Source organism: Manacus candei, unplaced genomic scaffold (genome assembly GCF_025592945.1).
Source record: "Manacus candei isolate 608988 ecotype Guabito, Panama unplaced genomic scaffold, ASM2559294v1 h1tg000065l, whole genome shotgun sequence".
Taxonomy (NCBI): domain Eukaryota; kingdom Metazoa; phylum Chordata; class Aves; order Passeriformes; family Pipridae; genus Manacus; species Manacus candei.
The window spans coordinates 14,438,883-14,583,061 of NW_026138113.1; the positions used below are offsets into that span (position 1 = coordinate 14,438,883).

General features: G+C 47.9%; 1 protein-coding gene and 2 long non-coding RNA genes across 3 annotated transcripts; 2 read left to right on the forward strand and 1 right to left on the reverse strand.

Moving 5' to 3' along the window:
• Positions 1-26,473: 26,473 nt before the first annotated feature.
• LOC127479171 (translation initiation factor IF-2-like) lies at positions 26,474-114,443 on the forward strand. The gene is made up of 2 exons (XM_051805804.1): positions 26,474-26,885; positions 114,013-114,443. The coding sequence occupies exons 1-2, from the start codon at positions 26,475-26,477 to the stop codon at positions 114,226-114,228; spliced, it is 627 nt and encodes a 208-aa protein (XP_051661764.1). The 5' UTR covers position 26,474; the 3' UTR covers positions 114,229-114,443.
• On the forward strand, positions 61,550-92,994 carry LOC127479178 (uncharacterized). Its single transcript, XR_007907487.1, has 2 exons — positions 61,550-61,744; positions 92,812-92,994. It is a non-coding gene; the product is annotated as an uncharacterized LOC127479178 (long non-coding RNA).
• Positions 64,783-101,226, reverse strand: LOC127479177 (uncharacterized). The gene is made up of 2 exons (XR_007907486.1): positions 101,118-101,226; positions 64,783-64,914 (listed from the first exon to the last, which is right to left on the reverse strand). It is a non-coding gene; the product is annotated as an uncharacterized LOC127479177 (long non-coding RNA).
• Positions 114,444-144,179: the final 29,736 nt, after the last annotated feature.

Here is a 144,179-nt window from a genome sequence, read left to right on the forward strand (position 1 = left end):
ATGCACAGGGGATGTGCCAGGGCGATGGGCCCGAGGGGACATGCGCAGTCACATATAACTCTATTGGCTGAAGAAGTCACATGGTACGCAGGGATTTAAGAGTGGGAATTTTGAATAAACTTCTCTTTGTCTCACCACCGCACGAGGAGCATCATTCATTCCTTGTTATACAAGGGTCGCCTGCTGCTGTTGGACATGAGCTTCCTCCGGGCATCAGGAAATGTCCAAGGAGGAAAAGGCAGTGAAAACTTTGGGACAGGTTTCCTAGATCAAACCCATGAATTCCTCTGAGCATCTACCCTCATCCCAAGTATCTGCAGTCACACATATATAGATTCTGGACTGTAGAAGACAGGCTTAGCATGACTTTAAGATGATTTCTTCTCAATTTTTTGATTTATTTTTCTACTGCCAGGTCTGAGAGGGGCATCGTGGAACCAAAGGAACCCTGAGACATTTCAGAATCCCACATGTGTTGGGTCTGTCTGAGCTGGAGTTCATTTTCTCACTGCAGGCGTCACAGTGCTGTGCTTTGCACTGGGAGTTACAAAGGGGTTAATCACACCAGTGCTTTGGCAACTGCTGAGCAGGGCTGGTGCAGCATCTGCATTGTCATCTTCGTCCCCTGAATCGGGGGCAAGATCATGGGAGGCGATACAGACAGGTCAGTTGAGCCAAATGGACCAAAGGGACATTGCAGAATATATGGCATCAGCTCAGCTACAAGAACTCAGGAAAGGAACAGGAAAGGGGGAAAATCCATTTTTTTACAATACATGCCTTCTGAGCGGCTTCTCTGTGTGGTGAAGCCCTGCTTCCCATGAAGTGGCCAGGAGGTAGAGAGAAAATCTTTTTATTTCTCATCTATCGCACACCTAGGATGAATAACTATTATTCTCAACTATAACCCCAATCTGACTTTAATTACATTCTATCTATATACTGTAACAACTTCCACCATCTTCTTCATCCTTAACACAACCAATACCCTAAAACTATCCACTGTTATATCCACATGAACCAAAATTCCATCACTAACCACAATCCTTATGCTCACTCTCCTCTCCCTTGCAGGTCTTCCTCCCCTAACGGGATTCCTACCCAAATGGTTAATTATTCAAGAGCTCACAAAACAAGAACTAACAGTAGTAGCCACAGCTATTACCCTACTCTCTTTACTGGGACTTTTCTTCTACCTACGACTGGCCTACTGTGCAACCATCACACTACCCCCAAACTTCACTAACTACATAAAACAATGACAAACTAACAAACCAACTAACACCCTAACCACAACCTTTACCTCCTTATCAATTATACTCCTACCACTATCTCCCATAGTACTCGCAATCCCTTAGAAACTTAGGTTATTTAAACCGAAGGCCTTCAAAGCCTTAAACAAGGGCTAATCCCTCTTAGTTTCTGTTAAGGTACACAGGATACTAACCTGCATCTCCTGAATGCAACTCAGATGCTTTAATTAAGCTAGAACCTCCCCCTAGACAGATGGGCTTTGATCCCATAAAATTTTAGTTAACAGCTAAATGCCCCAACCAACAGGCTTCTGTCTACTAGATCCCGGCGCATGTTTAATGCACATCAATGAACTTGCAACTCAACATGAACTTCACTACAGAATCGATAAGAAGAGGAATCAAACCTCTGTAAAAAGGACTACAGCCGAACGCTTCTACACTCAGCCATCTTACCTATGACTTTCATCAACCATTGACTATTTTCCACTAACCACAAAGATATCGGCACACTTTACCTTATTTTTGGCGCATGAGCTGGTATAATCGGCACAGCCCTTAGTCTCCTCATTCGAGCAGAACTAGGACAGCCAGGCACCCTTTTAGGTGATGACCAAATTTACAATGTAATCGTCACCGCACATGCCTTCGTTATAATTTTCTTTATAGTAATGCCTATTATAATCGGAGGGTTTGGTAACTGATTAGTACCATTAATAATTGGTGCCCCCGACATAGCATTTCCACGAATAAATAACATGAGCTTCTGACTACTTCCTCCATCCTTCCTACTTCTTCTAGCATCTTCTACAGTAGAAGCCGGGGCCGGAACAGGATGAATAGTATACCCACCCCTAGCCGGAAATCTAGCCCACGCCGGTGCATCAGTAGACCTTGCCATCTTCTCCCTTCACCTGGCAGGTGTCTCATCCATCCTTGGGGCAATCAACTTTATCACCACAGCAATCAATATAAAACCACCTGCTCTCTCACAATACCAAACCCCTCTATTCGTTTGATCCATCCTAATTACTACAGTTCTACTTCTCCTCTCCCTACCAGTCCTCGCTGCTGGCATTACAATGCTTCTAACAGATCGAAACCTAAACACTACATTCTTTGACCCCGCAGGAGGCGGAGACCCAATTTTATATCAACACTTATTCTGGTTTTTTGGCCATCCAGAAGTCTACATCCTTATCCTACCAGGATTCGGAATTATTTCCCATGTTGTAGCCTACTACGCCGGTAAAAAAGAACCCTTTGGCTACATAGGCATAGTCTGAGCCATATTATCCATTGGTTTCTTGGGTTTTATCGTATGAGCTCACCACATATTTACAGTTGGAATGGACGTAGATACCCGAGCTTACTTCACATCCGCCACCATAATTATTGCAATCCCCACTGGCATTAAAGTCTTCAGCTGACTAGCAACCCTACACGGTGGAACAATCAAATGAGACCCGCCCATACTATGAGCCCTAGGCTTTATTTTCCTCTTCACCATTGGTGGACTAACAGGCATCGTTCTTGCCAACTCCTCCCTAGACATCGCCCTGCACGACACCTACTACATAGTTGCACATTTCCACTATGTATTATCTATGGGGGCAGTATTCGCCATTTTTGCTGGCTTCACACATTGATTCCCACTGTTCACTGGCTACACCCTTCACTCTACATGAGCTAAAGCCCACTTTGGAGTAATATTCTTTGGGGTCAACCTAACATTCTTCCCACAACATTTCCTAGGCCTAGCTGATATACCACGACGATACTCAGACTACCCAGATGCTTATACCCTATGAAACACCCTATCCTCCATCGGCTCCCTCATCTCCATAGTAGCTGTAATTATACTAATGTTTATTATCTGAGAAACCTTCGCATCCAAACGGAAAGTAGTGCAACCAGAACTTACCTCCACAAACACTGAATGAATTCACGGCTGCCCTCCTCCCTACCATACCTTTGAAGAACCAGCTTTTGTCCAAGTACAAGAAAGGAAGGAATCGAACCCTCATAAGCTGGTTTCAAGCCAACCGCATCAAACCACTCATGCTTCTTTCTTATGGGTTGTTAGTAAAATCATTACATAGTCTTGTCAAGACTAAATCACAGGTGAAAACCCAGTACATCCCATCCCAACTCCATGGCCAACCACTCTCAATTTGGTTTTCAAGACGCTTCATCCCCTATTATAGAAGAACTTATTGAATTTCACGACCACGCCCTAATAGTCGCACTAGCCATTTGTAGCCTAGTCCTGTATTTACTAGCTCTTATACTTATAGAAAAACTATCCTCCAACACCGTCGACGCACAAGAAGTAGAACTTGTCTGAACAATCTTACCTGCCATTGTCCTAATTATACTAGCCCTCCCATCCCTTCAAATCCTCTACATGATAGACGAAATCGATGAGCCTGACCTCACCCTCAAAGCTATTGGCCCCCAATGATACTGATCCTACGAATATACAGACTTTAAAGATTTATCTTTTGACTCTTACATACTACCAACTATGGATCTACCACTCGGTCATTTCCGCCTCCTAGAAGTTGATAACCGCATCGTCATTCCAATAGAATCCCCGATTCGAATTATTGTTACAGCTGATGACGTTCTCCACTCCTGAGCTGTTCCTAGCCTTGGTGTAAAAACCGATGCAATTCCAGGACGACTGAACCAAACTTCCTTTATCACAACCCGTCCTGGAATCTTCTATGGTCAGTGCTCAGAAATCTGTGGAGCCAACCACAGCTTCATACCTATCGTAGTAGAATCAGCCCCTCTAACACACTTCGAAAACTGATCTTCACTTCTAACATCCTAATCATTAAGAAGCTATGAACCAGCACTAGCCTTTTAAGCTAGAGAAAGAGGATTATTCACCCTCCTTAATGACATGCCCCAACTAAACCCTGCACCTTGACTTTTTATCATACTAACTTCATGATTCACTTTTTCTCTTATCCTTCAACCTAAACTCTTACTATTTACCCCAACTAACTCACCCTCCAACAAAACACTACCCACTATAAAAACCCATTCCTGAAACTGACCATGAACCTAAGCTTCTTTGATCAATTCATAAGCCCAACCCTCCTCGGAATCCCCCTTATCCTCATCTCACTGTTATTCCCAACCCTATTACTTCCTTCTCCTGGCAATCGATGAGTTACAAATCGTCTTTCAACTCTTCAACTCTGATTTCTCCATTTAATCACAAAACAACTAATAACCCCATTAAACAAAAAAGGCCATAAATGAGCCCTAATCCTATCATCACTCAGAATTATACTTCTAACAATTAACCTATTAGGCCTCCTACCTTACACATTCACACTTACTACCCAACTATCAATAAACCTAGCCCTCGCCTTCCCTCTATGACTTGCCACCCTGCTAACAGGCCTACGAAACCAACCTTCAGCTTCCCTTGGACACCTCCTACCAGAAGGCACCCCAACGCCTCTAATTCTTGCCCTCATCATGATTGAAACAACAAGCCTTCTCATTCGCCCTTTAGCCTTAGGAGTTCGCCTCACAGCCAACCTCACAGCAGGACACCTGCTCATCCAACTCATTTCAACAGCCACTACCGTCCTCCTTCCCATTATACCTACCGTGTCCCTTCTAACAATTCTACTCCTCTTAACAATTCTAGAAGTGGCCGTGGCAATAATCCAAGCGTATGTCTTTGTACTTCTTCTAAGCCTTTACTTACAAGAAAACATTTAACCCTTAATGACACACCAAGCCCACTCATTTCACATAGTAGACCCAAGCCCTTGACCCATTTTTGGAGCAGCAGCCGCCCTCCTCACTACCTCTGGGTTAGCCATATGATTTCACCACAACTCTATCCAACTCTTACTCCTAGGCCTACTCTCTATAATCCTAGTGATACTCCAATGATGACGTGACATCGTACAAGAAAGCACATTCCAAGGCCACCATACCCCTACAGTCCAAAAGGGCTTACGTTACGGAATAATTTTATTTATTACATCCGAAGCATTCTTCTTCCTAGGATTCTTCTGAGCATTCTTCCACTCCAGCTTAGTCCCCACTCCAGAACTCAGAGGACAATGACCTCCTATAGGAATCAAACCTCTCAATCCAATAGAAGTCCCCCTACTAAACACTGCTATCCTCCTAGCCTCAGGAGTCACTGTCACATGAGACATCACAGCATTACAGAGGGCAATCGGAACCAAGCTACCCAAGCCCCACTTATAACCGTCCTATTAGGATTCTACTTTACAGCACTTCAAGCAATAGAATATTATGAAGCTCCATTCTCAATTGCCAACGGAGTCTATAGATCAACCTTTTTCGTCGCCACAGGATTTCATGGTCTCCACGTAATCATTGGATCCTCCTTCCTCTTGATTTGCCTCCTCCGCCTCGTAAAATTCCACTTCACATCCAACCACCACTTTGGCTTTGAAGCAGCGGCCTGATACTGACATTTTGTTGACATTATCTGACTGTTCCTCTACATAACAATCTATTGATGAGGATCTTGCTCTTCTAGTATATTAATTACAATTGACTTCCAATCTCTAAAATCTGGATCAAAACCAGAGAAAGGCAATTAACATCATCCTCTTTATATTCACAATTTCTCTATCACTATGTATTATCTTAACTTCACTAAACCTTTGATTAGCTCAAATAAATCCAGATTCAGAAAAATTATCCCCATACGAATGTGGCTTTGACCCACTGGGTTCTGCCCGCCTCCCATTTTCAATCCGATTCTTCCTTGTCACAATCTTGTTCCTCTTGTTCAACCTAGAAATTGCCCTCCTACTGCCCCTCCCATGGGCTACTCAACTCCTCTCCCCCCTCACTACCTTAACATGAACCTCCACAGTCATTCTCCTCCTCGCACTAGGGCTAATTTATGAATGAATTCAAGGGGGCTTAGAATGAGCAGAATAACTTCAGAAAGTTAGTCTAGCAAAGACAGTTGATTTCGGCTCAACAAACCACAGTCCTACCCCGTGACTTTCTCAATGACCTTTCTGCATTTAAGCTTCTACTCTGCCTTCACCCTAAGTAGTCTAGGACTAACCTTTCACCGAATACACCTAATTTCTGCCCTGCTATGCTTAGAAAGCATAATACTATCAATATACATTGCCCTCTCCATATGACCTATTCAAACCCAAACAACATCCCCCACCTTAATGCCCATTCTTATGTTAGCATTCTCAGCCTGTGAAGCAGGCACCGGTCTAGCAGTCCTAGTAGCTTCCACCCGAACTCACGGATCGGATCATTTACACAATCTAAACCTTCTACAATGTTAAAAATTATTCTCCCCACAGTCATATTACTCCCCATAACCCTCCTATCTCCTCCAAAATTCCTATGACTCAATGTCACCTCGCACAGCCTCTTAATTGCAACCGCTAGCTTACAATGACTTCCTTCAACCTATTACCCTAGCAAAAACCTATCACCATGACTTGGAACTGATCAAATTTCATCCCCCTTATTAGTTCTATCTTGTTGACTTTTACCTCTTATAATCCTGGCAAGCCAAAATCACCTTCAACAAGAACCTCCCACACGAAAATGTATTTTTACCATAACCATAATCCTCACCCAACCATTCATTATCTTGGCCTTCTCAGCCTTAGAACTGATATTATTTTATATCGCATTCGAAGCTACCCTAATCCCTACCCTAATTCTAATCACACAATGGGGTAGCCAACCAGAACGTTTAAGTGCTGGAATCTACCTCTTATTTTATACACTAATTAGTTCTCTTCCCCTATTAGTAGTGATCCTCTATCTTCACACTCAAACAGGAACTATACACATCACTATAATAAAACTTTCACACTCATCTCTTACAAACTCCTGAACAGGCCTCATATCAAGTCTAGCCCTATTGCTCGCTTTCATAGTGAAAGTTCCCCTTTACGGACTACACCTATGACTCCCAAAAGCCCACGTAGAGGCACCAATCGCAGGATCCATACTTCTCGCTGCGCTCCTCCTCAAACTTGGGGGATACAGCATTATGCGTACCTCAATAATTACAAACTCCCTATTAGACTACCTCTACTACCCATTTTTAACCCTAGCCTTATGAGGGGCACTAATGACAAGCTCCATCTGCCTACGCCAAATCGACCTTAAATCATTAATCGCCTACTCCTCAGTAAGCCACATAGGTCTAGTCATTGCCGCAACAATAATCCAAACCCACTGATCCTTTTCAGGGGCCATAATCCTAATGATTTCACATGGACTCACCTCTTCCATACTATTTTGCCTAGCTAATACAAACTATGAACGCATACATAGTTGTACTCTCCTTCTAACACGAGGCCTACAACCCCTTTTACCTCTAACAGGAATCTGATGGCTCCTAGCCAATCTAACAAACGTAGCCCTTCCTCCTACCACTAACCTGATAGCTGAATTAACTATCATAATTGCACTCTTCAACTGATCCACCTTCACCATTATCCTAACCGGAGCCGCAACTCTACTAACTGCAGCCTATACCCTCTACATACTCCTTATAACCCAACGAGGTCCAACTCCAACAACCATCATACACACTGTTAAAACTTCCTTCATAGTTTGTTTAATTCCCATAATCCTCTCCATCTACTTAAATATGGAAAATACCACTTTCTATTGAGAATGAAAATTTATTGCGAACTTCAAAATCCCTTTTAGCCTTAAAATAGACCAATACTCCTTAACGTTTTTTCCTATTGCACTATTCGTAACATGATCTATTCTTCAATTTACAACATGATATATAGCCTCAGAACCCCACACCACAAAATTCTCTCTTTACCTTCTAATCTTTCTCATTGCAATACTCATCCTAATCATCGCTAATAACATATTCCTCTTATTTATCGGTTGAGAGGGAGTCGGAATTATATCCTTCCTCCTGATTGGATGGTGACACGGTCGAGCAGAAGCCAACACCGCTGCACTTCAAGCCGTACTTTACAACCGTATTGGGGATATTGGACTAATCCTCTGCATAGCATGACTAGCATCCTCAATAAACACTTGAGAAATTCAACAGCAATCCTCCCCAAACCAAATATCCCTTCTCCCTCTCTTAGGGCTCATCCTAGCCGCCACAGGTAAATCTGCCCAATTTGGCCTGCATCCATGACTCCCAGCAGCTATAGAAGGGCCAACCCCTGTATCTGCCCTACTCCATTCCAGCACAATAGTAGTTGCCGGAATCTTTCTACTTATTCGCACTCACCACATATTATGTAACAACCAAATTGCCCTAACTATGTGCCTTTGTATAGGTGCCCTATCCACCCTATTTGCCGCTACATGCGCTCTTACCCAAAACGACATCAAAAAAATTATTACTTTCTCTACATCCAGCCAACTAGGACTAATAATAGTCACTATTGGCCTAAATCTACCTCAACTAGCCTTCCTACACATCTCTACGCATGCATTCTTTAAAGCCATACTCTTCCTTTGCTCTGGGTCTATCATTCACAGCCTTAACGGTGAACAAGACATTCGAAAAATAGGAGGATTACAGAAACTACTCCCTACAACTACCTCATGCCTGACAATCGGAAATTTAGCTCTCATAGGAACACCATTTTTAGCAGGGTTTTACTCAAAAGATCTCATTATCCAAAGTCTTAACACCTCCTATCTAAACACCTGAGCACTCCTCCTAACCCTCGTAGCTACAGCTTTTACTGCAACTTACAGCCTACCTATAGCCCTACTAGTACAAACCGACTACACCTGGATTCCCTCCATTACTTCTATCAATGAAAACAACCCAGCAGTCACAAACCAAATTACTCGTCTCGCTCTCAGAAGTATTATAGCTGGTCTATTAATTACCTCTTATATCTCCCCTACAAAAACCCCTCCTATAACCATACCACTGGTCACAAAAACCACTACTATCATTATTACAACATTAGGCATCATTCTGGCATTAGAACTATCAAAACTCACACATACCTTCTCTGTTCCCAAACAAAATATCACTATAAACTTCTCCAGCACTCTAGGATATTTTAACCCCCTTATACACCGCCTCAGCTCTACTAAACTCCTAAACAACGGCCAGAACATTGCATCCCATTTAATCGACCTATCCTGATATAAAAAAATAGACCCAGAAGGACTAGCGACCCTTCAACTCAAAGTATCCAAAATCTCAACTACTCTACACTCCGGACTAATCAAAACCTATCTAGGATCCTTCGCTCTATCTATCTTAATTATAATCTTATTTACACAGAACTAAGAATTAATGGCCCCTAACTTACAAAAACATCACCCCCTTCTAAAAATAATCAACAATTCTTTAATTGACCTCCCAACACCACCAAACATTTCCGCCTGATGAAACTTTGGATCTCTTCTTGGCATCTGTCTAACAATCCAAATCACCACTGGCCTCCTACTAGCAATACATTATACAGGATATCACCCTGGCATTCACGTCCGTCGCCCATACATGCCGAAATGTTCAATTCGGCTGACTAATCCGAAACCTCCATGCAAACGGCGCCTCCTTCTTCTTCATATGCATTTACCTACACATTGGACGAGGATTCTACTATGGTTCCTACCTATATAAAGAAACCTGAAACACAGGAGTATTCTCCTCTTAACTCTAATAGCAACTGCCTTTGTAGGATATGTCCTCCCATGAGGCCAAATATCATTCTGAGGCGCTACAGTAATTACTAACCTATTCTCAGCAATTCCTTACATTGGCCAAACACTTGTAGAATGAGCTTGAGGAGGATTCTCAGTTGACAACCCTACACTTACCCGGTTCTTTGCCCTCCACTTCCTCCTCCCATTCTTAATTGCAGGTCTCACCCTCATCCACTTAACTTTCTTACACAAAACAGGCTCAAACAACCCCCTAGGTATTTATTCAGACTGCGACAAAATCCCATTCCACCCCTATTTCTCAATAAAAGATATTCTAGGCCTTTTGTTCCTCCTCATTCCTCTAATAACACTTGCCATATTCTCACCCAACCTCTTAGGAGATCCAGAAAATTTTACACCTGCAAACCCATTAGTAACACCTCCCCACATTAAACCTGAGTGGTACTTCCTATTTGCATATGCCATCCTACGATCAATCCCCAACAAATTAGGAGGAGTCCTAGCCCTAGCCGCCTCCGTCTTAATTCTATTTCTAGCCCCATTCCTCCACATATCAAAGCAACGAACTATAACCTTCCGACCTCTCTCCCAACTTCTATTCTGAATCCTAGTAACAAATCTTTTAATCCTTACATGAATCGGTAGCCAACCAGTCGAACATCCATTTATTATCATCGGACAACGCGCCTCAGCTACCTACTTCACAATCATTCTCATCTTATTCCCCATTACTAGTCTCCTAGAAAATAAGATACTCAACCTCTAACCACTCTAATAGTTTATAAAAAACGTTGGTCTTGTAAACCAAAGACTGAAGGCCACCCCCTTCTTAGAGTTTTCCAAAAAATATCCAAGCACCCCCCAACTTTCCAATCAACACGTACATCAAGGGGAGGGGCCCCCCCCTCCCCCCATACCCTACGGTATGTATTACTTTGCATAGCATCCTCCACCACATTAGACATAACATGCATGTAGGAAAATCTGACATACTATTATTGCAAAAACCATCCAAATTTCCATACTATCTCCCATACAATCCAAAACTTGTCATTCACAGATCTAGGCACATTCCCACACAAGGACATAACATGTCATGTTCTAGGAATAATCCCGCCAAACGAACTAAAACCTAAGGCTGCTAATTTTCACATAAAATCCTTCTCAATACGAGGAACGTCACAGAACCTAAAATCCATGGTCCATGGACCACTCACCACTTAACCTTGCTCTATGTACCAACCAAGAAGTGCTGGGTTATTTATTAGTCGTACTCCTCACGAGAAACCAGCAACCCGGCGTTAGTAATGTTTATCATGTCCAGCTTCAGGTGTATTCTTTCCCTTTCCACCAATAACCCACTCTCATAACTTGCTCTTTGTCACCTCTGGTTCCTCGGTCAGGGCCATAACTTGCTTAATTTTCCTAAACTTGCGCTCCGTTACTAATGGTTGGGGATGTTCGGCCAACCTGGACCTCATGATCACAGCATTTTCTCTCTTCTAAACTTTTGGGTTTTTTTTTGGGGGTAGATCTCAATAAACCCTTCAGAGTGCTCCGCCAGGGGGCTCCCATTAATGGTTGACATGGACCCCTTATGGTCGGCGAGCGGTTTTCTCACTTTCGCGTGAAAATTAATGATATGGTTTCAAGTGTTATTCGGTCTCATACTGTTGCACTGATGCACTGTCACGTGCTGTTGACTTGGTTTTTCCATTACGTCTGTCATCAAGTTGCAATTTAATTAATGCACGCCAGACATATTTTTTGTCATCAATTTCACAAAAAATGACAAAAATTTTGTCATTTTTTGCAATGATCTAGGGACTTTCCCTCTATTCATCATTAATTTTTGTTTTTAAATTTTTTAACAAAAATTTCAAATTTTACAAACTTTCCATTCCCCTAATTTTCCAATTCAGACATTTGCATCATCAATTTGTTAAATTTTTTTAACACACTTTAATCTACCCCATCATTTCCTTTCATCATTCATTTGTTCATTTGTTTGTTTACACTTTAATCTACCCCATCATTTCCTTTCATCATTCATTTGTTCATTTGTTTGTTTACACTTTAATCCACCCCATCATTTCCTTTCATCATTCATTTCTTCATTTGTTTGTTTACACTTTAATCTACCCCATCATTTCCTTTCACCCTCTTACCTCCCCAATTAATCGCCCCCACTACTCTAACTAATATTCCACCCACATACACCTTTAACAGTTGGTCCCAAACTTTTTTCCAACCCTTCAGAAAAAAAGGAATCAAACCTTTATCACCAACTCCCAAAGCTGGCATTTTCATTAAACTATTCTCTGAACCACATCTCCTTAAACCGCCCGAATTGCCCCATGAGACAACCCTCGTACAAGTTCTAGCACAACAAACAACGTCAGCAACAGACCGAGCCCGCAATTAAAAATTGTCCCACCCCCCAAGAATAAAACATAGCCGCTCCCTCAAAATCCAACCGAATAGATAAAACACCCCCACTATCCACCGTGTTTATCCCCAACCACTCTAACTCAGATAGCCCTATAATAAACACCCCACCCCCCAACACTAAAACTAACCCAGCACCATACCCAACAACCTGCCAGTCCCCTCAGGTCTCAGGAAATGGATCTGCTGCCAATGAAACCGAATACACAAAACCCACTAACATCCCACCTAAATATACCAGAAATAACTCTAGTGATACAAAAGACACCCCCAAACTCATTAACCATCCACACCCTACAATAGACGCCAACACTAACCCCACTACTGCATAGTATGGAGAAGGATTGGAAGCAACTGCTAGTCCTCCCAAAATAAAACTAACACTTAAACATAGTATAAAGTACGTACGTCATAACAATTCCTGCTTGGCCTCTATCCAAGACCTTTGGCCTGAAAAACCATCGTTGTAATTTCAACTACAAGAACATAAAACCTTAACAAACCCGCCCACAACACTACAATCCTGCCCCTTTCTACTCTTCTAACTTCTCAACAACACATTCTTGTTATCCACTAGAACTACTTCTCCAACCACTAAACAAATCCTAAATCAATATCAACTATTACTACAACTAAAACAAGCCCCAATAATAATCACTATGCCTATAACAGCCTTAGTCCTTGTCGCTTACAATAAAGCATAACACTGAAGATGTTAAGACGGCTGTTACACATACCCAAGGACAAAAAAGACTTAGTCCTAACCTTACAGTTAGTTCTTGCCAAATATATACATGCAAGTATCCGCATCCCAGTGAAAATGCCCTCAGCACCTTAAAAAGACAGCAGGAGCAGGCATCAGGCACACCACTCCAATTGTAGCCCAAAATGCCTTGCCTAGCCACACCCCCACGGGTTTTCAGCAGTAATTAATATTAAGCAATAAGTGTAAACTTGACTTAGTTAAAGCAACTTACCAGGGTTGGTAAATCTTGTGCCAGCCACCGCGGTCACACAAGAAACCCAAATTAACTTTATACGGCGTAAAGAGTGGTTTTTCATTATCACTTCAACTAAGACTGAAATGTAACCAAGCTGTTATAAGCACAAGATGCATCCAATACTCCCATAGAAATGATCTTAGCTTCATGATCAACAAAACTCCACGAAAGCCAGGACACAAACTGGGATTAGATACCCCACTATGCCTGGCCCTAAATCCCAATGCTTTCACCACTTAAGCATCCGCCTGAAAACTACGAGCACAAATGCTTAAAACTCTAAGGACTTGGCGGTGCTCCAAACCCACCTAGAGGAACCTGTTCTATAACCGAGAACCCACGATACACCCAACCATCCCTTGCCAAATCAGCCTATATACCGCCGTCGTCAGCCCACCCCTAAACTGAGGGTTTAACAGTGGGCACAACAGCAACATCCCACTAATAAGACAGGTCAAAGTATAGCTCATGAGATGGTAGAAATGGGCTACATTTTCTAGCATAGAATACCTCACGACAAGGAGTGTGAAATCACTCCTAAAAGGTGGATTTAGCAGTAAAGCAGGATAATAATGCCTCCTTTAAGCTGGCTCTGAAGCACGTACATACCGCCCGTCACCCTCCTCACAAGCTATGATTAATTTTATTTATAATAAACCCCTAAGCTAGAGATGAGGCAGGTCGTAACAAGGGAAGTGTACCGGAAGGTGCACTTAGTCTACCAAGACGTAGCTATAACTAAAGCATTCAGCTTACACCTGAAAGATATCTGTTCCATATCAGATCGCCTTGAAGCCTAACTCTAGCTCTTCTACCAGATTACATAGAAACTAAGTTAATACTACCCATTAAATCAAAACATTCTCTCACTCAACCTAGTCTAGGCGATAGAAAGGTAAACTCAAGACGCAATAGAGATCATGTACCGTAAGGGAAGAATGAAATAGTAATGACAAACCAAGCAATAAATAGCAAAGACCAACCCTTGTACCTTTTGCATCATGATTTAGTGAGAACTACTCAAGCAAAACGCCAATTTAAGCTTGCTTCCCCGAAACCCAAGCGAGCTACTTACGAGCAGCTATCTACTGAGCAAACCCATCTCTGTTGCAAAAGAGTGGGAAGACTCGTTAGTAGTGGTGAAAAGCCAATCGAGCTGGGTGATAGCTGGTTGCCTATGAAATGAATCTTAGTTCCCTCTTAATTCACCTCCCAGGACTACACTCAACCCACATGAAGCGAATTAAGGGCTATTTAAAGGAGGTACAGCTCTTTAAAAAAGAATACACTCTCCCCTAGCGCATAAATTTAATTACAGCTTAATTGTGGGCCTTCAAGCAGCCACCATTAAAGAATGCGTCAAAGCTCCTCACCTAAAAAAATCTAAACTTCCTCATGACTCTCTCTTCCCCAATAGGCCAACTTATATTAAATAAGAGAATTTATGCTAAAATAAGTAACTAGGGATCCCCTCTATGGCGCAAGCTTACATTACAACATTATTAACAATCCACAGGATATTTTTTAACCTTAACAAGACCTTATACCCAAAACTCTGTTAACCCACCTATGGAGCGCCCCCAAAGACGATTAAAATCTGTAAAAGGAACTAGGCAAATCCAAGGCCCGACTGTTTACCAAAAACATAGCCTTTAGCAAACCAAGTATTAAAGGTGAAGCCTGCCCAGTGACAATTCGTTCAACGGTCGCGGTATCCTAACCGTGCAAAGGTAGCGCAATCAATTGTCCCATAAATCGGCACTTGTATGAATGGCTTAACGAGGTCTTAACTGTCTCCTACAGATAATCAGTGAAATTGATCTTCCCGTGCAAAAGCAGGAATAACCCCATAAGACAAGAAGACCCTGTGGATCTTTGAAATCTGCTACCACTCCCATAAACAATACTCACCCACAGGACCTACTCCCCCGGGATTTTGCTGGTGTGCATTTTTTGGTTGGGGCGACCTTGGAGACAAACTTAACCTCCAAATATCAGACAATCCATCTTAACCAAGAACTACCCATCAATGTGCTAATAGTAACCAGACCCAATATAATTGATTAATGAACCTAGCTACCCCAGGGATAACAGAGCAATCTCCTTCAAGAGCCCACATCGACAAGGAAGTTTACGACCTCGATGTTGGATCAGGACATCCTAGTGGTGCAACCGCTACCAAGGGTTCGTTTGTTCAACGATTAACCGTCCTACGTGATCTGAGTTCAGATCGGAGTAATCCAGGTCGGTTTCTATCTATGTTACAACTCCTTCTAGTACGAAAGGATCGAAGAAGTAAGGCCTATGCCACAAGCACGCCTTCGCACCCAGTAATGAACCCAACTAAATTACTAAGAGCTCCACCATAACCCCCTCCTAGAAAAGGACCGCTAGCGTGGCAGAGCTTGGCAAATGCAGAAGGCTTAAGCCCTTTACCCAGAGGTTCAAATCCTCTCCCTAGCTCCAACGCAAACCACATGACAATTCACTTAACCCTCACTTACTTTATTATATCAATATCCTATGCTCTCTCCATCCTCATCGCCGTAACATTTCTTACCCTAGTTGAACGTAAGATTCTAAGTTATATGCAAACCCGAAAAGGGTCTAATATTGTAGGACCATTTGGTCTCTTACAACCTATAGCAGATGGAGTAAAGCTATTCATTAAAGAACCAATTCGTCCATCAACTTCATCCCCTTACTTATTTATATCTACTCCTATCTTAGCCCTTCTCCTAGCAATTACAATCTGAACACCACTTCCCCTACCCTTTCCCCTTACTGACCTAAACCTTGGCATACTCTTCCTTCTAGCTCTATCTAGCTTGGCAGTCTACTCAATTCTATGATCAGGGTGAGCCTCTAACTCAAAATATGCCTTAATCGGCGCCCTCCGAGCAGTCGCACAAACTATCTCTTACGAAGTTACCCTGGCCATTATTCTCCTACCCGTAATTATCCTTAGTGGTAACTACACCCTCAATACCCTAGCTACAACTCAAGAACCTCTCTACCTCATTTTCTCCTCCTGGCCCTTAGCAATAATATGATATATCTCCACTCTTGCCGAAACAAACCGCGCTCCATTTGACCTGACAGAAGGAGAATCTGAACTAGTCTCAGGGTTCAACGTAGAATATGCTGCAGGGCCATTCGCCTTGGTTTTTCTTGCCGAATATCCTAATATTATACTAATAAATGCACTCACAACCATTCTATTCCTAAACCCCAGCTCACTTAATCTCCCTCAAGAACTCATTCCCCCTACTTTAGCTACAAAGCCCCTCCTCCTTTCCGCAGGATTCTTATGAATCCGCGCCTCTTACCCTCGATTCCGATATGATCAACTCATACATTTGCTTTGAAAAAACTTCTTACCCCTAACATATGCCTATGGCATACCAGCCTTCCTATCTCCTATGCAGGCCTACCCCCCTACCTAAGACACTCAAGGAAATGTGCCTGAATCCAAAAGGGTTACTATGATAAAGTAAACATAGAGGTATACCAATCCTCTCATTTCCTAATTTTAGAAAAGTAGGAATCGAACCTACACTAAAGGAATCAAAATCCTCTATACTCCCTCTATATTATTTTCTAGTAAGGTCAGCTAATTAAGCAATCGGGCCCATACCCTGAAAATGATGGTTTAACGTTACCTTAAACCCCAAACCGTAAACCGTAAAACCTAAACTCTAACCCTTGCTAACCTTAACCCTAACATCTCATAGCAGAGGGAGGAAGGGGCCTGATTCCTCATCAGATATATCAACAGTCAAAAGCCTGTAAGCTCAGCTCTTGCCTTTTCAGGGCTTCACACCGTCAGCACTGGAGGGAGGGAGGGGCCCGACTGCTCATCAGAGGTATCATGCAAGTCAAAAGCCTGAAAAGTCTCCTAGAATGCATAAATCATTAACCATTTCAGTCTCTGACAATTGGTCCACACAGTAACTGCAAGCTATGCCCAAAGCCTGTTCCCTAACCTTAGAAGAGAGACTGCAACCCTCGAGATGTTGGAGGCTCGAGGCATGGTCCGTGACACTAATCATGGCTATAACTCATAACTTCTTGGAGTATGGGGACTTCCCTCCTTCACCCCCGGCAGATCAAGGCCACCACTTCAACTGACAGACATGGAAGCATCGCTGGACTCCGTGGGCGGTGACTATATACATCTGTCCACTCTCAGCTTTTCTTTCTCTTACTCTCCCTTGCTCTTATCCTGCCTTTCTCTCCCCTATGCATTTTCTTTCCCCCCCCCCAAAGGTTATCTCTGTGTCACATTGTGGTATGACAGTACCCAAAGTGCTAGCATGCCTGTTGATACAGAATTGTTAAAATAAACCTTGCCAGTATATGTTTTCAGACACCGATTATTTAGTGTCGTTTCACTTTAATCCACCCCAAGGGAATTATTAATAAAAACCTGAGTTACCCCCTCTCCCCTTTTCCTGGGGCGGGTTGTAACACCAATCAGCACTGACTCTGCCCAGTAGGCGGAGCCAGTGACGCAGAACAATCAACACGGACTCCAGCTCTTGACTCCACCCAGTGGGCGGGGCCAGTGCTCTATAGAAGCAGAGTACATACCGGACGGCGGTGGGTATTCTGCCAGACACGCAACAGAACAGCAACAGCAAAAACAGAGACCCAAGAGAAAAAGCAAAAGATTCTGACAGCAGTGGGCACTGAATCAGGCTTATAGCCCGAGAGGGGTTTACTGGGCACCACTGCATTCCTGGAATGGCGTAAACCCGCGATAGTTAGATCGCACATTGAGACAGATTCTGACTAACCCTAACCCTAACCCCAACCCTAACCCCTAACCCTTACCCCAACCCTAACCCTAACCCTAACCCTAAACCCTAACCCCAACCCTAACCCTTACCCTAACCCTAACCCTAACCCTAGTAGCTTGCAGTCTCTTTTTTAAAGTTAGGGTTAGGGAACTGGTTTTGTGCATAGCTTGCAGTCTCTTTTTTAAGGTTAAGGTTAGGGAACAGGGTTTGCACATAGCTTGCATTCACTTTTTTAGGATTAGGGTCAGGGAATCGGGTTTGCGCATAGCTTGCAGTCTCTTTTTTAAGGTTAGGTTCAGAGAAAAGGGTTTGCGTATAGCTTGCAGTCTCTTTTTTAAGGTTAGGGTTAGGTAACAGGGTTTGCGCATAGCTTGCATTCTCACTTTTAAGGTTAGGGTTAGGGAAAAAGGTTTGCGCATAGCTTGCAGTCTCTTGGTTAGGGTTAGGGAACAGGGTTTGCGCATAGCTCCCAGTCTCTCTTTTAATGTTGGGGTTAGGGGACAGTGCTCTATAGAAGTAGAGTACATACTGGACGGCGGTGGGTATTCTGCCAGACACGCAACTGAACAGCAACAGCAAAAGCAGAGACCCAAGAGAAAAAGCACAAGATTCTGACAGCGGTGGGCAATGAATCGGGCTTATAGCCTGAGAGGGGCTTATTGGGCACCGCTGCGTGTCCAGAATGGGCTAAAACCACGATTGTTAGGTCGCACACTTAGACAAATTCTTCCTAACCCTAACCCTTACCCATACCCCTAACCCTAACCCTAACCCTAACTTTTGCTAACTCTAACTCTAACCCTAAATTTCCTAACCCTAACCCTAACCCTTTCTAACCCTAACCCTAACTCAAAACCTAACCCTAACCCTAACCCTAACCCTAACCCTAAACCCTAACCCTAATCCTAACCCTAAACCAAAAGGAAACTTCCTTTGCTATGCCTACTGGGCGGTCAGTGCTGATTGGTGTTACAACCCGCCCCAGGAAAAGGGGAGAGGGGGTAACTCAGGTTTTTATTAATAATTCCCTTGGGGTGGATTAAAGTGAAACGACACTAAATAATCGCTGTCTGAAAACATATACTGGCAAGGTTTATTTTAACAATTCTGTATCAACAGGCATGCTAGCAGTTTGGGAGTTGGACTATCAGTTGGGAGGCATGGCTGAAAATAGGAAAGAACAGCCCTAATTCCCAGGAAAGAAAGCCTGGAAGCTTTGGCTTTGTGGTGCAGTTGGTGGGCCACACTGGGCACTCCATGGGCAGGTAGCAAGAGTTTTCTGGATCTGGGAGTCAATCTGGGGGCCTCAGAGTGTTTGAGGGGAAGTTGGGAGTGTCCTGTGGGACCAGGATGGGATTTGAGGGCTCCTGGAGGGGCTGGGACGGGTGTATACTGCGGGCATCATCTAGTATTGATGGGGGTAATCAGTGAGCTGACTGTTTCATAATCATCCAAATTTTAACACACAATATGATTATTAGAATAAAAAGCAAAAAGGTAATATCAACAAAACAGTAACAGGGTGAAGCTCTTAGTTGAAGACTGGTTTCTTCTTTTTCTCCAGTGATTTTAATTCTTTTTTGTCTGGGTTTTAATCCCATCTTTGACATTTTGCTGCGAACATTTTGTCCCCATATCCATTGGAAATTGTATTAACTGTTGATGAGAACAAAGTGGAATCCCAAGGTATGTGATATATTGATAGGATTTCACTGGTTGGCTTTTAATTTGTCCAGGTTTATCGCCATAATGCTTCTGCTCTTTAACCACTTGAATCAGAATGAATTGAGTTGTTTTCTGGGTCGGGTTCTCTTTTTGAGTCCAAGGTTTTTTAGTGGATTCAGTATCAGGCACAAAGGAAATTGAGGGAGGTAAAGAATAATCTTCCCTTTGTTCATTATCACAGGGATCACTCAGTCTATTTTCATGAATGTGAGGAAAGCTGGGAGACTCTAGAAACATCAGTTGAACTTCAAATTCTCCTTGTTTCTTTCTCTCCTGAGACTTAGAATCAGGGTTCTCTGTGGTTTTCCAAGTCTCAATGCCAGGGTAAGACACTGGGTTATGAAGTTGCCTGACCAAACCAGGAGCCTGTTTTTTTAGCAACAGTTTTCTCTCTGCACTCTGGCACAACAAGACTTTGAAGGTGGTCAACCTCAGTTTGAAGCAGTTCATTTTTAGCAACAAGTTTATCCGATTTTTCTCCTGTTTCCCTCTCAAAGGCTAACGATGACTTCAGCACCACATTTTCTGATTTCAAAACAGTAGATTCAACATCAGAAATCCATTCATGACTTCCCTGTCAGCACTCCATCCAAATGTCTGTGCTCTCACTTTGACCTGAGAGAAACCTCAGGCAGGTGGAAAAGGGCAGATAAAGAAAAAACAGATGGGTCCAGCAGAAGTGATGCTGCTTCTGTCAAAAGCAGAGCAGAGACCGAAAGCACTTTAAGAAGTTGCTTACAGAAGCACTTGTGCATTCCAAGTTACAGCTCAGGAGTCTCAGTGACTTGTCCAACATGAGAGTTTCTTTTCCATTTCTCAACCCCCAGATTCCTCAGGAGTAGGAAACTGGAAACACTGACTGAGAAAAGCTCCATTCCTTCCTAATAATTGTGCTTTGCCCTTCCCATTTGACAGTGCTCTTGGAAATGTGCTGGTGTGATCTGGATCTGGGAGCAGCCCTGACCTCCCAGAGCACTCATCCAATGGCAGGAATACCCCACCTGGCTCCTGCTGGGGTTCTTGCCACCACGACCCAGTATGGGTCAGTGGAATGGGGAGCAGGGTGGTGGGACCAGGAAGGACCAGTTAAGGGAGTTGGGGGCACTTCAGCATCTCCATCAAGGTCAGACCAGTATAGACCAGTATAGACCAGTAAAAAACCAGTACGGACCAGTATGGACCAGTATGGACCAGTACAGGTCACTAGAATAGCGAGCAGGGTGGTGGGACCAGTAAGGACCAGTTAAGGGGGTTGGGGGCACTTCAGCATCTCCATCAAGGTCAGACGAGTACAGACCGGTACAAACCAGTATGGACCAGTATAGACCAGTATAAACCAGGGTAGAGCAGTATAAACCGACATAAACCAGTACGGGTCACTGAAACAGGGAATGGGGTGGTGGGATCAGTAAAGACCAGTTAAGGGGGTTGGGGGCGCTTCATCATCTCCGTCAAGGTCAGACCAGTACAGACCAGTATAAACCAGGATAGACCAGTATAAACCAGTATGGACCAGTACGGGTCACTGGAACGCGGAATGGGGTGGTGGGACCAGTAAGGACCAGTTAAGGCAGAACTCAGCTGGGACTCAGTGGTTTGCGGGTGGGCGTGTCCCTTCTTTAGGTGGGCGTGGTCTCTCCCTGGTGGGCGTGTCCCATCCCAAGGTGGCCATAGCCTCTGCAAGTGGGCGTGTCTTTTGCATCCTCTCCCCCTCCCTGAACTGGGAGTTCAACTGGGACTTACTGGGGTTTGGGTGGGCGTGTCCCCTCCCAATGATGGACCCACTTTCAGCCCCTCCCCCCACCTTTAAGGGCCCCCCCAAAGCCCCTCCCCCCCTTCCTGCACCTCCCCAACCCTCAGGGTCCCTCCTGTCCCTCCCCCACCCTCAGGGTTTCTTCCTTCCCCTCCCCCCAGTGAACCTGCTACCCCTCCCCCACTCTCAGGAGCCCTCCCTGCCCCTCCCCCACCTTCAGGGGCCCTCAGGACCCCTCCCCCAGCCTCAGAGACTCTCCTGCCCCTCCCCCACCCTCGGGGAACTTCCTACCCTTCCCCCACCCTCAGGGACCCTCAGGGCCCCTCCTTCACTTTCGGGGTCCCTCCCTGCCCCTCCCCAACCCTCAGGACCCTCCTGCCCCTCCCCCCACCTCGGGGTCCCTCCTGCCCCTCCCCCACCCTCAGGGAACCTCCTGCCCTTCCTCCACCCTCAGGGACGGTCCTGCCCTTCCCCCACGCTCAAGGACCATCCTGCTCCATCCCCACCCTCAGTGTTCCCTCCTTCCCCTCCCCCCCCCACTGGGGCCGTTACTGGTCCCTTACTGGTCTGTACTGGGAAGGGAGAGGGGAGGGGCCGCCCCCTCGAGGCCCCTCCCCCCCAGTGACGTCACCGGGTCCCAAAAATAGCCCCGGGGGCCCAAACTGGAGGGGGGACCTGGAGCCGCTCCCAGTGTGACCAGTTCAGGTACTGGGAGGGACTGGGAGGGAACTGGGAGGGACTGGGAGGGACTGGGAGGGGGTAGGGCTTCCCCCCCTCCTCCCCCTCCGTGTCCTTGGGGTGACCTTGGGGAGGGAGGGGGATGGGCCGCTCCCAGTGGCTCCCAGTAGCTCCCAGTAACCCCAGTAATGCCTCCGGTATCTCCAGTGACCCCCCCAGTAACCCCAGTGACCCCCCCAGTAGCTCCTAGTAGCTCCCAGTAACCCCAGTGTCTATCCCAGTAGCTCCCAGTAACTCCCAGTAATCCTAGTGTCCATCCCAGTAACTCCCAGTAACCCCAGTGTCCACCCCAGTAGCTCCCAGTAACTCCCAGTAAGCCCCCCAGTAGCTCTCAGTAACTCCCAGTAACCCCAGTGGCCCCCCCAGTAGCTCCCAGTAACCCCAGTGTCCATCCCAGTAAGCCCAGTGACCCCCGAGTAGCTTCCAGTAGCTCCCAGTAACTCCCAGTGTCCCCCCCAGTGCCTCCCAGTATGTCCCAGTTTAACCCAGTTCCCCCCCCGTGGGCCCTGGGCAACATCCCTTTCCCTCTGGCCCAGTTTCTCCCAGTTCCTCCCAGTTTAACCCAGTTTTTCCCCATTTTTCCCCATTTTTCCACATTTCCCCCCATTTTCCCCATTTTTCCCAGATTTTCCCCCATTTTTCCACATTTTCATGAATTTTTCCCCATTTCCCCCCATTTTCCAGATTTTTCCCAATTTTCCTACATTTTCCCAGATTTTTTCCCATTTTTTCCAGATTTTCCCCGATTTTTCCCCATTTTTTCCCCATTTTTCCCACATTTTCACACATTTTCACACATTTTTCTCCAGATTTTCCCAGATTTTTTTTCCCATTTTTTCCACATTTTCCCCGATTTTTTATCACATTTTTCCCAGATTTGCCCAGATTTCTTCCCCCATTTTCCTGGATTTTTCCCAGAATTTCCCATATTTTCCCCATTTTTCCAAAATTTTTTTTATCTTTCCCCATTTTTCCCCATTTCCTGGATTTTCTCCCATTTTTTCCACATTTTCCCGGATTTTTCCTCATTTTTCCCAGATTTTCCCAGATTTTTCCCCATTTTTCCCACATTTTCCCAAGATTTTTTCCCATTTTTTTAAATCTTTCCCCATTTTTCCCCATTTTCTGGGATTTTTTCCCATTTTTCTCCATTTCCCCCCATTTTCCCCAGAATTTCCAGCATTTCCCCCCCAGTTTGTCCCCATTTTCCCAGATTTCTCCCAGATTTTCCCAGATTTTTCCCTATTTTTTCCCCATTTTCCCAGATTTTTCCCAGATTTGTCCTCCACTTTTCCCAGAATTTCCCACATTTTCACAGATTTATCCCACATTTTTTCCCATTTTTCCCACATTTTCTCAGATTTTTCCCACATTTTTTCCTATTTTTCCCACATTTTCTCAGATTTTCCCCCATTTTTCTTGATTTTTCCCGATTTTCCCCATTTTTCCGGATTTTTTCCCATTTTTTCCCATTTTCACACATTTTTCTTCATTTTCCCCCATTTTCACGGATTTCTCCTCATTTCCCCCATTTTCCCACAGTTTTTCCCAATTTTTTCACATTTTCCCAGATTTTTCCCCATTTTCCCCATTTTCCCCAGATTTTTCCCCATTTCACCCCCATTTTCTCGGATTTTTCCCCATTTTCCCACATTTTCCCAAATTTTTTCCCACATTTTCCCAGATTTTCTCCCTATTTCCCCAGATTTTCCCTCATTTTTCCCATTTTTTCACAGATTTTTTCCCAATTATTTTCCCCATTTTCCCAGATTTCCCCCCTTTTTTTTCCCACATTTCCCCAGATTTTTTCCCAATTTCCCCCCATTTTCCATGATTTTTCCCACATTTTTTCCACATTTTCCCTGATTTTTCCTCATTTTCCCCCATTTTTCCCAGATTTTCCCCCATTTTTCTCAGATTTTTCCCCATATTTCCAGATTTTCCCAGAATATTCCCCATTTTCCCCCCATTTTTTCCCTATTTTCCCAGATTTTTCCCATTTTTTCCCCTTTCCCCCCCATTTTTTCCACATTTTTCCCAGATTTTCTCCCATTTTCCCCAGAATTTCCCAGGGTTTTTCCCAATTTTTCCCCATTTTCCCAGTTTTTTCCCAATTTTTTCCCCATTTTCCCGGATTTTTTCTCGATTTCCCCCCATTTTCCCAGATTTTCCCCCCATTTTTCCCACATTTTCCCAGATTTTCACACATTTTTCCCCATTTTCCCCCTTTTTTTCCTCATTTTTCCATATTTTCCCCCATTTTCCCCCATTTTCCCCAGAATTTCCCACATTTTCCCCCATTTTCCCCAGAATTTCCCACATTTTCCCCCATTTTTCCCCAGTTCCCCGGATTTTTCTCACATTTTTCCCAGAATTTTCCGCAATTTCCCCATTTGCCCACATTTTCCCAGATTTTTCACCATTTTCCTGATTTTCCCCCCATTTTTCCCACATTTTCACAGATTTTTCTCCAGATTTCCCCCACATTTTTCCCCCATTTCCCCACATTTTCTTGGATTTTTGGGTCCCCAGTTTTCCAAATTTCCCAAATTTCCCCAGTGGGAAAAAATGGGGGGAAAAACCCAGGAATTTGGGGGAAAATGGGGAAAAATTGGGGAAAAAAGTGGGAAATTTGGTGAACACGAATGAAAAATTGGGAAAAATGGGGGAAAATTTGAGAAAAAAGTGGGAAATTTGGGGAAAATTGATAAAAATGGGGAAAAATGGGGGGAAATTTAGGAAAACTGGGGGAAAATCTGGGAAAATGTGGAAAAACGGGAAATTTTGGGGAAAAAGTCAGAAATTTGGAAAAATGGGGGATTTTGAGGGGAAATGGAGGGAAAACTGGGAAAAAAGTAAGAAATTTGGGGAAAACAGGTGAAAAATCAGGAAAAATGGGGGATAATTGGGAAAAATTAGGGGAAATTTAGGAAAAAATTGGGAAAAAATGGCGGAATTTGGGGAAAATGGGGAAATTTGGGAAAAATGGGGTGAATTGAAAAAAAAAGGGGGAATTTGGGTAAAATTGGATGAAAAATTGGGGAAAGTTGGGAAAAATGGGGGGAAATTTGGGGAAAATGGGAAAAATGGGGGAAATTTGGGAACAATGGAAGGAATTTGGAAAAAAAATGGGGAAAAATTGAGAAAAATGGGGAAATTTGGGAAAAACGGGGGAAATGGGGGGAAAATTGGGGAAAGAGTGGGAAATTTGGGAGAAATGGATGAAAAACTGGGAAAAATGAGGGGAAATTTGGGAAAAACTTGGGTGTCCCCACCAGGTTCGGCCCCGTCATGGCCTCGATAGCCCCGGGATCAGGTGAGACCCCTACCCCATGCCCTGACCCCTCCCCCTCCCTGAGGTCACTGCCCTGACTCCCCGAGTCCAGGTTGTGACCCCTCCCCCACCCCATGGCCCCTCCCACACTTTATGGTCCCTTCCCCATTCTGTGGCCCCTACCCCATTCTGTAGCCCCTACCCCACTCTGTGACCCCTCTCCCACTTCATGGCCCCTCCCCCACTCTCTGACCCCTCCCCCACTCTATGGCCCCTCATCCACTTTATGGCCCCTTCCCCACTCTCAGACCCTTCCCCCACTTTATGGCCCCTCCCCCACTCTGTGGCTCCTGCCCCACTCTGTGACCCCTCCCCCACCGACACCTTCTCCCTGCAGAGAGAACAGCCAACACACTATTTCACTTCTCACTTTAACAAAACTCTTTTCTCCTTCAAGCCCCTCAAAGGCGCCAAGGCCACATAGGAGGCCACACACAAACAGTACTCCTCTTCCCACTTGACTACACCTTCTCCCTCACTGTTCTACAGGGAACACCAGGAATCTGCTCGCAGAGGCCTCTCCTTTCCCATCAGTAGCTCAGCACAAGGAGTTAAAGGAGCTCAAGCCTTAGGCCACAAGAGCTGACCGCGAGGAAACTTTGGGAGCAAACTAATGCTGCTAAAACGGACCCAGCTGAATCCAGCACACAATCACAGAATCCAAGAGTCCTTCAGCTTGGAAAAGACCTCCAAGCTCACTGAGTCTTGTGCAGCCCCTCCCCAACCACCTGCAGGGACTGGATGATGCTTTGCACAAGCACCAAAAGGAATGTTGTGAAAGCCATGGCCTGCAGGAGGACACAGAGAAGGGCTTGGTTGGGGCTGGGAAGGAGGGAGCTGGCGCTGGGGGAGCGGGGATGGAGCCTCGGGGATGTGGCGCAGCAAGGACAGGGGCCCAGGCAGCTGGCAGGCGGCAAGGCCTCACCCCCTGCCCCAGCAGCAGCACCGGGCCCTGCCCAAGGCGCCCCTGCCAGGGGCTGGGCCCTGCAGGCAGGGGCAGAACCCACTCCCTGGGGCGGCCTTGCTGCCCTGGCCCTCGTCCGGCCCAGCCTCTCCCTGTGTGCGTGCTCCCCACAGCACAGGCTGCACTGGGCAGCATCCCCTGATGGGCCCTGCCGAGCTGCCCCACGGGGACACTTCCCTTTTATGTCACAGGTGCCACAGCCTGTCCCAGCCAGCCCTGCCCATTGTCCCCACCCCGGCTCAGTGACTCACAGTGGCCCCTGGCAACCAAAGAACCAAAGCCCCACACCCCCAGAGTGCAGCCCTACCCATGTGCAAGGGGCCCCCAAAGGGTTCCCTGCACAAAGCAGCCCCTCCAAACCCTTGTCAGATAGAAAACTGGGGGACGTGACCCTTGGATGCTTTTAGTACAGAGATACAAGCTTTTCTTGAATAATGGAGGGGGGCACTTTTTAATTATTAATATTTACAGTTATCCATTTGGGGACAGGATGTCCTACAGGCTAATGTGGTGTCACATTTGGAGTGAAAAGTACTTTTCAAAGAAACCCAGGGTGCATGAGTGATGCAGAGGAAGCTGCCAAGTCACCCAATGTGAAGCTCAACACTGCTTTGCAACAGCACTGCCCTTTCACACACATCTTTGGCAAAGACAAAGATGTCAGGGTTTAGTTTCTAAATCAGTAACACTTGACAAGACCTCTTTATGAACTGACAGCAAAAGAACTTAGGAGCAACTTAGGGTTGGCAAGAAGAGAAGGGCTGATGGGTATGTCATGAACACTGACAGCTGGATGGTCGTGGAGCTGACCAAGGACTGCCAGATACAAAAGACATCACCTGCTGGACTTGGCCCAAACACCAGCCCCCTCCTCTCCCTTCTCAACCACTCAACCACAACCTGCACACACCCACACCTGCCAGGGCCAACTGGCTGTTTCTCTTCTCTTTTCTGCCTGGGGGCGAAGGAAGGACAGGGAGGGCATTTGCCTTCGGGCCAGAGGGAAGGGGAAGGAGATCCCCCCAAATCCATCCCTGGCAGGATGGGGGCTGGAGGAGACATTGGGGGACCCCCAAGAATATTTTCGAGGGGAAGAAAGGATGGGGGCACCCACAGGGGGTTGGGGGGGGGGAAGGGACCCAGGAATCTCGTGGTGGGACACTGGGGAGTTCCCAGTAGTTTCTTGGGGGGGTGGACCCCCAGCAGTCCGGGGTGGAAAAATGGACGGAGGAATCCGCCGTAAAGAGTTGGTGACACCCAAAAGACTCTCGGAGGGGGTCGGGAGGGGCCCTGGAGTCCTGAAGAGTGTTTGGGGGTCCCCAGGAGGGAGTCTGGGGGTCTGAGGTGGTCCCAGGAGATTTTCAAGGGTTAAGGGGATGCACAGGAGATTTGGGGGACGAGGGGGAAAGGCGGAGGGTCCCCAGGAGTCTTGGGGGGGATCTGGGCGGTTCCCGAGAGTCTTGGGGGAGATTCGTAGGGGTCACCAGGAGCCCCCGGACCCCCTGAACTCACCCCACACCACCATGGCTTCGTTGGGGCCGCACGTGAAAAACAGCGCAGCGGGGGGAGACCCTGGGGCCGGGATCGATCGGGACCAATCGGTTTCAATCCCGATCCTCCCCTCCCCCGCCATCACCGCCCCGCTCCCAGCAGCCCCCGTGGAAGTTTCGACGTTCTATTGGGTGACTCACCGGCACAAGGACAGGGGCCCAGTAGAATTTGGCAATGACGTCATTCCAGCAGAACCGTTCTATTGGCTGCGACCCACAAGGGAGCCCCAAAACCTGTTCATGGCTTGGGGGGAAAGGACAGCCGGCACGGCTGGGAACGGGGGTGCAGAGGGTGTTCAAGTGCCCAGGAAAGGGGCAAAAAACTTTCCCCTCTCCCTCCCAGTGCCCCCTCAGCCCATCCCAGTGTCTCCCCTCTCTCCCAGCGCCCCCTCAGCCCATCCCAGTCTCTCCCCTGCTCTCCCAGTGCCCCCATCCATCGAGGTCCCAGCCCAGCCCTGCCCCCTGCTCTGCTCCGGCCTGGATTTCTCCCCCGCTGGGGCAGCTGAGGTGGTTCCAGGGCGGGCGGGACCTTTCGGGGCAGGGGGTGGCTCCTGACATGCTGCTGGAACCGCCCCTGTCTGGGCGGGCCCGTCAACCTGGGGCACCTCCTCACCCGAGCCTGGGGGACGGGCCGGCAACTGGGAGGGGTTTTGGGAAGGAATGGGGAGGCTGAGAAGGGCTTGGAGGTCGTGGAGGTAACTGGGAAGGGGTTTGGGGGTGTTTGGGGGTTTGGGAGGGAGGTTGGGGAGATTGGGGCAGCTGTGAGGGGTTTTGGGGAATCGTCGGGGATGTGGGAAGGACCTGGGAGAGAGTTTGGGGGCATACTCAAGGGGAAGGGGGCAACTAGGAGAGGGTTTGAAAGGTCCTGGGAGGGCTGGAGGTAACTGGGAGGGGTTTGGGGGCATCTTGTGGGTTTTTGTGGGTCTGGGAGGCAGTCTGGGGGCCTCGGAGGGTTTAAGGGGAAGTTGGGAGTGTCCTGTGGGACCGGGATGGGATTTGAGGGTTCCTGGAGGAGCTGGGAGGGCTTTATGCCTTTATACTGCGGGCATTGTCTAGTATTGATGGGGGTAATCCGTGAGTTGACTGTTTCATAATCATCCAAATTTTAACAAGACTTTTAAGGTGGTCAACCTCAGTTTGAAGCAACTCATTTTTAGCAACAAATTTATCCGATTTTTCTCCTGTTTCCCTCTCAAAGGCTAACGATGACTTCAACACCACATTTTCTGATTTCAAAACAGTAGACTCAACATCAGAAATCCATTCATGACTTCCCTGTCACCACTCCATCCGAATGTCTGTGCACTCACTGTGGCCTGAGAGAAACCTGCCTGTTTGCAGCGCACTGACTGGGCAACTTTTCTTTTTGCAGGTGGAAAAGGGCAGATAAAGAAAAAACAGATGGGTCCAGCAGAAGTGATGCTGTTTCTGTCAAAAGCAGAGCAGAGACCGAAAGCACTTTAGGAAGTTGCTTACAGAAGCACTTGTGCATTCCAAGTTCCAGCTCAGGAGTCTCAGTGACTTGTCCAACATGGGAGCTCCTTTTCCATTTCTCAACCCCCAGATTCCTCAGGAGTAGGAAACTGAAAACACTGACTCAGAAAAGCTCCATTCCTTCCTAATAATTGTGCTTTGTCCTTCCCATTTGACAGTGCTCTTGGAAATGTGCTGGTGTGATCTGGATCTGGGAGCAGCCCTGACCTCCCACAGCCCTGACCACACACACCTCATCCAACGGCAGGAAGAACCTGCCTGGCTCCTGCTGGGGTTCTCACCACCCACCGACAGCTTCTCCCTGCAGAGGGGTGGGCAACTACCCAGGCAGGATGAGACCTGACCCCAGCAGGCAGCAAAGTCCCTGCCCTGGCACAAAGAAGCCCGGAGCACAGGGACCCTGCTCTGCAGGACAACCCCGGGCATCCCTGGCTGCACCCCCACCTTCCCACCCCGCAGCCATCCCTGGGAGAAGGAGTCCACCTGCGCTGTCCCTCTGACGGTGCTGCAGGGAAGGCCTACCCTGGAGAACATCCTCCTCCGGCACAACAGAGAAACTGGGAGAGTCCTGACAGATGTGCAAGGCTGTGGGATGTGGTAGCTTTAGGAGATTCCTCCAGGAACACAAGCGACATTGCCCTGCACCTGTAGACTCACTCTGCAGAGGAGTGTGAAGTTGTGTCCCCAAGTTGTGTCTCAGCTGAACACCTGCCATCTTTCTGCTGCCTTTAACCTCCCTTTGCCTTTCTTCTCTTCTCTTCTCTCGTGCCTACAGGCAGTGCCCTCGGCCCTGCTGGGCTGTGCAGAGGAGCTGCTCCTGGGCAGAGCTGTCTCTCTGCAGTGCTGCCCGCTTGCCAGGATTTCCCTGTGTGCCAGGAGCCCGGCCCAGCTGAGCAGCACAGCAAGAGCCAAAGGCAGCCCTTTCTCTGCCCCTCTGGGTTCCCCACAGGTGTCCCTGGGGCTCCAGGGGAACCTGCTGTGGAACAGACTGAAGGAAACAATGATGTTCCCTCTTCTCACCTCTTCAGTGACACTTCTTTCCAGCAGTGACACTTCTTTCCAGCAGTGACATTTCTCCTCTTAGAAAATTACCAGGGTATGATGATCACCTTTTCTAGTTTCATCACTACACAGGACACCAGGAGGGTGACAGTAAAGGATCTGGTAACTCCCTGGCACACCGGGGGTTTTCCTGGAGTCACACAGAGAAATGTGTCAGGACTCTGAGAGGTGTCCAACCCTGAGCTGGACTGATGCACACACGGGGGTGTTCAGAGACACGAGTCCTTCCCTGGCACACACACAGGCAGTTCATTGCAGCAGGGGCAGTGTCTCCCTGGGCTCCTGCTACCACTCCCAGAGCCTGGAGCCACCTCAGCCCTGTAATGCTCCCACCCTGCCCACTCCTACACTTCAGATGAACATTGGGGTTTTCTAGTCACTGGAACTGCCCAGACCAGCCCCTCCCTGGTCCCCCCATCTCCCTGCCCCGCCCCAGCCCAGCAGAGCAACACAGTCGTTTCTGGTCGTGCAGCAAGAAAGGGAGGCAATAGAGGACAGGGAGAGTGACTGCATGTCTGGACTGCTCAGGAGATCATCAGCTCAGGCGGCAGCTCCTGCAGCCCCAGGGTCAGACCTGCTTCCCAGTGGCCCAGGCAGCTGCTGCCACGTGGGCACAAGCTCTGCTGCCCAGGAGGGTCCTGTAGTGAAGGGTTTTGCAGATGGCCACGTAGTGGTCATAGGACATGATGGAGAGAAGGGCAAGCTCCGCTGTGATCAAGAAGAAAAGCAAAAAACACCTGTGCAGCTCATCGTGAGTAGGACATGCCCCTGGTGTTCCAGAGGGAATTGGCCATGGCTTTGGGGAGAGTGGTGCAGATGCAGCCCGGGTGTGTGAGGGAGAGGTGGAGCAGGAAGAAGTCCCTGGGGGGTGTGCAGGTGGTGGTGGCAGGCTACGGCGCTGAGGATGAGGCCGTTGCCCAGGAGGGCAGCCAGGGAGATGCCCAGGAAGAAGCAGAAGTGCAAGAGCTGCAGCCAGGAGGAGGAAGTGGGGGATGGAGCTGCTGTTGGACATGAGCTTCCTCCAGGCATCAGGAAATGTCCAAGGAGGAAAAGGCAGTGAAAACTTTGGGACAGGTTTCCTAGATCAAACCCATGAATTCCTCTGAGCATCTACCCTCATCCCAAGTATCTGCAGTCACACATATATAGATTCTGGACTGTAGAAGACAGGCTTAGCATGACTTTAAGATGATTTCTTCTCAATTTTTTGATTTATTTTTCTACTGCCAGGTCTGAGAGGGGCATCGTGGAACCAAAGGAACCCTGAGACATTTCAGAATCCCGCATGTGTTGGGTCTGTCTGAGCTGGAGCTCATTTTCTCACTGCAGGCGTCACAGTGCTGTGCTTTGCATTGGGAGCTACAAAGGGGTTAATCACACCAGTGCTTTGGCAACTGCTGAGCAGGGCTGGTGCAGCATCTGCATTGTCATCTTCGTCCCCTGAATCGGGGGCAAGATCATGGGAGGCGATACAGACAGGTCAGTTGAGCCAAATGGACCAAAGGGACATTGCAGAATATATGGCGTCAGCTCAGCTACAAGAGCTCAGGAAAGGAACAGGAAAGGGGGAAAATCCATTTTTTTACAATACATGCCTTCTGAACGGCTTCTCTGTGTGGTGAAGCCCTGCTTCCCATGAAGTGACCAGGTATCGCTGCTGACAGGAAGTAGAGAGAAAAACTTTTTTTTCCCTCTTCACTTATGCATGCGCAAACTTTGGCTTTTGCTTTAGTAAAGTGCCTGATCTCAAGGTAGAAATAATTTTCCATCTTATTCTGTCTCTTCTGTCTGGCTGGGAAGGGCAGCAATAGAGCAGCTTGGTGGGCACCTGGCATCCAGGTAAGGTCAACCCACTGCAACATTGTAGGGTCTCATGGAACCAAAGGACTGCTGGGAGACTGGGGGAACTCACGGAATCAAGTGGCCGTCGTGGCACTGCCCTGCATCATAGAAGCAAATGTTCCCTGGGAAACGACAGAAACCAGGGACTTAAGGGACATCATTGGGATGTGCGGGACCTCATGGAATTAAACAAACCGTGGGATATCTTTGGAACTTCATGGAATCAAAGGGATAAAACAAAAGAATTAAACCCCATGACCAGAAACCATTGGATCAAACATTTCTTTAATATGCCAGCTGGGGATTCATGGGGGTATTCTGCCATGCATGAATCAAAGAATCAGTATAAATTTCGGAGTATAAATACAGTGATACTTGAAAGACCCTTCCCTTCACAAGCAGTCCTAAATTCTCTTATGATTTTAGGGTCAAATCGCCTCTTGGATTTTTTTCGTGGAGCAAGACTGCCATCTAGCGTCCATTTCTTCTGGGAGGGGCAGTCATTTTCACAGAGTGGTCTTCTCCCTTAGCAGGCCTCGTAGCATCTCTGATTGATCTATCCGACCCCTAACCCCTAAACTAAATGCTTTAGGACCAGCTAAGACGTGTCTTAGAACTTCCCATTTGCTTAAACAATGTATAATTGACTTTCCTCTTAACAGAACAATCTCTTATTAAACAAGTTTTCTGAGGCCTGTAAGCTAATTTCTTGAAGATGGGCATATGATACACTCTCTATTAGTTTCCATGTATCATCTACATTCTCTCTCCTACAACTAATTGTAGTCTTAAAAGAAAAGAAAAGACTGCTACCATGCCAAGAAAGCAAACCCCTTTGTTGATTAGGATTTTTATCTAAGAAAAACTTCTGATTTATGAAGCCATTAAGGATGGAGATCCTCTCTCATTTCAGTGCCATTGTGACAATATGGGGCCTCATGTAACACATGGAACACAGAACACTGCACATTCCCAAGCAATCAAGGGGCCATTGTAACACTCCAGGGCCTCCTGGAAGACGGAGGCCCCGCAGAGAGACCTCAAATCAGAGGTTTGGGCAATCCTCAACCAGAGGAAGTTCAACAAGGGGAAGTGCCAGATTCTGTTCCTGTGATGGGACAACCCCGAATGTCCGGACAGACTGGGAATGATATTCTGCATAGCAGCGCTGGAAAATGGCCTCTGGGGTCCTGGTGGATGGCCAGTTGGCCAAGAGTCAGTGGTGCTCTAGCGGGGGCTCACTGCTCGGTCACAGGAGGGTTTTCAGACACACGAGTCCTTCGCTTGCACACAGACACAGACAGTTCATGGCAGCAGGGGCAGTATCTCCGGGGTTTCCTGCTGCCACGCCAGGAGCCTGGATGCACCTAAGCCCTTGTGGGGTGCCACCTACTCTGCCACTATCTGAGATACCCCACCGCCTGAGAGACGGAAACGCGGAGCTCTGTCCAAGAGAAGCACATCCCAGAGCTGCACGCATGGGTTTTGCCAGGATTTAGAACCGTAAATGCAATGTGAAACCGAGACACTCTTTGTCCCACATAACTTCAAGGTCTCCCCCGGAGGTTGATGGCAATTGTTCTTGCTCAGGGTCATCTCCCCACACCAACAGCAGGGGTGTGCTCAAGACTTGTCTGTGCAATGCAAACAGATACACCCTGTCTAGTTCTTCCGGTCTCTCCAAGGAAGGCAAAAGAATCTCTGTGTGACGGGTGAGTTGTGGTTCTATTGTGAGTGACAAGAGTGGATGGCAGGTCTGTGATGAATGCCCTGAGGAGATGACCTGGGGTTTCCAGTGCACATGGCAATAGATCACACCCTGTTTTGGTGGTCATTTATGTCCTACGGAGGTGACAGAGATGGGAAAGAGAATGAAATTTTTGAATGTGCCTCTGAGTGCCCCTCAACCTGCTGCAAATGTGCAGATTCCAGTACATCCAGTTCAGGTGTGAGAGGCTGTTCCCTGGTCCTCTGAGCAAGAAGAGCTGGACGAGGGACACAGCAGAACTCGCTTACTGAGCCTGCATCTCCATGAATCCCAAAGCAAGTGCGAGGGGTTATGCCACGTCCGAGTTTTCTCGGGGGAAGGTGTTTCTCCCATGCACTGCCTCCCCGTGGCACTGGTGCCACAGCCCCCGACAAAACCACAAGTGGTCTTTGTCCCTAACAAAAGTGCTCCTGCTGCTATCCGGGATGTTCCACTGGAAAGGCCAGGAGAGGTTGAGTCCGGAGGGCACTGAGCCCGGAGGGATGTTCTGCCTCTCGTGCCCCTCGACCATTCTCGCAAGCCCAGCCCGGCCCCGCCGGTTCTACGGTGCAGAACACGGACCGCTGCCGCGCTGCCACCACTCTCTCCTGGCCTCCGCCTCCAGCCAGCACCCGAGGAGAGCCCGAGAGGCGCCGGCGCCTGTCCCAGCCCCGGGGCGGATTTGTCGGAGGAGGAGAGGGGAGGAGGGAGAGGAAGGCAGAGGAGGCGGAGGCGACCCACTAGGAGCAGAGAGTCGGGGCTCGCGGGGGCAGCGGGGCGCCGGGAAGCGGATCGGCGGCTGCGGCGTTGTCGGGGAACAGTGGCCGGAGACCGTATCCATTCCTACCGGCAACTCCCGGGTCACAGCCTCGATCTCCTCGTACGCGCTGCTAAATTGTCCAGAGAGCTGTGGACGCCAACGGTGTGGCTGTTGGTGACGGGAGACGGTCTTTCCGCCGTCCTCTGGCTCTCCGGACCCCATCATGGGAAGCGGTTCTGTATTCATAGGCCCTGGCGGACACGGACTCATTGACACTGTCGTCTTCAGAGATTTCTGGGGATTCTCTTAGAAACAAAACTCGGTTAATTGGTTCTACGGCAGAGTAAATTAGCACCCTTATGAAAACATGGCTTTTCATTCCTACACAGAGCGCAGGCTTGCGACAGAATGCCTGAGTGCAAAGTGATTTATACAGCACAGGGCAGTGCAAATCTGGGCATCCTGCAGTAAGTTGTCATGTGTGTCCCTACCTTCTCTTGAGGCATCGTCTCCTGGTTACTTTGATCCACTCCAGGTAGGAACCGCGATTGACTGGTTCATGAAGATCTTTCTCTTTGGATAGGAGGAGGGGTTCTTGCCTTGCCTGGAGTGTGGAAAAAACAGAGAGTAAGGGTCCGCAAGATTTGGAGTGTCACTCGTCAAGGATCTGAACACTACATCTCGGACGTGTTCTGAAGTAGCTGTGAAGGCAGACAGTGCGAAAGGAGGGAGGTGCAACCAAGCCAGACCAAGCGTTAGAGGTGGTGAGAGAGGAAAGCAAAGCAGTAAGAAAGGAGAGACCTCCAACCATGTGGTCCTGGCCTCAGGAAGGGTGGTTGCAGGACCATCCTTCATTAGCCTCTCAGTAAAAATGCAGAATTCTCAGCTTCCTTTAAATGTGTTATCTCTCCACTGATATTTAAGATGGTAGAAAATTTTCAGCAGCACACAGGCATAAGGAGGGTGAACTCGATAATGCTCTTCCACCTGGGAAGCATGTGAAAGCCTCTGTTTCCTGTGGTGAGATGGGTGCCTGGGATCCCTCTGGACTTGTTTTAGGGAAGGGGCTGGGTGTAAGGGTCTCCATCTGCCAAGCCCCCAGACCTTCAACTGCCCTGGGTGGGCCAGGGCTCTCCTAGCCACACCAGTCGCAAGCAGCACTCTGGTAGTTGCCCCATGTGCTCCCTGCATGTGCGTCAGGGTCTTCATCCTGTTCACTGCTCATCCCTCAGTACATTCCCTAGGCCATATGCTCTCCTTGCCATCACTGGAGCTGGGATATCCAGCAGCCCTGCTGGAGCCACGTTCCTCTCAGACTTTGCGTTTTCGCAGAAGAGAAAGGCAAATCTAGAGACACTGGGCTGCTGCCCAGCAGGGCTCATCTCCCTTTCCCGGGGAGCTGGGAGAGAGGTATTCTTCCCAGGCAGATGAAGAAGGACAGGGGAAAAGACACAGAAGCGGAGGAGACACGTGTTCTCCGAGGAAGCTGCAAGCAGCCCAGAGAGCTGAGGACAGCACGGGAAGATGTGAAAGGCGCAGAAGGGTAGAAGCCGGGAGCTCCCAAAAGCACATCAGCGGGTGTGCAGCAGAGCAGGTGATTGTAACTGGGGATGGGAGGACTGCACTGCGAGCTGACCGGGAACAATCTCTGCTCATGAGTGAGACCCCAGAGCCAGGCAATGCTCAGAATGCCATCGGCTGGGGGAGCCAGACGGGCTGTTGCTTGGGGAGGGAGAAACCCAAAGAGAGCATTTGAGGTACTGAAAGTACAGTTCATTTCTCGACCCTCCTGCTTCCTTTGCTCCCCCTCTAAGAGATTCGTTTCTGGCAGCTCTCTTCTCTCGGCACAGGGTGGATATTTCTGACACTCTCGGCAAACAGGCACGTTCGTCTCAGCATGAATTTTGGCTACCTCGTCGTCACTTTCTACCTGGTACACCTCCTCTCTATATCCCAGCTTTTCATAAATGCATTCTTTTTCCTCCCAGGAAATAGTCAACTGCCTTTTCAGGCCCCGTGGGGGAATACAACTGAATAGAGAAACATCGCTGCAGATCATGTACTTGCTGTCCTTCATGTGTTCACTCCAGGCGATCTTACTTCTCTAAAGAAATAAAGAGGGAAAGAAGTGAAAGCTCAGGCCTCCTTCTCTCTCTGCTCGCCACTTCAACTTCACTATCCCTCTCCGTCTGTCCTCTCCTCCACATGCTGCCACCAAAAGATATCTCGGCTCTCTCTACAGTCACACATTTCTCCATTTCTAAAGAAAATCAGGAGATCATTCCAAAGCTGCTCCCGGTCTATCAAACTCTCATCTCACTAAGTTTATTAATGCATCCCTTTCAACCTGTAGGCTGCCTCTGGCACGACTTCCAGTTTTCCCCGGCTGGCAACATATTCAAATCTCTCTGTTTGCAGTGGGCCATGGCTTACGGGGGCTGCGATACACCGGGAGACCGATCGACGTCTGTCGGGAGCGGAGCTGTCAGCAGGAGCATTTCTGCTGGAGACAAATAGCACCTTAGTTTTAGACTTGGGCTGTGGCACCAGTTCTACGCTGAAGTAGTGCATGGGTGAAGCACCTGCCCATGAGAAATCATGGCATGGCATCTCCCAGCCGCTTTGGACCAATCAGATACAGTCTCCGTGATGAGATCGCAGTTGTGTCACTTCTCCTGCTCAGAAGACTAAGGAACACCTGAAATATGTATGCTTGTCCTGAAAATAGAGAGCTCTAACTATTTGGGCAACCTGGAGAAAACTGGAGGTCGTGCCAGTGGCAGCCTGGAAGCAGAATCTGACGCATTATTAAGTTTAGTGAGATGAGGATTTGATAGGCCAGGGCTAAATTCAGTGTTCTAGCACTGGTGCCTCTTACTCTGCGCTGTGCTTTTTACGTCACTTGGCACCCAGGTACTCAAGCCTGTTCTCTTTGTATGGCTGAAAACCCTGTTTTAATAGAAGCGCTAATACCCAACTCGTCTCCATGACGGTGCCCGGAGAGCCAGAGGATGGTGAAAAGACCATCACCCGTCACCCACAGCCGCCCCGTTGGCGCCCGCAGCTCTCTGGACCATTTAGCACCGAGAAACTCGGGGCTGTGACCCGGGAGCTGCCGGTAGGAATGGATAAATTCACCGTTTCATATGTTGGCGTGTGAGCACTTGGTGATTTCACTGCTCCCGTTGGTCTCTACCAATGGGTCCTGCTGCACCTGGGCTCTACCTGCAAACACGGGCAGGGAGCTGAAGAAAAACCGTCAGAAGTGGTTTTGCACTGGATGTTTTTGCCCAAAACAAAGGGCACAGCAGCAGTCAAGCCAGTACGGAGAAGAATTTTAAGAGGATATAAAGGTGTGTAGTAGTTGAAATGTCCATTAATATTTGCTGGAGAGAGGTGAGCGGAAAAGAGAAGTGGATTGGTGAAGTCACAGAAGAATGGAAAGCTGCGGGATTAAGCCAAGCGAAGAGAGGAAGAAAAGTAGGAAAGGGGAAGGACGGACTGCACGAATTCACTGAAGGACAGAGAGTAAAGCAAGGAAAGAAAAACGGCTCGACAAAGAAAAAAGCGATGAGTGTTCCCAGGGAATACTTTATGGACCAGAGGGAGGGAGGGCTGGGAAGATAGTTCGGGAGAAGAGCTTTGTGAAGAACCTACCAGACAGGAGGGCAACCTCGAGGAATATGCACGTCCACCCCAGGGGGCTGCCCCGGCCCCTACGGTCTCCGGCCGCCAGCCCTGCGCACAGATCAAAACCGCGGTCAGCGCCACCAGCCCCGCTCTCCGACAACGCCGCAGCCGCCGATCCGCTTCCCGGCGCCCCGCTGCCCCCGCGAGCCGCGACTCTCTGCTCCTAACGGGTCGCCTCCACCTCCTCTGCCTTCCTCTCCCTCCTCCCCTGTCCTCCTCCGACAAATCCGCCCCTGGGCTGGGACAGGCGCCGGCGCCTCTCGGGCTCTCCTCGGGTGCTGGTTGGAGGCGGAGGCCAGGCGACAGCGGCGGCAGCGCGGCGGCGGTCCATGCTCTGCACCGTAGAACCGGCGGGGCCGGACTGGGTGGCAGGGATGGTGTTTGGTATCGAGGATCTTCAGACTGACAGACCATTTGCTTCTTACACCGCCATCGTCTCTTCCCTCACATCTCTCTTTTGGCACGTAGAGACTCCTGAATTGTCCTCCAGGGTAAGCGCTTGCCGGAATGGTCGAGGGGTACGAGAGGCAGAACATCCCTCCGGGTTCAACCTCTCCTGGCCGTTCCCGTGGAACATCCAGGATAGCAGCAGGAGCACTTTTGCTAGGGACAAAGACCACTTGTGGTTTTGTCGGGGGCTGTGGCACCAGTGCCACGGGGAGGCAGTGCATGGGAGAAACACCTTCCCCTGAGAAAACTCGGACGTGGTGTAACCCCTCGCACTTGCTTTGGGATTCATAGAGATGCAGGCTCAGTAAGCGAGTTCTGCTGTGTCCCTCGTCCAGCTCTTCTTGTTCAGAGGACCAGGGAACAGTCTCTCACACCTGAACTGGATGTACTGGAATCTGCACATTTGCAGCAGGTTGAGGGGCACTCAGAGGCACATTCAAAAATTTCATTCTCTTTCCCATCTCTGTCACCTCCGTAGGACATAAATGACCACCAAAACAGGGTGTGCACTGGAAAACCCAGGTCATCTCAGGGCATTCATCACAGACCTGCCATCCGCTCTTGACACTCACAATAGAACCACAACTCACCCGTCACACAGAGATTCTTTTGCCTTCCTTGGAGAGACCGGAAGAACTAGACAGGGTGTATCTGTTTGCATTGCACAGACAAGTCTTGAGCACACCCCTGCTGTTGGTGTGGGGAGATGACCCTGAGCAAGAACAATTGCCATCAACCTCCGGGGGAGACCTTGAAGTTATGTGGGACAAAGAGTGTCTCGGTTTCACATTGCATTTACGGTTCTAAATCCTGGCAAAACCCATGCGTGCAGCTCTGGGATGTGCTTCTCTTGGACAGAGCTCCGCGTTTCCGTCTCTCAGGCGGTGGGGCATCTCAGATAGTGGCAGAGTAGGTGGCACCCCACAAGGGCTTAGGTGCATCCAGGCTCCTGGCGTGGCAGCAGGAAACCCCGGAGATACTGCCCCTGCTGCCATGAACTGTCTGTGTCTGTGTGCAAGCGAAGGACTCGTGTGTCTGAAAACCCTCCTGTGACCGAGTAGTGAGCCCCCGCTAGAGCACCACTGACTCTTGGCCAACTGGCCATCCACCAGGACCCCAGAGGCCATTTTCCAGCGCTGCTATGCAGAATATCATTCCCAGTCTGTCCGGACATTCGGGGTTGTCCCATCACAGGAACAGAATCTGGCACTTCCCCTTGTTGAACTTCCTCTGGTTGAGGATTGCCCAAACCTCTGATTTGAGGTCTCTCCGTCTTCCAGGAGGCCCTGGAGTGTTACAATGGTCCCTTGATTGCTTGGGAATGTGCAGTGTTCTGTGTTCCATGTGTTCCATGAGGCCCCATATTGTCACATTGGCACTGAAATGAGAGAGGATCTCCATCCTTAATGGCTTCGTAAATCAGAAGTTTTTCTTAGATAAAAATCCTAATCAACAAAGGGGTTTGCTTTCTTGGCATGGTAGCAGTCTTTTCTTTTCTTTTAAGACTACAATTAGTTGTAGGAGAGAGAATGTAGATGATACATGGAAACTAATAGAGAGTGTATCATATGCCCATCTTCAAGAAATTAGCTTACAGGCCTCAGAAAACTTGTTTAATAAGAGATTGTTCTGTTAAGAAGAAAGTCTTACATTGTTTAAGCAAATGGGAAGTTCTAAGACACGTCTTAGTTGGTCCTAAAGCATTTAGTTTAGGGGTTAGGGGTCGGATAGATCAATCAGAGATGCTACGAGGCCTGCTAAGGGAGAAGACCACTCTGTGAAAATGACTACCCCTCCCAGAAGAAATGGACGCTAGATGGCAGTCTTGCTCCACGAATAAAATCCAAGAGGCGATTTGACCCTAAAATCATAAGAGAATTTTGGACTGCTTGTGAAGGGGAGGGTCTTTCAAGTATCACTGTATTTATACTCTGAAATTTATACTGATTCTTTGATTCAATCAGAGATACTACGAGGCCTGCTAAGGGAGAAGACCACTCTGTGAAAATGACTGCCCCTCCCAGAAGAAATGGACGCTAGATGGCAGTCTTGCTCCACGAATAAAATCCAAGAGGCGATTTGACCCTAAAATCATAAGAGAATTTTGGACTGCTTGTGAAGGGGAGGGTCTTTCAAGTATCACTGTATTTATACTCTGAAATTTATACTGATTCTTTGATTCATGCATGGCAGAGTACCCCCATGAATCCCCAACTGGCATATTAAAGAAATGTTCGATCCAATGGTTTCTGGTCATGGGGATTAATTCTTTTGTTTTATCCCTTTGATTCCATGAAGTTCCAAAGATATCCCACGGTTTGTTTAATTCCATGAGGTCCCGCACATCCCAATGATGTCCCTTAAGTCCCTGGTTTCTGTAGTTTCCCAGGGAACATTTACTTCTATGATGTAGGGCAGTGCCACGACGGCCACTTGATTCCGTGAGTTCCCCCAGTCTCCCAGCAGTCCTTTGGTTCCATGAGACCCTACAATGTTGCAGTGGGTTGACCTTACCTGGATGCCAGGTGCCCACCAAGCTGCTCTATTACTGCCCTTCCCAGCCAGACAGAAGAGACAGAATAAGATGGAAAATTATTTCTACCTTGAGATCAGGCACTTTACTAAAGCAAAAGCCAAAGTTTGCGCATGCATAAGTGAAGAGGGAAAAAAAAGATTTTCTCTCTACTTCCTGTCAGCAGCGATACCTGGTCACTTCATGGGAAGCAGGGCTTCACCACACAGAGAAGCCGCTCAGAAGGCATGTATTGTAAAAAAATGGATTTTCCCCCTTTCCTGTTCCTTTCCTGAGCTCTTGTAGCTGAGCTGACGCCATATATTCTGCAATGTCCCTTTGGTCCATTTGGCTCAACTGACCTGTCTGTATCGCCTCCCATGATCTTGCCCCCGATTCAGGGGATGAAGCCGACAATGCAGATGCTGCACCAGCCCTGCTCAGCAGTTGCCAAAGCACTGGTGTGATTAACCCCTTTGTAGCTCCCAAGGCAAAGCACAGCACTGTGACGCCTGCAGTGAGAAAATGAACTCCAGCTCAGACAGACCCAACACATGTGGGATTCTGAAATGTCTCAGGGTTCCTTTGGTTCCACGATGCCCCTCTCAGACCTGGCAGTAGAAAAATAAATCAAAAAATTGAGAAGAAATCATCTTAAAGTCATGCTAAGCCTGTCTTCTACAGTCCAGAATCTATATATGTGTGACTGCAGATACTTGGGATGAGGGTAGATGCTCAGAGGAATTCATGGGTTTGATCTAGGAAACCTGTCCCAAAGTTTTCACTGCCTTTTCCTCCTTGGACATTTCCTGATGCCCGGAGGAAGCTCATGTCCAACAGCAGCTCCATCCCCCACTTCCTCCTCCTGGCTGCAGCTCTTGCACTTCTGCTTCTTCCTGGACATCTCCCTGGCTGCCCTCCTGGGCAACGGCCTCATCCTCAGCGCCGTAGCCTGCCACCACCACCTGCACACCCCCCAGGGACTTCTTCCTGCTCCACCTCTCCCTCACACACCCGGGCTGCATCTGCACCACTCTCCCCAAAGCCATGGCCAATTCCCTCTGGAACACCAGGGGCATGTCCTACTCACGATGAGCTGCACAGGTGTTTTTTGCTTTTCTTCTTGATCACAGCGGAGTTTGCCCTTCTCACCATCATGTCCTATGACCGCTACGTGGCCATCTGCAAAGTCCTTCACTACAGGACCCTCCTGGGCAGCAGAGCTTGTGCCCACGTGGCAGCAGCTGCCTGGGCCACTGGGAAGCAGGTCTGGCCCTGGGGCTGCAGGAGCTGCCGCCTGAGCTGATGATCTCCTGAGCAGTCCAGACATGCAGTCACTCTCCCTGTCCTCTATTGCCTCCCTTTCTTGCTGCAGGACCAGAAACGACGGTGCTGCTCTGCTGGGCTGGGGCGGGGCAGGGAGATGGGGGGACCAGGGAGGGGCTGGTCTGGGCAGTTCCAGTGACTAGAAAACCCCAATGTTCATCTGAAGTGTAGGAGTGGGCAGGGTGGGAGCATTACAGGGCTGAGGTGGCTCCAGGCTCTGGGAGTGGTAGCAGGAGCCCAGGGAGACACTGCCCCTGCTGCAATGAACTGCCTGTGTGTGTGCCAGGGAAGGACTCGTGTCTCTGAACACCCCCGTGTGTGCATCAGTCCAGCTCAGGGTTGGACACCTCTCAGAGCCCTGACACATTTCTCTGTGTGACTCCAGGAAAACCCCCACTGTGCCAGGGAGTTACCAGATCCTTTACTGTCACCCTCCTGGTGTCCTGTGTAATGATGAAACTAGAAAAGGTGATCATCATACCCTGGTAATTTTCTAAGAGGAGAAATGTCACTGCTGGAAAGAAGTGTCACTGAAGAGGTGAGAAGAGGGAACATCATTGTTTCCTTCAGTCTGTTCCACAGCAGGTTTCCCTGGAGCCCCAGGGACACCTGCGGGGAACCCAGAGGGGCAGAGAAAGGGCTGCCTTTGGCTCTTGCTGTGCTACTCAGCTGGGCCGGGCTCCTGGCACACAGGGAAATCCTGGCAAGCGGGCAGCACTGCAGAGAGACAGCTCTGCCCAGGAGCAGCTCCTCTGCACAGCCCAGCAGGGTCGAGGGCACTGCCTGTAGGCATGAGAGAAGAGAAGAAAGGGAAAGGGAGGTTAAAGGCAGCAGAAAGATGGGAGGTGTTCAGCTGAGACACAACTTGGGGACACAACTTCACACTCTCTGCAGAGTGAGTCTACAGGTGCAGGGCAATGTCGCTTGTGTTCCTGGAGGAATCTCCTAAAGCTACCACATCCCACAGCCTTGCACATCTGTCAGGACTCTCCCAGTTTCTCTGTTGCGCCGGAGGAGGATGTTCTCCAGGGCAGGCCTTCCCTGCAGCACCGTCAGAGGGACAGCGCAGGTGGGCTCCTTCTCCCAGGGATGACTGCGGGGTGGGAAGGTGGGGGTGCAGCCAGGGATGCCCGGGGCTGTCCTGCAGAGCAGGGTCCCTGTGCTCCGGGCTTCTTTGTGCCAGGGCAGGGACTTTGCTGCCTGCTGGGGTCAGGTCTCATCCTGCCTGGGTAGTTGCCCACCCCTCTGCAGGGAGAAGTTGTCGGTGGGTGGTGAGAACCTCAGCAGGAGCCAGGCAGGTTCTTCCTGCCGTTGGATGAGGTGTGTGTGGTCAGGGCTGTGGGAGGTCAGGGCTGCTCCCAGATCCAGATCACACCAGCACATTTCCAAGAGCACTGTCAAATGGGAAGGACAAAGCACAATTATTAGGAAGGAATGGAGCTTTTCTGAGTCAGTGTTTTCAGTTTCCTACTCCTGAGGAATCTGGGGGTTGAGAAATGGAAAAGGAGCTCCCATGTTGGACAAGTCACTGAGACTCCTGAGCTGTAACTTGGAATGCACAAGTGCTTCTGTAAGCAACTTCCTAAAGTGCTTTCGGCCTCTGCTCTGCTTTTGACAGAAGCAGCATCACTTCTGCTGGACCCATCTGTTTTTTCTTTATCTGCCCTTTTCCACCTGCAAAAAGAAAAGTTGCCCAGTCAGTGCGCTGCAAACAGGCAGGTTTCTCTCAGGCCACAGTGAGTGCACAGACATTCGGATGGAGTGGTGACAGGGAAGTCATGAATGGATTTCTGATGTTGAGTCTACTGTTTTGAAATCAGAAAATGTAGTGTTGAAGTCATCGTTAGCCTTTGAGAGGGAAACAGGAGAAAAATCGGATAAATTTGTTGCTAAAAATGAGCTGCTTCAAACTGAGGTTGACCACCTTCAAAGTCTTGTTAAAATTTGGATGATTATGAAACAGTCAACTCACGGATTACCCCCATCAATACTAGACAATGCCCGCAGTATAAAGCCATAAAGCCCTCCCAGCCCCTCCAGGAACCCTCAAATCCCATCCCGGTCCCACAGGACACTCCCAACTTCCCCTTAAACCCTCCGAGGTCCCCAGACTGCCTCCCAGACCCACAAAACCCCACAAGATGCCCCCAAACCCCTCCCAGTTACCTCCAGCCCTCCCAGGACCTTTCAAACCCTCTCCTAGTTGCCCCCTTCCCCTTGAGTATGCCCCCAAACTCTCTCCCAGTTCCTTCCCACATCCCCGACGATTCCCCAAAACCCCTCACAGCTGCCCCAATCTCCCCAACCTCCCTCCCAAACCCCCAAACTCCCCCAAACACCTTCCCAGTTACCTCCACGACCTCCAAGCCCTTCTCAGCCTCCCCATTCCTTCCCAAAGCCCCTCCCAGTTGCCGGCCCGTCCCCCAGGCTCGGGTGAGGAGGTGCCCCAGGCTGACGGGCCCGCCCAGACAGGGGCGGTTCCAGCAGCATGTCAGGAGCCACCCCCTGCCCCGAAAGCTCCCGCCCGCCCTGGAGCCACCTCAGCTGCCCCTGCAGGGGAGAAATCCAGGCCGGAGCAGAGCAGGGGGCAGGGTCGGGCTGGGACCTCGATGGACGGGGGCACTGGGAGAGCAGGGGAGAGACCAGGATGGGCTGAGGGGGTACTGGGAGAGAGGGGAGACACTGGGATGGGCTGAGGGGGCACTGGGAGGGAGAGGGGAAAGTTTTTTACCCCTTTCCTGGGCACTTGAACACCCTCTGCACCCCCGATCCTGGCCGTGCCGGCTGTCCTTCCCCCCCAAGCCATGAACAGGTTTTGGGGCTCCCTTGTGGGTCGCAGCCAATAGAACGGCTCTGCTGGAATGACATTGCCAAATTCTGCTGGGCCCCTGTCCTTGTGCCAGTGAGTCACCCAATAGAACGTCGAAACTTCCGCGGGGGCTGCCGGGAGCGGGGCGGTGATGGCGGGGGAGGGGAGGATCGGGATTGAACCCGATTGGTCCTGATCGATCCCGGCCCCAGGGTCTCCCCCCGCCGCGCTGTTTTTCACGTGCGGCCCCAACGAAGCCATGGTGGTGTGGGGTGAGTTCAGGGGGTCCGGGGGCTCCTGGTGACCCCTCCGAATCTCCCCCAAGACTCTCGGGAACCGCCCAGATCCCCCCCAAGACTCCTGGGGACCCCCCGCCTTTCCCCCTCCTCCCCCAAATCTCCTGTGCATCCCCTTAACCCTTGAAAATCTTCTGGGACCACCTCAGACCCCCAGACTCCCTCCTGGGGACCCCCAAACACTCTTCAGGACTCCGGGGCCCCTCTCGACCCCCTCCTAGAGTCTTTTGGGTGTCACCAACCCTTTATGGCAGATTCCTCGGTCCATTTTTCCACCCCGGACTGCTGGGGGTCCACCACCCCAAGAAACTACTGGGAACTCCCCAGTGTCCCACCACGAGATTCCTGGGTCCCTCCCCCCCCCAACCCCCGGTGGGTGCCCCCATCCTTTCTTCCCCTCAAAAATATTCTTGGGGGTCCCCCAATGTCTCCTCCAGCCCCCATCCTGCCAGGGATGGATTTGGGGGGATCTCCTTCCCCTTCCCTCTGGCCCGAAGGCAAATGCCCTCGCTGTCCTTCTTCCTTCGCCCCCAGGCAGAAAAGAGAAGAGAAACAGCCAGTTGGCCCTGGCAGGTGTGGGTGTGTGCAGGCTGTGGTTGAGTGGTTGAGAAGGGAGAGGAGGGGGCTGGTGTTTGGGCCAAGTCCAGCAGGTGATGTCTTTGGTGTCTGGCAGTCCTTGGTCGGCTCCACGACCATCCAGCTGTCAGTGTTCATGACATACCCATCAGCCCTTCTCTTCTTGGCTCCTACACTTGCCAACCCTAAGCTGCTCCTAAGTTCTCTTGCTGTCAGTTCATAAAGAGGTCTTGTCAAGTGTTACTGATTTAGAAACTAAACCCTGACATCTTTGTCTTTGCCAAAGATGTGTGTGAAAGGGCAGTGCTGTTGCAAAGCAGTGTTGAGCTTCACAATGGGTGACTTGGCAGCTTCCTCTGCATCACCCATGCACCCTGGGTTTCTTTGAAAAGTACTTTTCACTCCAAATGTGACACCACATTAGCCTGTATCCTGTCCCCAAATGGATAACTGTAAATATTAATAATTAAAAAGTGCCCCCCTCCATTATTCAAGAAAAGCTTGTATCTCTGTACTAAAAGCATCCAAGGGTCACGTCCCCCAGTTTTCTATCTGGCACATGGGTAGGGCTGCACTCTGGGGGTGTGGGGCTTTGGTTCTTTGGTTGCCAGGGGCCACTGTGAGTCACTGAGCCGGGGTGGGGACAATGGGCAGGGCTGGCTGGGACAGGCTGTGGCACCTGTGACATAAAAGGGAAGTGTCCCCATGGGGCAGCTCGGCAGGGCCCATCAGGGGATGCTGCCCAGTGCAGCCTGTGCTGTGGGGAGCACGCACACAGGGAGAGGCTGGGCCGGACGAGGGCCAGGGCAGCAAGGCCACCCCAGGGAGTGGGTTCTGCCCCTGCCTGCAGGGCCCAGCCCCTGGCAGGAGCGCCTTGGGCAGGGCCCGGTGCTGCTGCTGGGGCAGGGGGTGAGGCCTTGCCGCCTGCCAGCTGCCTGGGCCCCTGTCCTTGCTGCACCACATCCCCGAGGCTCCATCCCCGCTCCCCCAGCGCCAGCTCCCTCCTTCCCAGCCCCAACCAAGCCCTTCTCTGTGTCCTCCTGCAGGCCATGGCTTTCACAACATTCCTTTTGGTGCTTGTGCAAAGCATCATCCAGTCCCTGCAGGCGGTCGGGGAGGGGCTGCCCAAGACTCAGTGAGCTTGGAGGTCTTTTCCAAGCTGAAGGACTCTTGGATTCTGTGATTGTGTGCTGGATTCAGCAGGGTCCGTGTTAGCAGCATTAGTTTGCTCCCAAAGTTTCCTCGCTGTCAGCTCTTGTGGCCTAAGGCTTGAGCTCCTTTAACTCCTTGTGCTGAGCTACTGATGGGAAAGGAGAGGCCTCTGCGAGCAGATTCCTGGTGTTCCCTGTAGAACAGTGAGGGAGAAGGTGTAGTCAAGTGGGAAGAGGAGTACTGTTTGTGTGTGGCCTCCTATGTGGCCTTGGCGCCTTTGAGGGGCTTGAAGGAGAAAAGAGCTTTGTTAAAGTGAGAAGTGAAATAGTGTGTTGGCTGTTCTCTCTGCAGGGAGAAGCTGTCGGTGGGGGAGGGGTCACAGAGTGGGGGAGAGGCTGTAAAGTGGGGAAGGGGCCACAGAGTGGGAGAGGGGTCACAGAATGGGGGAGGGGTCACAGAGTGGGGGAGGAGCCACAGAGTGGGGGAGGGGCCATAAAGTGGGGGAAGGGTCTGAGAGTGGGGGAGGGGCCATAAAGTGGATGAGGGACCATAGAGTGGGGGAGGGGTCAGAGAGTGGGGGAGGGGCCATGAAGTGGGAGAGGGGTCACAGAGTGGAGTAGGGGCTACAGAATGGGGTAGGGGCCACAGAATGGGGAAGGGACCATAAAGTGTGGGAGGGGCCACGGGGTGGGGGAGGGGTGACAGCCTGGACTCGGGGGGTCAGGGCAGTGACCTCGGGGAGGGGGAGGGGTCAGGGCATGGGGTAGGGGTCTCACCTGATCCCGGGGCTATCGGGGCCATGGCGGGGCCGAACCTGGTGGGGACACCCAAGTTTTTCCCAAATTTCCCCTCATTTTTCCCAGTTTTTCATCCATTTCTCCCAAATTTCCCACTCTTTCCCCAATTTTCCCCCCATTTCCCCCATTTTTCCCAAATTTCCCCATTTTTCTCAATTTTTCCCCATTTTTTTTCCAAATTCCTTCCATTGTTCCCAAATTTCCCCCATTTTTCCCATTTTCCCCAAATTTCCCCCCATTTTTCCCAACTTTCCCCAATTTTTCATCCAATTTTACCCAAATTCCCCCATTTTTTTCTCAATTCACCCCATTTTCCCCAAATTTCCCCATTTTCCCCAAATTCCACCATTTTTTCCCATTTTTTTCCTAAATTTCCCCTAATTTTTCCCAATTATCCCCCATTTTTCCTGATTTTTCACCTGTTTTCCCCAAATTTCTTACTTTTTTCCCAGTTTTCCCTCCATTTCCCCTCAAAATCCCCCATTTCCCCAAATTTCTGACTTTTTCCCCAAAATTTCCCCCATTTTTCCACATTTTCCCGGATTTTCCCCCAGTTTTCCTAAATTTCCCCCCATTTTCCCCCATTTTTATCAATTTTCCCCATTTTTATCAATTTTCCCCAAATTTCCCACTTTTTTCTCAAATTTTCCCCCATTTTCCCCAAAATTCCTGTTTTTTTCCCCCCATTTTTTCCCACTGGGGAAATTTGGGAAATTTGGAAAACTGGGGACCCAAAAATCCAAGAAAATGTGGGGAAATGGGGGAAAAATGTGGGGGAAATCTGGAGAAAAATCTGTGAAAATGTGGGAAAAATGGGGGGAAAATCAGGAAAATGGTGAAAAATCTGGGAAAATGTGGGCAAATGGGGAAATTGTGGAAAATTCTGGGAAAAATGTGAGAAAAATCCGGGGAACTGGGGAAAAATGGGGGAAAATGTGGGAAATTCTGGGGAAAATGGGGGGAAAATATGGGAAAATATAGAAAAATGAGGAAAAAAAGGGGGAAAATGGGGAAAAATGTGTGAAAATCTGGGAAAATGTGGGAAAAATGGGGGGAAATCTGGGAAAATGGGGAAAAATTGGGAAAAAACTGGGAAAATGGGGAAAATTGGGAAAAACCCTGGGAAATTCTGGGGAAAATGGGAGAAAATCTGGGAAAAATGTGGAAAAAATGGGGGGGAAAGGGGAAAAACTGGGAAAAATCTGGGAAAATAGGGAAAAAATGGGGGGAAAATGGGGAATATTCTGGGAAAATCTGGAAATATGGGGAAAAAAATCTGAGAAAAATGGGGAAAAATCTGGGAAAAATGGGGGAAAATGAGGAAAAATCTGGGAAAATGTGGAAAAAATGTGGGAAAAATCATGGAAAATGGGGGGAAATTGGGAAAAAATCCAGGGAAATGTGGGAAAAAAAGGGGGGAAATCTGGGAAAATGGGGAAAATAATTGGGAAAAAATCTGGGAAAAAATGGGAAAACTGAGGAAAAATCTGGGGAAATAGGGAGAAAATCTGGGAAAATGTGGGAAAAAATTTGGGAAAATGTGGGAAAATGGGGAAAAATCCGAGAAAATGGGGGTGAAATGGGGAAAAATCTGGGGAAAATGGGGAAAAATCTGGGAAAATGTGAAAGAATTGGGAAAAACTGTGGGAAAATGGGGGAAATGAGGAGAAATCCGTGAAAATGGGGGAAAATGAAGAAAAATGTGTGAAAATGGGAAAAAATGGGAAAAAATCTGGAAAAATGGGGAAAATCGGGAAAAATCAAGAAAAATGGGGGAAAATCTGAGAAAATGTGGGAAAAATGGGAAAAAATGTGGGAAAAATCTGGGAAAATGTGGGAAATTCTGGGAAAAGTGGAGGAAAACTCTGGGAAAAATCCGGGAAAATGGGGAAAAAATGGAGGAAAAATCTGGGAAAATCTGGGAGAAATCTGGAAAAATGGGGACCACCTGGGGGGAAATGCTGGAAATTCTGGGGAAAATGGGGGGAAATGGAGAAAAATGGGAAAAAATCCCAGAAAATGGGGAAAAATGGGGAAAGATTTAAAAAAATGGGAAAAAATCTTGGGAAAATGTGGGAAAAATGGGGAAAAATCTGGGAAAATCTGGGAAAATGTGGAAAAAATGGGAGAAAATCCAGGAAATGGGTGAAAAATGGGGAAAGATAAAGAAATTTTGGAAAAATGGGGAAAATATGGGAAAATCTGGGAAAAATCCAGGAAAATGGGGGAAGAAATCTGGGCAAATCTTGGAAAAATGTGATAAAAAATCGGGGAAAATGTGGAAAAAATGGGAAAAAAAATCTGGGAAAATCTGGAGAAAAATGTGTGAAAATCTGGGAAAATGTGGGAAAAATGTGGAAAAAATGGGGAAAAATCTGGGAAAATGGGGGGAAAATCTGGGAAAATCTGGAAAAAATGGGGAAAAATCTGGGAAAATAGGGGAAAAATGGGAAAAAATCTGGGAAAATGTAGGAAAATTGGGAAAAATCTGGAAAATGGGGGGAAACGGGGAAAAATTCAGGAAAATGTGGAAAAATGGGGGAAAATCTGGGAAAAATGGGGAAAATGGGGGGAAATGTGGAAAAATGGGGAAAAATGTGGAAAAACTGGGTTAAACTGGGAGGAACTGGGAGAAACTGGGCCAGAGGGAAAGGGATGTTACCATGGAAATGTGAGCCAGCCCCTCCCCCACCCGGCCCAGGGCCCACGGGGGGGGAACTGGGTTAAACTGGGACATACTGGGAGGCACTGGGGGGGACACTGGGAGTTACTGGGAGCTACTGGAAGCTACTGGGGGGGTCACTGGGGTTACTGGGATGGACACTGGGGTTACTGGGAGCTACTGGGGGGGTCACTGGGGTTACTGGGAGTTACTGGAAGCTACTGGGGGGCTTACTGGGAGTTACTGGGAGCTACTGGGGTGGACACTGGGGTTACTGGGAGTTACTGGGATGGACACTAGGATTACTGGGAGTTACTGGGAGCTACTGGGATAGACACTGGGGTTACTGGGAGCTACTAGGAGCTACTGGGGGGGTCACTGGGGTTACTGGGGGGGTCACTGGAGATACCGGAGGCATTACTGGGGTTACTGGGAGCTACTGGGAGCCACTGGGAGCGGCCCATCCCCCTCCCTCCCCAAGGTCACCCCAAGGACATGGAGGGGGGGAAGGGGGGGAAGCCCTGCCCCATCCCAGTCCCTCCCAGTCCCTCCCAGTTCTCTCCCAGTCCCTCCCAGTACCTGAACTGGTCACACTGGGAGCGGCTCCAGGTCCCCCCTCCAGTTTGGGCCCCCGGGGCTATTTTTGGGACCCGGTGACGTCACTGGGGGGGAGGGGCCTCGAGGGGGCGGCCCCTCCCCTCTCCCTTCCCAGTACAGACCAGTAAGGGACCAGTAACGGCCCCAGTGGGGGGGGGAGGGGAAGGAGGGAACACTGAGGGTGGGGATGGAGCAGGATGGTCCTTGAGCATGGGGGAAGGGCAGGAGGTTCCCTGAGGGTGGGGGAAGGGCAGGACCGTCCCTGAGGGTGGGGGAGGGGTAGGCGGGTCCCTGAGGGTGGGGGAGGGGCAGGAGGGTCCTGAGGGTTGGGGAGGGGCAGGGAGGAACCCCGAAAATGAAGGAGGGGCCCTGAGGGTCCCTGAGGATGGGGGAAGGGTAGGAAGTTCCCCGAGGGTGGGGGAGGTGCAGGAGAGTCTCTGAGGTTGGGGGAGGGGTCCTGCGGGCCCCTGAAGGTGGGGGAGGGGCAGGGAGGGCTCCTGAGAGTGGGGGAGGGGTAGCAGGTTCACTGGGGGGAGGGGAAGGAAGGGACCCTGAGGGTGGGGGAGGGACAGGAGGGACCCTGAGGGTTGGGGAGGTGCAGGAAGGGGGGGAGGGGCTTTGGGGGGGCCCTTAAAGGTGGGGGGAGGGGCTGAAAGTGGGTCCATCATTGGGAGGGGACACGCCCACCCAAACCCCAGTAAGTCCCAGTTGAGCTCCCAGTTCAGGGAGGGGGAGAGGATGCAAAAGACACGCCCACTTGCAGAGGCTATGGCCACCTTGGGATGGGACACGCCCACCAGGGAGAGACCACGCCCACCTAAAGAAGGGACACGCCCACCCGCAAACCACTGAGTCCCAGCTGAGTTCTGCCTTAACTGGTCCTTACTGGTCCCACCACCCCATTCCGCGTTCCAGTGACCCGTACTGGTCCATACTGGTTTATACTGGTTTATACTGGTCTGTACTGGTCTGACCTTGACGGAGATGATGAAGCACCCCCAACCCCCTTAACTGGTCCTTACTGATCCCACCACCCCATTCCCTGTTTCAGTGACCCGTACTGGTTTATATCGGTTTATACTGCTCTACCCTGGTTTATACTGGTCTATACTGGTCCATACTGGTTTGTACCGGTCTGTACTCGTCTGACCTTGATGGAGATGCTGAAGTGCCCCCAAGCCCCTTAACTGGTCCTTATCAGTCCCACTGCCCCATTCCCCATTCCAGTGACCCATATTGGTCTACACTGGTCCATACTGGTTTATACTGGTCTATACCGATCTATACTGGTCTATGCTGCTCTGTACTGGTCTGACCTTGATGGAGATGCTGAAGTGCCCCCAACCCCCTTAACTGGTCCTTACTGGTCCCACCGCCCTGCTCCCCATTCCATTGACCCATACTGGGTCGTGGTGGCAAGAACCCCAGCAGAAGCCAGGTGGGGTATTCCTGCCATTGGATGAGTGCTCTGGGAGGTCAGGGCTGCTCACAGATCCAGATCACAGCAGCACATTTCCAAGAGCACTGTCAAATGGGAAGGACAAAGCACAATTATTAGGAAGGAATGGTGCTTTTCTGAGTCAGTGTTTCCAGTTTCCTACTCCTGAGGAATCTGGGGGTTGAGAAATGGAAAAGAAACTCTCATGTTGGACAAGTCACTGAGACTCCTGAGCTGTAACTTGGAATGCACAAGTGCTTCTGTAAGCAACTTCCTAAAGTGCTTTCGGTCTCTGCTCTGCTTTTGACAGAAGCAGCATCACTTCTGCTGGACCCATCTGTTTTTTCTTTATCTGCCCTTTTCCACCTGCCTGAGGTTTCTCTCAGGTCAAAGTGAGAGCACAGACATTTGGATGGAGTGCTGACAGGGAAGTCATGAATGGATTTCTGATGTTGAATCTACTGTTTTGAAATCAGAAAATGTAGTGTTGAAGTCATCGTTAGCCTTTGAGAGGGAAACAGGAGAAAAATCGGATAAACTTGTTGCTAAAAATGAGCTGCTTCAAACTGAGGTTGACCACCTTCAAAGTCTTGTTGCGCCAGAGTGCAGAGAGAAAACTGTTGCTAAAAAAACAGGCTCCTGGTTTGGTCAGGCAACTTCATAACCCAGTGTCTTACCCTGGCATTGAGACTTGGGAAACCACAGAGAACCCTGATTCTAAGTCTCAGCAGAGAAAGAAACAAGGAGAATTTGAAGTTCAACTGATGTTTCTAGAGTCTCCCAGCTTTCCTCACATTCATGAAAATAGACTGAGTGATCCCTGTGATAATGAACAAAGGGAAGATTATTCTTTACCTCCCTCAATTTCCTTCGTACCTGATACTGAATCCACTAAAAAACCTTGGACTCAAAAAGAGAACCTGACCCAGAAAACAACTCAATTCATTCTGATTCAAGTGGTTAAAGAGCAGAAGCATTATGGCGATAAACCTGGACAAATTAAAAGCCAACCAGTGAAATCCTATCAATATATCACATACCTTGGGATTCCACTTTGTTCTCATCAACAGTTAATACAATTTCCAATGGATATGGGGACAAAATGTTCGCAGCAAAATGCCAAAGATGGGATTAAAACCCAGACGAAAAAGAATTAAAATCACTGGAGAAAAAGAAGAAACCAGTCTTCAACTAAGAGCTTCACCCTGTTACTGTTTTGTTGATATTACCTTTTTGCTTTTTATTCTAATAATCATATTGTATGTTAAAATTTGGATGATTATGAAACAGTCAGCTCACTGATTACCCCCATCAATACTAGATGATGCCCGCAGTATACACCCGTCCCAGCCCCTCCAGGAGCCCTCAAATCCCATCCTGGTCCCACAGGACACTCCCAACTTCCCCTCAAACACTCTGAGGCCCCCAGATTGACTCCCAGATCCAGAAAACTCTTGCTGCCTGCCCATGGAGTGCCCAGTGTGGCCCACCAACTGCACCACAAAGCCAAAGCTTCCAGGCTTTCTTTCCTGGGAATTAGGGCTGTTCTTTCCTATTTTCAGCCATGCCTCCCAACTGATAGCCCAACTCCCAAACTGCTAGCATGCCTGTTGATACAGAATTGTTAAAATAAACCTTGCCAGTATATGTTTTCAGACACCGATTATTTAGTGTCGTTTCACTTTAATCCACCCCAAGGGAATTATTAATAAAAACCTGAGTTACCCCCTCTCCCCTTTTCCTGGGGCGGGTTGTAACACCAATCAGCACTGACTCCGCCCAGTAGGCATAGCAAAGGAAGTTTCCTTTTGGTTTAGGGTTTAGTGTTAGGGTTAGGGTTAGGGTTTAAGGTTAGGGTTAGGGTTAGGGTTAGGGTTAGGGTTAGGTTTTGAGTTAGGGTTAGGGTTAGAAAGGGTTAGGGTTAGGGTTAGGAAATTTAGGGTTAGAGTTAGAGTTAGCAAAAGTTAGGGTTAGGGTTAGGGTTAGGTTTAGGGTTAGCAAAAGACAGGGTTACTGTTAGGGTTAGGGTTAGGGTTAGGGTTAGGGGTATGGGTAAGGGTTAGGGTTAGGAAGAATTTGTCTCAGTGCGCGATCTAACAATCGCGGTTTTAGCCCATTCTGGACACGCAGCGGTGCCCAATAAGCCCCTCTCAGGCTATAAGCCCGATTCATTGCCCACCGCTGTCAGAATCTTGTGCTTTTTCTCTTGGGTCTCTGCTTTTGCTGTTGCTGTTCAGTTGCGTGTCTGGCAGAATACCCACCGCCGTCCAGTATGTACTCTACTTCTATAGAGCACTGTCCCCTAACCCCAACATTAAAAGAGAGACTGGGAACTATGCGCAAACCCTGTTCCCTAACCCTAACCAAGAGACTGCAAGCTATGCGCAAACCTTTTTCCCTAACCCTAACCCTCAAAACGAGACTGCAAGTTATGCGCAAACCCTCTTCCCTAACCCTAACCTTAAAAAAGAGACTGCAAGCTATACGCAAACCCTTTTCTCTGAACCTAACCTTAAAAAAGAGACTGCAAGCTATACGCAAACCCTTTTCTCTGAACCTAACCTTAAAAAAGAGACTGCAAGCTATGCGCAAACCCGATTCCCTGACCCTAATCCTAAAAAAGCGAATGCTTTAGGGTTCGGGTTAGGGTTAAGGTTAGGGTTAGGGTAGGGGTTAGGGGTTAGGGTTGGCGTTAGGGTTAGGGTTAGTCAGAATCTGTCTCAATGCGCGATCTAACTATCGCGGGTTTACCCCATTCCAGGAACGCAGTGGTGCCCAGTAAACCCCTCTCGGGCTATAAGCCTGATTCAGTGCCCACCGCTGTCAGAATCTTTTGCTTTTTCTCTTGGGTCTCTGTTTTTGCTGTTGCTGTTCTGTTGCGTGTCCCACCGCCGTCCGGTATGTACTCTGCTTCTATAGAGCACTGGCCCCGCCCACTGGGTGGAGTCAAGAGCTGGAGTCCATGTTGATTGTTCTGCGTCACTGGCTCCGCCTACTGGGCGGAGTCAGTGCTGATTGGTGTTGCAACCCGCCCCAGGAAAAGGGGAGAGGGGGTAACTCAGGTTTTTATTAATAATTCCCTTGGGGTGGATTAAAGTGAAACGACACTAAATAATCGGTGTCTGAAAACATATACTGGCAAGGTTTATTTTAACAATTCTGTATCAACAGGCATGCTAGCACTTTGGGTGCTGTCATACCACAATGTGACACAGAGATAACCTTTGCGGGGGGGGAAAGAAAATGCATAGGGGAGAGAAAGGCAGGATAAGAGCAAGGGAGAGTAAGAGAAAGAAAAGCTGAGAGTGGACAGATGTATATAGTCACTGCCCACGGGGTCCAGCGATGCTTCCATGTCTGTCAGTTGAAGTGGTGGCCTTGATCTGCCGGGGGTGAAGGAGGGAAGTCCCCATACTCCAAGAAGTTATGAGTTATAGCCATGATTAGTGTCACGGACCATGCCTCGAACCACCAACATCTCGAGGGTTGCAGTCTCTCTTCTAAGGTTAGGGAACAGGCTTTGGGCATAGCTTGCAGTTACTGTGTGGACCAATTGTCAGAGACTGAAATGGTTAATGATTTATGCATTCTAGGAGACTTTTCAGGCTTTTGACTTGCATGATACCTCTGATGAGCAGTCGGACCCCTCCCTCCCTCCAGTGCTGACGGTGTGAAGCCCTGAAAAGGCAAGAACTGAGCTTACAGGCTTTTGACTGTTGATATATCTGATGAGGAATCAGGCCCCTCCCTCCCTCTGCTATGAGATGTTAGGGTTAGGGTTAGGGTTAAGGTTAGTAAGGGTTAGGGTTTAGGTTTTAGGGTTTACGGTTTGGGGTTTAAGCTAACGTTAAACCATCATTTTCTGGGTATAGGCCCGATAGTTTAATTAGCTGACCTTACTAGAAAATAATATAGAGGGAGTATAGAGGATTTTGATTCCTTTAGTGTAGGTTTGATTCCTACTTTTCTAAAATTTGGAAATGAGAGGATTGGTATACCTCTATGTTTACTTTATCATAGTAACCCTTTTGGATTCAGGCACATTTCCTTGAGTGTCTTAGGTAGGGGGGTAGGCCTGCATAGGAGATAGGAAGGCTGGTATGCCATAGGCATAAGACTAATCTTAGGGGTAAGAAGTTTTTTCAAAGCAAATGTATGAGTTGATCATATTGGAATCGAGGGTAAGAGGTGCGGATTCATAAGAATCCTGCGGAAAGGAGGAGGGGCTTTGTAGCTAAAGTAGGGGGAATGAGTTCTTGAGGGAGATTAAGTGAGCTGGGGTTTAGGAATAGAATGGTTGTGAGTGCATTTATTAGTATAATATTAGCATATTCGGCAAGAAAAACCAAGGCGAATGGCCCTGCAGCATATTCTACCTTGAACCCTGAGACTAGTTCAGATTCTCCTTCTGTCAGGTCAAATGGAGCGCGGTTTGTTTCGGCAAGAGTGGAGATATATCATATTATTGCTAAGGACCAGGAGGAGAAAATGAGGTAGAGAGGTTCTTGAGTTGTAGCTAGGGTATTGAGGGTGTAGTTACCACTAAGGATAATTACGGATAGGAGAATAATGGCCAGGGTAACTTCGTAAGAGATAGTTTGTGCGACTGCTCGGAGGGCACCGATTAAGGCATATTTTGAGTTAGAGGCTCACCCTGATCATAGAATTGAGTAGACTGCCAAGCTAGATAGAGCTAGAAGGAAGAGTATGCCAAGGTTTAGGTCAGTAAGGGGAAAGGGTAGGGGAAGCGGTGTTCAGATTGTAATTGCTAGGAGAAGGGCTAAGATAGGAGTAGATATAAATAAGTAAGGGGATGAAGTTGATGGACGAATTGGTTCTTTAATGAATAGCTTTACTCCATCTGCTATAGGTTGTAAGAGACCAAATGGTCCTACAATATTAGACCCTTTTCGGGTTTGCATATAACTTAGAATCTTACGTTCAACTAGGGTAAGAAATGCTACGGCGATGAGGATGGAGAGAGCATAGGATATTGATATAATAAAGTAAGTGAGGGTTAAGTGAATTGTCATGTGGTTTGCGTTGGAGCTAGGGAGAGGATTTGAACCTCTGGGTAAAGGGCTTAAGCCTTCTGCATTTGCCAAGCTCTGCCACGCTAGCGGTCCTTTTCTAGGAGGGGGTTATGGTGGAGCTCTTAGTAATTTAGTTGGGTTCATTACTGGGTGCGAAGGCGTGCTTGTGGCATAGGCCTTACTTCTTCGATCCTTTCGTACTAGAAGGAGTTGTAACATAGATAGAAACCGACCTGGATTACTCCGATCTGAACTCAGATCACGTAGGACGGTTAATCGTTGAACAAACGAACCCTTGGTAGCGGTTGCACCACTAGGATGTCCTGATCCAACATCGAGGTCGTAAACCTCCTTGTCGATGTGGGCTCTTGAAGGAGATTGCGCTGTTATCCCTGGGGTAGCTAGGTTCATTAATCAATTATATTGGGTCTGGTTACTATTAGCACATTGATGGGTAGTTCTTGGTTAAGATGGATTGTCTGATATTTGGAGGTTAAGTTTGTCTCCAAGGTCGCCCCAACCAAAAAATGCACACCAGCAAAATCCCGGGGGAGTAGGTCCTGTGGGTGAGTATTGTTTATGGGAGTGGTAGCAGATTTTAAAGTTCCACAGGGTCTTCTTGTCTTATGGGGTTATTCCTGCTTTTGCACGGGAAGATCAATTTCACTGATTATCTGTAGGAGACAGCTAAGACCTCGTTAAGCCATTCATGTAAGTGCCGATTTATGGGACAATTGATTGCGCTACCTTTGCACGGTTAGGATACCGCGGCCGTTGAACGAATTGTCACTGGGCAGGCTTCACCTTTAATACTTGGTTTGCTAAAGGCTATGTTTTTGGTAAACAGTCGGGCCTTGGATTTGCCTAGTTCCTTTTACAGATTTTAATCGTCTTTGGGGGCGCTCCATAGGTGGGTTAACAGAGTTTTGGGTATAAGGTCGTGTTAAGGTTAAAAAATATCCTGTGGATTGTTAATAATGTTGTAATGTAAGCTTGCGCCATAGAGGGGATCCCTAGTTACTTATTTTAGCATAAATTCTCTTATTTAATATAAGTTGGCCTATTGGGGAAGAGGGAGTCATGAGGAAGTTTAGATTTTTTTAGGTGAGGAGCTTTGACGCATTCTTTAATGGTGGCTGCTTGAAGGCCCACAATTAAGCTGTAATTAAATTTATGCGCTAGGGGAGAGTGTATTCTTTTTTAAAGGAGTTGTACCTCCTTTAAATAGCCCTTAATTCGCTTCATGTGGGTTGAGTGTAGTCCTGGGAGGTGAATTAAGAGGGAACTAAGATTCATTTCATAGGCAACCAGCTATCACCCAGCTCGATTGGCTTTTCACCACTACTAACAAGTCTTCCCACTCTTTTGCAACAGAGATGGGTTTGCTCAGTAGATAGCTGCTCGTAAGTAGCTCGCTTGGGTTTCGGGGAAGCAAGCTTAAATTGGTGTTTTGCTTGGGTAGTTCTCGCTAAATCATGATGCAAAAGGTACAAGGGTTGGTCTTTGCTATTTATTGCTTGGTTTGTCATTACTATTTCATTCTTCCCTTACGGTACATGATCTCTATTGCGTCTTGAGTTTACCTTTCTATCGCCTAGACTAGGTTGAGTGAGAGAATGTTTTGATTTAATGGGTAGTATTAACTTAGTTTCTATGTAATCTGGTAGAAGAGCTAGAGTTAAGTTTCAAGGCGATCTGATATGGAACGGATATCTTTCAGGTGTAAGCTGAATGCTTTAGTTATAGCTACGTCTTGGTAGACTAAGTGCACCTTCCGGTACACTTCCCTTGTTACAACCTGCCTCATCTCTAGCTTAGGGGTTTACTATAAATAAAATTAATCCTAGCTTGTGAGGAGGGTGACGGGCGGTATGTACGTGCTTCAGAGCCAGCTTAAAGGAGGCATTATTACCCTGCTTTACTGCTAAATCCGCCTTTTAGGAGTGATTTCACAGTCCTTGTCGTGAGGTATTCTATGCTAGAAAATGTAGCCCATTTCTACCATCTCATGAGCTATACCTTGACCTGTCTTATTAGTGGGATGTTGCTGTTGTGCCCACTGTTAAACCCTCAGTTTAGGGGTGGGCTGACGACGGCGGTATATAGGCTGATTTGGCAAGGGATGGTTGGGTGTATCATGGGTTCTCGGTTATAGAACGGGTTCCTCTAGGTGGGTTTGGAGCACCGCCAAGTCCTTAGAGTTTTAAGCGTTTGTGCTCATAGTTCTCAGGCGGATGCTTAAGTGGTGAAAGCATCGGGATTTAGGGCCAGGCATAGTGGGGTATCTAATCCCAGTTTGTGTCCTGGCTTTCGTGGAGTTTTGTTGATCATGAAGCTAAGATCATTTCTATGGGAGTATTGGATGCATCTTGTGCTTATAACAGCTTGGTTACATTTCAGTCTTAGTTGAAGTGATAATGAAAAACCACTCTTTACGCCGTATAAAGTTAATTTGGGTTTCTTGTGTGACCGCGGTGGCTGGCACAAGATTTACCAACCCTGGTAAGTTGCTTTAACTAAGTCAAGTTTACACTTATTGCTTAATATTAATTACTGCTGAAAACCCGTGGGGGTGTGGCTAGGCAAGGCGTTTTGGGCTACAATTGGAGTGGTGTGCCTGATGCCTGCTCCTGCTGTCTTTTTAAGGTGCTGAGGGCATTTTCACTGGGATGCGGATACTTGCATGTATATATTTGGCAAGAACTAACTGTAAGGTTAGGACTAAGTCTTTTTTGTCCTTGGGTATGTGTAATAGCCGTCTTAACATCTTCAGTGTTATGCTTTATTGTAAACTACAAGGACTAAGGCTGTTATAGGCATAGTGATTATTATTGGGGCTTGTTTTAGTTGTAGTAATAGTTGATATTGATTTAGGATTTGTTTAGTGGTTGGAGAAGTAGTTCTAGTGGATAACAAAAATGTGTTGTTGAGAAGTTAGAAGAGTAGAAAGGGGCAAGATTGTAGTGTTGTGGGCGGGTTTGTTAAGGTTTATGTTCTTGTAGTTGAAATTACAACGATGGTTTTTCAGGCCAAAGGTCTTGGATAGAGGTCAAGCAGGAATTGTTATGACGTGCTTTATACTATTTTTAAGTGTTAGTTTTATTTTGGGAGGACTAGTAGTTGCTTCCAATCCTTCTCCATACTATGCAGTAGTGGGGTTAGTGTTGGCGTCTATTGTAGGGTGTGGATGGTTAATGAGTTTGGGGGTGTCTTTTGTATCACTAGTGTTATTTCTGGTATATTTAGGTGGGATGTTAGTGGGTTTTGTGTATTCGGTTTCATTGGCAGCAGATCCATTTCCTGAGACCTGAGGGGACTGGCAGGTTGTTGGGTATGGTGCTGGGTTAGTTTTAGTGTTGGGGGGTGGGGTGTTTATTATAGGGCTATCTGAGTTAGAGTGGTTAGGGATAAACACAGTGGATAGTGGGGGTGTTTTATCTATTCGGTTGGATTTTGAGGGAGCGGCTATGTTTTATTCTTGGGGGGTGGGACAATTTTTAATTGCGGGCTGGGGTCTGTTGCTGACGTTGTTTGTTGTGCTAGAACTTGTACGAGGGTTGTCTCGTGGGGCAATTCGGGCGGTTTAAGGAGGTGTGGTTCAGAGAATAGTTTAATGAAAATGCCAGCTTTGGGAGTTGGTGATAAAGGTTTGATTCCTTTTTTTCTGAAGGGTTGGAAAAAAGTTTGGGACCAACTGTTAAAGGTGTATGTGGGTGGAATATTAGTTAGAGTAGTGGGGGCGATTAATTGGGGAGGTAAGAGGGTGAAAGGAAATGATGGGGTAGATTAAAGTGTAAACAAACAAATGAAGAAATGAATGATGAAAGGAAATGATGGGGTAGATTAAAGTGTAAACAAACAAATGAAGAAATGAATGATGAAAGGAAATGATGGGGTAGATTAAAGTGTAAACAAACAAATGAACAAATGAATGACGAAAGGAAATGATGGGGTAAATTAAAGTGTGTTAAAAAAATTTAACAAATTGATGATGCAAATGTCTGAATTGGAAAATTAGGGGAATGGAAAGTTTGTAAAATTTGAAATTTTTGTTAAAAAATTTAAAAACAAAAATTAATGATGAATAGAGGGAAAGTCCCTAGATCATTGCAAAAAATGACAAAATTTTTGTAATTTTTTGTGAAATTGACGACAAAAAATATGTCTGGCGTACATTAATTAAATTGCAACTTGATGACAGACGTAATGGAAAAACCAAGCCAACAGCACGTGACAGTGCATCAGTGCAACAGTATGAGACTGAATAACACTTGAAACCATATCATTAATTTTCACGCGAAAGTGAGAAAACCGCTCGCCGACCATAAGGGGTACATGTCAACCATTAATGGGAGCCCCCTGGCAGAGCGCTCTGAAGGGCTTATTGAGATCTACCCCAAAAAAAAAACCCAAAAGTTTAGAAGAGAGAAAATGCCGCGATCACGAGGTCCAGGTTGGCCGAACATCCCCAACCATTAGTAACGGAGCGCAAGTTTAGGAAAATTAAGCAAGTTATGGCCCTGACCGAGGAACCAGAGGCGACAAAGAGCAAGTTATGAGAGTGGGTTATTGGTGGAAAGGGAAAGAATACACCTGAAGCTGGACATGATAAACATTACTAGCGCCGGGTTGCTGGTTTCTCGTGAGGAGTACGACTAATAAATAACCCAGCACTTCTTGGTTGGTACATAGAGCAAGGTTAAGTGGTGAGTGGTCCATGGACCATGGATTTTAGGTTCTGTGACGTTCCTCGTATTGAGAAGGATTTTATGCGAAAATTAGCAGCCTTAGGTTTTAGTTCGTTTGGCGGGATTATTCCTAGAACATGACATGTTATGTCCTTGTGTGGGAATGTGCCTAGATCTGTGAATGACAAGTTTTGGATTGTATGGGAGATAGTATGGAAATTTGGATGGTTTTTGCAATAATAGTATGTCAGATTTTCCTACATGCATGTTATGTCTAATGTGGTGGAGGATGCTATGCAAAGTAATACATACCGTAGGGTATGGGGGGAGGGGGGGGCCCTCTCCTTGATGTACGTGTTGATTGGAAAGTTGGGGGGTGCTTGGATATTTTTTGGAAAACTCTAAGAAGGGGGTGGCCTTCAGTCTTTGGTTTACAAGACCAACGTTTTTTATAAACTATTAGAGTGGTTAGAGGTTGAGTATCTTATTTTCTAGGAGACTAGTAATGGGGAATAAGATGAGAATGATTGTGAAGTAGGTAGCTGAGGCGAGTTGTCCGATGATAATAAATGGATGTTCGACTGGTTGGCTACCGATTCATGTAAGGATTAAAAGATTTGTTACTAGGATTCAGAATAGAAGTTGGGAGAGAGGTCGGAAGGTTATAGTTCGTTGCTTTGATATGTGGAGGAATGGGGCTAGAAATAGAATTAAGACGGAGGCGGCTAGGGCTAGGACTCCTCCTAATTTGTTGGGGATTGATCGTAGGATGGCATATGCAAATAGGAAGTACCACTCAGGTTTAATGTGGGGAGGTGTTACTAATGGGTTTGCAGGTGTAAAATTTTCTGGATCTCCTAAGAGGTTGGGTGAGAATATGGCAAGTGTTATTAGAGGAATGAGGAGGAACAAAAGGCCTAGAATATCTTTTATTGAGAAATAGGGGTGGAATGGGATTTTGTCGCAGTCTGAATAAATACCTAGGGGGTTGTTTGAGCCTGTTTTGTGTAAGAAAGTTAAGTGGATGAGGGTGAGACCTGCAATTAAGAATGGGAGGAGGAAGTGGAGGGCAAAGAACCGGGTAAGTGTAGGGTTGTCAACTGAGAATCCTCCTCAAGCTCATTCTACAAGTGTTTGGCCAATGTAAGGAATTGCTGAGAATAGGTTAGTAATTACTGTAGCGCCTCAGAATGATATTTGGCCTCATGGGAGGACATATCCTACGAAGGCAGTTGCTATTAGAGTTAAGAGGAGAATACTCCTGTGTTTCAGGTTTCTTTATATAGGTAGGAACCATAGTAGAATCCTCGTCCAATGTGTAGGTAAATGCATATGAAGAAGAAGGAGGCGCCGTTTGCATGGAGGTTTCGGATTAGTCAGCCGAATTGAACATTTCGGCATGTATGGGCGACGGACGTGAATGCCAGGGTGATATCCTGTATAATGTATTGCTAGTAGGAGGCCAGTGGTGATTTGGATTGTTAGACAGATGCCAAGAAGAGATCCAAAGTTTCATCAGGCGGAAATGTTTGGTGGTGTTGGGAGGTCAATTAAAGAATTGTTGATTATTTTTAGAAGGGGGTGATGTTTTTGTAAGTTAGGGGCCATTAATTCTTAGTTCTGTGTAAATAAGATTATAATTAAGATAGATAGAGTGAAGGATCCTAGATAGGTTTTGATTAGTCCGGAGTGTAGAGTAGTTGAGATTTTGGATACTTTGAGTTGAAGGGTCGCTAGTCCTTCTGGGCCTATTTTTTTATATCAGGATAGGTCGATTAAATGGGATGCAATGTTCTGGCCGTTGTTTAGGAGTTTAGTAGAGCTGAGGCGGTGTATAAGGGGGTTAAAATATCCTAGAGTGCTGGAGAAGTTTATAGTGATATTTTGTTTGGGGACAGAGAAGGTATGTGTGAGTTTTGATAGTTCTAATGCCAGAATGATGCCTAATGTTGTAATAATGATAGCAGTGGTTTTTGTGACCAGTGGTATGGTTATAGGAGGGGTTTTTGTAGGGGAGATATAAGAGGTAATTAATAGACCAGCTATAATACTTCTGAGAGCGAGACGAGTAATTGGGTTTGTGACTGCTGGGTTGTTTTCATTGATGGGAGTAATGGAGGGAATCCGGGTGTAGTCAGTTTGTACTAGTAGGGCTATAGGTAGGCTGTAAGTTGCAGTAAAAGCTGTAGCTACGAGGGTTAGGAGGAGTGCTCAGGTGTTTAGATAGGAGGTGTTAAGACTTTGGATAATGAGATCTTTTGAGTAAAACCCTGCTAAAAATGGTGTTCCTATGAGAGCTAAATTTCCGATTGTCAGGCATGAGGTAGTTGTAGGGAGTAGTTTCTGTAATCCTCCTATTTTTCAAATGTCTTGTTCACCGTTAAGGCTGTGAATGATAGACCCAGAGCAAAGGAAGAGTATGGCTTTAAAGAATGCATGCGTAGAGATGTGTAGGAAGGCTAGTTGAGGTAGATTTAGGCCAATAGTGACTATTATTAGTCCTAGTTGGCTGGATGTAGAGAAAGCAATAATTTTTTTGATGTCGTTTTGGGTAAGAGCGCATGTAGCGGCAAATAGGGTGGATAGGGCACCTATACAAAGGCACATAGTTAGGGCAATTTGGTTGTTACATAATATGTGGTGAGTGCGAATAAGTAGAAAGATTCCGGCAACTACTATTGTGCTGGAATGGAGTAGGGCAGATACAGGGGTTGGCCCTTCTATAGCTGCTGGGAGTCATGGATGCAGGCCAAATTGGGCGGATTTACCTGTGGTGGCTAGGATGAGCCCTAAGAGAGGGAGAAGGGATATTTGGTTTGGGGAGGATTGCTGTTGAATTTCTCAAGTGTTTATTGAGGATGCTAGTCATGCTATGCAGAGGATTAGTCCAATATCCCCAATACGGTTGTAAAGTACGGCTTGAAGTGCAGCGGTGTTGGCTTCTGCTCGACTGTGTCACCATCCAATCAGGAGGAAGGATATAATTCCGACTCCCTCTCAGCCGATAAATAAGAGGAATATGTTATTAGCGATGATTAGGATGAGTATTGCAATGAGAAAGATTAGAAGGTAAAGAGAGAATTTTGTGGTGTGGGGTTCTGAGGCTATATATCATGTTGTAAATTGAAGAATAGATCATGTTACGAATAGTGCAATAGGAAAAAACGTTAAGGAGTATTGGTCTATTTTAAGGCTAAAAGGGATTTTGAAGTTCGCAATAAATTTTCATTCTCAATAGAAAGTGGTATTTTCCATATTTAAGTAGATGGAGAGGATTATGGGAATTAAACTAACTATGAAGGAAGTTTTAACAGTGTGTATGATGGTTGTTGGAGAGTTTAGGTAGTTTTTGGATAGGAGGGGGAGTAGGATGGGTATAGAGAGGGTAGCCAGGGTCAAGAATATAGAGGTGTTGAGGATTAATGGGAAGTCCATTACTTTTACTTGGACTTGCACCAAGATGAATGGCTCCTAAGACCAGTGGATTGCTATTATCCTTTAAAAGTAAGGGGGCTGAGGTCTTAGGCTCAAATGCAAGAGTTAGCAGTTCTTGTTGGTTAAACCTCCCCTCGGCAGGCAAGAAGAGTTTAACTTCTATTTTTAGGATCACAGTCTAATGTTTGGTTTAAAACTATGCTTGCATGTGGGAATTCCTGAGATTAGCTCTGGTTTTAGGATGAGGAGGAGGGAGGGTAGGATATGAAGTGTTGTAAGGAGATGTTCTCGTGTATTTGAATTTTGGGTGGTTGTAATATAGGTTGGAGTTGGACCTCGTTGGGTTATAAGGAGTATGTAGAGGGTATAGGCTGCAGTTAGTAGAGTTGCGGCTCCGGTTAGGATAATGGTGAAGGTGGATCAGTTGAAGAGTGCAATTATGATAGTTAATTCAGCTATCAGGTTAGTGGTAGGAGGAAGGGCTATGTTTGTTAGGTTGGCTAGGAGCCATCAGATTCCTGTTAGAGGTAAAAGGGGTTGTAGGCCTCGTGTTAGAAGGAGAGTGCGACTATGTATGCGTTCATAGTTTGTATTAGCTAGGCAAAATAGTATGGAAGAGGTGAGTCCATGTGAAATCATTAGGATTATGGCCCCTGAAAAGGATCAGTGGGTTTGGATTATTGTTGCGGCAATGACTAGACCTATGTGGCTTACTGAGGAGTAGGCGATTAATGACTTAAGGTCGATTTGGCGTAGGGAGATGGAGCTTGTTATTAGTGCCCCTCATAAGGCTAGGGTTAAAAATGGGTAGTAGAGGTAGTCTAATAGGGAGTTTGTAATTATTGAGGTACGCATAATGCCGTATCCCCCAAGTTTGAGGAGGAGTGCAGCGAGAAGTATGGATCCTGCGATTGGTGCCTCTACGTGGGCTTTTGGGAGTCATAGGTGTAGTCCGTAAAGGGGAACTTTCACTATGAAAGCGAGCAATAGGGCTAGACTTGATATGAGGCCTGTTCAGGAGTTTGTAAGAGATGAGTGTGAAAGTTTTATTATAGTGATGTGTATAGTTCCTGTTTGAGTGTGAAGATAGAGGATCACTACTAATAGGGGAAGAGAACTAATTAGTGTATAAAATAAGAGGTAGATTCCAGCACTTAAACGTTCTGGTTGGCTACCCCATCGTATGATTAGAATTAGGGTAGGGATTAGGGTAGCTTCGAATGCGATATAAAATAATATCAGTTCTAAGGCTGAGAAGGCCAAGATAATGAATGGTTGGGTGAGGATTATGGTTATGGTAAAAATATATTTTCGTGTGGGAGGTTCTTGTTGAAGGTGATTTTGGCTTGCCAGGATTATAAGAGGTAGAAGTCAACAAGATAGAACTAATAAGGGGGATGAAATTTGATCAGTTCCAAGTCATGGTGATAGGTTTTTGCTAGGGTAATAGGTTGAAGGAAGTCATTGTAAGCTAGCGGTTGCAATTAAGAGGCTGTGCGAGGTGACATTGAGTCATAGGAATTTTGGAGGAGATAGGAGGGTTATGGGGAGTAATATGATTGTAGGGAGAATACTTTTTAACATTGTAGAAGGTTTAGATTGTGTAAATGATCCAATCCGTGAGTTCGGGTGGAAGCTACTAGGACTGCTAGACCGGTGCCTGCTTCACAGGCTGAGAATGCTAACATAAGAATGGGCATTAAGGTGGGGGATGTTGTTTGGGTTTGAATAGGTCATATGGAGAGGGCAATGTATATTGATAGTATTATGCTTTCTAAGCATAGCAGGGCAGAAATTAGGTGTATTCGGTGAAAGGCTAGTCCTAGACTACTTAGGGTGAAGGCAGAGTAGAAGCTTAAATGCAGAAAGGTCACTGAGAAAGTCACGGGGTAGGACTGTGGTTTGTTGAGCCGAAATCAACTGTCTTTGCTAGACTAACTTTCTGAAGTTATTCTGCTCATTCTAAGCCCCCTTGAATTCATTCATAAATTAGCCCTAGTGCGAGGAGGAGAATGACTGTGGAGGTTCATGTTAAGGTAGTGAGGGGGGAGAGGAGTTGAGTAGCCCATGGGAGGGGCAGTAGGAGGGCAATTTCTAGGTCGAACAAGAGGAATAAGATTGTGACAAGGAAGAATCGGATTGAAAATGGGAGGCGGGCAGAGCCCAGTGGGTCAAAGCCACATTCGTATGGGGATAATTTTTCTGAATCTGGATTTATTTGAGCTAATCAAAGGTTTAGTGAAGTTAAGATAATACATAGTGATAGAGAAATTGTGAATATAAAGAGGATGATGTTAATTGCCTTTCTCTGGTTTTGATCCAGATTTTAGAGATTGGAAGTCAATTGTAATTAATATACTAGAAAAGCAAGATCCTCATCAATAGATTGTTATGTAGAGGAACAGTCAGATAATGTCAACAAAATGTCAGTATCAGGCCGCTGCTTCAAAGCCAAAGTGGTGGTTGGATGTGAAGTGGAATTTTACGAGGCGGAGGAGGCAAATCAAGAGGAAGGAGGATCCAATGATTACGTGGAGACCATGAAATCCTGTGGCGATGAAAAAGGTTGATCCATAGACTCCGTTGGCAATTGAGAATGGAGCTTCATAATATTCTATTGCTTGAAGTGCTGTAAAGTAGAATCCTAATAGGACGGTTATAAGTAGGGCTTGGGTAGCTTGGTTCCGATTGCCCTCTGTAATGCTGTGATGTGCTCATGTGACAGTGACTCCTGAGGCTAGGAGGATAGCAGTGTTTAGTAGGGGGACTTCTATTGGATTGAGAGGTTTGATTCCTATAGGAGGTCATTGTCCTCCGAGTTCTGGAGTGGGGACTAAGCTGGAGTGGAAGAATGCTCAGAAGAATCTTAGGAAGAAGAATGCTTCGGATGTAATAAATAAAATTATTCCGTAACGTAAGCCCTTTTGGACTGTAGGGGTATGGTAGCCTTGGAATGTGCTTTCTCGTACGATGTCACGTCATCATTGGAGTATCACTAGGATTATAGAGAGTAGGCCTAGGAGTAAGAGTTGGATAGAGTTGTGGTGAAATCATATGGCTAACCCAGAGGAAGTGAGGAGGGCGGCTGCTGCTCCAAAAATGGGTCAAGGGCTTGGGTCTACTATGTGAAATGAGTGGGCTTGGTGTGTCATTAAGGGTTAAATGTTTTCTTGTAAGTAAAGGCTTAGAAGAAGTACAAAGACATACGCTTGGATTATTGCCACGGCCACTTCTAGAATTGTTAAGAGGAGTAGAATTGTTATAGTTAGAAGGGACACGGTAGGTATAATGGGAAGGAGGACGGTAGTGGTTGTTGAAATGAGTTGGATGAGTAGGTGTCCTGCTGTGAGGTTGGCTGTGAGGCGAACTCCTAAGGCTAAAGGGCGAATGAGAAGGCTTGTTGTTTCAATTATGATGAGGGCAGGAATTAGAGGTGTTGGGGTGCCTTCTGGTAGGAGGTGTCCAAGGGAAGCTGAAGGTTGGTTTCGTAGGCCTGTTAGCAGGGTGGCAAGTCATAGAGGGAAGGCGAGGGCTAGGTTTATTGATAGTTGGGTAGTAGGTGTGAATGTGTAAGGTAGGAGGCCTAATAGGTTAATTGTTAGAAGTATAATTATGAGTGATGATAGGATTAGGGCTCATTTATGGCCTTTTTTGTTTAATGGGGTTATTAGTTGTTTTGTGATTAAATGGAGAAATCAGAGTTGAAGAGTTGAAAGACGATTTGTAACTCATCGATTGCCAGGAGAAGGAAGTAATAGGGTTGGGAATAACAGCGAGATGAGGATAAGGGGGATTCCGAGGAGGGTTGGGCTTATGAATTGATCAAAGAAGCTTAGGTTCATGGTCAGTTTCAGGAATGGGTTTTTATAGTGGGTAGTGTTTTGTTGGAGGGTGAGTTAGTTGGGGTAAATAGTAAGAGTTTAGGTTGAAGGATAAGAGAAAAAGTGAATCATGAAGTTAGTATGATAAAAAGTCAAGGTGCAGGGTTTAGTTGGGGCATGTCATTAAGGAGGGTGAATAATCCTCTTTCTCTAGCTTAAAAGGCTAGTGCTGGTTCATAGCTTCTTAATGATTAGGATGTTAGAAGTGAAGATCAGTTTTCGAAGTGTGTTAGAGGGGCTGATTCTACTACGATAGGTATGAAGCTGTGGTTGGCTCCACAGATTTCTGAGCACTGACCGTAGAAGATTCCAGGACGGGTTGTGATAAAGGAAGTTTGGTTCAGTCATCCTGGAATTGCATCGGTTTTTACACCAAGGCTAGGAACAGCTCAGGAGTGGAGAACGTCATCAGCTGTAACAATAATTCGAATCGGGGATTCTATTGGAATGACGATGCGGTTATCAACTTCTAGGAGGCGGAAATGACCGAGTGGTAGATCCATAGTTGGTAGTATGTAAGAGTCAAAAGATAAATCTTTAAAGTCTGTATATTCGTAGGATCAGTATCATTGGTGGCCAATAGCTTTGAGGGTGAGGTCAGGCTCATCGATTTCATCTATCATGTAGAGGATTTGAAGGGATGGGAGGGCTAGTATAATTAGGACAATGGCAGGTAAGATTGTTCAGACAAGTTCTTGTGCGTTGACGGTGTTGGAGGATAGTTTTTCTAGAAGTATAAGAGCTAGTAAATACAGGACTAGGCTACAAATGGCTAGTGCGACTATTAGGGCGTGGTCGTGAAATTCAATAAGTTCTTCTATAATAGGGGATGAAGCGTCTTGAAAACCAAATTGAGAGTGGTTGGCCATGGAGTTGGGATGGGATGTACTGGGTTTTCACCTGTGATTTAGTCTTGACAAGACTATGTAATGATTTTACTAACAACCCATAAGAAAGAAGCATGAGTGGTTTGATGCGGTTGGCTTGAAACCAGCTTATGAGGGTTCGATTCCTTCCTTTCTTGTACTTGGACAAAAGCTGGTTCTTCAAAGGTATGGGAGGGAGGAGGGCAGCCGTGAATTCATTCAATGTTTGTGGAGGTAAGTTCTGGTTGCACTACTTTCCGTTTGGATGCGAAGGCTTCTCTGATAATGAACATTAGTATAATTACAGCTACTATGGAGATGAGGGAGCCGATGGAGGATAGGGTGTTTCATAGGGTATAAGCATCTGGGTAGTCTGAGTATCGTCGTGGTATACCAGCTAGGCCTAGGAAATGTTGTGGGAAGAATGTTAGGTTGACCCCAAAGAATATTAGTCCAAAGTGGGCTTTAGCTCATGTAGAGTGAAGGGTGTAGCCAGTGAACAGTGGGAATCAATGTGTGAAGCCAGCTAAAATGGCGAATACTGCCCCCATAGATAATACATAGTGGAAATGTGCAACTACGTAGTAGGTGTCGTGCAGGGCGATGTCTAGGGAGGAGTTGGCAAGAACGATGCCTGTTAGTCCACCAATGGTGAAGAGGAAAATAAAGCCTAGGGCTCATAGTATGGGCGGGTCTCATTTGATTGTTCCACCGTGTAGGGTTGCTAGTCAGCTGAAGACTTTAATGCCAGTGGGGATTGAAATTATGGTGGCGGATGTGAAGTAAGCTCGGGTATCTACGTCCATTCCAACTGTAAATATGTGGTGAGCTCATACGATAAAGCCCAAGAAACCAATGGATAATATGGCTCAGACTATGCTTATGTAGCCAAAGGGTTCTTTTTTACCGGCATAGTAGGTTACAACATGGGAAATAATTCCGAATCCTGGTAGGATAAGGATGTAGACTTCTGGATGGCCAAAAAACCAGAATAAGTGTTGATATAAAATTGGGTCTCCGCCTCCTGCGGGGTCAAAGAATGTAGTGTTTAGGTTTCGATCTGTTAGAAGCATTGTAATGTCAGCAGCGAGGACTGGTAGGGAGAGGAGAAGTAGAACTGCAGTAATTAGGACGGATCAAATGAATAGAGGGGTTTGGTATTGTGAGAGAGTAGGTGGTTTTATATTGATTGCTGTGGTGATAAAGTTGATTGCCCCAAGGATGGATGAGACACCTGCCAGGTGAAGGGAGAAGATGGCAAGGTCTACTGATGCACCGGCGTGGGCTAGATTTCCGGCTAGGGGTGGGTATACTGTTCATCCTGTTCCAGCCCCGGCTTCTACTGTAGAAGATGTTAGAAGAAGTAGGAAGGATGGAGGAAGTTGTCAGAAGCTCATGTTATTTATTCGTGGAAATGCTATGTTGGGGGCACCAATTATTAATGGTACTAATCAGTTACCAAACCCTCCGATTATAATAGGCATTACTATAAAGAAAATTATAACGAAGGCATGTGCGGTGACGATTACATTGTAAATTTGGTCATCACCTAAAAGGGTGCCTGGCTGTCCTAGTTCTGCTCGAATGAGGAGACTAAGGGCTGTGCCGATTATACCAGCTCATGCGCCAAAAATAAGGTAAAGTGTGCCGATATCTTTGTGGTTAGTGGAAAATAGTCAACGGTTGATGAAAGTCATAGGTAAGATGGCTGAGTGTAGAAGCGTTCGGCTGTAGTCCTTTTTACAGAGGTTTGATTCCTCTTCTTATCGATTCTGTAGTGAAGTTCATGTTGAGTTGCAAGTTCATTGATGTGCATTAAACATGCGCCGGGATCTAGTAGACAGAAGCCTGTTGGTTGGGGCATTTAGCTGTTAACTAAAATTTTATGGGATCAAAGCCCATCTGTCTAGGGGGAGGTTCTAGCTTAATTAAAGCATCTGAGTTGCATTCAGGAGATGCAGGTTAGTATCCTGTGTACCTTAACAGAAACTAAGAGGGATTAGCCCTTGTTTAAGGCTTCGAAGGCCTTCGGTTTAAATAACCTAAGTTTCTAAGGGATTGCGAGTACTATGGGAGATAGTGGTAGGAGTATAATTGATAAGGAGGTAAAGGTTGTGGTTAGGGTGTTAGTTGGTTTGTTAGTTTGTCATTGTTTTATGTAGTTAGTGAAGTTTGGGGGTAGTGTGATGGTTGCACAGTAGGCCAGTCGTAGGTAGAAGAAAAGTCCAAGTAAAGAGAGTAGGGTAATAGCTGTGGCTACTACTGTTAGTTCTTGTTTTGTGAGCTCTTGAATAATTAACCATTTGAGTAGGAATCCCGTTAGGGGAGGAAGACCTGCAAGGGAGAGGAGAGTGAGCATAAGGATTGTGGTTAGTGATGGAATTTTGGTTCATGTGGATATAACAGTGGATAGTTTTAGGGTATTGGTTGTGTTAAGGATGAAGAAGATGGCGGAAGTTGTTACAGTATATGGATAGAACGTAATTAAAGTCAGATTGGGGTTATAGTTGAGAATAATAGTTATTCGTCCTAGGTGTGCGATAGATGAGAAAGCTAAAATTTTGCGAGTTTGGGTTTGTTTAAGTCCTATTCAGCCACCTAGGACTGCGGAAGCAATAGCTATCGAAGATAGGAGAGTTGGGTTGAGTGAGGGGGATGTTAGGTAGAATAGTGTGGTTGGTGGAAATTTTGTGACTGTGGCTAGTAGGAGGCATGTTGTTATAGTTGAGCCTTGAAGAACTTCTGGAAATCAGAAATGAAATGGGACTAAGCCTAGTTTAATTGAAATTGCAATAGTTAGTAGTATACATGATATGGGGTGGGTTAGTTGGGTGATGTCCCATTGGCCAGAGAATCATGCATTGGTCATGCTGGAGAGTAAAAGTAGCGTAGATGCGACTGCTTGAGTTAGAAAGTATTTAGTAGAGGCTTCAATGGCTCGTGGATGGTGGCTTTTAGAGATTAATGGAAGAATAGCTAAAGTGTTAATTTCTAAGCCGACTCATGCTATTATTCAGTGGTTACTCGAAATTGTGATTGAGGTTCCTAGGAGTAAGCTTATTGTGGAGATTAGTTTAGCTTGGGGATTCATTAGTAAGGGAAGGAGTTAAAGATGAATCCAGACAATAAAATTCTGAAATGAGAAGTTCTGTTGTACTAGACTTTATATTTTGCAGAAATTCCTGAGATTCATTGCGTTGTCCGAGCCCATACGATTGGACACACCTGTTCACCTGTCCAAACTTGGAAACTAGGTCTGCCAACCGGGAAAAGATTATCTCAAGTACTGTTGACTCCAAGTAAATGATCACTGTAATCCACTTAGATCTCCTCACTGGGGATAGACATGATTATATTATTGTCTGTATTTCCACTGTTACTCAGTTGTTATGTTGTTTACATTTTTAGAAATGACACTTCATCAATACACTGTTCGAGTCATTCACCAGTGTCATGGTCCAACCATGGACCACACGGTGGGATGGAATCCAACAGCCCCCAGGAGCTGGTTTCTCCCCTGAGGGTGCAGAGCAGCAGGGCCTTTTCCAGACCCAACTGTACCTTCCAGAAAGATATCAGCTATACTTTGCTTCTTTGCTGACTTCTGTTTTAGATGTCAATGTGTGGACCACCCTGGCCAACGTGACGAAGATGGACGTGATATGTGTGTCCATGGTAACTCCCACGAGTCCTTTTCGCACCTGTCTGGTTGGAATACCCATTGATAACTACTGGTGGGGAACTCTATATAATGAGACCGTGTTAGCAAACTGCACATATCCAGGAGTTGACATTTCTTCTTAGAGATATATACCAGAACGCATCAGCTTGGTGCAATGAGACTCTGCAAAAACGATTTATTCCTGGATCCGATGTGATAGGTCTCCCAAATGATCTGTTTCTCATTTGTGGACAAAGAGCATGGAAAGGTATTCCGGGAAAGGCTGTAGGAGGCCCTTGTACCTTTGGACAATTAACCTTTTTTCATCCTCGCAGCGTAACCTTGCCTAAACTAAGAAGACGCAGACATAGCACACGGCGGTTTACTCCGGACTCTAACTCTGATGTAGAGTTTTGGAATAAGGCTGAAAGAATAACTGCTAGTATAATATCTCAGATAGGGACTGCTCATGCTTTGGCTTCTCTAAATAAACTAGGATGCTGGTTGGCTAAAGAAGCTAATGCTACTTCTGCTGCTTTGAGTGCATTGCTCACAGATGTAGACTCTGTTAGACATGCAAGTTTACAAAATAGAGCTGCTATTGATTTTTTTTTTTGTTGTTAGCCCAGGGACATGACTGTCAAGATTTTGAGGGCATGTGCTGCATGAATTTAAGTGATCATTCTGAATCTGTTCATGCTAGCATCCAGAAATTAAAAGCCCTTACTCAACAATTACATGTTCATGATGAATGGAACCTCTTTGGTGATTGGAAATGGGGATGGTCCTGGTTACGAAAAGCATTAATAGGCTTGTCAATAGTTGGATGTATAATAACATGCATATTGTGTATGATTCCCTGTATACTAACATGCGTACGTCAAATGATAAACGCCAGGCTAAATGCATTGCAATTTTGAGTAGTTCGTTATCACCCTCTTGCTACCATTGATCACGCGGTGGTATGTAAGGGGGGTACTTTTGAATTAGATGATCAATGGAGCATAGAGGCGTGAGAACGGAATCATATTAGGATGTGAAACCAGCTAGAGTATGGTACAATGTAACTTCATGGCACAAGCTAATTGTAAGGTCCATTGTGCTTTTCAGCAAGTCAGCCTGATATCCCCTATTATCAGAGCTGAGTTCTTCCTTGGTTTTGCTACATATTGCAAGATAGAGACATCTACCCTTGAAACACAATGGTAGAGGTCATCCATAGGGGTGAGAAAGATGATGATGGGAGGAAGATTATGTGGGCAGGGGTCGCTCGCCCCTTGCCCTACAAGTAGGGCATACGCAGACTGCTGCCATGAGGTAATGATCAGGCGGTGTTTGGCTGCCATTCAGGCATCACCTTATACTGCGTACTGGCCCTACGTAGTGTAATGTGGAACTGATAAAAATGGGGTGTCGGAGCTGCTGAGTTGAGCGATACTCATCCTACCACCGAGACTGTGTTGCTCCACGGGGACGCCCGCTAAGCATGGGTACCGACCAGCTGCTGCAGATCCTGACAGCCCTGGCCTGTCTGTGTGGGTAAGCACAGTTTTTTGATAGGAAGCAACTGAGAGAACAAACTTTTTTAATATCCTTTTTGTGTGCCTTTAATTCTCCTTTTATGTTTATAGTATTTTTCCTTTAGTTTTCCCTTTTTACTAACCAATATCGTGTTATCCATAATATTGTGTTAAGATCCTTCTTTGGTATCCCTTTTTCACTAGTTAATACTGTATTAAATGCTGTTCGTAGTATTTGTTTTAATGCCACCCGATAAGATAGTTATTTTGTATCCCTTTTTCTTTTTAGTTTTTAATCCCTCTTGTTAAGTTTATTACTAGTATTATTATTCTCACTGTAATAAGAGATAATTTGTGTGCTTGAGTATTTTTGGCACTTGTCTTTATTCCGGACATGTATCTGAACGTACTGCTACATAAATTGGCGTAGCCGCAGGATACATGGAGGAATAAGCAGTGCCCCAGGGAATTCGTTGGTGGAGTGCTCAGCTGACGTGTCCCTGTGTATTGGTGGGAGATCTTCAGGTGGAGTGCACAGCCTGGAGAGCCGTGTCCTCGTGTGTGTTGTGTAAAAGGGAGATTCTCAGGTGGAGAGCATAGCCTGGGAAACCGCGTCCCTGTGTGTGTGGTGAACTCTGTGTGGGTGCCGTGAGTGCCAGTGTCTGGGTTCATATCTTATAATTGTTTTGTTTTAAAGTGGTTTTTGTTGTTCTTGTTGATTAAGTTACTATATGGGTGGCAATGCGTGTGTTTTATATGTTTTGTTTGTTTTTTGCATATGGGAGGTAGTTCTGAGCAATTAATTGTGAGTATACCACACTTCTTGAGACCTAGAATTAAGATTTGTCCTTTTTTGCAACTGTTGTTTATATGTACGACTTTGTTGTATTAATTGTAATAAATATATCTTGGGACGTAGAGGCAGCCAGGAGATAAGGCTAGATCGGACTTTAAATTTTTATTGTATTCGGTGTGGAGCGAATCAAAGCCTAGAAGATACCCAGTGGATTAGGTTTTATTGTTGTTTCACTCATAGATATGTCTTTCTGAGGATTCATTTAGAGTTACTGTAGAGTGTGTATTTTGTGGTTGGTATATAAAGATTTTAGATTTGATGTGTATGTGTAGTTAGGCTTGTTTGTGATGTAAGAGCCATAGTTTGTGGATTAGTGTGTCTCATTGTGTTTAGCTTAAAAATTGAGAATCTTTTGTCATTGTTCTGTTAGTGAGAACATTAGTAGATTAAGATGAAAAAGTGGTTAGGAGGGTCAGTCGCAGGCGGCAATGAACCTAAGAAAGCTCCTCCCCGTGAATTAATAGAATTGGGGCAGGAGCCATAGATTACTTTGTAGAATAAGTGGGAAGCATGTACAAAGATTCCTCTTGAGTATTGGGGGCAGCAGACCCCAATGGAGGTATTGCAATACTGGGAGTAGTTTACCCCTACTACTAAATCAAGCAGTCATCTGGAACAGGCTGGACGAATGGGGGGGTGCACTGCTTACTGCATACAAGTTAACTGTGGAAAAATGCAAAAAACTGCAGGAGCAGCTGAATGCTCTAAGAGCCACTCAGCTGGTACAACGCCAGACTTTACTTGACCTTCAGGCCTAAAAGAACAGGGTAGAAGATAAATGTGTTACTTTAGCTGAGAAATATGCTGTGAGAACTGTTCGGCACAGGCAAAGGAAAATAGACCCAAGTGATCGGGGACCAGGGGTGCGAGCTATAATCACTTCCCCTGATTGAGATCCAGAGAAGTGGGATAGTAACATATAGAGTAGTAGTGATGATTCTGATGAGGACGATTTTATAGAAAATTCAGAGAAGTTATCAACATCAGATGAGTTGGCACACAGAGCAAGGGGCTGACTCTGTGATAATAGATGATGTTGATGCCACGAAGTTTTTAGGGTTAACTAATGATGTATATGTACAAAATGCCCTTCGGCGTTTAAGACGAACACCAGGAGTTGATAGAACTTTGGTTTCAGTTATTGCTGAAGGTCTCAGTGACCGTTTTACTAATGATGGATCATGGCAGGATGGAAGTTCATCCTGGGTAACTCTGCATCAAGCAATCAAAATATTAAAGGGGGAAGGGATGAAGGTAGCTATTGAGCTGCAAAGCCCTGAACTTTACATGCAACAGCCTTTAATTCCAGTAATGCGAAACAAATTGTTAGAAGGCTGTCCTGTACCCTGGAAACCATACATTATTCCACTGTTAGTGTCTAACTCAGGGGCACCCATAGAAGAGATCATAGAGAGGTTGCAGCAACTTGGTGACCTTCCAGGCCTCCCACCCACAGAACAAAACCTTAACTTGATACTGTTGTAATGAGGAGGGGTAATATGATACCTCAAGTAAATATTAAGTTGTTAGTATTTGGAAGGGGGGAGTTGTTTGTGTTTTGTCTCCCACAGGACCCTGCTGGCTTCCAGCATGTTTGATGAAACCTTATCATGAGCGGCAAGAATTCTGGACAGAGATCAGTGAATGCTGAACAGCACAAGACCAGCCCGAATATCACATGGAAGAAAAACATATCCTAAATATAATTAATTGTGTCTACTAACTTTTGCTAACTGGTGTAATGACTCAGTTATCGTGTACCTGTCTCTCGTGTGTCTTGTCCACACCTGATGTTGTGATTTATGTAATGAACAATGTCAATGTCCTGGCCAGAGGCTGGGAGGCTATAGCTACCAAAGCCATGATTACTCCTGCATTAGCCTATTCAGTGCAGGTCATGTATCTTGAATAACAAGATGGATTGGTTATTCTTTCCTGCATAGCAAGTCTCATGTCCCAATAGATCCCTGGATCTACTCTTCCAGAGATAAGAAGTTTTATATTTCTTAGATGAGTTGCACCAACAATCTGTATGCTTCGTTTTGTATTACTGGTAAGCAACAATCAGAATTGGAATATTATTCCTGAACAGTGTGCTGCCAAGTTGTTCTGGCAGCAGTGTTAAAGGTAAAGGCTAAAGCTAAGCCCTGGCTTCAAGAAGTGAAGGACATATGTGATGCCGTGTGCAGAGGGACTGCAATTGTACTTGGTTTTGTCTCCTGGGATGGGGCAGACGTGCCATTAAGGGGGGAAAGAAGACAATAGAAAACTATAAAACTTGTAACATCCTGAAGCCTAATGGTCATCACTGTATAGAATGATCTGTTTCTGTGCTATTCATGCCACACCAATGATGTTTGTGAAGATCAGGCAGAACGGTGTGGTTTGGGAATTCTAAATCAGACACTGATTGTTTTGCAGTGCTCATATTTGTATGTGTTTCATCCCGGTAGTGTTACAGCAGGTGGCAAGAATTATTTGGAATCAACAAATGACAGAAACCTTTTGGCTTACGAGTCTATACAAGAATATATGTGATTGTGAAATAACCATGTGTGAGGTGCTGGGCCTGGCAGAAGAAAAGCTTATGTTGAAAAGCTGGTTGGTAAGACTGCAAATGAAGGACTGATGTTTGTGGACCTCCCTATGGGCTCTGGCTCGCATCATGTTTACAATTTTCTTATGATGAACTGGTAATATTCTAGTTAAGTACAGAAATGATTTCACACTCAGTGGTATAGTTAATATGAAGATGGATAAAATTCTTTTATAGCATGGAGGCAAGAGATAACCTGTACTATTACTCCATGAGGTGAAGGGGGATTGACTGCAGTCAGGGGTAAACTGGGGCAGGACGGTTTGCTCCCGATGAGGCCTGGAATCTGTACAGAGAGTGCAAGCTTTCTGTGGGAGCGGTTGGTGAGACCAGGATGTTGTCTGGTGTTGCATCAAACTCCAGATAAACATTGCCTGTGATAGCGCCTAACAGACCTATAAACGTGTGACTGGCAGTCAACCACTTCATACTATAAAAGATGAATCCAGACTATAAAATTCTGAAATGAGAAGTTCTGTTGTACTAGACTTTCTATTTTGCAGAAATTCCTGAGATTCATTGTGTTGTCCGGGCCCATACAATTGGACACACCTGTTCACCTGTCCAAACTTGGAAACTAGGTCTGCCAACCGGGAAAAGATTATCTCAAGTACTGTTGACTCCAAGTAAATGACCACTGTAATCCACTTAGATCTCCTCACTGGGGATGGACATGATTATATTATTGTCTGTATTTTCACTGTTACTCAGTTGTTATGTTGTTTACATTTTTAGAAATGACACTTCATCAATACACTGTTCGAGTCATTCACCAGTGTCATGGTCCAACCATGGACCACGCGGTGGGATGGAATCCAACAGCCCCCAGGAGCTGGTTTCTCCCCTGAGGGTGCAGAGCAGCAGGGCCTTTTCCAGACCCAACTGTACCTTCCAGAAAGATATCAGCTATACTTTGCTTCTTTGCTGACTTCTGTTTTAGATGTCAATGTGTGGACCACCCTGGCCAACGTGACGAAGATGGACGTGATATGTGTGTCCATGGTAACTCCCACGAGTCCTTTTCGCACCTGTCTGGTTGGAGTACCCATTGATAACTGCTGGTGGGGAACTCTATATAATGAGACCGTGTTAGCAAACTGCACATATCCAGGAGTTGACAGTTTTTCTTAGAGATATTTACCAGAACGCATCAGCTTGGTGCAATGAAACTCTGCAAAAACAATTTATTCCTGGATCTGATGCAATAGGTCTCCCAAATGATCTGTTTCTCATTTGTGGACAAAGAGCATGGAAAGGTATTCCGGGAAAGGCTGTAGGAGGCCCTTGTACCTTTGGACGATTAACTTTTTTTCATCCTCGCAGCGTAACCTTGCCTAAACTAAGAAGACGCAGACGTAGCACACGGCGATTTATTCCAGACTGTAACTCTGATAGTGCACGGAAGAAGAGAAGAAAGAGTTAAGGAAGAAACCGAGAGGTCAAAGCAGCCACTGGAGAGAGTGGAGAGGGTCAACGCAATATCGAAAGTGGTGAGTGACTGGGACACACCCCGCACGTCTAAGACTGCTCCCTGGGCGAAAGCGTGCCTGCAGCTCGGAGAACGAGCCGCGGAGCACCTTAAGATCGTCAGGGAAAGGCCTGTTAGTCCCCTGAATGTCGGTCATCTGGTAAAGCGACTCTTCGCTACCGACTGTGTGGACCATGTGCAAGAAGTGGCTTGCCGCTGCCGCGTCCTAGTAACCCCAGCCACCGCTGACCCCCGCGGAGCCCCCGCTCCAGTTTTCTGTCCAGCAGAAACTGGCCGTGGCTCCCCGCCTGCTCACCGCTGCTGACTGACCCTGCGGCGTGCTTAAAAAGCACTGCCAGCAAAAAGCCCCTGCACCGTATTCAGACCGCGCGGGTTTCACCGAGGCGCCGCGCCGCGCCTTCCGACACAGCGCGCCCCCGACCCCCGCGCCGCCCAGTGAACCGCGGGAACCCCTGGAGCCGCCGCTGCCGCCGCTGCGAACGCCGCGCTCAGCGGAGACGGAGCCGGGACCACGCCGAGCCGCCGCCACGTGACTGAGACGCCGCCGCCAGCGCCGCCGCTTCGTTCGCCGCTTTGCAACCCGCACACGCCGATCCCTGCAGCCCCAAGCCGCCGCCTCTACAACCAACCCCCGCGTCCGTCGCTAGAGCTGCCCGTGCCTGCCGCCGCCGCTTGCCGCTTGCCGCCTGCACCGGGACATCAGCCGCCACCGACGGGACGCCACAACCCAACCGACAGTGAGCCAACACAAATCAACAAACCGACAGACCCTCTTCAGCAGCGCACCCCAGCAGCGCCGAGACACAAAGGTAACATGGGAAATTTTTTCCCTACCGAAGTATCACGGGACGCAGAAGCACTGGCTGCTCTGCTGAATCCTTACTGTGTTCAGGTTACAAGGGTTGAATTATCAGAGTTGGTGCGGCTCATTAAAGCAACCGTACCAGAACTACCTCTGGTTGAAGCCCTCAACATTCACATATGGGACAAAATAGGCAATCTTATCAAACTCAAGGCTCAGAGAGGGGATTCCCAAGCAAACAATGCTTACCCAGCCTGGCAAGCTATAATGACTGCATTAAGCAGATCCCACCAAAGAACGACGAACACATACACCCCCACTCAGGTTGCAAGCAGCAGCCCCACTTTTACGCGCCGCAGTTTGAACTCACAAAGCTCCGCGGGGGGAGGGGGTGGAGCCGTTCACAATTCAACTCCGGGGAAGGGAACCAGGAGTCCAAGGGACACGAACCGGCGGGAGGGAGCGGGGCCCCAGATGCGAGGTTCCAGTCAGTGGGACAGCAGCAGGGGGTCCCGTGATGGGAGTGGGGGGGCTAGCCCAGCTTACTCGCCAACCCATCCCGCGCATGAACGCCGAGTACGCGCCCAGGAGCGGGCACCACCATCTCGCCTGCCACGCGGTTCGGACACCGACCCGTCCTTCCCCGCCCCCGCGCCGTACTCTCCAACCACCACCACCACCCACCCACAGACAGCCGCTTTCGCCGGAGCTGCGGGGGGGGGGAATGGGAGGAATGGGGGGAGGAGGAGGGGGATCTCGGGATAGCTCCGCCGGCAAGGGATGAAGCAACATACCGAGAAGGTACAATTGATAGCTGGGCTTTATGCAGAGAAGAGGCATTGCGTACTGGGGACTTACAAGTTATACAAGCACGTCCAGTAATTATCGGTCCACGTCAAAGCCGCAGGTTCCAACCATTACCACATGAACTAACCAAAGAACTAAGACAGTTAATGAGAGAAACTGGTGTATTATCCCCTAACACACTTGCATTTTTAGAGTCACTAAGTTCCACATACATCTTCATGCCTCATGACTGGAGAACCTTGTTACAAATAAGCCTTTCTAACACACAATACAATGTATTGCTGAACGATTTTAGAGAAATCTGTTCTGCTTATGCTAATGACCCACAAGCAGGGGTATCAGCACACCAACTCACAGGGGATGGGAACTATCGTTCCATAGATGCTCAAACCGGTTACAATAGAGAGGTATACGAGGTAATAGCAAAACATGCCATGCGGGCAATAAGAAAATTACCTACATCAGACGGAGATGCAAACTTGTCATTTACCAAAATAATACAGGGCCCAACAGAACCTTACACAAAATTCCTAGATCGGCTGCAATCTGCTCTGGATAGGCAGATTGAAAATGAGGAAGCCAGGGAAATCCTTAGTAGAAGACTGGCTTTCGAAAATGCTAATGTGGATTGTAAAAGAGTTCTGCAAACCCTTCCTAAGAGGGAAACTTGCAGTATCTCAGAATTAGTTCGTGCCTGCCAAGAGGTGGGTTCTTTAACACATCAATCAGATTTGCTAGCAGTAGCACTGAGTACTCAGTTAAGGACACAGCAGGGGGCCAGACCCAAAGATGGTTGTTTCATTTGTGGGGCCCCTGACCATTTCCAAAGGGACTGCCCTCAGAAACCTCTAGCATTGGCACCTCAAAAGCAACCCAAAGCAAGGAGGATGCCAAAAAACTGGAGGCGAGGGGCGCTGTCGCACGCCCCGGTACAGCAATCACATGCGACACAGGGGAACAGGCTGGCGATTTGTGCCCCCCCAGGTCAGCCAGCGCTCTGTGCCCCTGCACCCCAGCCAGCGATCTGTGCCCCGCCACATCAGCCAGCGCTGGGCTGGACTTATCCAACAGGGACACAGTCCTCATAACTTCCACTGAGGTGGTGCTAATCCCGACTGGACATCGGGGTCCCCTTAATCCAGGGGTACATGCACTGCTGATTGGAAGGTCCTCTACCACCAGAATGGGTTTGTTTGTGCTGCCAGGTGTAATAGACTCGGATTCTCATAGCGAGATTCTGATAACGGCATGGACCCCTTCACCCCCCTGCTTCATCCCGAAAGGACAGAAGCTTGCTCAGTTAATCCCCTTATACAGTACGTTGCCTGCAGGGGAGGGGGGGAGAGAGCGGGGTTCAGGGGCCTTTGGCAGCACGGGACAACCACAAGTTTACTGGGCAGCAGCCATCACAGCAGCACAACAGCTCATGACGTGCCAGGTTAATGGGCACCGATTTACAGGCCTTTTGGATTCGGGAGCCGATGTTTCCATCATAAAGGACTCCGAATGGCCACTTGACTGGCCTACTGTTTGCCCAGCTGCAACCATTCAAGGGGTGGGAGGCACACAAAGACCCAGACAGAGTGCTCAAGTACTCACTGTCTTGGGACCAGAGGGGCAAGTAGCAAAGGTAGCTCCATTCATAGCCCCGATCCCTTGCTCTCTGTGGGGACGTGATATACTTTCACAGTTTGGCACAGTAATGCAAATTCCTCCTGCAAGCAACCAGGTTTTTCAATAGGGGCCATTGGTCAGCCGTCCCAAGCACCGATTAAGCTGGTCTGGAAAAGTGACCAGCCGGTCTGGGTAGACCAATGGCCCATGAAAAAAGAAAGGTTTGAACATTTAAAGATGTTTGTAGAGGAACAATTGGAAGCAGGACACATTGTGCCAACAAATAGTCCCTGGAACACTCCTGTATTTTGCATTCCCAAAAAAACTGGCAAATGGAGGATGATTCAGGATCTCAGAGCAGTAAACGCAGTCATTGAGTCTATGGGGGCATTGCAACCAGGATTACCCTCACCTGCTATGCTCCCAGCGAACTGGCCTCTGACAATAATTGATTTAAAGGACTGCCTTTTCACCATATTCCTGCACCCCGAGGATGCCCCAAGGTTTGCATTTTCTATTCCAGCATTAAACAACTCACAGCCTATGCAAAGGTATCACTGGGTTGTTCTCCCTCAGGGGATGAAGAACAGTCCAACCATATGCCAAACAGTAGTTGCAAATGCTATTCAACCCGTCAGAAAACGTTTTCCCTCTGCAATAATCTACCAATACATGGATGATATTTTAATAAGCATGGCCACAGAAAATGAACTGCAAATTGTTGTTACTGCTTTAACTGATGCTGTCCAAGAAGCAGGCTTACAGGTTGCAGAAGAGAAAATCCAGCGATCGCAGCCCTGGAGCTATCTTGGATGGAGAATCACGCAACAACAGATTTCCCCACAGCCGCTGCAGCTCGAGGTAAAAGACACTTTAACCTTACATGAGTTGCAAAAACTCCTGGGAGCTATTAATTGGTTAAGGCCTGTTCTAGGCTTAACCACAGAGGAGCTACACCCTCTCTTTGTGTTACTAAAGGGGGACTCTGATCTGACGTCTAATAGGGCTCTGACAGCAGAGGCCAAACAGGCGTTAGACATCTATGCCAAGACGATCGAATCTAGGCAGAGTAGAAGGAGAGATCCTGAACTGCAAATCTGCCTGGCCTTAATTCCCAGCAGGTACCAGCCATTTGCAGTCTTATTCCAGTGGGACCAGACTGAAAAGGACCCACTGCTGGTTCTAGAATGGCTATTTCTGCCCCACACCCCACCTAAAACTGTATGGACAATTAATGAAATGTTTGCTAAGCTTGTTATTAAAGGCAGAGTTCGATTACAGGAACTAGATGGAAGGGATCCAGCAGTCATTACATTCCAGCCACGAAGGACAATTTAGCTTGGATGCTAGCTGAGGACACCGAGTTCCAAGCTACCTTAGCAGATTTTGATGGTAACATTTCAGTTAATCTCCTTAAGCACAAACTTTGGGCAGAAATCGGTAATTTGCCTTTAAGAACCACGACTAGATGCAGAAGTGAGCCAGTAAAAGGCCTCACAGTTTTTACAGATGCATCTGGGCGATCACAGAAAGCTGCAGGGACTTGGATAAATCCTGATACCGGACAATGGGAACAAAAAGTACAGACCATGAACCAATGCTCTGTGCAGGTTCTGGAACTGGCTGCCATTTGTATTGCCTTGGAAAAGTTTTCTGAACAACCTGTTAATATTGTCACTGATTCTTGTTATGCTGCAGGGCTAGTTTCACGTCTAGAATGTTCATTTCTTTGGGATGTTTCTAACCCTCATTTGTTGTTTGAAATGCATTGTATTTGGTTCCTTGTCAATCACAGAAGGTTTGATTTTTATATAATGCACATCAGGTCTCACACTGACATGCCAGGGCCAATAGCTGAAGGGAACCGAGAAGCTGACAAAGCAGCAATGTTCAACACAGTACCTAGGACCCTTGAGCAAGCAAAATTGTCCCATTCGTTTTTCCACCAGAATGCACGCTCTCTAAAGAGACAATTCAAAATTACTATCAATCAGGCCCGAGATATCATATTGACTTGTCCAGACTGTCAAAAAATTACCCCCATGCCATCTCAGGAAGGTGTTAACCCCAGAGGGTTAATATCCAATCAGATATGGCAAACAGATGTTACACACATCCCAGAATTTGGCCCCTTGAAATATGTACATGTAACTGTAGACACACATTCACAGTACATCACTGCTACAGCACACACAGGTGAGAAAGCCAAGGATGTAATAAGACACTGGCTAAGCTGTTTTGCTACCCTTGGCACTCCACAACAGATTAAGACCGATAACGGACCAGCATACGTCTCTGAAAAGGTAAGGAATTTCCTATCAGAATGGGGAATTTCACATATTACAGGAATTCCACACTCACCTACGGGACAAGCAATTGTAGAAAGGGCACACCGCACACTGAAAGAGATGCTAATAAAACAAAGAGGGGGGGAGAAGCTATACAGTCCGCAAGAACGTTTGTGGAAAGCCACATATGTTATCAATTTTTTAAATTGTGACAGTGCTGAAAGAAGCAGATATGAGAAGCAGCACAAATCTCAGGCGTTTGCCTCTCCCAGGCCATTAGTCATGGTAAAAGATTTGATCTCGGGACAATGGACAGGACCTTTAGATCTTCTGACTTGGGGGAGAGGTTACGCTTGTGTGGCAACAGGAAAAGAACTGAAGTGGATTCCCTCCAGGTGTGTAAAGCCCTATTTGGATACACAATCACAGCTGCAGGAACCAGATAACTCAGGAGTTTAAAAACAGTTATGTTATGTTTCAGTTTATATTAATGACCAATGTGGTGACAAGCAAACTGCAAATATTGGTGTGTGTATGCGTATGCGTGAATGATGACGGCCGTCGTGTGTGAGATGAGTGAATGAATAAGAGAGTTATGTGACTGGAAAACATAAAAATACAGAATACCTCACAAGACCACATTACCTACACCACAAGGTCACCTTGAAAGAATTGAGTTTTGATATGCTTACCCTGTTTCTTGAATAAAGTTTGAAATCCCCAGTTATTAAAAAACCCTCAGATTAATAAAAGTTATAGTTTACACACAGTTGGGCTAAAGGCCCCAAGTTAATAAAATAATTATCCAAGTTGCACTACCCTAAAGGAATATAAGGTTTTAAAAGGTTTATATTAGAGTTAAGAAGCTAAGCGAAGCAATGCGCTGGGTCGCTGCGAAGCTTGGTAGTTTACAATGTTCTGGTTGTTTGCACTGTTTTTTGCACTGCTTTTTGTGACTTCTTTAAGATATTAGAGAGAGGGGATATGTGGGAGGCGTGTCTGGATGCACAGGGGATGTGCCAGGGCGATGGGCCCGAGGGGACATGCGCAGTCACATATAACTCTATTGGCTGAAGAAGTCACATGGTACGCAGGGATTTAAGAGTGGGAATTTTGAATAAACTTCTCTTTGTCTCACCACCGCACGAGGAGCATCATTCATTCCTTGTTATACAAGGGTCGCCTGCTGCTGTTGGACATGAGCTTCCTCCGGGCATCAGGAAATGTCCAAGGAGGAAAAGGCAGTGAAAACTTTGGGACAGGTTTCCTAGATCAAACCCATGAATTCCTCTGAGCATCTACCCTCATCCCAAGTATCTGCAGTCACACATATATAGATTCTGGACTGTAGAAGACAGGCTTAGCATGACTTTAAGATGATTTCTTCTCAATTTTTTGATTTATTTTTCTACTGCCAGGTCTGAGAGGGGCATCGTGGAACCAAAGGAACCCTGAGACATTTCAGAATCCCACATGTGTTGGGTCTGTCTGAGCTGGAGTTCATTTTCTCACTGCAGGCGTCACAGTGCTGTGCTTTGCACTGGGAGTTACAAAGGGGTTAATCACACCAGTGCTTTGGCAACTGCTGAGCAGGGCTGGTGCAGCATCTGCATTGTCATCTTCGTCCCCTGAATCGGGGGCAAGATCATGGGAGGCGATACAGACAGGTCAGTTGAGCCAAATGGACCAAAGGGACATTGCAGAATATATGGCATCAGCTCAGCTACAAGAACTCAGGAAAGGAACAGGAAAGGGGGAAAATCCATTTTTTTACAATACATGCCTTCTGAGCGGCTTCTCTGTGTGGTGAAGCCCTGCTTCCCATGAAGTGGCCAGGAGGTAGAGAGAAAATCTTTTTATTTCTCATCTATCGCACACCTAGGATGAATAACTATTATTCTCAACTATAACCCCAATCTGACTTTAATTACATTCTATCTATATACTGTAACAACTTCCGTCATCTTCTTCATCCTTAACACAACCAATACCCTAAAACTATCCACTGTTATATCCACATGAACCAAAATTCCATCACTAACCACAATCCTTATGCTCACTCTCCTCTCCCTTGCAGGTCTTCCTCCCCTAACGGGATTCCTACCCAAATGGTTAATTATTCAAGAGCTCACAAAACAAGAACTAACAGTAGTAGCCACAGCTATTACCCTACTCTCTTTACTGGGACTTTTCTTCTACCTACGACTGGCCTACTGTGCAACCATCACACTACCCCCAAACTTCACTAACTACATAAAACAATGACAAACTAACAAACCAACTAACACCCTAACCACAACCTTTACCTCCTTATCAATTATACTCCTACCACTATCTCCCATAGTACTCGCAATCCCTTAGAAACTTAGGTTATTTAAACCGAAGGCCTTCAAAGCCTTAAACAAGGGCTAATCCCTCTTAGTTTCTGTTAAGGTACACAGGATACTAACCTGCATCTCCTGAATGCAACTCAGATGCTTTAATTAAGCTAGAACCTCCCCCTAGACAGATGGGCTTTGATCCCATAAAATTTTAGTTAACAGCTAAATGCCCCAACCAACAGGCTTCTGTCTACTAGATCCCGGCGCATGTTTAATGCACATCAATGAACTTGCAACTCAACATGAACTTCACTACAGAATCGATAAGAAGAGGAATCAAACCTCTGTAAAAAGGACTACAGCCGAACGCTTCTACACTCAGCCATCTTACCTATGACTTTCATCAACCATTGACTATTTTCCACTAACCACAAAGATATCGGCACACTTTACCTTATTTTTGGCGCATGAGCTGGTATAATCGGCACAGCCCTTAGTCTCCTCATTCGAGCAGAACTAGGACAGCCAGGCACCCTTTTAGGTGATGACCAAATTTACAATGTAATCGTCACCGTACATGCCTTCGTTATAATTTTCTTTATAGTAATGCCTATTATAATCGGAGGGTTTGGTAACTGATTAGTACCATTAATAATTGGTGCCCCCGACATAGCATTTCCACGAATAAATAACATGAGCTTCTGACTACTTCCTCCATCCTTCCTACTTCTTCTAGCATCTTCTACAGTAGAAGCCGGGGCCGGAACAGGATGAATAGTATACCCACCCCTAGCCGGAAATCTAGCCCACGCCGGTGCATCAGTAGACCTTGCCATCTTCTCCCTTCACCTGGCAGGTGTCTCATCCATCCTTGGGGCAATCAACTTTATCACCACAGCAATCAATATAAAACCACCTGCTCTCTCACAATACCAAACCCCTCTATTCGTTTGATCCATCCTAATTACTACAGTTCTACTTCTCCTCTCCCTACCAGTCCTCGCTGCTGGCATTACAATGCTTCTAACAGATCGAAACCTAAACACTACATTCTTTGACCCCGCAGGAGGCGGAGACCCAATTTTATATCAACACTTATTCTGGTTTTTTGGCCATCCAGAAGTCTACATCCTTATCCTACCAGGATTCGGAATTATTTCCCATGTTGTAACCTACTATGCCGGTAAAAAAGAACCCTTTGGCTACATAAGCATAGTCTGAGCCATATTATCCATTGGTTTCTTGGGCTTTATCGTATGAGCTCACCACATATTTACAGTTGGAATGGACGTAGATACCCGAGCTTACTTCACATCCGCCACCATAATTTCAATCCCCACTGGCATTAAAGTCTTCAGCTGACTAGCAACCCTACACGGTGGAACAATCAAATGAGACCCGCCCATACTATGAGCCCTAGGCTTTATTTTCCTCTTCACCATTGGTGGACTAACAGGCATCGTTCTTGCCAACTCCTCCCTAGACATCGCCCTGCACGACACCTACTACGTAGTTGCACATTTCCACTATGTATTATCTATGGGGGCAGTATTCGCCATTTTAGCTGGCTTCACACATTGATTCCCACTGTTCACTGGCTACACCCTTCACTCTACATGAGCTAAAGCCCACTTTGGACTAATATTCTTTGGGGTCAACCTAACATTCTTCCCACAACATTTCCTAGGCCTAGCTGGTATACCACGACGATACTCAGACTACCCAGATGCTTATACCCTATGAAACACCCTATCCTCCATCGGCTCCCTCATCTCCATAGTAGCTGTAATTATACTAATGTTCATTATCAGAGAAGCCTTCGCATCCAAACGGAAAGTAGTGCAACCAGAACTTACCTCCACAAACATTGAATGAATTCACGGCTGCCCTCCTCCCTACCATACCTTTGAAGAACCAGCTTTTGTCCAAGTACAAGAAAGGAAGGAATCGAACCCTCATAAGCTGGTTTCAAGCCAACCGCATCAAACCACTCATGCTTCTTTCTTATGGGTTGTTAGTAAAATCATTACATAGTCTTGTCAAGACTAAATCACAGGTGAAAACCCAGTACATCCCATCCCAACTCCATGGCCAACCACTCTCAATTTGGTTTTCAAGACGCTTCATCCCCTATTATAGAAGAACTTATTGAATTTCACGACCACGCCCTAATAGTCGCACTAGCCATTTGTAGCCTAGTCCTGTATTTACTAGCTCTTATACTTATAGAAAAACTATCCTCCAACACCGTCAACGCACAAGAAGTAGAACTTGTCTGAACAATCTTACCTGCCATTGTCCTAATTATACTAGCCCTCCCATCCCTTCAAATCCTCTACATGATAGACGAAATCGATGAGCCTGACCTCACCCTCAAAGCTATTGGCCCCCAATGATACTGATCCTACGAATATACATTTAAAGATTTATCTTTTGACTCTTACATACTACCAACTATGGATCTACCACTCGGTCATTTCCGCCTCCTAGAAGTTGATAACCGCATCGTCATTCCAATAGAATCCCCGATTCGAATTATTGTTACAGCTGATGACGTTCTCCACTCCTGAGCTGTTCCTAGCCTTGGTGTAAAAACCGATGCAATTCCAGGATGACTGAACCAAACTTCCTTTATCACAACCCGTCCTGGAATCTTCTACGGTCAGTGCTCAGAAATCTGTGGAGCCAACCACAGCTTCATACCTATCGTAGTAGAATCAGCCCCTCTAACACACTTCGAAAACTGATCTTCACTTCTAACATCCTAATCATTAAGAAGCTATGAACCAGCACTAGCCTTTTAAGCTAGAGAAAGAGGATTATTCACCCTCCTTAATGACATGCCCCAACTAAACCCTGCACCTTGACTTTTTATCATACTAACTTCATGATTCACTTTTTCTCTTATCCTTCAACCTAAACTCTTACTATTTACCCCAACTAACTCACCCTCCAACAAAACACTACCCACTATAAAAACCCATTCCTGAAACTGACCATGAACCTAAGCTTCTTTGATCAATTCATAAGCCCAACCCTCCTCGGAATCCCCCTTATCCTCATCTCACTGTTATTCCCAACCCTATTACTTCCTTCTCCTGGCAATCGATGAGTTACAAATCATCTTTCAACTCTTCAACTCTGATTTCTCCATTTAATCACAAAACAACTAATAACCCCATTAAACAAAAAAGGCCATAAATGAGCCCTAATCCTATCATCACTCAGAATTATACTTCTAACAATTAACCTATTAGGCCTCCTACCTTACACATTCACACTTACTACCCAACTATCAATAAACCTAGCCCTCGCCTTCCCTCTATGACTTGCCACCCTGCTAACAGGCCTACGAAACCAACCTTCAGCTTCCCTTGGACACCTCCTACCAGAAGGCACCCCAACGCCTCTAATTCTTGCCCTCATCATGATTGAAACAACAAGCCTTCTCATTCGCCCTTTAGCCTTAGGAGTTCGCCTCACAGCCAACCTCACAGCAGGACACCTACTCATCCAACTCATTTCAACAGCCACTACCGTCCTCCTTCCCATTATACCTACCGTGTCCCTTCTAACAATTCTACTCCTCTTAACAATTCTAGAAGTGGCCGTGGCAATAATCCAAGCGTATGTCTTTGTACTTCTTCTAAGCCTTTACTTACAAGAAAACATTTAACCCTTAATGACACACCAAACCCACTCATTTCACATAGTAGACCCAAGCCCTTGACCCATTTTTGGAGCAGCAGCCGCCCTCCTCACTACCTCTGGGTTAGCCATATGATTTCACCACAACTCTATCCAACTCTTACTCCTAGGCCTACTCTCTATAATCCTAGTGATACTCCAATGATGACGTGACATCGTACGAGAAAGCACATTCCAAGGCCACTATACTCCTACAGTCCAAAAGGGCTTACGTTACGGAATAATTTTATTTATTACATCCGAAGCATTCTTCTTCCTAGGATTCTTCTGAGCATTCTTCCACTCCAGCTTAGTCCCCACTCCAGAACTCGGAGGACAATGACCTCCTATAGGAATCAAACCTCTCAATCCAATAGAAGTCCCCCTACTAAACACTGCTATCCTCCTAGCCTCAGGAGTCACTGTCACATGAACACATCACAGCATTACAGAGGGCAATCGGAACCAAGCTACCCAAGCCCTACTTATAACCGTCCTATTAGGATTCTACTTTACAACACTTCAAGCAATAGAATATTATGAAGCTCCATTCTCAATTGCCAACGGAGTCTATGGATCAACCTTTTTCGTCGCCACAGGATTTCATGGTCTCCACGTAATCATTGGATCCTCCTTCCTCTTGATTTGCCTCCTCCGCCTCGTAAAATTCCACTTCACATCCAACCACCACTTTGGCTTTGAAGCAGCGGTCTGATACTGACATTTTGTTGACATTATCTGACTGTTCCTCTACATAACAATCTATTGATGAGGATCTTGCTTTTCTAGTATATTAATTACAATTGACTTCCAATCTCTAAAATCTGGATCAAAACCAGAGAAAGGCAATTAACATCATCCTCTTTATATTCACAATTTCTCTATCACTATGTATTATCTTAACTTCACTAAACCTTTGATTAGCTCAAATAAATCCAGATTCAGAAAAATTATCCCCATACGAATGTGGCTTTGACCCACTGGGCTCTGCCCGCCTCCCATTTTCAATCCGATTCTTCCTTGTCACAATCTTATTCCTCTTGTTCGACCTAGAAATTGCCCTCCTACTGCCCCTCCCATGGGCTACTCAACTCCTCTCCCCCCTCACTACCTTAACATGAACCTCCACAGTCATTCTCCTCCTCGCACTAGGGCTAATTTATGAATGAATTCAAGGGGGCTTAGAATGAGCAGAATAACTTCAGAAAGTTAGTCTAGCAAAGACAGTTGATTTCGGCTCAACAAACCACAGTCCTACCCCGTGACTTTCTCAGTGACCTTTCTGCATTTAAGCTTCTACTCTGCCTTCACCCTAAGTAGTCTAGGACTAGCCTTTCACCGAATACACCTAATTTCTGCCCTGCTATGCTTAGAAAGCATAATACTATCAATATACATTGCCCTCTCCATATGACCTATTCAAACCCAAACAACATCCCCCACCTTAATGCCCATTCTTATGTTAGCATTCTCAGCCTGTGAAGCAGGCACCGGTCTAGCAGTCCTAGTAGCTTCCACCCGAACTCACGGATTGGATCATTTACACAATCTAAACCTTCTACAATGTTAAAAAGTATTCTCCCTACAATCATATTACTCCCCATAACCCTCCTATCTCCTCCAAAATTCCTATGACTCAATGTCACCTCGCACAGCCTCTTAATTGCAACCGCTAGCTTACAATGACTTCCTTCAACCTATTACCCTAGCAAAAACCTATCACCATGACTTGGAACTGATCAAATTTCATCCCCCTTATTAGTTCTATCTTGTTGACTTCTACCTCTTATAATCCTGGCAAGCCAAAATCACCTTCAACAAGAACCTCCCACACGAAAATATATTTTTACCATAACCATAATCCTCACCCAACCATTCATTATCTTGGCCTTCTCAGCCTTAGAACTGATATTATTTTATATCGCATTCGAAGCTACCCTAATCCCTACCCTAATTCTAATCATACGATGGGGTAGCCAACCAGAACGTTTAAGTGCTGGAATCTACCTCTTATTTTATACACTAATTAGTTCTCTTCCCCTATTAGTAGTGATCCTCTATCTTCACACTCAAACAGGAACTATACACATCACTATAATAAAACTTTCACACTCATCTCTTACAAACTCCTGAACAGGCCTCATATCAAGTCTAGCCCTATTGCTCGCTTTCATAGTGAAAGTTCCCCTTTACGGACTACACCTATGACTCCCAAAAGCCCACGTAGAGGCACCAATCGCAGGATCCATACTTCTCGCTGCACTCCTCCTCAAACTTGGGGGATACGGCATTATGCGTACCTCAATAATTACAAACTCCCTATTAGACTACCTCTACTACCCATTTTTAACCCTAGCCTTATGAGGGGCACTAATAACAAGCTCCATCTCCCTACGCCAAATCGACCTTAAGTCATTAATCGCCTACTCCTCAGTAAGCCACATAGGTCTAGTCATTGCCGCAACAATAATCCAAACCCACTGATCCTTTTCAGGGGCCATAATCCTAATGATTTCACATGGACTCACCTCTTCCATACTATTTTGCCTAGCTAATACAAACTATGAACGCATACATAGTCGCACTCTCCTTCTAACACGAGGCCTACAACCCCTTTTACCTCTAACAGGAATCTGATGGCTCCTAGCCAACCTAACAAACATAGCCCTTCCTCCTACCACTAACCTGATAGCTGAATTAACTATCATAATTGCACTCTTCAACTGATCCACCTTCACCATTATCCTAACCGGAGCCGCAACTCTACTAACTGCAGCCTATACCCTCTACATACTCCTTATAACCCAACGAGGTCCAACTCCAACCTATATTACAACCACCCAAAATTCAAATACACGAGAACATCTCCTTACAACACTTCATATCCTACCCTCCCTCCTCCTCATCCTAAAACCAGAGCTAATCTCAGGAATTCCCACATGCAAGCATAGTTTTAAACCAAACATTAGACTGTGATCCTAAAAATAGAAGTTAAACTCTTCTTGCCTGCCGAGGGGAGGTTTAACCAACAAGAACTGCTAACTCTTGCATCTGAGCCTAAGACCTCAGCCCCCTTACTTTTAAAGGATAATAGCAATCCACTGGTCTTAGGAGCCATTCATCTTGGTGCAAGTCCAAGTAAAAGTAATGGACTTCCCATTAATCCTCAACACCTCTATATTCTTGACCCTGGCTACCCTCTCTATACCCATCCTACTCCCCCTCCTATCCAAAAACTACCTAAACTCTCCAACAACCATCATACACACTGTTAAAACTTCCTTCATAGTTAGTTTAATTCCCATAATCCTCTCCATCTACTTAAATATGGAAAATACCACTTTCTATTGAGAATGAAAATTTATTGCGAACTTCAAAATTACTTTTAGCCTTAAAATAGACCAACACTCCTTAACGTTTTTTCCTATTGCACTATTTGTAACATGATCTATTCTTCAATTTACAACATGATATATAGCCTCAGAACCCCACACCACAAAATTCTCTCTTTACCTTCTAATCTTTCTCATTGCAATACTCATCTTAATCATCGCTAATAACATATTCCTCTTATTTATCGGCTGAGAGGGAGTCAGAATTATATCCTTCCTCCTGATTGGATGGTGACACGGTCGAGCAGAAGCCAACACCGCTGCACTTCAAGCCGTACTTTACAACCGTATTGGGGATATTGGACTAATCCTCTGCATAGCATGACTAGCATCCTCAATAAACACTTGAGAAATTCAACAGCAATCCTCCCCAAACCAAATATCCCTTCTCCCTCTCTTAGGGCTCATCCTAGCCGCCACAGGTAAATCCGCCCAATTTGGCCTACATCCATGACTCCCAGCAGCTATAGAAGGGCCAACCCCTGTATCTGCCCTACTCCATTCCAGCACAATAGTAGTTGCCGGAATCTTTCTACTTATTCGCACTCACCACATATTATGTAACAACCAAATTGCCCTAACTATGTGCCTTTGTATAGGTGCCCTATCCACCCTATTTGCCGCTACATGCGCTCTTACCCAAAACGACATCAAAAAAATTATTGCTTTCTCTACATCCAGCCAACTAGGACTAATAATAGTCACTATTGGCCTAAATCTACCTCAACTAGCCTTCCTACACATCTCTACGCATGCATTCTTTAAAGCCATACTCTTCCTTTGCTCTGGGTCTATCATTCACAGCCTTAACGGTGAACAAGACATTTGAAAAATAGGAGGATTACAGAAACTACTCCCTACAACTACCTCATGCCTGACAATCGGAAATTTAGCTCTCATAGGAACACCATTTTTAGCAGGGTTTTACTCAAAAGATCTCATTATCCAAAGTCTTAACACCTCCTATCTAAACACCTGAGCACTCCTCCTAACCCTCGTAGCTACAGCTTTTACTGCAACTTACAGCCTACCTATAGCCCTACTAGTACAAACTGACTACACCCGGATTCCCTCCATTACTCCCATCAATGAAAACAACCCAGCAGTCACAAACCCAATTACTCGTCTCGCTCTCAGAAGTATTATAGCTGGTCTATTAATTACCTCTTATATCTCCCCTACAAAAACCCCTCCTATAACCATACCACTGGTCACAAAAACCACTGCTATCATTATTACAACATTAGGCATCATTCTGGCATTAGAACTATCAAAACTCACACATACCTTCTCTGTCCCCAAACAAAATATCACTATAAACTTCTCCAGCACTCTAGGATATTTTAACCCCCTTATACACCGCCTCAGCTCTACTAAACTCCTAAACAACGGCCAGAACATTGCATCCCATTTAATCGACCTATCCTGATATAAAAAAATAGGCCCAGAAGGACTAGCGACCCTTCAACTCAAAGTATCCAAAATCTCAACTACTCTACACTCCGGACTAATCAAAACCTATCTAGGATCCTTCGCTCTATCTATCTTAATTATAATCTTATTTACACAGAACTAAGAATTAATGGCCCCTAACTTATGAAAACATCACTCCCTTCTAAAAATAATCAACAATTCTTTAATTGACCTCCCAACACCACCAAACATTTCCGCCTGATGAAACTTTGGATCTCTTCTTGGCATCTGTCTAACAATCCAAATCACCACTGGCCTCCTACTAGCAATACATTATACAGGATATCACCCTGGCATTCACGTCCGTCGCCCATACATGCCGAAATGTTCAATTCGGCTGACTAATCCGAAACCTCCATGCAAACGGCACCTCCTTCTTCTTCATATGCATTTACCTACACATTGGACGAGGATTCTACTATGGTTCCTACCTATATAAAGAAACCTGAAACACAGGGGTTATTCTCCTCTTAACTCTAATAGCAACTGCCTTCGTAGGATATGTCCTCCCATGAGGCCAAATATCATTCTGAGGCGCTACAGTAATTACTAACCTATTCTCAGCAATTCCTTACATTGGCCAAACACTTGTAGAATGAGCTTGAGGAGGATTCTCAGTTGACAACCCTACACTTACCCGGTTCTTTGCCCTCCACTTCCTCCTCCCATTCTTAATTGCAGGTCTCACCCTCATCCACTTAACTTTCTTACACGAAACAGGCTCAAACAACCCCCTAGGTATTTATTTAGACTGCGACAAAATCCCATTCCACCCCTATTTCTCAATAAAAGATATTCTAGGCCTTTTGTTCCTCCTCATTCCTCTAATAACACTTGCCATATTCTCACCCAACCTCTTAGGAGATCCAGAAAATTTTACACCTGCAAACCCATTAGTAACACCTCCCCACATTAAACCTGAGTGGTACTTCCTATTTGCATATGCCATCCTACGATCAATCCCCAACAAATTAGGAGGAGTCCTAGCCCTAACTGCCTCCGTCTTAATTCTATTTCTAGCCCCATTCCTCCACATATCAAAGCAACGAACTATAACCTTCCGACCTCTCTCCCAACTTCTATTCTGAATCCTAGTAACAAATCTTTTAATCCTTACATGAATCGGTAGCCAACCAGTCGAACATCCATTTATTATCATCGGACAACTCGCCTCAGCTACCTACTTCACAATCATTCTCATCTTATTCCCCATTACTAGTCTCCTAGAAAATAAGATACTCAACCTCTAACCACTCTAATAGTTTATAAAAAACGTTGGTCTTGTAAACCAAAGACTGAAGGCCACCCCCTTCTTAGAGTTTTCCAAAAAATATCCAAGCACCCCCCAACTTTCCAATCAACACGTACATCAAGGGGAGGGCCCCCCCCCCCCCATACCCTACGGTATGTATTACTTTGCATAGCATCCTCCACCACATTAGACATAACATGCATGTAGGAAAATCTGACATACTATTATTGCAAAAACCATCCAAATTTCCATACTATCTCCCATACAATCCAAAACTTGTCATTCACAGATCTAGGCACATTCCCACACAAGGACATAACATGTCATGTTCTAGGAATAATCCCACCAAACGAACTAAAACCTAAGGCTGCTAATTTTCGCATAAAATCCTTCTCAATACGAGGAACGTCACAGAACCTAAAATCCATGGTCCATGGACCACTCACCACTTAACCTTGCTCTATGTACCAACCAAGAAGTGCTGGGTTATTTATTAGTCGTACTCCTCACGAGAAACCAGCAACCCGGCGCTAGTAATGTTTATCATGTCCAGCTTCAGGTGTATTCTTTCCCTTTCCACCAATAACCCACTCTCATAACTTGCTCTTTGTCGCCTCTGGTTCCTCGGTCAGGGCCATAACTTGCTTAATTTTCCTAAACTTGCGCTCCGTTACTAATGGTTGGGGATGCTCGGCCAACCTGGACCTCATGATCACAGCATTTTCTCTCTTTTAAACTTTTGGGGTTTTTTTGGGGGGTAGATCTCAATAAACCCTTCAGAGTGCTTCGCCAGGGGGCTCCCATTAATGGTTGACATGGACCCCTTATGGTCGGCGAGCGGTTTTCTCACTTTCGCGTGAAAATTAATGATATGGTTTCAAGTGTTATTCAGTCTCATACTGTTGCACTGATGCACTGTCACGTGCTGTTGGCTTGGTTTTTCCATTACGTCTCTCATCAAGTTGCAATTTAATTAATGCACGCCAGACATATTTTTTGTCATCAATTTCACAAAAAATTACAAAAATTTTGTCATTTTTTGCAATGATCTAGGGACTTTCCCTCTATTCATCATTAATTTTTGTTTTTAAATTTTTTAACAAAAATTTCAAATTTTACAAACTTTCCATTCCCCTAATTTTCCAATTCAGACATTTGCATCATCAATTTGTTAAATTTTTTTAACACACTTTAATCTACCCCATCATTTCCTTTCATCATTCATTTCTTCATTTGTTTGTTTACACTTTAATCTACCCCATCATTTCCTTTCATCATTCATTTGTTCATTTGTTTGTTTACACTTTAATCTACCCCATCATTTCCTTTCATCATTCATTTGTTCATTTGTTTGTTTACACTTTAATCTACCCCATCATTTCCTTTCATCATTCATTTCTTCATTTGTTTGTTTACACTTTAATCTACCCCATCATTTCCTTTCACCCTCTTACCTCCCCAATTAATCGCCCCCACTACTCTAACTAATATTCCACCCACATACACCTTTAACAGTTGGTCCCAAACTTTTTTCCAACCCTTCAGAAAAAAAGGAATCAAACCTTTATCACCAACTCCCAAAGCTGGCATTTTCATTAAACTATTCTCTGAACCACATCTCCTTAAACCGCCCGAATTGCCCCATGAGACAACCCTCGTACAAGTTCTAGCACAACAAACAACGTCAGCAACAGACCGAGCCCGCAATTAAAAATTGTCCCACCCCCCAAGAATAAAACATAGCCGCTCCCTCAAAATCCAACCGAATAGATAAAACACCCCCACTATCCACCGTGTTTATCCCCAACCACTCTAACTCAGATAGCCCTATAATAAACACCCCACCCCCCAACACTAAAACTAACCCAGCACCATACCCAACAACCTGCCAGTCCCCTCAGGTCTCAGGAAATGGATCTGCTGCCAATGAAACCGAATACACAAAACCCACTAACATCCCACCTAAATATACCAGAAATAACACTAGTGATACAAAAGACACCCCCAAACTCATTAACCATCCACACCCTACAATAGACGCCAACACTAACCCCACTACTGCATAGTATGGAGAAGGATTGGAAGCAACTGCTAGTCCTCCCAAAATAAAACTAACACTTAAACATAGTATAAAGTACGTACGTCATAACAATTCCTGCTTGGCCTCTATCCAAGACCTTTGGCCTGAAAAACCATCGTTGTAATTTCAACTACAAGAACATAAAACCTTAACAAACCCGCCCACAACACTACAATCCTGCCCCTTTCTACTCTTCTAACTTCTCAACAACACATTCTTGTTATCCACTAGAACTACTTCTCCAACCACTAAACAAATCCTAAATCAATAGCAACTATTACTACAACTAAAACAAGCCCCAATAATAATCACTATGCCTATAACAGCCTTAGTCCTTGTCGCTTACAATAAAGCATAACACTGAAGATGTTAAGACGGCTATTACACATACCCAAGGACAAAAAAGACTTAGTCCTAACCTTACAGTTAGTTCTTGCCAAATATATACATGCAAGTATCCGCATCCCAGTGAAAATGCCCTCAGCACCTTAAAAAGACAGCAGGAGCAGGCATCAGGCACACCACTCCAATTGTAGCCCAAAACGCCTTGCCTAGCCACACCCCCACGGGTTTTCAGCAGTAATTAATATTAAGCAATAAGTGTAAACTTGACTTAGTTAAAGCAACTTACCAGGCTTGGTAAATCTTGTGCCAGCCACCGCGGTCACACAAGAAACCCAAATTAACTTTATATGGCGTAAAGAGTGGTTTTTCATTATCACTTCAACTAAGACTGAAATGTAACCAAGCTGTTATAAGCACAAGATGCATCCAATACTCCCATAGAAATGATCTTAGCTTCATGATCAACAAAACTCCACGAAAACCAGGACACAAACTGGGATTAGATACCCCACTATGCCTGGCCCTAAATCCCAATGCTTTCACCACTTAAGCATCCGCCTGAGAACTACGAGCACAAACGCTTAAAACTCTAAGGACTTGGCGGTGCTCCAAACCCACCTAGAGGAACCTGTTCTATAACCGATAACCCACGATACACCCAACCATCCCTTGCCAAATCAGCCTATATACCGCCGTCGTCAGCCCACCCCTAAACTGAGGGTTTAACAGTGGGCACAACAGCAACATCCCACTAATAAGACAGGTCAAGGTATAGCTCATGAGATGGTAGAAATGGGCTACATTTTCTAGCATAGAATACCTCAGGACAAGGAGTGTGAAATCACTCCTAAAAGGCGGATTTAGCAGTAAAGCAGGGTAATAATGCCTCCTTTAAGCTGGCTCTGAAGCACGTACATACCGCCCGTCACCCTCCTCACAAGCTAGGATTAATTTTATTTATAATAAACCCCTAAGCTAGAGATGAGGCAAGTCATAACAAGGGAAGTGTACCGGAAGGTGCACTTAGTCTACCAAGACGTAGCTATAACTAAAGCATTCAGCTTACACCTGAAAGATATCTGTTCCATATCAGATCGCCTTGAAGCCTAACTCTAGCTCTTCTACCAGATTACATATAAACTAAGTTAATACTATCCATTAAATCAAAACATTCTCTCACTCAACCTAGTCTAGGCGATAGAAAGGTAAACTCAAGACACAATAGAGATCATGTACCGTAAGGGAAGAATGAAATAGTAATGACAAACCAAGCAATAAATAGCAAAGACCAACCCTTGTACCTTTTGCATCATGATTTAGCGAGAACTACCCAAGCAAAACGCAAATTTAAGCTTGCTTCCCCGAAACCCAAGCGAGCTACTTACGAGCAGCTATCTACTGAGCAAACCCGTCTCTGTTGCAAAAGAGTGGGAAGACTCGTTAGTAGTGGTGAAAAGCCAATTGAACTGGGTGATAGCTGGTTGCCTACGAAATGAATCTTAGTTCCCTCTTAATTCACCTCCCAGGACTACACTCAACCCACATGAAGCGAATTAAGGGCTATTTAAAGGAGGTACAACTCCTTTAAAAAAGAATACACTCTCCCCTAGTGGATAAATTTAATTACAGCTTAATTGTGGGCCTTCAAGCAGCCACCATTAAAGAATGCGTCAAAGCTCCTCACCTAAAAAAATCTAAACTTCCTCATGACTCCCTCTTCCCCAATAGGTCAACTTATATTAAATAAGAGAATTTATGCTAAAATAAGTAACTAGGGATCCCCTCTATGGCGCAAGCTTACATTACAACATTATTAATAATCCACAGGATATTTTTTAACCTTAACAAGACCTTATACCCAAAACTCTGTTAACCCACCTATGGAGCGCCCCCAAAGACGATTAAAATCTGTAAAAGGAACTAGGCAAATCCAAGGCCCGACTGTTTACCAAAAACATAGCCTTTAGCAAACCAAGTATTAAAGGTGAAGCCTGCCCAGTGACAATTCGTTCAACGGCCGCGGTATCCTAACCGTGCAAAGGTAGCGCAATCAATTGTCCCATAAATCGGGACTTGTATGAATGGATTAACGAGGTCTTAGCTGTCTCCTACAGATAATCAGTGAAATTGATCTTCCCGTGCAAAAGCAGGAATAACCCCATAAGACAAGAAGACCCTGTGGAACTTTAAAATCTACTACCACTCCCATAAACAATACTCACCCACAGGGCCTACTCCCCCGGGATTTTGCTGGTGTGCATTTTTGGGTTGGGGCGACCTTGGAGACAAACTTAACCTCCAAATATCAGACAATCCATCTTAACCAAGAACTACCCATCAATGTGCTAATAGTAGCCAGACCCAATATAATTGATTAATGAACCTAGCTACCCCAGGGATAACAGCGCAATCTCCTTCAAGAGCCCACATCGACAAGGAGGTTTACGACCTCGATGTTGGATCAGGACATCCTAGTGGTGCAACCGCTACCAAGGGTTCGTTTGTTCAACGATTAACAGTCCTACGTGATCTGAGTTCAGACCGGAGTAATCCAGGTCGGTTTCTATCTATGTTACAACTCCTTCTAGTACGAAAGGATCGAAGAAGTAAGGCCTATGCCACAAACACGCCTTCGCACCCAGTAATGAACCCAACTAAATTACTAAGAGCTCCAGGGCTTCACACCGTCAACACTGGAGGGAGGGAGGGGCCCGACTGCTCATCAGAGGTATCATGCAAGTCAAAAGCCTGAAAAGTCTCCTAGAATGCATAAATCATTAACCATTTCAGTCTCTGACAATTGGTCCACACAATAACTGCAAGCTATGCCCAAAGCCTGTTCCCTAACCTTAGAAGAGAGACTGCAACCCTCGAGATGTTGGAGGCTCGAGGCATGGTCCGTGACACTAATCATGGCTATAACTCATAACTTCTTGGAGTATGGGGACTTCCCTCCTTCATCCCCGGCAGATCAAGGCCACCACTTCAACTGACAGACATGGAAGCATCGCTGGACCCCGTGGGCGGTGACTATATACATCTGTCCACTCTCAGCTTTTCTTTCTCTTACTCTCCCTTGCTCTTACCCTGCCTTTCTCTCCCCTATGCATTTTCTTTCCCCCCACCAAAGGTTATCTCTGTGTCACATTGTGGTATGACAGCACCCAAAGTGCTAGCATGCCTGTTGATCCAGAATTGTTAAAATAAACCTTGCCAGTATATGTTTTCAGACACCGATTATTTAGTGTCGTTTCACTTTAATCCACCCCAAGGGAATTATTAATAAAAACCTGAGTTACCCCCTCTCCCCTTTTCCTGGGGCGGGTTGTAACACCAATCAGCACTGACTCCGCCCAGTAGGCGGAGCCAGTGACGCAGAACAATCAACACGGACTCCACCTCTTGACTCCACCCAGTGCTCTATAGAAGTAGAGTACATACCGGACGGCGGTGGGTATTCTGCCAGACACGCAACAGAACAGCAACAGCAAAAGCAGAGACCCAAGAGAAAAACCAAAAGATTCTGACAGCGGTGGGCACTGAATCAGGTTTATAGCCCGAGAGGGGTTTACTGGGCACCACTGCGTTCCTGGAATGGGGTAAACCCGCGATAGTTAGATCGCGCATTGAGACAGATTCTGACTAACCTTAACCCTAACCCCAACCCTAACCCCGAACCCTAACCCTAACCCTAACCCTAACCCTAAACCCTAACCCCAACCCTAACCCTTACCCTAACCCTAACCCTTACCCTAACCCTAACCCTAACCCTAGTAGCTTGCAGTCTCTTTTATAAAGTTAAGGTTAGGGAACTGGTTTTGTGCATAGCTTGCAGTCTCTTTTTTAATGTTAAGGTTAGGGAATAGGGTTTGCACATAGCTTGCATTCGCTTTTTTAGGATTAGGGTCAGGGAATCGGGTTTGCGCATAGCTTACAGTCTCTTTTTTAAGGTTAGGGTTAGGTAACAGGGTTTGCGCATAGTTTGCAGTCTCTTTTTTAAGGTTAGGGTTAGGGAAGAGGGTTTGCGCATAACTTGCAGTCTCGTTTTTAGGGTTAGGGTTAGGGAAAAGGGTTTGCGCATAACTTGCAGTCTCTTGGTTAGGGTTAGGGTTAGGGAACAGGGTTTGCGCATAGCTTCCAGTCTCTCTTTTAATGTTGGGGTTAGGGGACAGTGCTCTATAGGAGTACAAACTGGACGACGGTGAGTATTCTGCCAGACACGCAACAGAACAGCAACAGCAAAAGCAGAGACCCAAGAGAAAAAGCACAAGATTCTGACAGCAGTGGGCAATGAATCGGGCTTATAGCCTGAGAGGGGCTTATTGGGCACCGCTGCGTGTCCAGAATGGGCTAAAACCGCGATTGTTAGATCATGCATTGAGCCAAATTCTTCCTAACCCTAACCCTTACCCATACCACTAACCCTAACCCTAACCCTAACCCTAACAGTAACCCTGTCTTTTGCTAACCCTAAACCTAACCCTAACCCTAACCCTAACTTTTACTAACTCTAACTCTAACCCTAAATTTCCTAACCCTAACCCTAACCCTTTCTAACCCTAACCCTAACTCAAAACCTAACCCTAACCCTAACATTAACCCTAACCCTAACCCAAACCCTAACCTTAAACCCTAACCCTAACCCTAACCCTAACCCTAACCTTAAACCCTAACCCTAACCCTAACACTAAACCCTAAACCAAAAGGAAACTTCCTTTGCTATGCCTACTGGGCGGAGTTAGTGCTGATTGGTCTTACAACCCGCCCCAGGAAAAGGGGAGAGGGGGTAACTCAGGTTTTTATTAATAATTCCCTTGGGGTGGATTAAAGTGAAACGACGCTAAATAATCGGTGTCTGAAAACATATACTGACAAGGTTTATTTTAACAATTCTGTATCAACAGGCATGCTAGCAGTTTGGGAGTTGGGCTATCAGTTGGGAGGCATGGCTGAAAATAGGAAGCAACAGCCCTAAGTCCCAGGAAAGAAAGCCTGGAAGCTTTGACTTTGTGGTGCAGTTGGTGGGCCACACTGGGCACTCCATGGGCAGGCAGCAAGAGTTTTCTGGATCTGGGAGTCAATCTGGGGGCCTCGGAGTGTTTGAGGGGAAGTTGGGAGTGTCCTGTGGGACCAGGATGGGATTTGAGGGCTCCTGGAGGGGCTGGGACGGGTGTATACTGCGGGCATCGTCTAGTATTGATGGGGGTAATCAGTGAGCTGACTGTTTCATAATCATCCAAATTTTAACATACAATATGATTATTAGAATATAAAGCAAAAAGGTAATATCAACAAAACAGTAACAGGGTGAAGCTCTTAGTTGAAGACTGGTTTCTTCTTTTTCTCCAGTGATTTTAATTCTTTTTCGTCTGGGTTTTAATCCCATCTTTGGCATTTTGCTGCGAACATTTTGTCCCCATATCCATTGGAAATTGTATTAACTGTTGATGAGAACAAAGTGGAATCCCAAGGTATGTGATATATTGATAGGATTTCACTGGTTGGCTTTTAATTTGTCCAGGTTTATCGCCATAATGCTTCTGCTCTTTAACCACTTGAATCAGAATGAATTGAGTTGTTTTCTGGGTCGGGTTCTCTTTTTGAGTCCAAGGTTTTTTAGTGGATTCAGTATCAGGCACAAAGGAAATTGAGGGAGGTAAAGAATAATCTTCCCTTTGTTCATTATCACAGGGATCACTCAGTCTATTTTCATGAATGTGAGGAAAGCTGGGAGACTCTAGAAACATCAGTTGAACTTCAAATTCTCCTTGTTTCTTTCTCTGCTGAGACTTAGAATCAGGGTTCTCTGTGGTTTCCCAAGTCTCAATGCCAGGGTAAGACACTGGTTTATGAAGTTGCCTGACCAAACCAGGAGCCTGTTTTTTTAGCAAGTTTTCTCTCTGCACTCTGGCGCAACAAGACTTTGAAGGTGGTCAACCTCAGTTTGAAGCAGCTCATTTTTAGCAACAAGTTTATCCGATTTTTCTCCTGTTTCCCTCTCAAAGGCTAACGATGACTTCAGCACCACATTTTCTGATTTCAAAACAGTAGATTCAACATCAGAAATCCATTCATGACTTCCCTGTCAGCACTCCATCCAAATGTCTGTGCTCTCACTTTGACCTGAGAGAAACCTCAGGCAGGTGGAAAAGGGCAGATAAAGAAAAAACAGATGGGTCCAGCAGAAGTGACGCTGCTTCTGTCAAAAGCAGAGCAGAGACCGAAAGGACTTTAGGAAGTTGCTTACAGAAGCACTTGTGCATTCCAAGTTACAGCTCAGGAGTCTCAGTGACTTGTCCAACATGAGAGTTTCTTTTCCATTTCTCAACCCCCAGATTCCTCAGGAGTAGGAAACTGGAAACACTGACTCAGAAAAGCTCCATTCCTTCCTAATAATTGTGCTTTGTCCTTCCCATTTGACAGTGCTCTTGGAAATGTGCTGCTGTGATCTGGATCTGTGAGCAGCCCTGACCTCCCAGAGCACTCATCCAATGGCAGGAAGACCCCAGCTGGCTCCTGCTGGGGTTCTTGCCACCACGACCCAGTATGGGTCAATGGAATGGGGAGCAGGGCGGTGGGACCATTAAGGACCAGTTAAGGGGGTTGGGGGCACTTCCGCATCTCCATCAAGGTCAGACCAGTACAGAGCAGCATAGACCAGTATAGATCGGTATAGACCAGTATAAACCAGTATGGACCAGTATAGACCAATATGGGTCACTGGAATGGGGAATGGGGCAGTGGGACTGATAAGGACCAGTTAAGGGGCTTGGGGGCACTTCAGCATGTCCGTCAACGTCAGACCAGTACAGACCAGTACAGACCAGTATAGATTAGTATAAACCAGTATGGACCAGTATAGACCAATATAAACCAGTACGGGTCACTCGAACACGGAATGGGGTGGTGGGACCAGTAAGGACCAGTTAAGGGGGTTGGGAGCACTTCAGCATCTCCATCAAGGTCAGACGAGTACAGACCAGTATAAACCAGGATAGACCAGTATAAACCAGTATGGACCAGTACGGGTCACTGGAACGCGGAATGGGGTGGTGGGACCAGTAAAGACCAGTTAAGGCAGAACTCAGTTGGGACTTAGTGGTTTGGGGGTGGGCGTGTCCCTTCTTTAGGTGGGCGTGGTCTCTCCCTGGTGGGCGTGTCCCATCCCAAGGTGGCCATAGCCTCTGCAAGTGGGCGTGTCTTTTGCATCCTCTCCCCCTCCCGGAACTGGGAGCTCAACTGGGACTTACTGGGTTTTGGGTGGGCGTGTCCCCTCCCAATGATGGACCCACTTTCAGCCCCTCCCCCCACCTTTAAGGGCCCCCACAAAGCCCCTCCCCCCCCTTCCTGCACCTCCCCAACCCTCAGGGTCCCTCCTGTCCCTCCCCCACCCTCAGGGTCCCTTCCTTCCCCTCCCCCCAGTGAACCTACTACCCCTCCCCCACTCTCAGGAGCCCTCCCTGCCCCTCCCCCACCTTCAGGGGCCCTCAGGACCCCTCCCCCAACCTCATAGACTCTCCTGCCCCTCCCCCACCCTCGGGGAACTTCCTACCCTTCCCCCACCCTCAGGGACCCTCAGGGCCCCTCCTTCACTTTCGGGGTCCCTCCCTGCCCCTCCTCAACCCTCAGGACTCTTCTGCCCCTCCCCCCACCTCGGGGTCCCTCCTGCCCCTCCCCCACCCTCAGGGACCCGCCTACCCCTCCCCCACCCTCAGGGACGGTCCTGCCCTTCCCCCACCCTCAGGGAACCTCCTGCCCTTCCCCCATGCTCAAGGACCATCCTGCTCCATCCCGACCCTCAGTGTTCCCTCCTTCCCCTCCCCCCTCACTGGGGCCGTTACTGGTCCCTTACTGGTCTGTACTGGGAAGGGAGAGGGGAGGGGCCGCCCCCTCGAGGCCTCTACCCCCCAGTGACGTCACCGGGTCCCAAAAATAGCCCCGGGGGCCCAAACTGGAGGGGGGACCTGGAGCCGCTCCCAGTGTGACCAGTTCAGGTACTGGGAGGGACTGGGAGGGAACTGGGAGGGACTGGGAGGGACTGGGAGGGGGCAGGGCTTCCCCCCCTCCCCCCCCCTCCGTGTCCTTGGGGTGACCTTGGGGAGGGAGGGGGATGGGCCGCTCCCAGTGGCTCCCAGTAGCTCCCAGTAACCCCAGTAATGCCTTAGGTATCTCCAGTGACCCCCCCAGTAACCCCAGTCACCCCCCCAGTAGCTCCTAGTAGCTCCGGGTAACCCCAGTGTCTATCCCAGTAGCTCCCAGTAACTCCCAGTAATCCTAGTGTCCATCCCAGTAACTCCCAGTAACCCCAGTGTCCACCCCAGTAGCTCCCAGTAACTCCCAGTAAGCCCCCCAGTAGCTCCCAGTAACTCCCAGTAACCCCAGTGACCCCCCCAGTAACTCCCAGTAACCCCAGTGTCCATCCCAGTAACCCCAGTGACCCCCCCAGTAGCTCCCAGTAACTCCAGTGTCCATCCCAGTAACCCCAGTGACCCCCCCAGTAGCTTCCAGTAGCTCCCAGTAACTCCCAGTGTCCCCCCCAGTGCCTCCCAGTATGTCCCAGTTTAACCCAGTTCCCCCCCCCCGTGGGCCCTGGGCCGGGTGGGGGAGGGGCGGGCTCACATTTCCATGGCAACATCCCTTTCCCTCTGGCCCAGTTTCTCCCAGTTCCTCCCAGTTTAACCCAGTTTTTCCACATTTTTCCCCATTTTTCCACATTTCCCCCCATTTTCCCCATTTTTCCCAGATTTTCCCCCATTTTTCCACATTTTCCTGAATTTTTCCCCATTTCCCCCCATTTTCCACATTTTTCCCAATTTTCCTACATTTTCCCAGATTTTTTCCCATTTTCCCCCCATTTTCCCAGATTTTTCCCCATTTTGTCCAGATTTTCCCAGATTTTCCCCCAATTTTCCCAGATTTTTCCCCATTTTTTCCACATTTTTCCCACATTTTCACACATTTTCACACATTTTTCTCCAGATTTTCCCAGATTTTTTTTCCCATTTTTTCAACATTTTCCCCGATATTTTCTCACATTTTTCCCAGATTTGCCCAGATTTCTTCCCCCATTTTCCTGGATTTTTCCCAGAATTTCCCATATTTTCCCCATTTTTCCAAAATGTGTTTTTTATCTTTCCCCATTTTTCCAAAATGTTTTTTTCATCTTTCCCCATTTTTCCCCATTTCCTGGATTTTCTCCCATTTTTTCCACATTTTCCCAGATTTTTCCTCATTTTTCCCAGATTTTCCCAGATTTTTCCCATTTTCCCAGATTTCTCCCAGATTTTCCCAGATTTTTCCCTATTTTTCCCCCATTTTCCCGGATTTTTCCCAGATTTTTCCTCCACTTTTCCCAGAATTTCCCACATTTTCCCACATTTTTCCCACTTTTTTTCCCATTTTTCCCACATTTTCTCAGATTTTTCTCCAGATTTTCTTCCAGATTTTCCCACATTTTCCCAGATTTTCCCCCATTTTTCTTGATTTTTCCCGATTTTCCCCATTTTTCCGGATTTTTTTCCCATTTTTTCCCATTTTCACACATTTTTCCTCATTTTCCCTCATTTTCACGGATTTCTCCTCATTTCCCCCATTTTCCCACAGTTTTTCCCAATTTTTTCACATTTTCCCAGATTTTTCCCCATTTTCCCCATTTTCCCCAGATTTTTCCCCATTTCACCCCCATTTTCTCGGATTTTTCCCCATTTTCCCACATTTTCCCAATTTTTTTCCCACATTTTCCCAGATTTTCTCCCTATTTCCCCAGATTTTTCCTCATTTTTCCCATTTTTTCACAGATTTTTTCCCGATTATTTTCCCCATTTTCCTGGATTTCCCCCCTTTTTTCCCCACATTTCCCCGGATTTTTTCCCAATTTCCCCCCATTTTCCATGGTTTTTCCCACATTTTCCCAGATTTTTCCTCATTTTCCCCCATTTTTCCCAGATTTTTCCCCATTTTTCTCAGATTTTTTCCCCATATTTCCAGATTTTCCCAGAATATTCCCCATTTTCCCCCCATTTTTTAGCTATTTTCCCTGATTTTTCCCATTTTTTCCTCTTCCTCCCCCATTTTTTCCCACATTTTTCCCAGATTTTCTCCCATTTTCCCCAGAATTTCCCAGGTTTTTTCCCAATTTTTCCCCATTCTCCCAGTTTTTTCCCAAATTTTTCCCCATTTTCCCCGATTTTTTCTCCATTTCCCCCCATTTTCCAAGATTTTCCCCCCATTTTTCCCACATTTTCCCACATTTTCCCACATTTTTCCCCTTTTCCCCCTTTTTTCCTCATTTTTCCATATTTTCCCATATTTTTCCCCATTTTCCCCAGAATTTCCCACATTTTCCCCCATTTTTCCCCATTTCCCCGGATTTTTCTCACATTTTTCCCAGAATTTTCCACAATTTCCCCATTTTCCCACATTTTCCCAGAGTTTTCTCCAGATTTTCCCCACATTTTCCCCCCATTTCCCCACGTTTTCTTGGATTTTTGGGTCCCCAGTTTTCCAAATTTCCCAAATTTCCCCAGTGGGAAAAAATGGGGGGAAAAAACCAGGAATTTTGGGGAAAATGATGAAAAATTTGAGAAAAAAGTGGGAAATTTGGGGAAAATTGATAAAAATGGGGAAAAATGGGGGGAAATTTAGGAAAACTGGGGGAAAATCCAGGAAAATGTGGAAAAACGTAGGAAATTTTGGGGAAAAAGTCAGAAATTCGGGGAAATGGGGGATTTGAGGGGAAATGGAGGGAAAACTGGGAAAAAAGTAAGAAATTTGGGGAAAACGGGTGAAAAATCAGGAAAAATGGGGGATAATTGGGAAAAATTAGGGGAAATTTAGGAAAAAATTGGGAAAAAATGGTGGAATTTGGGGAAAATGGGGAAATTTGGGAAAAATGGGGTGAATTGAGAAAAAAATGGGGGAATTTGGGTAAAATTGGATGAAAAATGGGGAAAGTTGGGAAAAGTGGGGGGAAATTTGGGGAAAATGGGAAAAAATGGGGGAAATTTGGGAACAATGGAAGGAATTTGGAAAAAAAATGGGGAAAAATTGAGAAAAATGGGGAAATTTGGGAAAAATGGGGGAAATGGGGGGAAAATTGGGGAAAGAGTGGGAAATTTGGAAGAAATGGATGAAAAACTGGGAAAAATGAGGGGAAATTTGGGCAAAACTTGGGTGTCCCCACCAGGTTAGGCCCCGCCATGGCCCCGATAGCCCCGGGATCAGGTGAGACCCCTACCCCATGCCCTGACCCCTCCCCCTCCCCGAGGTCACTGCCCTGACCCCCCGAGTCCAGGCTGTGACCCCTCCCCCACCCCGTGGCCCCTCCCACACTTTATGGCCCCTTCCACATTCTGTGGCCCCTCTCCCATTCTGTAGCCCCTACCCCACTCTGTGACCCCTCTCCCACTTCATGGCCCCTCCCCCACTCTCTGACCCCTCCCCCACTCTATGGCCCCTCATCCACTTTATGGCCCCTCCCCCACTCTCAGACCCTTCCCCCACTTTATGGCCCCTCCCCCACTCTGTGGCTCCTCCCCCACTCTGTGACCCCTCCCCCATTCTGTGACCCCTCTCCCACTCTGGGGCCCCTCCCCCACTTTACGACCTCTCCCCCACTCTGTGACCCCTCCCCCACCGACAGCTTCTCCCTGCAGAGAGAACAGCCAACACACTATTTCACTTCTCACTTTAACAAAGCTCTTTTCTCCTTCAAGCCCCTCAAAGGCGCCAAGGCCACATAGGAGGCCACACACAAACAGTACTCCTCTTCCCACTTGACTACACCTTCTCCCTCACTGTTCTACAGGGAACACCAGGAATCTGCTCGCAGAGGCCTCTCCTTTCCCATCAGTAGCTCAGCACAAGGAGCTAAAGGAGCTCAAGCCTTAGGCCACAAGAGCTGACAGTGAGGAAACTTTGGGAGCAAACTAATGCTGCTAACACGGACCCTGCTGAATCCAGCACACAATCACAGAATCCAAGAGTCCTTCAGCTTGGAAAAGACCTCCAAGCTCACTGAGTCTTGTGCAGCCCCTCCCCGACCGCCTGCAGGGACTGGATGATGCTTTGCACAAGCACCAAAAGGAATGTTGTGAAAGCCATGGCCTGCAGGAGGACACAGAGAAGGGCTTGGTTGGGGCTGGGAAGGAGGGAGCTGGTGCTGCGGGAGCGGGGATGGAGCCTCGGGGATGTGGCGCAGCAAGGACAGGGGCCCAGGCAGCTGGTAGGCGGCAAGGCCTCACCCCCTGCCCCAGCAGCAGCACCGGGCCCTGCCCAAGGCGCTCCTGCCAGGGGCTGGGCCCTGCAGGCAGGGGCAGAACCCACTCCCTGGGGTGGCCTTGCTGCCCTGGCCCTCGTCCGGCCCAGCCTCTCCCTGTGTGCGTGCTCCCCACAGCACAGGCTGCACTGGGCAGCATCCCCTGATGGGCTCTGCAGAGCTGCCCCACGCGGACACTTCCCTTTTATGTCACAGGTGCCACAACCTGTCCCAGCCAGCCCTGCCCATTGTCCCCACCCCGGCTCAGTGACTCACAGTGGCCCCTGGCAACCAAAGAACCAAAGCCCCACACCCCCAGAGTGCAGCCCTACCCATGTGCAAGGGGCCCCCAAAGGGTTCCCTGCACAAAGCAGCCCCTCCAAACCCTTGTCAGATAGAAAACTGGGGGACGTGACCCTTGGATGCTTTTAGTACAGAGATACAAGCTTTTCTTGAATAATGGAGGGGGGCACTTTTTAATTATTAATATTTACAGTTATCCATTTGGGGACAGGATGTCCTACAGGCTAATGTGGTGTCACATTTGGAGTGAAAAGTACTTTTCAAAGAAACCCAGGGTGCATGGGTGATGCAGAGGAAGCTGCCAAGTCACCCAATGTGAAGCTCAACACTGCTTTGCACCAGCACTGCCCTTTCACACACATCTTTGGCAAAGGCAAAGATGTCAGGGTTTAGTTTCTAAATCAGTAACTCTTGACAAGACCTCTTTATGAACTGACAGCAAGAGAACTTAGGAGCAGCTTAGGGTTGGCAAGTGTAGGAGCCAAGAAGAGAAGGGCTGATGGGTATGTCATGAACACTGACAACTGGATGGTCGTGGAGCTGACCAAGGACTGCCAGATACAAAAGACATCACCTGCTGGACTTGGCCCAAACACCAGCCCCCTCCTCTCCCTTCTCAACCACTCAACCACAGCCTGCACACACCCACACCTGCCAGGGCCAACTGGCTGTTTCTCTTCTCTTTTCTGCCTGGGGGCGAAGGAAGAAGGACAGCGAGGGCATTTGCCTTTGGGCCAGAGGGAAGGGGAAGGAGAACCCCCCAAATCCATCCCTGGCAGGATGGGGGCTGGAGGAGACATTGGGGGACCCCCAAGAATATTTTCGAGGGGAAGAAAGGATGGGGGAACCCACAGGGGGTTGGGGGGGGGGAGGCACTCAGGAATCTCGTGGTGGGACACTGGGGAGTTCCCAGTAGTTTCTTGGGGGGGTGGACCCCCAGCAGTCCGGGGTGGAAAAATGGACGGAGGAATCCGCCGTAAAGGGTTGGTGACACCCAAAAGACTCTAGGAGGGGGTCAGGAGGGGCCCCGGAGTCCTGAAGAGTGTTTGGTGGTCCCCAGGAGGGAGTCTGGGGGTCTGAGGTGGTCCCAGGAGATTTTCAAGGGTTAAGGGGATGCACAGGAGATTTGGGGGACGAGGGGGAAAGGCGGGGGGTCCCCAGGAGCCTTGGGGGGGATCTGGGTGGTTCCCGAGAGTCGTGGGGGAGATTCAGAGGGGTCACCAGGAGCCCCCGGACCCCCTGAACTCACCCCACACCACCATGGCCTCGTTGGGGCTGCACGTGAAAAACAGCGCAGCGGGGGGAGACCCTGGGACCGGGATCGATCGGGACCAATCGGGTTCAATCCCGATCCTTCCCTCCCCTGCCATCACTGTCCCGCTCCAAGCAGCCCCCGCGGAAGTTTCGACATTCTATCGGATGACTCACCGGCACAAGGACAGGGGCCCAGCAGAATTTGGCAATGACGTCATTCCAGCAGAGCCGTTCTATTGGCTGCGACCCACGAGGGAGCCCCAAAACCTGTTCCTGGCTTGGGGGGGAAGGACAGCCGGCACGACCGGGAACGGGGGTGCAGAGGGTGTTCAAGTGCCCAGGAAAGGGGCAAAAAACTTTCCCCTCTCCCTCCCAGTGCCCCCTCAGCCCATCCCAGTGTCTCCCCTTTCCGCTAGTACCCTCTCAGCCCATCCTGGCCTCTCCCCTGCTCTCCCGGTGCCCCCGTCCATCGAGGTCCCAGCCCGACCCTGCCCCCTGCTCTACTCCGGCCTGGATTTCTCCCCTGCAGGGGCAGCTGAGGTGGCTCCAGGGCGGGGGGGAGCTTTCGGGGCAGGGGGTGGCTCCTGACATGCTGCTGGAACTGCCCCTGTCTGGGCGGGCCCGTCAGCCTGGGGCACCTCCTCACCCGAGCCTGGGGGACTGGCCGGCAACTGGGAGGGGCTTTGGGAAGGAATGGGGAGGCTGAGAAGGGGTTGGAGGTCGTGGGGGTAACTGGGAAGGGGTTTGGGGGAGTTTGGGGGTTTGGGAGGGAGGTTGGGGAGATTGGGGCAGCTGTGAGGGGTTTTGGGGAATCGTCGGGGATGTGGGAAGGAACTGGGAGAGAGTTTGGGGGCATACTCAAGGGGAAGGGGGCAACTAGGAGAGGGTTTGAAAGGTCCTGGGAGGGCTGGAGGTAACTGAGAGGGATTTGGGGGCATCCTGTGGGTTTTCGTGGGTCTGGGAGGCAGTCTGGGGGCCTCGGAGGGTTTAAGGGGAAGTTGGGAGTGTCCTGTGGGACCGGGATGGGATTTGAGGGTTCCTGGAGGAGCTGGGAGGGCTTTATGCCTTTATACTGCGGGCATTGTCTAGTATTGATGGGGGTAATCCGTGAGTTGACTGTTTCATAATCATCCAAATTTTAACAAGACTTTTAAGGTGGTCAACCTCAGTTTGAAGCAGCTCATTTTTAGCAACAAGTTTATCCGATTTTTCTCCTGTTTCCCTCTCAAAGGCTAACGATGACTTCAACACCACATTTTCTGATTTCAAAACAGTAGACTCAACATCAGAAATCCATTCATGACTTCCCTGTCATCACTCCATCCGAATGTCTGTGCACTCACTGTGGCCTGAGAGAAACCTGCCTGTTTGCAGCGCACTGACTGGGCAACTTTTCTTTTTGCAGGTGGAAAAGGGCAGATAAAGAAAAAACAGATGGGTTCAGCAGAAGTGATGCTGCTTCTGTCAAAAGCAGAGCAGAGGCTGAAAGCACTTTAGGAAGTTGCTTACAGAAGCACTTGTGCATTCCAAGTTCCAGCTCAGGAGTCTCAGTGACTTGTCCAACATGGGAGCTCCTTTTCCATTTCTCAACCCCCAGATTCCTCAGGAGTAGGAAACTGAAAACACTGACTCAGAAAAGCTCCATTCCTTCCTAATAATTGTGCTTTGTCCTTCCCATTTGACAGTGCTCTTGGAAATGTGCTGGTGTGATCTGGATCTGGGAGCAGCCCTGACCTCCCACAGCCCTGACCACACACACCTCATCCAACGGCAGGAAGAACCTGCCTGGCTCCTGCTGGGGTTCTCACCACCCACCGACAGCTTCTCCCTGCAGAGGGGTGGGCAACTACCCAGGCAGGATGAGACCTGACCCCAGCAGGCAGCAAAGTCCCTGCCCTGGCACAAAGAAGCCCGGAGCACAGGGACCCTGCTCTGCAGGACAACCCCGGGCATCCCTGACTGCACCCCCACCTTCTTACCCCGCAGCCATCCCTGGGAGAAGGAGCCCACCTGCGCTGTCCCTCTGACGGTGCTACAGGGAAGGCCTGCCGTGGAGAACATCCTCCTCCGGTGCAACAGAGAAACTGGGAGAGTCCTGACAGATGTACAAGGCTGTGGGATGTGGTAACTTTAGGAGATTCCTCCAGGAACACAAGCGACATTGCCCTGCACCTGTAGACTCACTCTGCAGAGGAGTGTGAAGTTGTGTCCCCAAGTTGTGTCTCAGCTGAACACCTCCCATCTTTCTGCTGCCTTTAACCTCCCTTTGCCTTTCTTCTCTTCTCTCGTGCCTACAGGCAGTGCCCTCGGCCCTGCTGGGCTGTGCAGAGGAGCTGCTTCTGGGCTGAGCTGTCTCTCTGCAGTGCTGCCTGCTTGCCAGGATTTCCCTGTGTGCCAGGAGCCCGACCCAGCTGAGCAGCACAGCAAGAGCCAAAGGCAGCCCTTTCTCTGCCCCTCTGGGTTCCCCACAGGTGTCCCTGGGGCTCCAGGGGAACCTGCTGTGGAACAGACTGAAGGAAACAATGATGTTCCCTCTTCTCACCTCTTCAGTGACACTTCTTTCCAGCAGTGACACTTCTTTCTTACAGTGACATTTCTCCTCTTAGAAAATTACCAGGGTATGATGATCACCTTTTCTAGTTTCATCATTACACAGGACACCAGGAGGGTGACAGCAAAGGATCTGGTAACTCCCTGGCACAGTGGGGGTTTTCCTGGAGTCACACAGAGAAATGTGTCAGGGCTCTGAGAGGTGTCCAACCCTGAGCTGGACTGATGCACACACGGGGGTGTTCAGAGACACGAGTCCTTCCCTGGCACACACACAGGCAGTTCATTGCAGCAGGGGCAGTGTCTCCCTGGGCTCCTGCTACCACTCCCAGAGCCTGGAGCCACCTCAGCCCTGTAATGCTCCCACCCTGCCCACTCCTACACTTCAGATGAACATTGGGGTTTTCTAGTCACTGGAACTGCCCAGACCAGCCCCTCCCTGGTCCCCCCATCTCCCTGCCCCGCCCCAGCCCAGTAGAGCAGCACAGTCGTTTCTCGTCCTGCAGCAAGAAAGGGAGGCAATAGAGGACAGGGACAGTGACTGCATGTCTGGACTGCTCAGGAGATCATCAGCTCAGGCAGCAGCTCCTGCAGCCCCAGGGCCAGCCCCGCTTCCAAGTGGTCCAGGCAGCTGTTGCCACGTGGGCACAAGCTCTGCTGCCCAGGAGGGTCCTGTAGTGAAGGACTTTGCAGATGGCCACGTAGCGGTCAGAGGACATGATGGTGAGAAGGGCAAGCTCTGCTGTGATCAAGAAGAAAAGCAAAAAACACTTGTCCAACTCATCCTGAGTAGGACATGCCCCTGGTGTTCCAGAGGGAATTGGCCATGGCTTTGGGGAGAGTGGTGCAGATGCAGCCCGGGTGTGTGAGGGAGAGGTGGAGCAGGAAGAAGTCCCTGGGGGGTGTGCAGGTGGTGGCAGGCTACGGCGCTGAGGATGAGGCCGTTGCCCAGGAGGGCAGCCAGGGAGATGCCCAGGAAGAAGCAGAAGTGCAAGAGCTGCAGCCAGGAGGAGGAAGTGGGGGATGGAGCTGCTGTTGGACATGAGCTTCCTCCGGGCATCAGGAAATGTCCAAGGAGGAAAAGGCAGTGAAAACTTTGGGACAGGTTTCCTAGATCAAACCCATGAATTCCTCTGAGCATCTACCCTCATCCCAAGTATCTGCAGTCACACATATATAGATTCTGGACTGTAGAAGACAGACTTAGCATGACTTTAAGATGATTTCTTCTCAATTTTTTGATTTATTTTTGTACTGCCAGGTCTGAGAGGGGCATCGTGGAACCAAAGGAACCCTGAGACATTTCAGAATCCCACATGTGTTGGGTCTGTCTGAACTGGAGTTCATTTTCTCACTGCAGGCGTCACAGTGCTGTGCTTTACATTGGGAGCTACAAAGGGGTTAATCACACCAGTGCTTTGGCAACTGCTGAGCAGGGCTGGTGCAGCATCTGCATTGTCAGCTTCGTCCCCTGAATCGGGGGCAAGATCATGGGAGGCGATACAGACAGGTCAGTTGAGCCAAATGGACCAAAGGGACATTGCAGAATATATGGCGTCAGTTCAGCTACAAGAGCTCAGGAAAGGAACAGGAAAGGGGGAAAATCCATTTTTTTACAATACATGCCTTCTGAGCGGCTTCTCTGTGTGGTGAAGCCCTGCTTCCCATGAAGTGGCCAGGTATCGCTGCTGACAGGAAGTAGAGAGAAAATCTTTTTATTTTCCTCTTCACTTATGCATGCGCAAACTTTGGCTTTTGCTTTAGTAAAGTGCCTGATCTCAAGGTAGAAATAATTTTCCATCTTATTCTGTCTCTTCTGTCTGGCTGGGAAGGGCAGCAATAGAGCAGCTTGGTGGGCACCTGGCATCCAGGTAAGATCAACCCACTGCAACATTGCAGGGTCTCATGGAACCAAAGGACTACTGGGAGACTGGGGGAACTCACGGAATCAAGTGGCCGTCGTGACACTGCCCTGCATCATAGAAGCAAATGTTCCCTGGGAAACTACAGAAACCAGGGACTTAAGGGACATCATTGGGATGTGCGGGACCTCATGGAATTAAACAAACCGTGGGATATCTTTGGAACTTCATGGAATCAAAGGGATAAAACAAAAGAATTAAACCCCATGACCAGAAACCATTGGATCGAACATTTCTTTAATATGCCAGCTGGGGATTCAAGGGGGTACTCTGCCATGCATGAATCAAAGAATCAGTATAAATTTCGGAGTATAAATACAGTGATACTTGAAAGACCCTCCCCTTCACAAGCAGTCCAAAATTCTCTTATGATTTTAGGGTCAAATAGCCTCTTGGATTTTATTCGTGGAGCAAGACTGCCATCTAGCGTCCATTTCTTCTGGGAGGGGCAGTCATTTTCACAGAGTGGTCTTCTCCCTTAGCAGGCCTCGTAGCTTCTCTGATTGATCTCTCCGACCCCTAACCCCTAAACTAAATGCTTTAGGACCAGTTAAGACGTGTCTTAGAACTTCCCATTTGCTTAAACAATGAAGATTTGACTTTCTTCTTAACAAAACAATCTCTTATTAAACAAGTTTTCTGAGGCCTGTAAGCTAATTTCTTGAAGATGGGCATATGATACACTATTCGTTTCCATGTATCATCTACATTCTCTCTCCTACAACTAATTGTAGTCTTAAAAGAAAAGACAAGACTGCTACCATGCCAAGAAAGCAAACCCCTTTGTTGATTAGGATTTTTATCTAAGAAAAACTTCTGATTTACGAAGCCATTAAGGATGGAGATCCTCTCTCATTTCAGTGCCATTGTGACAATATGGGGCCTCATGTGACACATGGAACACAGAACACTGCACATTCCCAAGCAATCAAGGGGCCATTGTAACACTCCAGGGCCTTATGGAAGACGGAGGCCCTGCAGAGAGACCTCAAATCAGAGGTTTGGGCAATCCTCAGCCAGAGGACTTTCAACAAGGGGAAGTGCCAGATTCTGTCCCTGTGATGGGGCAACCCCGAATGTCCGGACAGACTGGGAATGATATTCTGCATAGCAGCGTTGGAAAATGGCCTCTGGGGTCCTGGTGGATGGCCACTTGGCCAAGAGTCAGTGGTGCTCTGGCAGGGGCTCACTGCTCGGTCACAGGAGGGTTTTCAGACAAACGAGTCCTTCGCTTGCACACAGACACAGACAGTTCATGGCAGCAGGGCCAGTATCTCCTGGGGTTCCTGCTGCCAGGCCAGGAGCCTGGATGCACCTAAGCCCTTGTGGGGTACCACCTGCTCTGCCACTATCTGAGATGCCCCACCGCCTGAGAGATGGAAACGCGGAGCTCTGTCCAAGAGAAGCACATCCCAGAGCTGCACGCATGGGCTTTGCCGGGATTTAGAACCGTAAATGCAATGTGACACCGAGACACTCTTTGTCCCACATAACTTCAAGGTCTCCCCAGGAGGTTGATGGCAATTGTTCTTGCTCAGGGTCATCTCCCCACACCAACAGCAGGTGCGTGCTCAAGACTTGTCTGTGCAATGCAAACAGATACACCCTGTCTAGTTCTTCCGGTCTCTCCAAGGAAGGCAAAAGAATCTCTGTGTGCCGGGTGCCCAGCCAGTGCTGGAAGTTGTGGTTCTATTGTGAGTGCCAAGAGCGGATGGTAGGTCTGTGATGAATGCCCTGAGGAGATGACCTGGGGTTTCCAGTTCACATGGCAATAGATCACACCCTGCTTTGGTGGTCATTTATGTCCTACGGAGGTGACAGAGATGGGAAAGAGAATGAAATTTTTGAATGTGCCTCTGAGTGCCCCTCAACCTGCTGCAAATGTGCAGATTCCAGTACATCCAGTTCAGGTGTGAGAGGCTGTTCCCTGGTCCTCTGAGCAAGAAGAGCTGGACGAGGGACACAGCAGAACTCGCTTACTGAGACTGCATCTCCATGAATCCCAAAGCAAGTGCGAGGGGTTATGCCACATCCGAGTTTTCTCAGGGGGAGGTGTTTCTCCCATGCATTGCCTCCCCGTGGCACAGCCCCCGACAAAACCACAAGTGGTCTTTGTCCCTAGCAAAAGTGCTCCTACTGCTAGCAGGGATGTTCCACGGGAAAGGCCAGGAGAGGTTGAGCCCGGAGGGCACTGAGCCCGGAGGGATGTTCTTCCTCTCCTGCCCCTCGACCATTCTCGCAAGCGCTTGCCCTGGAGGAAAATTCAGGAGTCTCCACGTGCCAAAAGAGAGATGTGAGGGAAGAGACGATGGCGGTGTAAGAAGCACATGGCCTGTCAATCTGAAGATCCTCGATACCAAACACCACCCCTGCCACCCAGCCCGGCCTCTCCGGTTCTACGTTGCTGAGCACGGACCGCTGCCGCACTGCCGCCACTATCACATGGCCTCCGCCTCCAGCCAGCACCCGAGGAGAGCCCGAGAGCCCGAGAGGCGCTGGCACCTGTCCCAGCCCCGGGGTGTATTTGTCGGAGGAGGGAGAGGAAGGCAGAGGAGGCGGAGAGGAGGCGACCTGCCAGGAGCAGAGAGTCGGGGCTGGCGGGGGCAGCGGGGTGCCGGGAAGCGGATCGGCGGCTGCGGCGCTGTCGGAGAGCGGGGCTGGTGGCGCTGACCGCGGTTTTGATCTGTGCGCAGGGCTGGGGGCCGGAGACCGTAGGGACCGGGGCAGCCCCCTGGGGTGGACGTGCATATTCCTCGACACTGCCCTCCTGTCTGGTAGGTTCTTCACAAAGCTCTTCTCTCTAACTATCTTCCCAATTCTCCCTCCCTCTGGTCCATAAAGTATTCCCTGGGAACTCTCATCGCTTTTTTCTTTGTCGAACCGTTATTCTTTCCTTGCTTTACTCTCTGTCCTTCAGTGAATTCGTGCAATCCGTCCTTCCCCTTTCCTACTTTTCTTCCTCTCTTCGCTTGGTTTAATCCCGCAGCTTTCCATTCTTCAGTGACTTCACCAATCCACTTCTCTTTTCCGCTCACCTCTCTCCAGCAAATATTAATGGACATTTCAACTACTACACACCTTTATATCCTCTTAAAATTCTTCTCCGTATTGGTTTGACTGCTGCTGTGCCCTTTGTTTTGGGAAAAAACATCCAGTGCAAAAACAATTCCGACGGCTTTTCTTCATCTCCCTGCCCGTGTCTGCAGGTAGAACCCAGGTGCAGCAGGACCCATTTGTAGAGACCACTGAGAGCAGTGAAATCACCAAGTGCTCACACGCCAACATACGGAACGGTGAATTTATCCATTCCTACCGACAGCCCCGAGTTCCTCAGTGCAAAATAGTCCAGAGAGCTGCTAAATGGTCCAGAGATCTGCGGGCGCCAACGGGGCGGCTGTGGGTGACGGGTGATGGTCTTTCCACAGTCCTCTGGCTCTCCGGGCACCGTCATGGAGATGAGTTGTGTATTAGCGCTTCTATTAAAACAGGGTTTTCAACCATACAAAGAGAACAGGTTTGAGTACCTGGGAACCAAGTGATGTAAAAAGCACAGCGCAGCGCAAGAGGCACCAGTGCTAGAACACTGAATTTACCCCTGGCCTATCAAATCCTCATCTCACTAAACTTAATAATGCGTCAGATTCTGCTTCCAGGCTGCCTCTGGCACGACCTCCACTTTTCTCCAGGCTGCCCAAATAGTTAGAGCTCTCTGTTGTGACACAACTGGGATCTAATCACTGAGACTGTATCTCCATTGGTCCAAAGCGGGTGGGAGATGCCATGCCGTGATTTCTCATGGTGCATGGTGCTTCACCCAGGCACTGTTTCGGCGTAGAACTGGTGCCACAGCCCAAGTCTAAAACTAAGGTGCTATTTGTCTCCAGAAGAAATGCTCCTGCTGACAGCTCCGCTCCCCACAGACGTCGATCGGTCTCCCGGTGTATCGCAGCCCCCGTAAGTCATGGCCCACTGCAAACAGAGAGATTTGAATCTCTTAGAGAGGGAGTAAAGGAAGCAGGAGGGCCGAGAAATGAACTGTACTTTCAGTACCTCAAATGCTCTCTTTGGGTTTCTCCCTCCCCAAGCAACAGCCGTCTGGCTCCCCCAGCCGATGGCATTCTGAGCATTGCCTGGCTCTGGGGTCTCACTCATGGGCAGAGATTGTTCCCGGTCAGCTCGCAGTGCAGTCCTCCCCTCCCCACTTGCAATCGCCTGCTCTGCTGCACACCCACTGATGTGCTTTTGGGAGCTCCGGGCTTCTACCCTTCTGCACCTTTCACATCTTCCCGTGCTGTCCTCAGCTCTCTGGGCTGCTTGCAGCTTCCTCGGGGAACACGTGTCTCCTCCGCTTCTGTGTCTTTTCCCCTGTCCTTCTTCATCTGCCTGGGAAGAATGCCTCTCTCCCAGCTCCCCATGAAAGGGAGATGAGTCCTGCTGGGCAACAACCCAGTGTCTCTAGATTTGCCTTTCTCTTCTGCGAAAACGCAAAGTCTGAGAGGAATGTGGCTCCAACAGGGCTGCTGGATATCCCAGCTCCAGCGATGGCAAGGAGAGCATATGCCCTAGGGAATGTACTGAGGGATGAGCAGGGAACAGGTGAAGACCCTGACGCACATGCAGGGAGCACATGGGGCAACTACCAGAGTGTTGCTTGCGAGTGGTGGTGCTAGGAGAGCTCTGGCCCACCCAGGGCAGTTGAAGGTCTGGGGGCTTGGGAGATGGAGACCCTTACACCCAGCCCCTTCCCTAAACCAAGTCCAGAGGGATCCCAGGCACCCAACTCACCACAGGAAACAGAGGCTTTCACATGCTTCCCAGGTGGAAGAGCATTATCGAGTTCACCCTCCTTATGCCTGTGTGCTCCTGAAAATTTTCTACCATCTTAAGTATCAGAGGAGAGAGAACACATTTAGAGGAAGCTGAGAATTCTGCATTTTTACTGAGAGGTTAATGAAGGATGGTCCTGCAACCATCCTTCCTGAGGCCAGGGCCACATAGCTGGAGGTCTCTCCTTTCTTACTGCTTTGCTTTCCTCTCTCACCACCTCTAGCGCTTGGTCTGGCTTGGTTGCACCTCGCTCCTTCGCACTGTCTGCCTTCACAGCTTCTTCAGAACACGTCCAAAATGTAGTGTTCAGATCCTTGACGAGTGACAGTCCAAATCTTGCGGACCCTTACTCTCTGTCTTTTCCACACTCCAGGCAAGGCAAGAACCCCTCCTCCTATCCAAAGAGAAAGATCTTCATGAACCAGAGAATCGCGGCTCCTGCCTGGAGTGGATCAGAGTAACCAGGAGACGATACCTCAAGAGAAACTAGGGACACACATGGCAGTTGACTGCAGGATGCCCAGATTTGCGCTGCCCTGTGCTGTATAAATCACTTTGCACTCAGGCATTCTGTCACAAGCCTGCGCTCTGTGTAGGAATGAAAAGCCATGTTTTCATAGGGGTGATAATTTACTCTGTCGTAGAACCAATTAACCGAGTTTTGTTTCTAAGAGAATCCCCTGAAATCTCTGAGGACGACAGTGTCAATGAGTCAGTGTCCGCCAGGGCCCAGGAATACAGAGCCGCGTTCCCATGATGGGGTCCGGAGAGCCAGAGGATGGAGGAAAAACCGTCTCCCGTCAAGGATAGCCACCCCGTTGGCGCCTGCAGCTCTCTGGACCATTTAACAGCGCGTACGGGGAGCTCGGGGCTGTGACCCGGGAGCGGCCGGTAGGAATGGATACGATCTCCAGGTGCAAGCCCTGCGCACAGATCAAAACCGTGACCAGCGCCACCAGCCCTGCTCCCCGACAGCGCCGCAGCCGCCGATCCTCTTCCCGGCGCCTCGTTGCCCCCGCCAGCCCCGACTCTCTGCTCCTGGTAGACGGCCTCCTCTCCGCCTCCTCTGCCTTCCTTTCCCTCCTCCCCTGTCCGCCTCCGACAAATCCGCCCCGGGGCTGGGACAGGCGCCGGCACCTCGCGGGCTCTCCTCGGGTGCTGGCTGGAGGCGGAGGCCAGGTGACATTGGCGGCAGCGCGGCAGCGGTCCGTGCTCTGCACCGTAGAACCGGAGGGGCCGGGCTGGGCTTGCGAGAATTGTCGAGGGGCACGAGAGGCAGAACATCCCTCCGGGCTCAGTGCCCTCCGGACTCAACCTCTCCTGGCCTTTCCCGTGGAACATCCCTGCTAGCAGTAGGAGCACTTTTGCTAGGGACAAAGACCACTTGTGGTTTTGTCGGGGGCTGTGGCACCAGTGCCACGGGGAGGCAATGCATGGGAGAAACACCTTCCCCTGAGAAAACTCGGATGTGGCATAACCCCTCGCACTTGCTTTGGGATTCATGGAGATGCAGTCTCAGTAAGCGAGTTCTGCTGTGTCCCTCGTCCAGCTCTTCTTGCTCAGAGGACCAGGGAACAGCCTCTCACACCTGAACTGGATGTACTGGAATCTGCACATTTGCAGCAGGTTGAGGGGCACTCAGAGGCACATTCAAAAATTTCATTCTCTTTCCCATCTCTGTCACCTCCGAAGGACATAAATGACCACCAAAGCAGGGTGTGATCTATTGCCATGTGCACTGGAAAACCCAGGTCATCTCCTCAGGGCATTCATCACAGACCTGCCATCCGCTCTTGGCACTCACAATAGAACCACAACTTCCAGCACTGGCTGGGCACCCGGCACACAGAGATTCTTTTGCCTTCCTTGGAGAGACCGGAAGAACTAGACAGGGTGTATCTGTTTGCATTGCACAGACAAGTCTTGAGCACGCACCTGTTGTTGGTGTGGGGAGATGACCCTGAGCAAGAACAATTGCCATCAACCTCCTGGGGAGACCTTGAAGTTATGTGGGACAAAGAGTGTCTCGGTGTCACATTGCATTTACGGTTCTAAATCCCGGCAAAGCCCATGCGTGCAGCTCTGGGATGTGCTTCTCTTGGACAGAGCTCCGCGTTTCCATCTCTCAGGCGGTGGGGCATCTCAGATAGTGGCAGAGCAGGTGGTACCCCACAAGGGCTTAGGTGCATCCAGGCTCCTGGCGTGGCAGCAGGAACCCCAGGAGATACTGGCCCTGCTGCCATGAACTGTCTGTGTCTGTGTGCAAGCGAAGGACTCGTGTGTCTGAAAACCCTCCTGTGACCAAGCAGTGAGCCCCCACCAGAGCACCACTGACTCTTGGCCAAGTGGCCATCTACCAGGACCCCAGAGGCCATTTTCCAGCGCTGCTATGCAGAATATCATTCCCAGTCTGTCCGGACATTCGGGGTTGCCCCATCACAGGAACAGAATCTGGCACTTCCCCTTGTAGAACTTCCTCTGGTTGAGGATTGCCCAAACCTCTGATTTGAGGTCTCTCTGCGGGGCCTCCGTCTTCCATAAGGCCCTGGAGTGTTACAATGGCCCCTTGATTGCTTGGGAATGTGCAGTGTTCTGTGTTCCATGTGTTCCATGAGGCCCCATATTGTCACAATGGCACTGAAATGAGAGAGGATCTCCATCCCTAATGGCTTCGTAAATCAGAAGTTTTTCTTAGATAAAAATCCTAATCAACAAAGGGGTTTGCTTTCTTGGCATGGTAGCAGTCTTGTCTTTTCTTTTAAGACTACAATTAGTTGTAGGAGAGAGAATGTAGATGATACATGGAAACGAATAGTGTATCATATGCCCATCTTCAAGAAATTAGCTTACAGGCCTCAGAAAACTTGTTTAATAAGAGATTGTTCTATTAAGAAGAAATTCAATTATACATTGTTTAAGCAAATGGGAAGTTCTAAGACACGTCTTAGCTGGTCCTAAAGCATTTAGTTTAGGGGTTAGGGGTCGGAGAGATCAATCAGAGAAGCTACGAGGCCTGCTAAGGGAGAAGACCACTCTGTGAAAATGACTGCCCCTCCCAGAAGAAATGGACGCTAGATGGCAGTCTTGCTCCACGAATAAAATCCAAGAGGCGATTTGACCCTAAAATTATAAGAGAATTTTGGACTGCTTGTGAAGGGGAGGGTCTTTCAAGTATCACTATATTTATACTCCGAAATTTATACTGATTCTTTGATTCATGCATGGCAGAGTACCCCCTTGAATCCCCAGCTGGCATATTAAAGAAATGTTCGATCCAATGGTTTCTGGTCATGGGGTTTAATTCTTTTGTTTTATCCCTTTGATTCCATGAAGTTGAAAGATATCCCACGGTTTGTTTAATTCCATGAGGTCCCGCACATCCCAATGATGTTCTTTAAGTCCCTGGTTTCTGTAGTTTCCCAGGGAACATTTACTTCTATGATGCAGGGCAGTGTCACGACGGCCACTTGATTCCGTGAGTTCCCCCAATCTCCCAGCAGTCCTTTGATTCCATGAGACCCTGCAATGTTGCAGTGGGTTGACCTTACCTGGATGCCAGGTGCCCACCAAGTTGCTGTATTTCTGCCCTTCCCAGCCAGACAGAAGAGACAGAATAAGATGGAAAATTATTTCTACCTTGAGATCAGCACTTTACTAAAGCAAAAGCCAAAGTTTGCACATGCATAAGTGAAGAGGAAAATAAAAAGATTTTCTCTCTACTTCCTGTCAGCAGCGATACCTGGTCACTTCATGGGAAGCAGGGCTTCACCACACAGAGAAGCCGCTCAGAAGGCATGTATTGTAAAAAAATGGATTTTCCCCCTTTCCTGTTCCTTTCCTGAGCTCTTGTAGCTGAGCTGACACCATATATTCTGCAATGTCCCTTTGGTCCATTTGGCTCAACTGACCTGTCTGTATCGCCTCCCATGATCTTGCCCCCGATTCAGGGGACGAAGCTGACAATGCAGATGCTGCACCAGCCCTGCTCAACAGTTGCCAAAGCACTGGTGTGATTAACCCCTTTGTAGCTCCCAATGTAAAGCACAGCACTGTGACGCCTGCAGTGAGAAAATGAACTCCAGCTCAGACAGACCCAACACATGTGGGATTCTGAAATGTCTCAGGGTTCCTTTGGTTCCACGATGCCCCTCTCAGACCTGGCAGTACAAAAATAAATCAAAAAATTGAGAAGAAATAATCTTAAAGTCATGCTAAGCCTGTCTTCTACAGTCCAGAATCTATATATGTGTGACTGCAGATACTTGGGATGAGGGTAGATGCTCAGAGGAATTCATGGGTTTGATCTAGGAAACCTGTCCCAAAGTTTTCACTGCCTTTTCCTCCTTGGACATTTCCTGATGCCCGGAGGAAGCTCATGTCCAACAGCAGCTCCATCCCCCACTTCCTCCTCCTGGCTGCAGCTCTTGCACTTCTGCTTCTTCCTGGGCATCTCCCTGGCTGCCCTCCTGGGCAACGGCCTCATCCTCAGCGCCGTAGCCTGCCACCACCACCTGCACACCCCCCAGGGACTTCTTCCTGCTCCACCTCTCCCTCACACACCCGGGTTGCATCTGCACCAGTGTCCGGAAAGCCATGGCCAATTCCCTCTGGAACACCAGGGGCATGTCCTACTCAGGATGAGCTGCACAGGTGTTTTTTGCTTTTCTTCTTGATCACAGCGGAGTTTGCCCTTCTCACCATCATGTCCTCTGACCGCTACGTGGCCATCTGCAAAGTCCTTCACTACAGGACCCTCCTGGGCAGCAGAGCTTGTGCCCACGTGGCAGCAGCTGCCTGGGCCACTGGGTAGTGCGTCTGGCCCTGGAGCTGCAGGAGCTGCCGCCTGAGCTGATGATCTCCTGAGCAGTCCAGACATGCAGTCACTGTCCCTGTCCTCTATTGCCTCCCTTTCTTGCTGCAGGACCAGAAACGACTGTGTTGCTCTACTGGGCTGGGGCGGGGCAGGGAGATGGGGGGACCAGGGAGGGGTTGGTCTGGGCAGTTCCAGTGACTAGAAAACCCCAATGTTCATCTGAAGTGTAGGAGTGGGCAGGGTGGGAGCATTACAGGGCTGAGGTGGCTCCAGGCTCTGGGAGTGGTAGCAGGAGTCCAGAGAGACACTTCCCCTGCTGCAATGAACTGCCTGTGTGTGTGCCAGGGAAGGACTCGTGTCTCTGAACACCCCCGTGTGTGCATCAGTCCAGCTCAGGGTTGGACACCTCTCAGAGCCCTGACACATTTCTCTGTGTGACTCCAGGAAAACTCCCGCTGTGCCAGGGAGTTACCAGATCCTTTGCTGTCACCCTCCTGGTGTCCTGTGTAATGATGAAACTAGAAAAGGTGATCATCATACCCTGGTAATTTTCTAAGAGGAGAAATGTTACTGCTGGAAAGAAGTGTCACTGCTGGAAAGAAGTGTCACTGAAGAGGTGAGAAGAGGGAACATCATTGTTTCCTTCAGTCTGTTCCACAGCAGGTTCCCCTGGAGCCCCAGGGACACCTGTGGGGAACCCAGAGGGGCAGAGAAAGGGCTGCCTTTGGCTCTTGCTGTGCTGCTCAGCTGGGCCGGGCTCCTGGCACACAGGGAAATCCTGGCAAGCGGGTAGCACTGCAGAGAGACAGCTCTGCCCAGGAGTAACTCCTCTGCACAGCCCAGCAGGGCCGAGGGCACTGCCTGTAGGCACGAGAGAAGAGAAGAAAGGCAAAGGGAGGTTAAAGGCAGCAGAAAGATGGGAGGTGTTCAGCTGAGACACAACTTGGGGACACAACTTCACACTCCTCTGCATAGTGAGTCTACAGGTGCAGGGCAATGTCGCTTGTGTTCCTGGAGGAATCTCCTAAAGTTACCACATCCCACAGCCTTGTACATCTGTCAGGACTCTCCCAGTTTCTCTGTTGCGCCGGAGGAGGATGTTCTCCAGGGCAGGCCTTCCCTGTAGCACCGTCAGAGGGACAGCGCAGGTGGGCTCCTTCTCCCAGGGATGGCTGCGGGGTGGGAAGGTGGGGGTGCAGCCAGGGATGCCCGGAACTGTCCTGCAGAGCAGGGTCCCTGTGCTCCGGGCTTCTTTGTGCCAGGGCAGGGACTTTGCTGCCTGCTGGGGTCAGGTCTCATCCTGCCTGGGTAGTTGCCCACCCCTCTGCAGGGAGAAGCTGTCGGTGGGTGGTGAGAACCCCAGCAGGAGCCAGGCAGGTTCTTCCTGCCGTTGGATGAGGTGTGTGTGGTCAGGGCTGTGGGAGGTCAGGGCTGCTCCCAGATCCAGATCACACCAGCACATTTCCAAGAGCACTGTCAAATGGGAAGGACAAAGCACAATTATTAGGAAGGAATGGAGCTTTTCTGAGTCAGTGTTTTCAGTTTCCTACTCCTGAGGAATCTGGGGGTTGAGAAATGGAAAAGGAGTTCCCATGTTGGACAAGTCACTGAGACTCCTGAGCTGTAACTTGGAATGCACAAGTGCTTCTGTAAGCAACTTCCTAAAGTGCTTTCGGCCTCTGCTCTGCTTTTGACAGAAGCAGCATCACTTCTGCTGGACCCATCTGTTTTTTCTTTATCTACCCTTTTCCACCTGCAAAAAGAAAAGTTGCCCAGTCAGTGCGCTGCAAACAGGCAGATTTCTCTCAGGCCACAGTGAGTGCACAGACATTCGGATGGAGTGGTGACAGGGAAGTCATGAATGGATTTCTGATGTTGAGTCTACTGTTTTGAAATCAGAAAATGTGGTGTTGAAGTCATCGTTAGCCTTTGAGAGGGAAACAGGAGAAAAATCGGATAAATTTGTTGCTAAAAATGAGCTGCTTCAAACTGAGGTTGACCACCTTCAAAGTCTTGTTAAAATTTGGATGATTATGAAACAGTCAACTCACGGATTACCCCCATCAATACTAGACAATGCCCGCAGTATAAAGGCATAAAGCCCTCCCAGCCCCGCCAGGAACCCTCAAATCCCATCCCGGTCCCACAGGACACTCCCAACTTCCCCTTAAACCCTCCGAGGCCCCCAGACTGCCTCGCAGACCCACAAAAACCCACAAGATGCCCCCAAACCCCTCCCAGTTACCTCCAGCCCTCCCAGGACCTTTCAAACCCTCTCCTAGTTGCCCCCTTCCCCTTGAGTATGCCCCCAAACTCTCTCCCAGTTCCTTCCCACATCCCCGACGATTCCCCAAAACCCCTCACAGCTGCCCCAATCTCCCCAACCTCCCTCCCAAACCCCCAAACTCCCCCAAACCCCTTCCCAGTTACCCCCACGACCTCCAACCCCTTCTCAGCCTCCCCATTCCTTCCCAAAGCCCCTCCCAGTTGCCGGCCAGTCCCCCAGGCTCGGGTGAGGAGGTGCCCCAGGTTGACGGGCCCGCCCAGACAGGGGCGGTTCCAGTAGCATGTCAGGAGCCACCCCCTGCCCCGAAAGCTCCCCCCCGCCCTGGAGCCACCTCAGCTGCCCCTGCAGGGGAGAAATCCAGGCCGGAGCAGAGCAGGGGGCAGGGTCAGGCTGGGACCTCAATGGACGGGGGCACCGGGAGAGCAGGGGAGAGACTGCGATGGGCTGAGGGGGCACTGGGGGAGAGGGGAGACACTGGGATGGGCTGAGGGGGCACTGGGAGGGAGAGGGGAAAGTTTTTTGCCCCTTTCCTGGGCACTTGAACACCCTCTGCACCCCCGTTCCCGGTCGTGCCGGCTGTCCTTCCCCCCCAAGCCAGGAACAGGTTTTGGGGCTCCCTCGTGGGTCGCAGCCAATAGAACGGCTCTGCTGGAATGACGTCATTGCCAAATTCTGCTGGGCCCCTGTCCTTGTGCTGGTGAGTCACCCAATAGAACGTCGAAACTTCCACGGGGGCTGCTGGGAGCGGGGCGGTGATGGCGGGGGAGGGGAGGATCGGGATTGAAACCGATTGGTCCCGATCGATCCCGGCCCCAGGGTCTCCCCCCGCTGCGCTGTTTTTCACGTGCGGCCCCAACGAAGCCATGGTGGTGTGGGGTGAGTTCAGGGGGTCCGGGGGCTCCTGGTGACCCCTACGAATCTCCCCCAAGACTCTCGGGAACCGCCCAGATCCCCCCCAAGACTCCTGGGGACCCTCCGCCTTTCCCCCTCGTCCCCCAAATCTCCTGTGCATCCCCTTAACCCTTGAAAATCTCCTGGGACCACCTCAGACCCCCAGACTCCCTCCTGGGGACCACCAAACACTCTTCAGGACTCCGGGGCCCCTCCTGACCCCCTCCTAGAGTCTTTTGGGTGTCACCAACCCTTTACGGCGGATTCCTCCGTCCATTTTTCCACCCCGGACTGCTGGGGGTCCACCCCCCGAAGAAACTACTGGGAACTCCCCAGTGTCCCACCATGAGATTCCTGGGTCCCTCCCCCCCCCCAACCCCCTGTGGGTGCCCCCATCCTTTCTTCCCCTCGAAAATATTCTTGGGGGTCCCCCAATGTCTCCTCCAGCCCCCATCCTGCCAGGGATGGATTTGGGGGGATCTCCTTCCCCTTCCCTCTGGCCCAAAGGCAAATGCCCTCGCTGTCCTTCTTTCTTCGCCCCCAGGCAGAAAAGAGAAGAGAAACAGCCAGTTGGCCCTGGCAGGTGTGGGTGTGTGCAGGCTGTGGTTGAGTGGTTGAGAAGGGAGAGGAGGGGGCTGGTGTTTGGGCCAAGTCCAGCAGGTGATGTCTTTGGTGTCTGGCAGTCCTTGGTCGGCTCCACGACCATCCAGCTGTCAGTGTTCATGACATACCCATCAGCCCTTCTCTTCTTGGCTCCTACACTTGCCAACCCTAAGCTGCTCCTAAGTTCTCTTGCTGTCAGTTCCTAAAGAGGTCTTGTCAAGTGTTACTGATTTAGAAACTAAACCCTGACATCTTTGTCTTTGCCAAAGATGTGTGTGAAAGGGCAGTGCTGGTGCAAAGCAGTGTTGAGCTTCACATTGGGTGACTTGGCAGCTTCCTCTGCATCACCCATGCACCCTGGGTTTCTTTGAAAAGTACTTTTCACTCCAAATGTGACACCACATTAGCCTGTAGGACATCCTGTCCCCAAATGGATAACTGTAAATATTAATAATTAAAAAGTGCCCCCCTCCATTATTCAAGAAAAGCTTGTATCTCTGTACTAAAAGCATCCAAGGGTCACGTCCCCCAGTTTTCTATCTGACAAGGGTTTGGAGGGGCTGCTTTGTGCAGGGAACCCTTTGGGGGCCCCTTGCACATGGGTAGGGCTGCACTCTGGGGGTGTGGGGCTTTGGTTCTTTGGTTGCCAGGGGCCACTGTGAGTCACTAAGCCGGGGTGGGGACAATGGGCAGGGCTGGCTGGGACAGGCTGTGGCACCTGTGACATAAAAGGGAAGTGTCCCCGTGGGGCAGCTCGGCAGGGCCCATCAGGGGATGCTGCCCAGTGCAGCCTGTGCTGTGGGGAGCACGCACACAGGGAGAGGCTGGGCCGGACGAGGGCCAGGGTAGCAAGGCCGCCCCAGGGAGTGGGTTCTGCCCCTGCCTGCAGGGCCCAGCCCCTGGCAGGAGCGCCTTGGGCAGGGTCCGGTGCTGCTGCTGGGGCAGGGGGTGAGGCCTTGCCGCCTGCCAGCTGCCTGGGCCCCTGTCCTTGCTGCGCCACATCCCCGAGGCTCCATCCCTGCTCCCGCAGCACCAGCTCCCTCCTTCCCAGCCCCAACCAAGCCCTTCTCTGTGTCCTCCTGCAGGCCATGGCTTTCACAACATTCCTTTTGGTGCTTGTGCAAAGCATCATCCAGTCCCTGCAGGCGGTCGGGGAGGGGCTGCACAAGACTCAGTGAGCTTGGAGGTCTTTTCCAAGCTGAAGGACTCTTGGATTCTGTGATTGTGTGCTGGATTCAGCAGGGTCCGTGTTAGCAGCATTAGTTTGCTCCCAAAGTTTCCTCACTGTCAGCTCTTGTGGCCTAAGGTTTGAGCTCCTTTAACTCCTTGTGCTGAGCTACTGATGGGAAAGGAGAGGCCTCTGCGAGCAGATTCCTGGTGTTCCCTGTAGAACAGTGAGGGAGAAGGTGTAGTCAAGTGGGAAGAGGAGTACTGTTTGTGTGTGGCCTCCTATGTGGCCTTGGCGCCTTTGAGGGGCTTGAAGGAGAAAAGAGCTTTGTTAAAGTGAGAAGTGAAATAGTGTGTTGGCTGTTCTCTCTGCAGGGAGAAGCTGTCGGTGGGGGAGGGGTCACCGAGTTGGGTAGGGTCCATAAAGTGGGGGAGGGGCCCCAGAGTGGGAGAGGGGTCACAGAATGGGGGAGGGGTCACAGAGTGGGGGAGGAGCCACAGAGTGGGGGAGGGGCCATAAAGTGGGGGAAGGGTCTGAGAGTGGGGGAGCGGCCATAAAGTGGATGAGGGGCCATAGAGTGGGGGAGGGGTCAGAGAGTGGGGGAGGGACCATGAAGTGGGAGAGGGGTCACAGAGTGGGGTAGGGGCTACAGAATGGGGTAGGGGCCACAGAATGGGGAAGGGGCCATAAAGTGTGGGAGGGTCCACGGGGTGGGGGAGGGGTGACAGCCTGGACTCGGGGGGTCAGGGCAGTGACCTCGGGGAGGGGGAGGGGTCAGGGCATGGGGTAGGGGTCTCACCTGATCCCGGGGCTATGGGGGTTATCGCGGGGCCGAACCTGGTTCGGATACCCAAGTTTTTCTTAAATTTCCCCTCATTTTTCCCAGTTTTTCATCCATTTCTCCCAAATTTCCCACTCTTTCCCCAATTTTCCCCCCATTTCCCCCAATTTTCCCAAATTTCCCCATTTTTCTCAATTTTTCCCCATTTTGTTTCCAAATTCCTTCCATTGTTCCCAAATTTCCCCCATTTTTTCCCATTTTCCCCAAATTTCCCCCCATTTTTCCCAACTTTCCCCATTTTTCATCCAATTTTACCCAAATTCCCCCATTTTTTCTCAATTCACCCCATTTTCCCCAAATTCCGCCATTTTTTCCCAATTTTTTCCTAAATTTCCCCTAATTTTTCCCAATTATCCCCCATTTTTCCTGATTTTTCACCCGTTTTCCCCAAATTTCTTACTTTTTTCCCAGTTTTCCCTCCATTTCCCCTCAAATCCCCCATTTCCCCAAATTTCTGACTTTTTCCCCAAAATTTCCCCCGTTTTTCCACATTTTTCTGGATTTTCCCCCAGTTTTCCTAAATTTCCCCCCATTTTTCCCCATTTTTATCAATTTTCCCCAAATTTCCCACTTTTTTCTCAAATTTTCCCCCATTTTTCCCAATTTTTCATTCGTGTTCACCAAATTTCCCACTTTTTTCCCCAATTTTTCTCCATTTTCCCCAAAATTCCTGTTTTTTTCCCCCCATTTTTTCCCACTGGGGAAATTTGGGAAATTTGGAAAACTGGGGACCCAAAAATCCAAGAAAATGCGGGGAAATGGGGGAAAAATGTGGGGGAAATCTGGAGAAAAATCTGTGAAAATGTGGGAAAAATGGGGGGAAAATCAGGAAAATGGTGAAAAATCTGGGAAAATGTGGGCAAATGGGGAAATTGCGGAAAATTCTGGGAAAAATGTGAGAAAAATCTGGGGAACTGGGGAAAAATGGGGGAAAATGTGGGAAATTCTGGGGAAAATGGGGAAAAATATGGGAAAATATGGAAAAATGAGGAAAAAAGGGGGAAAATGGGGAAAAATGTGTGAAAATGTGGGAAAATGTGGGAAAAATGGGGGGAAAATCTGGGAAAATGGGGGGAAATCGAGAAAAAATCTGGGAAAATGGGGAAAAAATTGGGAGAAAATCTGGGAAAAATGTGGAAAAAATGGGGGGGAAAGGGGAAAAAATGGGAAAAATCTGGGAAAATAGGGAAAAAATGGGGGGAAAATGGGGAATATTCTGGGAAAATCTGGAAATATGGGGAAAAAAATCTGAGAAAAATGGGGAAAAATCTGGGAAAAATGGGGGAAAATGAGGAAAAATCTGGGAAAATGTGGAAAAAATGTGGGAAAAATCATGGAAAATGGGGGGAAATTGGGAAAAAATCCGGGGAAATGTGGGAAAAAAGGGGGGAAATCTGGGAAAATGGGGAAAATAATCGGGAAAAAATCTGTGAAAAAATGGGAAAACTGAGGAAAAATCTGGGGAAATAGGGAGAAAATCTGGGAAAATGTGGGAAAAAATTTGGGAAAATGTGGGAAAATGGGGAAAAATCGGAGAAAATGGGGGTGAAATGGGGAAAAATCTGGGGAAAATGGGGAAAATGGGGAAAAATCTGGGAAAATGTGAAAAAATTGGGAAAAACTGTGGGAAAATGGGGGAAATGAGGAGAAATCCGTGAAAATGGGGGAAAATGAGGAAAAATGTGTGAAAAAGGGAAAAAATGGGAAAAAAATCCGGAAAAATGGGGAAAATCGGGAAAAATCAAGAAAAATGGGGGAAAATCTGGGAAAATGTGGGAAAATCTGGAAGAAAATCTGGACGAAAATCTGGAGAAAAATCTGAGAAAATGTGGGAAAAATGGGAAAAAATGTGGGAAAAATCTGGGAAAATGTGGGAAATTCTGGGAAAAGTGGAGGAAAAATCTGGGAAAAATCTGGGAAAATGGGGAAAAAATAGGGAAAAATCTGGGAAAATCTGTGAGAAATCTGGGAAAATGGGGACAAACTGGGGGGGAAATGCTGGAAATTCTGGGGAAAATGGGGGGAAATGGAGAAAAATGGGAAAAAATCCCAGAAAATGGGGAAAAATGGGGAAAGATTTTAAAAAAATGGGGAAAAATCTGGGAAAATCTGGGAGAAATGAGGAAAAATCTGGGAAAATGTGGAAAAAATGGGAGAAAATCCAGGAAATGGGTAAAAATGGGGAAAGATAAAAAACATTTTGGAAAAATGGGGAAAATATGGGAAAATCTGGGAAAAATCCAGGAAAATGGGGGAAGAAATCTGGGCAAATCTGGGAAAAATGTGAGAAAAATCGGGGAAAATGTGGGAAAAAAATGGGAAAAAAAATCTGGGAAAATCTGGAGAAAAATGTGTGAAAATGTGTGAAAATGTGGGAAAAATGTGGAAAAAATGGGGAAAAATCGGGGAAAATGGGGGGGAAATCTGGGAAAATCTGGAGAAAATGGGGAAAAATCTGGGAAAATGGGGGGAAAATGGGAAAAAATCTGGGAAAATGTAGGAAAATTGGGAAAAGTCTGGAAAATGGGGGGAAATGGGGAAAAATTCAGGAAAATGTGGAAAAATGGGGGAAAATCTGGGAAAAATGGGGAAAATGGGGGGAAATGTGGAAAAATGGAGAAAAATGTGGAAAAACTGGGTTAAACTGGGAGGAACTGGGAGAAACTGGGCCAGAGGGAAAGGGATGTTGCCATGGAAATGTGAGCCCGCCCCTCCCCCACCCGGCCCAGGGCCCACGGGGGGGGGAACTGGGTTAAACTGGGACATACTGGGAGGCACTGGGGGGGACACTGGGAGTTACTGAGAGCTACTGGAAGCTACTGGGGGGGTCACTGGGGTTACTGGGATGGACACTGGAGTTACTGGGAGCTACTGGGGGGGTCACTGGGGTTACTGGGATGGACACTGGGGTTACTGGGAGTTACTGGGGGGGTCACTGGGGTTACTGGGAGTTACTGGGAGCTACTGGGGGGCTTACTGGGAGTTACTGGGAGCTACTGGGGTGGACACTGGGGTTACTGGGAGTTACTGGGATGGACACTAGGATTACTGGGAGTTACTGGGAGCTACTGGGGGGGTCACTGGGGTTACTGGGATGGACACTGGGGTGACTGGGAGCTACTGGGGGGGTCACTGGGGTTACTGGGACTTACTGGGAGCTACTGGGGGGCTTACTGGGAGTTACTGGGAGCTACTGGGGTGGACACTGGGGTTACTGGGAGTTACTGGGATGGACACTAGGATTACTGGGAGTTACTGGGAGCTACTGGGATAGACACTGGGGTTACCCGGAGCTACTAGGAGCTACTGGGGGGGTGACTGGGGTTACTGGGGGGGTCGCTGGAGATACCGGAGGCATTACTGGGGTTACTGGGAGCTACTGGGAGCCACTGGGAGTGGCCCATCCCCCTCCCTCCCCAAGGTCACCCCAAGGACACGGAGGGGGGGGAGGGGGGGAAGCCCTGCCCCCTCCCAGTCCCTCCCAGTCCCTCCCAGTTCCCTCCCAGTCCCTCCCAGTACCTGAACTGGTCACACTGGGAGCGGCTCCAGGTCCCCCCTCCAGTTTGGGCCCCCGGGGCTATTTTTGGGACCCGGTGACGTCACTGGGGGGGAGGGGCCTCGATGGGGCGGCCCCTCCCCTCTCCCTTCCCAGTACAGACCAGTAAGGGACCAGTAACGGCCCCAGTGGGGGGGGGAGGGGAAGGAGGGAACACTGAGGGTGGGGATGGAGCAGGATGGTCCTTGAGCATGGGGGAAGGGCAGGAGGTTCCCTGAGGGTGGGGGAAGGGCAGGACCGTCCCTGAGGGTGGGGGAGGGGTAGGCAGGTCCCTGAGGGTGGGGGAGGGGCAGGAGGGACCCCGAGGTGGGGGGAGGGGCAGGAGGGTCCTGAGGGTTGGGGAGGGGCAGGGAGGGACCCCGAAAGTGAAGGAGGGGCCCTGAGGGTCCCTGAGGGTGGGGGAAGGGTAGGAAGTTCCCCGAGGGTGGGGGAGGGGCAGGAGAGTCTCTGAGGTTGGGGGAGGGGTCCTGAGGGCCCCTGAAGGTGGGGGAGGGGCAGGGAGGGCTCCTGAGAGTGGGGGAGGGGTAGTAGGTTCACTGGGGGGAGGGTAAGGAAGGGACCCTGAGGGTGGGGGAGGGACAGGAGGAACCCTGAGGGTTGGGGAGGTGCAGGAAGGAGGAGGAGGGGCTTTGTGGGGGCCCTTAAAGGTGGGGGGAGGGGCTGAAAGTGGGTCCATCATTGGGAGGGGACACGCCCACCCAAAACCCAGTAAGTCCCAGTTGAGCTCCCAGTTCCGGGAGGGGGAGAGGATGCAAAAGACACGCCCACTTGCAGAGGCTATGGCCACCTTGGGATGGGACACGCCCACCAGGGAGAGACCACGCCCACCTAAAGAAGGGACACGCCCACCCCCAAACCACTAAGTCCCAACTGAGTTCTGCCTTAACTGGTCTTTACTGGTCCCACCACCCCATTCCGCGTTCCAGTGACCCGTACTGGTCCATACTGGTTTATACTGGTCTATCCTGGTTTATACTTATGAGAAATAAAATAATCTGGTTTTATTATAAGTAAAGTTATGTAAGTGGGAAACGGGGTGTTGGGACTTCCTTCTTACCTCCCATTTAATTTTATTTCAGGCGTCTCGCGAAGATTGTAAGGTGAAAGGCCCCGTCAGGGCTGTACACCAAGGGAATATTGCGGCCGAGGTAGGATACAATATATAGATGGAAAATTTACATCGGCCACGTGTCTTTGTGTACAGGGGGGTCCCCCTGTACATGTACAGAGGGGTACGTCACCAATCAATCAAGCTGTACAGGGGGTATGCCCTGATCCAATCAGGTGGGACCAATCAAGTGAGGAACCAATCAGGTGGGAGGGTGACACCCACCCGCCGATTTGAAAAGTACCCTTTAAGGTAAAATACTTGTTACCTGCTGAATATTCAAGATATTGGGTAGCTGAAGAGTATAAAAAAGACACGGGCTCTTGGAGGGGCGTGCTTTTCCAGGCAGGTGGCTTGGGACTGCACCCAGCGCTGCAAATAAAGGATTCTTTTCTGTAAGTTTCCTTGTCCTGCGAAAGTTTTTTTGCCGTTTCTATAAATTGATAGAAGAGAATTTTCTCACAAATTTGGGGGCTCGTCCGGGAGCCAACGCCCGGCAGCCCTGGGCTGGGGGGCCAACATCCAGGGAGGCGCGCGCCCCGCCCAGCTTGGCGGCCCGAGGACGAGACCCCCCGGTTCAGGGCGGCTGCAGAAAAGGACCCAGGAAATACGGCTGCAGAACAAGGAAAACAGAAGAGCAGGCCGGCATATAGGGTTAAAAAAGACCGCGGCAACACACGAACCACAAGAACCCGGTAAGGGAGTCATTTAAACCTAAGGGGGTGGATTGGAGTCCCTTGGAGGGGCAAGTTGGGGTCCCTTGGTTGAGGGGGGACTAATTGGGTTTCGGGAGAGTGCGTGAGAGTGACTGAGACGTGCCTAAAGGCGCGAAGCGAGAGGGAGTCTTTCTAACTGCGTTTCCACGTCTCTCGCGAGAGGACTGGCCAGTGAAGAGACGAAGTGATTGGTGAGACGTAAGACTGAGAACTCCCGGGGGAGAGAACACGGTGGGGGGGATAAAAAAATTGAAAAAGATTAGTCTGGGGTAACTCGTAGTAGGGGTTTGATACGTTTTCAACAGAACCGGAACGAGAGAAGCGTGCTGTGCTGTGTGAGTCCCAGGTGGGAGCTGGGACAGTGATATTGTAGCTGCTTTTGTTTGAGGAGGTGCCTGCCTGCTCCGGAGGGACGGGGGCGGCGGTGTGCTCCGGTGGAGGGGCAGAGCGGTGTGCTGTGTGTGTTCCCGAGCGTTGCGGCCTTTGTTTGGAGGGGTGCCACGTGCTCGGAGGAAACGGAGGTGCAGCGTGGTCTGGCGGGGACCAGAGAAGCGTGCTGTGCTGTGTGAGTCCCAGGTGGGAGCTGGGACAGTGATATTGTAGCTGCTTTTGTTTGAGGAGGTGCCTGCCTGCTCCGGAGGGACGGGGGCGGCGGTGTGCTCCGGTGGAGGGGCAGAGTGGTGTGCTGTGTGTGTTCCCGAGCGTTGCGGCCTTTGTTTGGAGGGGTGCCACGTGCTCGGAGGAAACGGAGGTGCAGCGTGGTCTGGCGGGGACCAGAGAAGCGTGCTGTGCTGTGTGAGTCCCAGGTGGGAGCTGGGACAGTGATATTGTAGCTGCTTTTGTTTAAAGAAGTGCCTGCCTGCTCCGGTGGGGGGGGCAAAACAGTGTGCTGTGTGTGTTCCCGAGCGTTGCGGCCTTTGTTTGGAGGGGTGCCACGTGCTCGGGGGAGACGGAGGTGCAGCGTGGTCTGGCAAGGACCAGAGAAGCGTGCTGTGCTGTGGGTGTCCCAGGTGGGGACTGAGACAGTGATATTGTCCCTATCTTTGTTTAAAGGGGTCCTCCCCTGGCCAACCCCTGGGCGGGGCCTTCCCGCGGGGTCCTCCCCCGGCCAACCCCTGGGCGGGGCCTTCCCGCAGGGGTCCTCCCCCGGCCAACCCCTGGGCGGGGCCTTCCCGCAGGGGTCCTCCCCCGGCCAACCCCTGGGCGGGGCCTTCCCGCAGGGGTCCTCCCCCGGCCAACCCCTGGGCGGGGCCTTCCCGCAGGGGTCCTCCCCCGGCCAACCCCTAGGTGGGAATTCCTGCAGATTTTTCCGCTACCTCTGGGATAAGTATTTCCTTTCCCAAGTTTCAAGTTTGGTATTTTTTGTTAAGTTTTGACAAAGTGTGTATAATCCTATTAATTAATTACAATGGGAGTTGCGGGAAGTAAAACAACTGTAAAGGAGAGGGGAAAGAAAAAAATCAGAAAAAATACCTAATATTCCCCAAGACTCCCCCTTAGGCAGAATGTTAGAGACATGGGACGAAGCCAGGTGGACTCGGAGAAAAAATAAGGCAACTATGATACAATTTTGCATATATGAATGGACAAAAGAACCAATAAAATCAGACTACCTTATCTGGCCCCAATTTGGCTCTTTTGACAGCTGGATTTGTCAAGCCCTTAATACCTATGTCAATAAGAAGGAACCATGGAACCAAGAAGAAAGCGCTTATGCGGCATGTTGGTTAAAACCCATGAAACTCTTTCCAGTTACTGTAAACAGTAAAACAAACAAAAACGAGAAAAAGAAAAAGGGCCCAAATTGGGATCCAATAGAAGAGTGTTTAGATAACCCCCCTCCATACAACCCAGACAGAAACCAAGCTAATGGAGCACAAGATCTAAACAGGACTCCTCCTCCTCCTCCCCCTCCTCCTCCTCCCCCTCCTCCCCCTCCTAGCCCTCCTCCTAGTCCCCGTCAAACACGAAGGAGGAGAAAAGAACAAGAGTCAGAAACACCAGGAAAACTCTATCCCCTCAGAGAAGTTCCCATGTACGGAGCACAAGGAGGGGTAGGATATGTAAACGCTCCCCTTACCAGTACAGAAGTCAGGGAATTCCGAAAGGTAATGAAAAAGTTACTAGAGGACCCACTAGGGTTAGCAGAACAATTGGACCAGTTTTTAGGCCCAAATGTATTCATGTGGGACGAAATGCAATCTATAATTAAGAGTTTATTCACTGTAGAAGAAAGAGAAATGATTCGAACTGCAGGGATCCGGGTATGGAACAGAGAACACCCCCAAGGAGTAAATGGTCAAGATGGGGAACAGAAAATACCCGTAGCTCGCCCGAATTGGGATCAGAACACAGATGAAGGGAGGCAAAATATGATTGATTATCGTAGTTATATCATTAAAGGAATTAAAGAGGCGGTCCCTCGAGGGCAGAACTCAGCCAAAGCCTTTGATGATCGACAAAAGAAAGATGAATCACCGTCAGAATGGTTAGAAAGACTAAAAAGAAATATACAACAATATTCAGGGGTACAACTAGACTCTCGAACAGGACAAGAACTATTAAAGGTCTGTTTTGTAACACATTCTTGGCCCGATATTAAGAAGAAATTAGAAAAGATAGAGGATTGGAACGAGAAAGGATTGAACGACTTATTAAAAGAAGCCCAAAAGGTGTATGTACGAAGAGACGAGGAAAGACAGAAGAATAAAATTGAAATAATGATGGCTACAATTAAAGAGATGAATAAACAAACAACAGAACAAAAAGAAGAAGAAGAACCCCAAAAAGGATATAACCATGGACGTAGAAACCAAAGGAAACAGAGGACTCAATATGTCAACAAGTTCACTAAGCGACCAGACAGGAAGGAGACAGAAAGAAGACCCCCAAATACGCAGGGTAGAAGACAAATCTGTTGCTACTACTGTGGAGAAGAAGGCCATATACAAAAAGAATGCAATAAGAAGCGGAAAGACATCCGAGTCTACCAATTACAAGAAGACTTAGAATAGGAAAGTCAGGGGTTCTTTCTCCTGGGGTCAGAAGAAAGAAAAGAACCCTTGATAAATTTAAAGATAGGACCCCAGGAGAAAGACACTACCTTTTTAGTAGACTCAGGAGCCCAAAGAACCTGCATAATTCAACCTCCACCAGGAATAAAGATTTCTAAACGCACAGTTACAGTAATGGGAGCAAAAGGAGAAACGTTCGAAGTACCCATAGCCCCAGCTGTAACCATAAAAGGAAATGGGAAAATAATTGAAGCAGATTTACTAATTACATCACAGGCTGGAGTAAATCTACTAGGGAGGGACCTAATGGGCATTCTAGGGGTGGGAATAGTACCCCAAGGGGAAGAGGTGACAGTCAAACTTTTTGTGTTGCGTGAAGACTTAGGGATAAATCCCCAAGTCTGGGCTGAAGATGGGAACAGAGGGAGACTGGAAATACAGCCCTTCAAAGTAGAATTGTATTCCAATATACCCATTCGCATTAGACAATACCCCATTCCCCTAGAAGGGAAAAAGGGTCTTCTACCAGT

Excerpts from the sequence above, each read along its gene's own strand:
- LOC127479171 (XM_051805804.1), top strand. The coding sequence starts at position 26,475 with ATGCTTTGCACAAGCACCAAAAGGAATGTTGTGAAAGCCATGGCCTGC. Across the intron at positions 26,886-114,012 it reads ACTTCCCTTTTATGTCACAG|GTGCCACAACCTGTCCCAGC; the intron begins GTGCCACAGCCT and ends TTTATGTCACAG.